Below are 121,896 nucleotides of genomic sequence, written 5' to 3'. Positions count from 1 at the left end.
AACTTACCAAAACTGTCAACTTGTTACTTCAGCAACGTTTCATGTCGCACCTCGAATATCATTTTTTGAAAATCTTTTCAAAATAAAATGCCAAAAGTTTTTTCTTTTTCCTAGTAATATCTGTCACAAATACTCTAGTTTCAGATAATGCACATTTATATACTCAATTTTGTTTCAAACTAATGAAATTTTATTTTTAAATAATTAAAATATATAACATTAAACGGTCACTTTGGTGCCTAGATTTGCCTCTAACTGTTGATGGGGAGCTGCAAAATCCAGAATCTTGTCTTTATGCTTTAAACTAATAAACAAAACCAACTGATTGAAGTCTCTGTGTTGACCTTTTATGTTAAACAACATTTAAAGTTAAAAACAACACATATTATTTCCCTGCTGTTAAAGGAGCCACCGGAGCCTCTTTAGCATCAAAATCTTCTCAAAGTAAAAACGCCAAATGTCCCCTTTGCCTCACACGCACAAGTTCAGTTTAACCATCCAAATCAGGCTGAAACAAAAAACTTGAATCACAAATTGAAGAGCGGATGAATTATTGATAAGGCCAAATGTGTGGGGAGGTCAACATTAAATTATTGATACGCCGTCATGTTGGAGGAATGTCATTAGACGTCTGATTTAGGAAAAAGGGACGGATAACGACACACGCACTCAAACTGAAAGAGACGTTTTGCACGCAGACACACAAACTCAGAGCTGATGCAACACGGATCAATACTCCCAACGTCCATGTGTGTAGTAAGACTGAATTGGTTTATTGTGTTGTCTTTAGTTTAAACGTGTATATATTTTTTAGAAGCAAAGTCTGACACTTACAAAGAGGCTGGTTTAAATGTTGATAAAAACCTGCAGGTTTGATGCCAAAAGCTGCGCGAACAAGAGTTTTGTTTCCCCACATGAATAAGGTTTCTAAAGTATTGAAGTGTTTTACGATCTTTGGTTTGGTGACAGATTTTTTTGTCCAGCGGAGTTATTTGAGGGACTATTTTCTTTGTGCCATTCCCCTTGATGTCCCTACAAGTCCTGCTGACCAAACCCATTAATATCAAAATGATACAAGTTGACGCTCCTCATTCAAAGACATTTAAAATTCAAATAAATAACCCACTTTTATATTTTCAAACTTCCCTTTGGCCTTAAATAACCTTTATGTCATAATGTCCACGTGCGGCCCTGTTGCTCCCGCTGCTGCTGCTGCTGCTGGAGGCCTCCAGTCCACACAGCAAAAGCACTCAACATGAAAGCAGCACATTTTCTTCTTCTACAGTCATTTCCCCGAAGTCAGATCTCTTATAGCTTACAACATGTCTGTGCTCTGTCATATCTCAGTCACGTTTAATCCTGTTGCTTCACTGCGTCACTCTGCTGAGAGACTCTGTGACAATAAATCTGTTAGTGAGGAGTTTAAAAGTAAAGCTTGCTAAATTCCAACATTGAAATTTAGATTATGGGTAACAATACTAACAGGATGCACTATAAACCCAGAATAGAATAAATCTCCCTTCAGGTAGCCCTCTGACCTTCCTCTTATCCTCTGACTGTCTGTGGACGCAGTGACTGACACCTGAGATAGGTTTGTCTATATTTTTACGCATGAAATCAGAGAGGTCTTGCGCTTTGGGTGACTTCCTTAAATGAACCCATTGACCTTGTTTGTTGCTTGATCTCTGCCCCAGATTGCAGCATTAAGAACTACTTAAACGGACCTGAGAGCAGCTCGGGTCGTGCCCGGCCGTGCCCGCTGCAGTGCCACTCTGAAACCTGTAGGTAGGAGCCAGTGCAGCCCTATAATCCCCGCCGTCCGTGATTTAGCCCCTGGTCCTCCTAATTCTCCTAAAGCCCCAGCTGCTCCCCTGGCCGCTGCGCTCTCTCCGCGACAGCCTGCACACCGCTCACTTTATTAATAATTCACCTAATCATTCAGCAGTGCGACGCTGCCGGCTGAAGCGCCGTAAACAACTGCCCTAATTCCCTGTCTAGTATATTTCATGTGTGTGTGTGTGTGTGTGTGTGTGTGTGTGTGTGTGTGTGTGTGTGTAAACAGGTCGCACGCCGGTGAGGTGAGATATTTAGTGGCTGATATTTTTGGGGAGGGAAGTGCAGGCTGTCTGTCGTCGCAGCCGGAGCGCGCGGAGAAGCTTCCATTTTACGCACAGAGCCCCGCTGCAGCCCGCGGACCGACTTTACGTGCCGCTGTGCAGGCATTCTGCTGCTGCGATCTGAAGAAGAAGCGAAACCGCAAGCTGCTCTTTCATCTCGTCAGCTTTGAGGAGGAGGCGGCAGCGAGGGACCAGGGGTGTCCCCCCGTTTTGTGTGTGTAACACACCGCGTGTGTGTGCGGCCGTGTGTTTGTGTGTGTTTGGAACAAGAGAGAGGAGAGAGAGAGAGAGATACGAGGGTAAAACAGATCGGACGCGCCGCGCAGGAGACAGCCGCTTTTGGACACGTTTTGGAGACAGAAGCTGCCCGACTGCGAAGCTGCACGCGGAAAATAATAGAAAGAAAACTTACTTTGCATCACCTCTGCCGTCCTTTAATTCTATCGTGCTATTGATATTATTTTGGGAGCTTTTGGCGTCTCCAAGTTCTGCCGCTGACGGACGCACCTCGGGACTCTGACGCAGACGTCTCCCTGACTTCTTGCTGCTGGACATGGGCGCATCTGAGGCCACACAGCGGTAGACGGTGGGCTCGGAGCTGCTGTCCTGCTTTCCTCCTATCTCTTGCAGAGTGGACCCACTTTTGAAAGCGCGTGTTTTTTTTCAATCTGGGCCTAAGGCCGACTTGTTTAAAGGTCCTTTTTTTGCTTCCGGCAACAGCGAAGAGACCAAGTCTTCCTCCCTCAGCCCGCACTCCCTCTCTCACTTTTTTGGAAGCTGAACTTTTAAAGGAAAATGGGGCATTGAGAGGGTTGGCAGATCTCCCCACGCTATAATGGTACGTGCTGTGTAACTCAATAGTTCCCCTCTGTTGGCTCTATAGGGTGAAGTCTATAGGACTGAAAATAAACCAAACATCGCGGTGTTTCACTGAAGCCCTGCAGGCTTTTTTTTTAAGGGTTTAATTTCTTTGTGAAAAATCTTTGTTGGAGACTCAGAGTGAGAGCTGGCTGTGGAGAGAGGCCAGAGATGACGATACAACACACCTGTGCGTGCGCGCGCGTGTGTGTGTGTAAGACACAGAGAGAGGAAGAAGCTATCTGTGTTAGCATAATCACCCTGTTTGCCTCCTAATTAGGATAATTATAAAGCGTGTGAACTCACTTTGCTTAACCAAATAGTGAAAAACATTTAACAAAACATTTGTCTCATACTTCCTTCACTCTAACAACATGTTTTAATGCTACTTTATATTTTTTAATAAAAAAAAAGACGTCTTTTATTTTGGTTAGCTGCTGTCCCCGGCACATTAACGCTCCTTTAAAAGACAGAAAAACGCTGTATTATAAGTTATTTTTCTGCTTTAAAAAAAATCTCTGTGTCCTGATTTAATTTGACAAATCCTCGCTGGTAAATGAACAGTGTGCAGGCTGAGGTGTTTGCAGGAGTGTGTGAGTGAAGGCTGATGTCTGTGCGCCGCTCAGATCAAACAGAATAAAACACACATGAGACCACAGACCGAGGAGATCTGAAAGGCCAGCATATAGCATGTAGCAGGCGTAAATCATCGCTGTGACGAGGAGGATGGTGATGATCTGCTTTTACGCTTCCGCAACGTCCTCCACCTTACACCCGGGCTGTGTCTTTACTCTCTGCTCTTTTTATCAATGGGCACTTGATTTGCGTAGTTGATGACACTTTATAGCGACTACAGGAGGAGGAGGAGGAGGAGGAGGAGGAGGGAGGGAGGGAGGTGAGGTGACACACAGAGCGTCTTTGTGCCCCCAGAACAAGTGCAGAGAGCGCGTGTGAATAAGAGCACCTCCGTGATGCGTTTAATGTTAATCCGAGAAATTAAAAAGAAGGTTAGAAGAAATGATCTGCGCTCTGATGATGCTGATTTAATTATCGTTTTAAATCCGGCAGCTTTTTTTTTTGAGGGGGGTAAAAATATTATATTTGACTGCAGGCATCTGAGGAAGACCTGTGTTATTGCTGCACTTCATTGCTTGTTCTCAGTGCATCAGATGAATGATATTTGACGTTCCTCATGCTGCAATTCAAAGCTTGTGAATTATAATTATAATGCCCTTTAATTGTGACCTACATTATAATTGATCTTCATTATCCAGTGATTACAGCAAAGGTGCCATAATTGTGTTGTAAGTCAGCTGTTTTGTCATTGGCTGAATTGTTGGTTTAAAAACTCTGTCCTGTGGTGAGGATGGGAAGATTGTTTAGATGCACGATCACATATTATTCAGATTAGATTTTTGGCAAGACAACATTCCTGTTGCACCAATAATGTCGCTCTTTAAACACAATAAACCAAGCAGTTTCACTGTGCAAATTACACAAAATAGCAACTTTATAGTCGTCAGAGTGAGTTCCTTCCAGCATTAGACATAAACGTAAAATGTTACGTTTATATAGAGTGAAAATGAATCCATATGAAATCACATTACGCTGTAAAAACATGAACGTAATATACACAACAAACATAAAACATCATAAGCGTTACACTGAAATGTGCAATAATCAATCCAGCTGGAGACACAAGTACATAAACCTTTAAAGAGCAGCTCTGGCAAGAGTGTGTTTTGAAATGTGATCAGTACTTTAGTGTGTATTTACACATGAGACTTCATATTTATGGCCTGGAAATGCAACATCAACTATTTATAATATAACGTCATGTTAATATCAACAGCTATTTATCATCTGTGTGATTTTTAAAATGGTCTTTTATTGTGAAATTCTACTTATTTCATTCATGTGCTTATTCAAACCACATGGTCTTATGTATATGCATATTTATATGAAACAGATGATCCGCGTTTTATTTAGAAATAAAAAATATGATGATAGAAACATAATAAATACAGTAAAATATGTGCACTAGAGGATGCAGCGTGTGTAAAAGTCTTATTGATCGCCTTGCACTGAATCCCTCATGTTTTTTAATCACAATATTTCTTCGATATATTAGCCAGAAAACATTATATACTATTTAGACTGGTGATCAACAATAATAAAAAGATATATTAAAGAGGTAATCTTATAAAAGCATCCATTCATTCAGCCTTTAATCATTTAATGTCATCCACCAATTTGACAGGATCAACTTGTTTCCTGTCCGCCTCATGACTGACACATTGTTCACACACTTAAATAACGCTCTTGCATAACTTTATGATGGTTTCACCTTCCAAAAATGTTTGTTGGTTTCTGCGACACCCAGTCTTACCTGCACAACAACAACATCAGCAGCAGCAGCAGCACGGGCAGGGCTCATGTGATGTGTGATATAAGCTGTGTAATCATCCGTCTCTGCTCCTTAAGGTAAACCATCTATCAGACAATGCTTCATAATTGGCAGCCATATCACCATCCTCATTTTGTTTTCATTGTGGGCCTATAATTTCACAGTTGGTTGCATTGCGGTTGTTGCAGAGAAAAACCTGCCAACCACAGGACCTGTCAGTCAAACGCAGGCCGAAGCTGCTATTGGTGCCAAGCTGGGAGGTGGGCGTGACCCTTTACCCGTATTATTAAGTGCATTTTTAGAGTATCATTTGAGTTGAGCTGGAAGTGGGTGAGACATTTTAAACGCTGCTTTATTAAGTCATACTTGAGCGTGTGTGTGTGTGTGTGTGTTTCGTGATGTAACTCTATGCTTCCTGGTCTTTGTGGTAAACTGCCGTATTAGAACCATAACCACAAGAAAATCTCCCCATGGATCAGTCCTCGTGTGACACAAAGGGCTGATTGTAGCAGCTCAAACCTCATTGTTAAATGCACATAGGCAGTGCGGCTCAGTGTGGTTTCGGCCATTAAAAAAAAAACTTGAATAAGGATGTAGGAAAAGTAATGCCAGTGGCGTTGAGTTACCTACTAGTGTACATGAGAGTGTGTCGGATAAAAAATGTTGCTGCCTGGGAAGTTTGGTCAAACAGTTGCCTCGTTGTCATGATTTCTAAAGAGCAGCCTATCGAGCAAGATCAGGAGTTGACAGGCCGGGTGCCAGGCTGGGTGAATCTTTGGGTGTGTCCCAATGTGAGCACTGTTCAAACTTGTTTCACCAAAACAGTTTTGGTGAGAGGATCTATTTCTCTGCACAGTGTTGGTTCAGCTATCGTCAGGGCTGACATCGTCTGATTTGCAAAAAAGCACTAAAACATTCAGTTAAATTCCTGGTTGAGCACTAAAACTTAATGTGAGGAGTTTTTAACTGGTTTTCAAACCGACTGAAATATATTCTGATGCCTCTATATGAGCTACAAAAGCATCAGGAAGAACATTGACGTCATATATCGTTAAATAGAAGTGATTTACAGCAGACCTGAAGTGCCTTTGTTTACATGTTTACATTTTCCCGGCTAAGTTTCATAGTGAATGGTGTGTTACGAAGTTAAAAGGATGTCGGGTGCAATATTTGGTCGAATATTCAGTGTGAATTTGCAGGACATGATGAGCAAAGACATAGAAGGGACCACTTTGTCCACAGGGGTCGCCAAAATCGACCCGAACCCAAAGTTCGTCACCGTGGATTTTAAAGGAGCAGTTCGCCCCTGGAAAAAGCCACTGTCAGTCAAAGCTGGTGTTCTCTGTAATCGATAGACGCAATAATAGTTGAAATTGGCGCCATAGCTGTGGAGAAAGTTGTACAAATGGCTTGTGGTTTCGCTACATTGACGCATTTTACGTAGTCTGGCGAGAGGTTTCCAGGGCCCATTGGAGAAGATGGCGTCCTCCAAAGGCACAGAGCGAATTTGCATTTTTTTCCTGCCATAACAGCTCCCCATTAAAGCGTAATAGGACTGAGGTTGAAAATCGGCGATCTGGCCCTTTAAGTCATCTGGACTTATACACTGAAACTGTTCACACCGTGTCCCACCGCTTACTTTTGTGTAAAACACAACTGCACAATTAAGCCAAATGCAATCTTCAGCGCCGCGTCTTGGCTGTACTTCTGACCCGACAAAACCTCCAGGACCCACAAGTAGAGTGAAATAATTAGCCCCACTCTGCTCAGCCATCCATCTCTCCTTCTCTTTTTAATGCATCCCCTCACTTTCTCATCTTCTTTCTTATTATTCTCCCCGCTTCCCCCCCTCCCTCGCCTCCCCCCCTGAGATGGCTGTGTGAAAAATCGTATTTTTCCAACATTTTTCTCCCTGAGGTAGCTTTGGCAGGGACTCACACGGCGGCCATTTCTGCCTTTCATACACCCCTCACACACCGTGGAACAGATCGCCGGTGCGGCCCGCCGTCTTTGAAGTGGTTGCCATCTCACGCAGGTTGGCTGGACTCTCTCCCCATCCCCCCCCCCTCCCCGATTTTCATCCTGTGCCTTAAACTTGGCAGAGTTATTTTCAGCTACCAAATCATGGTGATAAAAAACACGTTGAAGACACAATGGTGGTGATAATAATTATGGTTTTTGAGCTTAGAGTGGCTGTTACTGATGAGTGTGCAGCAGCCAGAACAAATGCTTTCTGGAAACAAGGAGAGCGACCGAACCAGGTGTGTGTGTGTGTAAGTTTTAGTGTGTAGGTGGCGTGTAAGTGTGTTTGTGTGAGATGCAGAGCGACGGAAAGATAGGGAGGAGGATCATTGATATGTTGCCATTCATGTGCTTTAAAATGGAGCCATCTGAGAACAAATTCCACCATCAGGGCCTTTCATACACAAAGCTCTGTGGAGGTGTGTGTGTGTGTGTGAGTACACGTGTGAGCGTGCGCACAAGTGTGTGAGCAGGTTTCGGAGATCTCACCTCCAAAGAATTTGGCCATATGGTCGTCAACACATATACCCAGAGAGAGAGAGAGAGGGAGAGGGAGCGAGCCAAGGAGAGAGTGTGTGAGATACTGAGGGAGTGAAAGAGAAGTGTCTTCTTTTGTCAGTTTAAAGCGGATACTATACCCCTACCTTACATCAGATGGCTCGGACAAAAAAAAAAAGAAAAAATCCTCCATTGCATATTTGTGGAGTGGGAAAATCTGTCTCAATTAACACATTCGCATTGGGCGATGATGGACTCCAAATAGGTCACTGACTCAATCTCCCGCCTCTGAATCTTCCCTCTAAAATGTTAATTAAGGAGGGCTTTGAGATTTTTTCGCTCAGGGCTGGCCATATGGGCCGGGCATATGTTCTATATATATAGTACAATATATAATTCATACACTGCTGCAGGAGAGAGTGTTCGGGGGCCTGCAGTTTTTTTGGGGTTTACTACAAAGGGAGTCAGTGTGTTCTGGCCTCCCCAGTGGCAGGTACAGAGCTTAGCCTATTCATTAGCTGCGTGTTATTCACTGTTGCACAATGGGATTGAGGTTCATCAACACCTGTTTCCTTGGCTGACGACATAAAGAGGGCGTTTTAATGCTTCTTTGTCGGTTGGTTAATATGAAATGAGAGCAAACGATCTATTGTCGGAGCGCTTTTACTGTTTTGTGTTCTGCATTGTTTAAAGGAGCATCTTTGCTAGAGTTAAAGGCTGATTAGATATTGAGAATCTCTCTATATGAGGGGTTAAATATCTCCAAGAAATCATCTCAAATAGTCTGAATGTTTCCTCACATGCTCCCAGTTAAATCAGTTGTCCCAATGCCACCCTCCCGGACCCTCATTCACCAGCAGCAGCCAATAAAAACACTTCTTTCTCCACATGCAGCCTTTTTTTTAGGGGGTCCGGCTCGACCAATCAGGGGAGCCTTCCTCGTGCACCTGACCCTGTTTCTGGCCAGGGACGGCCAATCACAGCGGCTCCAGCACACCTGGTGCATTGTGGTCTGCTTGCCGGTACGGACCCCCCACTCACAGGTGCCGTGGATCGCGGCCATTGTGCTGACCGCCGGCCAATCAGATGGATCAGCTCATTATCAGACACATGTGGTCTGGCAGACTTTTGCATTTTGTCCTGGGTGGAACTCTTGCTACCCCCATTCCCATAATGCTTTGCAGTCTTATCAGCAGGCCTCTCTCACTCCGCTCCTGGCTTCATCCTCTTCTTCTGGCTCAACAATGGGCACTGTGTTGCCCCCTTAAGGAGCTGGAGGCCTCGGCTATAAAAAAAAAAAAAAAGAGAGTCGAAATAAAACAACATGTTTATGGACTAATAAAGATGATTAGAAATCGCACAATTGCAGAAAAATGGAAGGTTTGCGAATGCAGATTATCTGTAATAAAACGCTGAGGGGAGAGCCGGGGGAGAGAGGGAGAAAGAGAGAGTTAGCCGTACAGACCTCTCATTGCGAAGGATATGAATAGCCTTTGTTTTCACCACAACTCAGGGCTGTGTGGTCTGCCAATGTCTGGCTCTTATTATGGGGTTTGTGTCTGTGTGTCTGCGTAAGTGGCATGCACGTGTGCCTGCGCTCGTGTGTGTGTGTGTGTGTTTGTGTGCGAGGCCGAGAGCACATGGGCGTGGAAAAAATGTATATACAGTACGTGCAGGTGATTATATTTTCAGGAGGGTGAGACTATATGTGTGTGCCTTTAAACGTTTCCACACACCACATGCACTGTTCCCTCTCCGCTCCTGTTCGGCTAAATAGATGTGGCATGGGGTCTCGGGCTGGCACAAGCCCGTGTGCACGCTTTTTTATCCGTTAAAGTTGTGAAATGAAATAGGATTTCACAGAACGGCACAGCGGCTGTGGGATTTGGGCTCCCTTCGGCTAAGTAGAGCGGGATAGGTTGATCCAATCAACGGCAGAACTGCAAGGAGAGCCCATTTCACAGCTCCGGGCCCTGCCAGAACCCTGCCTGCCTGCCTGCTTGACTTAGAATACAAATGAAGCTCCCTGAATGCACACTTACACACACATGCATGCAGACACACTGCTTCTTACAGAGAGTCTGGCTGGGGATGTATAGCGCGAGAGTTGTTAACAGACGCTGTGTTATTTGGGTAGAAATGATACCAGTGGGTGTCTCATATAAGGCAGGTACATTTTAAGGGGTGGGTCACAGGGTGGTTTGATCAGGGTGAATCCAGGACAGGACTGTTCACAAGCGTCCTCACAGATTTTAAAAATTGTATTATTCTGTGTACTCTGTAAATACCAAGAAAATTCAACTCTTAAAGAGTTTGTGTACATGTTTTGTATTTATTGTACCGGTCTTTTAATTCCTTGCAGGTTTGGAAATAAACAAATAGAATTTCTGCTGCCTTAGTGCGAAAAAATGATCGGTATCTGCTTCTTAAGAGAGTTTTTAATAGTGTTTAAAGACTAAAATCAATACTCAACTGATAACATTAAAATCAAATAACCTTCTTTTGTTTTTCTTTGTAGGCTACAGACACTTACCTGGTGAACGACGATCCTGCAAGAGGCCCAGGGATGCCTGAATGTTTCCTCGTGTCGGATACATACAGGGTATATACACGCACACACGCACACATCTGTTTTTGTCGTGTTGATGTCCAAAGATTTATTTCCTGGACACACAAACAAGCCAGGTCCATTAAAGATGATCTGTTTTTTCTGGTAAAGATTTATCACAGTTAAGAGGAGGAGGAGGAGAGGGGCATTCTGGGTACAAAAGACTAATAAGTGCATGCTGCAGAATCATCTCAAACGTCAGCATGTGGGGTTTAAACCACAAAATATCTTCGCTCTTAAGAGCTTCAATTGGAGGTTGTGGGGTTAATGTGTCCAGGAAATACAACACACATCTTTGAGTGTTAACTTTCTACCCGTTAGCTCATACATCCACTTTGTCTCATTTAATGATGGATGTCCTAAACTCCTCATGTGTAGCCTGCGCTGACGTGTGGCAATTGTGCCCTGCGCAAACACTTCGTCCCTCTAAACGTCGGCTCTTCTCTGACATGTGTTTTTAGTTGCTGTTATTTATGATTTGCAGAAGTTTTGCTTTGTTGCAGATTGCAGACACATTTTCATCACATTGCTCGCAAAACCAGAAACAGCCACTTTAACAAAATAAAACGCAAATCATTTAAAAAACCTGAGATTTATTTCGCAGGACACTTTGCGGTTATTTTTATATCTTTGTAAAAACAGCACATCGTCTTTTCCGGTCGAGGTTGAACGACTGCTTCGTCGACCCGTGCGCTGAAATCTGACATGTCGAATTCAGACTTTAAATGAAGAAACGATGACATCACAGTAGAAAAAATAAATCCATACATTTTCTTCCTGAATACAAACACAGCGGGGCGGCAGTAATCCAAACCGAGTCGAGTAAAGCGTATATGCAGCCATCGCACACAGTAAACACATAAAAAGCAGCAGGCGTAACACATTGCTCTGCACACACACTCAGATTGCAAACAGATCCGTGGAGTCTCTGGGATCCACACTGTGTATGATATGCTTGTTAGCCATAACGTCCAGTCAGCCATTTCTCTCTGACTGCATATGCCTGTATGCATTTGACTGGCGTGCTCCCTCCCAGAGCACACATAAACAGCTTACTCAAAAAATATTGACACTGCACGGCGTAGTAAACGGCACAGTTACACACATTTTCCGCGCACATATTTCCTGCCTTTTGAAAGGCGGCCTCAACCACCTGTCTCACACATTTAGCATGCTAATGGCAGTATCAGTATGCTACATCACTTTCAATATTTAATGGCCTAGCCACAGGCGATGGTAAACAGCGAGTATATGGGCAGTGCCGTGTGTCAATGGGAGACCACAACATGCTAACTTTAGACTCGCCATATGGTTTTCTCATGTGCTTTTTAATTGCAAACTCAGAAACCGCGAGGGCCCCGTGCGCTCGAGGGGATTTCGTAGGTGCTGCACGGTCAGACCGGACTGTTTGATCAGAGAAAAGAAAACCTGAGCGTCAGTGTTTTTGTAAATCCTGCGGTTGCTATAGTTTGTTTGTTAGAGCCAAAGCGCCTGTGTTGAATACTGAGATGGTCGTCTCGGCCCAGAATGCAGCCAGAGACAAAGACGGCCAGAAAAGTCAGACAGACCAAAGGGACAGTGTGATTAAAACGGCAGAGAGAGAGAGAGGGAACAGAAGAAGATTATAAGATAGAAAAGGAGAAAAAGGTCGCTTAGAAAGAACCTCAGAGAAGTAGAAAAGGGGGGTAGAAAGAAAGAGAAAGAGGGAAAGCGAGGCAGCACACAAAGGCTTTGGGTTTTGGGCCCGTGCCGTGTCGGGGTGTGGTTTGGAAAGAGGAGAGACGATGGGAAAGGAACCGACTACACCTCAATATGCTTCACTTTCTCCCACTTTTATTCACTATTTTTCTCCTTTCTCTCAATCTAATTCTCTTCCTCGCTGCTTGTGCCAGCAAATCTCTGACCGCAAGACATTTGTGGCCGTGTACGTATGCGTGTGTGTGCACGCATGTGTGTACATCCTGTACATTATATGCATGTGTGTCTGTGGTGTGAGTGTCTAACTATCCTACATAGGCTGAGGTCTCGTAAAGCTGCACGGCTTCATATCCCCCTGAAAAACTTGGCATGGGAGCACCGGGGTGACTTCAGCCCCTGAAACCGCACCCTTACACACACACACACACACATACAGAATTTTATTCACTCACACACATGCACGCGGCAGGGGCTTATGTATAATTGCAGGCACTCTGCCTGCATATATGAGTTTGATTAGGCTGAGGAGCAGGGAGCGGGCGAGGATAAAGCCAAGCCTGATTAGAAACAGAGTGTATCGCTTCCATACAATGGAAGACACAATGAAACTGGTTTAGACCACTTTGTCCGAGTTCAGGTATCTTTTGTCTGCATGCGTATATACAGTTCACTGGAAAGTGACCAGAATAACAGGGAAACACAGCTAAATAAATCATTCAGACAACTTTCTGTGATTACTTTGGACTTATAGTTTGCATTCAAGGAGGTCACCTGATATTTTAACACTATTTGATTGATCCTTTAATTGGAAATATGACCTGCTACAGGTTAAAACTTTCTCTTGAGCAGCTTCTCGTACACGAAATGTGCGGCTGCGAGCTGACAGAGTCGGGACTCCAATCCAGCCGTGACACCTTATAAAACAAATTGAACACAACACTCTGGTTCACATTTGAGCCCGCCGAATCAAACACTTTTGTCCATCGCACACTTTTCACTGCACAATAACAAAATGCTCATGTGAAGAGGATATGGGGGCCTCTTCTGCGTAAGACACTTGAATGAGTTTACTGTGTGCTGAAAGCTTTATGTCACTCTCACGGGCTGACGACACGCTGCAGCAAAAATCTCAGCTGTTAATTGCAAAGCATTGTTTGTATTTTTTGGTGGTTTTTTGTCGCATTTTATGGGACTACAAAGGATGTGAAAGCTGCGAAAGAAAATCCATGGAAGCTTTTCAAGATTTATATAGAATACAAAGCCAAAAAATACACTACATGCATGCCCGAGACATAATCTTTGAACATGACAATATAACAAGGTTTCTTTTGAATATTCAGTTGATACATCCAGATATTTAATAGTACATCTATCTATCTATCAGTCTATCTGAATGTGATTTATTTTGTCATATCAACATGACTAAGTTAAAATTGTATTAAAAAGAAAAAAAACATTGTAAATGTTTGACTGAATGAAAGTTCCTGCTTTTCCTCTCTGCAACAACGATTAAAATCCTGCGCTAACGGTAGCAGTTTAGCTACAGTTACGTCCAGAGGGAAATAAAGTATAAATATTAAAGATATTTCATATCAGTTTAAAAGAATAGCCTACCAGAAAATACGATAGGGTGACTGAACTCACCACTGAACACCACATGCGCACTATAAGCCTGCACTGTACAGCAGGGATACTGTATCTCTTGCGCTTCCTCTTTGGGGGTTTCAGCGAAACACTGATTCGTCTTTATTAAAAAAAAAAAAAAAAAAGTATAAAAAGACGATGATTATTTTAAATACAGTTATAGGTTTACGTCGAGCCGAAAGAGAAGCGGGAAAGGAGAGAGAGAGGGAGAGTCAGAGAGAACGAGGGAGGCGGGGAGGGAGGGAGAGAGGGAGAGAGAGCAGAAAAACTTTCTCCTAAAGTTGGAGCGGAGCTTTCACTGTGAGTGAGGCGGGGTTACAGCCTGGACTGAGCCACAGCGGCTTTGCAATGCGGCACCGCAGCGAACCTCCATCCAACTTTATTATCAACAACTCCAACTTTCATCTCTAGACACAGCCATGTACTCCCCTTACTGCTTGACACAGGTATGAAAAAAAACGTTTTTTAATCTTCTTCTTCGCTGTTTTTTTTCCCGGTGTTGTGCACCTCCGGTCTGCTGCTACTGTACGTGCTTACAGTGTTGTTGCTGTCCGTCGCTGCTTGTCATTTGTTGCGTTTTAAGGACCTTTTTCCAGCTCTGCTCTCTTTTCCCCGATAGTGTTTAACCTCCCTCTCCCTCTCTCCCTCTCTCGCGCGCTCTCTCTCTCCCCCTTTCTTTTGCATGGCACTCCTCCAGCGGGCTTTCTTGTGCGTCTCATTGCGCATGGTTTGGAGAGAAAATGGCGCTTCTCCCAAATCTATTTTATATAAAACGGAGGTTGGAGAAAGGGGAAGAAGAAGGGCTCGGTGCTCTGACGGTTGGCGATTAACTACGGCCACCCTGGGGCAGTAATCGGCTTTATTGACAAATAGAAAAAAACGCGAATTGAGTTTCAACACGACTCGTTGAGTTGTGGGACGGTTTATTTTTTTCAGGCTTTCTGACTCGCGGCTGTTACGGAGGTCTGCCGGGCTGCAGCCGCGCGGCGCTGGGGGCATTTCGGGTCACCGTGGGCTCATTTAAAACTACCACTCATTGATTTTTATTAAGCTTCAGTATCCTCGTGTGAAAATAAAACAAAGTTTTAGGGTGATTCCTGAAGGCGACATGGGGAAGGGTGGTCGTGTGCAGAGTCTGAGCTGCAGGGCAGCCCTTTCATTAATCACAAAATACAGCTGACCTTTAAAGAAACATTAAAGCTACAATATATATATATTTAACAATAATTTAATTGCTTTTACTTATTTAGATAGCACAGAGGGAGTTTAAAAGGGTTCACTCAATGGAAAAGTAAAACTCGCTTCGTCTTGTGCGTGATTTCAGAGGCCGTGCGGGGTAATGGTGCTGTTACAAGTTGGAAAACGTCTATTAAGTGTTAGTTTTTGTCTTTAAAATAATTTAAAATATACTATTTGATTCAGATATCCACTTGGATATTTAGCTTAAGATATTTTTTTTTAAATGCTCAAAGATAGTCTCAGTTTGACCTTTCAGGCCTCGTCTCTTTTACGCACCTCTGAGTCCACACAGAATTACATCTAAATGTACCTTTTTTTGATGAGCTCATGGACTGGAGTCACCCACAGGTGGGGTATATTATATTCCTGTGAAAATATTCACAGGAAATATTTTGTAAGCCTACACAATACTGAGCCAGGTTTTGATACAATATGAGCTTCTTGTTGCTTAATATATATGTTTATATATTTTTATTATAGTACGTTTTTCATGTGCTGATTAAGTCTTGTTTCGGCTCGTTGATACTTTTACATGTAATTAAAAAACCACCAAGAGCAGCTCACAGCAGCAAAGGTCAACTCATACATGACCTTTTTTTGTTTTCCGTGCAGCGCCGCGCTTTTTGCACAGCTCATCTCTTTGTATTTAAAGTTAACAGTTCACAGATGCACACATGTAAAGTGCAGCCATTGCGGAGTTAACACAGGGGAGCTGCAACGTCAGGCCGCCGCAGCTTCCGTGTTTCCCTCCGCCGCTCGGCTTATCGCCACACACCGAGCTGAATGTCTGCTATATGTTTAATTATTTTACAATTACACAACTCGTCAAAGATCAAGTTGAATGTAACGCTTTAATAACATTTTTTAAGAGACTGAGTGGTATTCTTTTCTAAAGGTCAAGAGCTACTTTTAGTCAGGAGTTATATTGCAAGAGCTAATTATCATTATAAGGCTTATGCAGTATATTTTTCATGCATTAATTTACACTGTGAAATGATTTAGCATTATAAATGTCAGCAGCGTAGCTTCAGGCCTGCAGGTTCAAGGTTTTTCAATTGTGTATGGAGGTCACGGCCTGACGCCTTCCTCTTCCTCCTCCCTTTCATTGGTTTGTTAGGAGGTATTTTTTATATTAAATGTTTTTGAGATGATATAAAACCATAAAGTCATATGTGATGAGGCAGAGAAATTATTATCATAATTTCACCTTAAACAGAACAGTGTGTGATTTGACGAGCTCCGTGGAAAACAGGCAGATTCCTCCTCTGTATTATTTCAGGCCTCCTGACCAGACCTCCGTCTGTTTTCTCTGATTTTAAATACTTTTTGCTCTGATGCAAAATTATATTTAGCCACATCTTTTTTTATTTTAAGTCAGAAACTACAAAACAGTCTGCACTTAAAAACGGCACTTCTTTTTCATTCCTGCTCCTTTTTCATTCTCGTGACCTCTGTGCCGTCTGCGAGTTTGAAACAGTGACGGAGACATTTTTCTAATCAAAAGTCTCTCTGTAAAATACGTCCAAACAGCCCCACTGCATATTTAGCACAGATAATTTTCCAAGCCTGGTGCTATGAGGCAGAGGTCCGCATCGAGTTTCCTCTTTCTTTCCATTAATTAAAATTAATTGGCAGCAGATCCTCTCGCACGAGCGCCGCACGGACGCGTGCTGCCCATATGCGCGTTACATATTGATCTGCTTAGGCTGCTGCTCGCGCGTCTCCCGGTTTTACTGATGGATATCAATCAGCTGTTTGCATTCTCTCATGTCTCCTTGAGTACTCGTGTTTGTATTTAGGGGATATTAAAAGGGAAACAGCAGTGAAAATTTAACTTGAGAAGCGCGCGTGCATCCTGCTCGTGCTGTAAGTGATACTGTTACATACACAGGTAATTTAAACCTGAATTCAACACCCGCCTTTAATTCGCTTTAATCGCTTGTTTTAATGATCTGTGGTTTCATGCGAAAGACAGTTTGTGGATTCTTTCTGTGTGTTTGTGTGTGTGTGTGTGTGTGTGTGTGTGTGTGTGTGTGTCCACACCCAAACACACGGATGAATTATACTAACGTGCATAATGTAGGCTACTTGTACCCTCTTCTATGTCTCCATTAAGGCTGTGTTCTTCGATCTCAGCCGTGTAAATAATTCACAAATCACAGAAAACATGCAAAACTCGTGTAAACAATCCACAATGTATAATTAATGCTGATAAAAGCTTTGCTGGAATGGCCTGGTAGGTGACGGACCTGGTTCAGCCAAAAAAAAGTAGTGCACGTGCACTTGCCAAACAGCACCGGGGAGTTTTTTTTTATTTTTTATTTTTTTACGGGCTACGTGGCATTGTTTCACATTGTTGTTACGGAAGTGCATTTGCATAAAGTTTTAATGCGGTTTGAAGGTCGCGGAGGCGTCGTTAATTAAAACTTTTATGTGCTGCGTTTTTTGAAATCAATTATTTCAGACTCCACTTATAAGTCCTGCTTATCCAAATGAGATGTGGGCTGCTAATATTCAGCGAGTCTCGCAAACACTGCCAACTTTTCAAGCTTTGCTGCAAACCGTCTCTCGCTCTTGCTCTCTCTCTCTCTCTCTCTCTCTCTCTCTCTCTCTCTCCCTGAGATGTTTAACTATTTCCCTGCACAGTTTTCACAAGCAGCAAAAAAAAAAGTTTTGTTTGCTTGCTCGATTCTTGCTCATATAAGCGCTTCGTGTCCGATTATTTGCAGTTCTAAAATGTTGTTAGATTTGGAGATCAAATGAGTGCTTGAAATTCACTCAGCCGTGCAGATTGGCTAAGCACTTGAAAGCCATACATACTGTAGCCATGCCATATAGCCATAGCAACAGAGGAAAAAAAATGTGGAGATTTGTAGCCAGTGTCTTTGGTGATGGAGATGAAGGCTTCCTAACAAAAGTGTGTGTGTGTGTGTGAATGAGTGCATATGGAGGAGCGTAAAGTCTGTGTGGCAATATGTGAGGAGCCCACGCAGCAGTGTGTATATGATATCTTATAAAAGAAACCACTTTCTTTAAATCAAACATTTTTCTCTTCCTGTTTTCAATTATTAGTCACAATTCATTCAAACTCACATCCAAGGCCGCACCTGCCTGTTATAGCTTCCTATGTATGTATGTGTGTGTGTGAGGGACTGTGTGCACGTGTGTGTGTCTTACTCCTGCCCCGTTTTGGGCCGATGGCTCTCCTACGTCAGCCCTCGGTTCTGGTTTCACTGGGACCGGACGGTGACGGCCGCGGTGCTGCTGTAAACCGAGGTGGGCCTGCATGATCTGGTAACATACCGAGCCTGGCCGGCATCACTTTGCACCACACACACAAACATACACACACACACACACACACACACAAACACACACACACACACACAGAGTAATCCTGGTCAAACAGAGCTAGTTGGTAGGCACAGCACAGGCAGCGTAGTGGACGGTAGGCCGGGTAAAAGTGGCCTGCAAACCGTGCCAGGACGACAAGCAGGCGGGCGGGCAGGCGGGCGGTGGGTTGCAGGCAGAACCCAGGGGTACATTGTGTTCCTTTTACTTATTCATCCTTTCTGCTGGAGGCAGACCAGGTCCACCTTATACGCTGCTCGGCCCAGAGCGAGAGCTGGTAGGCAGGGACGGAGGGCCGGAGGAAGGAGTGCAGAGAAATGGGAAATGTCTCTTAAGCAGCGTCTGAACACATTTTGATTTCATGTTCTGGATTTTATGTTGGCGGATGTGTTGACTCTTGGTATTTAAATCAAGTTAATCCTTAGTTCCAATATTTATCGTGCATAATGGTTGTCAAGACTAAGTTCAAATTTTAGCTTTTGCTTGTATGAAGAGTGTGTTTAAAGCCCCGAGCAAAACCCTGAGGTAGCTTGCGGACAGTCCTCCTCTGCGTGTGTGTGTGTGTGTGTGTGTTTGTGTGTGTGTGTGAATCTGTCTTGGAGGTGAGTTAAATCCGGCGCTGTGGCTTTCTGCTCATCCCTTATCTGCTCAGTCTTCCTGACCGCCCATAGAAAATGGATTTATCATGCTTTACTGAGGCAGTTGGCACAACAGGGTAATAGGTGTCTGTCCCCTGGATGAATGGGCATGTGTGTGTGTATGTGTGTGTGTGTGTGTCCAATATGTGTGTGGGTCCGTGTGGATATGTGTATCCCGGTCCTCTGCCTCCTAGTGTGGATTAGGTTTAGGCTGATCTGTGGCCAGTGTGGAAGCAGGCGCCCCTATAGCAGTCTTATGTTGGTGTGTGATATAGTAGTGTTTACCAAGCCATACGGCACAAACACACACACACACACACAAGTCTGAAATCAGGCCGAACAGTCACGTATGTTAGAGACAGATAGACACACATGTGTTGGAGGAGCAGCAGTTTAAAACCACATCTCTGTCATGTTGGCCTCTGCCTGCTTTTGTCATGGGAGAAGAAAGAGCTACAGAATAAAATGTATGCAATTACCCAGCAGAGCTTTTGTTGTCGCGGCGCTAACTGTCCAATATAATTTTATTTTTGGCAGTAGGTAAGAGTTAGGTGTGTGATATGAATGTGTGATTGACATCTTCATCTCCTCCCTGTGCAGGACTGCTGTTCGTTTTTTTCAGCTCTTAGATTGAGAGGTGCAGCAGCGAGCAGTTTGCAGAGAAAAGACTTGTTTGTTAGCAGAGTGAGGAGATGATCAGACACTTTAAACGTGACGTACCCGCAAGCACCGCAGGGATGAGAAGCTGCTTTTCTTGCAGCTGCTTGGGACAGACTCCCCTTCACCTTCATCCTGCTCCTCCTCCTCCTCCACCTCCTCAATTAGCTCCCTTTAAAAGAGAAGTAACGGTTAGTGAGCGATCGGCATTGTTCGAGGATGAGCTTCAGTTGTTGTTGTTGTTGTTTGTCTCTCCCTCTCTCCCCTCTCTGTCTCTCTCCATCCCCCTCCTCCGTCGCCCGCTCTTTTTGATTTTCTCAGAGGCTTTTTTTGTGGGGGTAACCCCACTGAATGGGACAATGCAGCCTAGCGTGAAATTAAAGCTCTTAGTTAGTTTGGAGTTGCTCAAAAGAGGATTTTACACATGCATGCATTCATACACCCTCCCATACGCTATAGATATAGCTAATTAGAGGAAGTACACCCTATGTCGAGCATCAAGGGCCCAATTAAAAGAGTAAGGGAAACCTTGGTGTGCGAGATCTAGGCCAGCTCCGCTCTGTGAATGCGTCTCTGTGCCGTGTGTGAGAACAGTATGTCTGCCTTCTTAATCCAGGCGGGAAAATATGGACAAGACTGATATGAGAAACGCACAAGTTTCATTAACATATGCACATCACGTACTCGGTAAGTAAATCAAGAAAACAGTCGTATTGATCATCCTGACAGGCGAGCGTCTGATTCAAAACAGATTGGGCCGCTTTCGCCGACTCTTCCAAGTCTCATTTTGGAAGTAGTCTCCAATGAAATGTCTGTCATGCACGCACATTAGACTTTTTTGTTGGTGGTGTCAGAGACATTTATTTATTTGACATTTATTTGTGCATGGAGACTGGTGACTGTTTTGGTTTGTCAAGTGCGTTTGCATGGTATTAAGAAACATAAAGCATCATAAAGTCAAATAGTGGCCTTTTAGAATAAGAACAATCACAGACTGCGGCTGCAGGCAGAGCGTAAATCATCCTGATTATTACTGCAGCTTTTAAGTGTAGATGACGGACAGACGGACTGTAAAGCTACGACATCCCAGTGTGTTGAACGACAACCTAAGGTCATTTATTTTTTACCCTGCCCAGTGTGTGTGTGTGTGTGTGTGTGTGTGTGTGTGTGTGTGTGTGTGTGTGTGTGTGTGTGTGTGTGTGTGTGTGTGTGTGTGTGTGTGTGTGTGTGTGTGTGTGTGTGAGGCAGACCAATATAGAGCAGCAGCAGTCCACTTCGCCTCAGGGGGAGACAGCAGAAATGTCCACCAGAACTAATAAACCTATCTGATACTAGAAAAACTCTCAGTATTATTAAGTAACACACGCACACACACACACAAAATAAACACCCACACACTCTTATGCTATTTCCTCAATGTAACTACTGCACATAGAGGCCCGCAGTTGCAGCAAGGCAGCCAGTGGATACAGTTAGTGAGTCAGACTTTGTGGAACAAAATGTGCTGCTCTCTGATCCTCTCTCTCTCTCTCTCTCTCCCTCCCATTGAGAGCTCTGGCAGCCCGCCAGCGGTGGAAAAATCTATAAGCCATTGCGTAATATACCATATCTTTACCTTGGTTGAACCCTGAGCAAGATCCACAGCTGTGTGAGCGCACAAACAGAGAAATGAGTGTGTGCATGCCTCCGTGTGTGTGTGTGTGACCGATACAGACAGACAGGCAGAGGCAGAGAGTCCCACAGAGTGGCTTCTTTGTGGCTGGTTTTCAGTGTGTACCCTCATATAAACAGTATCACACCACTCTGATCAAACGCCGCTGACAGAATATTTTCCAGCGTGGATGAGCGCGGCGTTGTGATCGCTCTCTGCGGCCAGGAGGAGAGTAAGCTGAGGCCGCATAAAATTTATCTGTTTTCAAGGCGGCTCATGTTAAAAATGGAAATCAAATTAACTTCATGTTTTGCTTTAACGACATAAACTCCATGGCAACTCGCAGTGTGCTTCCAAAGCCGGATGCAAATAGTGATATTCACTACTGGAGCGACTTGTTTGAGTGCATATCTTTAGAATGGAAATGACTGCACGAGGCCGCAGGCTGCGTGCGACCAGGCCTGTCAGGTTCGGCACTCCTCGTCTCATTGCATTTTCATAGGATTTTCTTTTCAAGTTGTTTCAATATTTCGACGCTATTTGCAAGTGCAGGCCTCTCTTGGAGTGTCCGTGTGCACCTGAAGCTTCTGCAGGAGCTGCGAGCGTTTGGGATCCTGAGGGAGGGAGTGAAATGTTTTTATTGGACGCCTTTATAGTCGGCCTTAGTCACCGACTCTCAAACTTTCCTGTTGAGTGTCTCGGTGCTGTGAGTCCAGGGGTGTCCTCTCTGAAACGGTTCTTATCTGGTGCAGGGGAATCACACATGCTGCATGTTTAATAATAAGCTGCTAACAGTGTGTGTATCCCTGCGTGATAATTTTAAACGACACTGTCTAATCTGCTCTCATCTTCACTAATATGATCCGCTCGGTGATATCGGGCGTCCAAATATCACATGCTTGGTCTGATTGCTTTTTGATGGTGGTGATTATTATTAAATGGTCTGTAATGACTACTGATAATCCCCATGTGCAGCCGGGCACCCTGGATTCATTTGTTTGTTAATGCGCCACTGAAACCAAAAACACATACAGATGTGTGTGTGGGGCAAAACCACAAACTGCAGCGCTGCCATTGTTTTAGAGCGGGCTTAATTTTTACCAGCTTGGAATTTTTTTCTTCCGCGAAAGTGCAACTTTCCAGCACAGAGCCGCCGTATTAAACTCATTGAGTTTCCTCCCCCGCAGCTACACAGTGTAAGGGGTCAAACTGTGTCAGTGTGGTGAGGGCGGTTTGGACCTTGGGGGGGTGACAGCTGGATGACGAAGGTAGCTTCAGTAGTTTGGATAAAGTTGTGTTGCGGAGGGATTCAGCATCACTTTTCACCTCATGTGTTGCATATGTATGTGTGTGTGTGTTTGTGTGTGGACATGTGCGAGGCTGACGGCTGATATGTTTGTGTTTATTGACTCAAAGAGACGGGCCGTGGCTGCATACACAGCGGTGTACGGGTGGCAGGGGTCCAGGCTCGGGGGGAAACGTGTGTGTTTAAAGTACACACAGGCCTAATTATGCTGATTTAAGCATTCTTGCGGTCCTCCCTCTGGCTTGTGGTGAGTTAACTGGCACTGGGGCGTCCAGCAGAGAGAGAGAGGGAGGGGGGGGGGGGAGGGAGAGAGAGGGAGGGGAAAGATAAAGAAGACAGAGACAGAAATGGGAGGCTCGATTAAGAGATTGCAACAAAAAGATGTGTAAAGAAAGAGAGAGAGAGAGAGAGAAAGGTGGCTACAGAGTGAGAGAAACATGTTGTCCCAGACGCTGGAGAAACAGAGGAAAAACACACATCGCCGTCAAACTTCCCGGCAGGTTTTTTCCCTCCTTGCTTTGGGGTTAAGCGCGCGGCCGCTCTTCGTATTTATTTTTATATTCAGATGTTATGGATTGCTCCGGGAAAAGGCCGTCCCCTTCCCAGCAAGAGGAATTAATACTGTTTGAATGTTCTCTCAGGAGTCTAAAAGGAGGGATTTTGCAACGGGAGGTTTATACGTGAAAACCTGACCACTGCTAAATAAACACACGGGGGATGATTAAAAAGTGACCCTTGTTTGTTGACTCTCTGCTTCTGGCCTGTGTGTGTGCACCTGTCTCCTAGTTTATCCAACGCATGTATGCAGAAAAAGGGCAACAGGAAGCGTAATATAATACACACTATTAAAGAGAATAGCGAAACTGGTGAGTCCGACAATGATGAATGCAACTTGACAGGTGTGAATATTTATACTCATGCATGCGCCGCTTTTCACACTAAAAAGTAGAGAAAATAGACCCTCAGAGGTTCCTCCTGCAGCCGGGCAGAGCACAGATTGATGGCGCTGGCCGGTGTGTATTCAAGCCGCCTTCCACGCAGGTGATAAAATCCTGGAGAGGAAGGCCGGGCGGCTCAGAGTCTCCGGGTTCATCCGCTGCACTGTATGAGCCCGAGTCAACCAACACCGAGCGCGTTCTCATCTGAAATATGCGCTCACTTTCCTGACACTTCATCCGTTTTCTGTCTTTCTGTCTCACTCTCTGAACCAGCCTCTTTCTTTTTGCTCTTTGTGTTTGCTTATCTCTGTCTGCTCTCCCCATCCCTCATGTCTCCCCTCTCCCTCTCTCTCTCTCTCTTTAAGTCTCTTACTTCTCTTACTCCATTTTACCTCACTCTTTCCAGCCCCCTCTCTGCTACTTCTCTCTTTCATTCCCTCAGGAAGAGCCACAGTCTTATCTGGGATATGTTGGATTTGGTGAGCTTAAAAGCCACTTTACTAACTCCCTGTCTGCCTCCTGAGAAGAGCGCAGGCTATCTTCAACAGTTTCACCGTTTGCCAGGCTTTGTCTGCAGGAATGCTGCTCATCTGAGCAACTTTTCACTCCCTATCGTCCTTTAATGCTAATCCTTTACCTGGACTTCCACCCTCTTCTTTTCTCCCTCTCTCTCCTTCCCTTCCCCACTGACTAAAATCTTTGATACACACATATTGGGTTTCTTTGGTGATGTGAAGGAATGCTAATGTATCATAACCATATTACAGTACTTAGAGGAAGCAAATGGTGCCAAGTGCTATCTGGAGAATCAAATCTCTGCACAAGAGCCCTTTCTCTCCCTTTAGATTGAAAAATGGTGTTCTCATTTTGATTTTTTCCTCTCTGGAAATGTATAAAAAGCTGAAAGCCCCTCTAAAATGTGATGAAACAATGGCGTTGTTGTATTCAGTAATGCAATTTCTCAAGGAATTGGAAAGCTAGCCTAAATAAAGATGAAGCCAAATCCTGTTTTGCATCAGGCAGCCTCTGCGGCCACAATATTTCCCTATATGTAGCTCTCTGAAACACGACCCGGAGAATATTTGTGCCATCAGTTTGTGCATGGGCGTAAACATCTTGCATGCAGTGCTGAAAAAAAGTTGGTTGTCAGAGTTAAGAGTAAAAACTGTTCATTTAAAACGGCACTGATGTTCAGGAAAGACACTTTTTAAAGCGTGTAAATCCAGAAGCAATGCTGACAGGATATGACTCGACCCGGGGCAGGCCCTCTCTGGCATGTGGCAGCAAACTGGAGAGAGGGATTTGCTCGTTTTATTATTAGGGCCTGTGTGTGTTGTTGATGGAGCCGCTCCATCCATGTTGATTCACAGAGAGACAGCGGTGACGGCCACACTGAGCCGGGGCGTCAGGCTTGGCTGATGACTCCAGCTCCTGAGAACGGCACCGCAAAGGCAAACCCTGCGTGCCTGTGTATGTATATGCGTGCAAGTGCATTCATGTGGATGTGGTGTGTGTGTGCGTGCGTGTGCGTGTGTGTTTCAGTCCTTTCAGCCAAGAAGCCTCAGCAGCATCTGACGTGGCAGCTCTCGCTGCTTTCAGTCCAGCTCGCTCCTTCTGGCTCACTTTTCTGTGATACTATCTTTTCATACAATCACATGTTTATAAATGGAGACTGGCTGGTGTTTCATGCCGGACCAGTTTCCCTGAGAAGTGATAAACAGTGCACCATTCGCTGCAGAATAACATGGCACGAGAAGAGTATTTATTGCAGTTTAGAAATGTAGTTTCTTTTCTTTCAAGTAGAAAACAGAAAATCTGAGAAAAAGGGAAAAATAGCTGGCATGATTCAATCTGAGGCCGGCGGGGCATATTTAGTTACACATACGCTGTATTTCACTTACATGTGATTCCATTTCTCAGAATAATTGAGAGGGATTTCAAGGTAACCAAGGGCCAATAGGAAACACTATAAACGCTGTATGCAAGAAAGTGTCTGTCATTAACTGCAGCATCTACAGCTCAAGAAGCGTGTTCTTTCTCATACTCCGAGACACTTGGATGAGTGATACAGCACTTTGTTTCCTTTTTTTTTTGGGTCCTCATTTTTTATCGAGGTGGGTTTCCTCCATTTTATGTCCCCTCCGAGCGTATGTACTTATGGCCGTCTGCCTGTGGTGCTGTGGTGCTCCTGAGGTCTGTGCGAGGTGGTAGTTTAGGCTGGGTGAGTTAGCGAGCGTGGTCACAGAGGAGATAACTGCACACACACTCTCCCAGAGGCGCCCGTCTGCACCCTGCGTCTCTGTGTCCTCCCCTTGCTTTGGTCTTTTTTAAAAAAGGAAAGCTGCTGGTTTGAGAGGATAAAACTTTCAGAATGATTTATTTGTGTGTGCGCACGTGTCCTCATGATTTGGTGTGTGTTTGTGTGGTTGTGAAGCCTCTTTGTTTCTCGCCCTGCATGCGTCTGTGTGCTTCTTCCGGCCTGGCATGGCGCTCGCCCTACAGGGACTGCCACTCAAAATGGGCAGAGCGACCTTTAACCCTCACACTGCCAGCTCGGAGTCACGCATAACTTGCCGCCGTATCAAGAGCCCGTCTCCCTTTAACCCAAAGTCCGTCATGCGTGGCAGAGATTAGGGCCCGGCTCTCAGGAAGCCATTTGGAACAGACACCTTTTAACCCTAATGGGATCAGAGTGAAGCCACTTGGAGCAGCCACCCACTCTTAACCCCTAACACCACCCGACTCAGCGCAGACAAGGCAGAGTGCACAGGCAAAGGCCCAGCTCATATCATGCCACAGGGAGCGGGCACCGTTTAACCCTCGCAGCGCCAACTGAGCGCAGGCAGAACTCCAGCTCACATGATAAGCAGAATTAAATCCACAAGCTTCAGTGTTCCTGATAGGGAGCGCACTGATGCGGAATTAGGACGGTAATGTAACAGGGTTGGTCTCCCATCTGCAGAGGGGCACGCCACGAACATTTGCAGAGCTCTAATTGAAAATGATAAATTGTGGTCACCAGGGTAAAAGTCTGAGAACTCGCTGTGATTTATTGGAGGAGGTCATAGATTAAAAATCAACACACTGTAACTTATTTATGTTGAACTATTTTGTAATTTAAGAAGTTTTGAAACAACAATCACGAGAAACTTGCTACAATAAACCCATGTCCATAATACTGTCATGTGTCCGTTCAAGAAGAAATAAAGCCACTGAGAATCGTAGAGTTCGGATTAGAAACAATAAGTCTTAAAAGAGGTTTTTAAAGCCCTTTAAAGAAAATCACTAGTTTAATCCATCGCTCACGAATTTACTCATTTTGAGCAATACATATCCTTCCACACGAACAAATAGGCCCCTGTTTAAGCACATAAGTATGGCCTGACGCACGTTTCAACCACATCGGCTTTACTAATTCTTTCTTAAGTAAAAGGAAAGTTTTTGTGCGCGCCGTTGACATCCTGCTCAATAATCAAAGAGGCATCCATCACGCTAAAATAAGGAATAAACTTGCAGTGAAAGTGCGGGAAAGCGAGCCAAGTGACTCCTCCAAATTATGCATTCAATTCACAAAGCTGCCAGATGATAAAATAGTCGTATAAACTGCATCAGATAAAGACAAAGTTAATTTTATTGAGAGATACTTTCCCTTTAAGGGAAGTTCCAGGGCATGAGTTGCAGCATGAGTGGCTGTGTGTGTGTGTGTGTGTGTGTGTGTGATAGAGAGAGAGAGAGAGAGAGAGAGAGGGAGAGGCTGAAGGGAGTTTCTGCACTTGCCTGTCTGGCAGTGGCAGAGGAATGAGTGTACAAGTTTGAGTCAAGCTGTTTGAGAGAGGCAGCGAGAAAAAGGAGAGGAGAGGGAGATCCTCAGTGAAGGGAGTGAGGGGGAACAGAGGAGTGGGAGATGCTGGGAGACGGATAGCAATCGTGATAGAGGGAGCGCAGGGGATTGGTAGAAGTTAGGAGGAACAGTATGGAGCTTAGGAAAGGATAAGAGTGGAGTGTTAGAGAGAGAGAGGGAGGGAGGAGCAGAGTAAGAGGTGAAAGAAATAAATGAGGGAATGGAGGAGTAGGTGATGGTGGTAGTGGTGGTGGTGGTGGTGGGGGGCACAGGATGAATGTGTGAGTTGGGCTAGTGGTGAAGCATTTGCATAAAGGGTGAGGGCACTCTGCCCGGCTTTGGGGAGAGGTTGGCACCTCGCCTTGCCGACTGGCAGAACGAGGACCAGGGAGGAATAAAAGAATGAGGGGGGAGCAAAAGAGTGAGAGAGAAAGTCTCTCAATAGTGCATCTCTTGTGTGAGGAGAAGCAGGCCTTGGCTGCTGTAGGAGCACGGAGGGCATGGAGGGTGTGTGTGGGGGGGGCATATCGGGTTTCATTATCTGCTTGATTCCTGCTGTATTTGCTAACCATGAGGTTCAAAGCCCTGTGTGCAGCTGTACAGGGCCGCGGAGCCGCTGTGTGCCGCTGGCATGTGCCCACTGGAGCTCTGTAGGTGTGTGCAGCGTGCGCTTCTGTTCGGACAGAAAGTGTGAGACGGACACTGACCTGGCCTCTATACCCTCTCTCTCACACACACACACACACACACTCCAAGTATCACACGGCCTACTTGACCTTATCAGGAATGGCCGCCCTTGTCGAGGAGAAATGCTCCACACACAGTTGCACTGCAAAGAAATGCCCTAACATCAGCGTGTGTGTGTGTGTTTGACTCTGGTTTATGTGCGCGTATTTGCCATGCTGACGCCACAGAAACAGTCGTAATGTAAACACACATAGGGTACAAAAGCAGAAGTCTATATGTAGTCACTTAGCGTACATGTAATCCTATACAGCCCCGTCTAGCTGCGGCCACATGCTGAAATGGTTTGATTAAATCATTGTTTGTGCCAGAATCTCCTAATTTAGTTTGAAATCTATAATTCTGCCCAGTTTTATTTATATGACGATAACATCATCCCCCAGAGAAACATTCTGTCTAACTGACGGCACTTTTATCAAGATTAAAATTCAGTATAATAGTATAATGTTTCACACAGCCGTCTTTACAGTTCTGCACAGTACACTCTGGTGCATGCAGTGTGTACGTTTTGAATTCTGCTCAGCAAATTGACGCCAAAACCCCCCAAAAAATGATCATCACAGAATTTATTTTGAAGTTTTCCAAATTGAATTCATTTCTCCATAATTTAGATTGGGAATATAAGCCACTTGTGGGGTTACAGTTACGTTTATAATTAGCTAAAGAAGGTGACATTTATTTAGATGGGTGTGAGTAATAGAAAGAGGCCACAAACCTCAAGAAAATCCTGGCTGAATACATTTAGGTTTGTCAAAAAAAAAAATCCTGAAGAGCCCTTGATCTTATCTCTTCTGTGCTTACATTTCAGGCAGAAACAGTCTGCACACACAAACCCAATCGCACAAACGTGAAGGCATATTTGAGTCTAAAATTACCCAGGTCTGCAGTCATGTCAGAAGCCCCAGCTTAGCTATCAGTTCTTGTGTCTCTGGAGCTGTTTAAAGTTCGTTCGCTCCGTCTTTCCCTCTCAGCCTCATGCCACAAATGGCTTCCAGACTTTCACACATAGTAATGCTTCAGTGTGTAAACAGCCGTAATTACAAACGATGCACAGACACACTTTTAACATCAATCTGTGCCGATGGGAGGAAGCGAGCATAAAGAGGGGAAGTTTTTCTCCTTTTTTTTCCAGGGAGGAGAATGGATGAAAAGGTGTTTGAGCTGGATGGAAACGGAAGGACTGGCAGGGATGAAGTAAAGGAGGAAATTTTTTAGAAGAATAATGCGGGTCTTTGTGCGAGTGTATGTGTGTGGCCTTGAATAAGTGAATGAAAAGGGAAGAAAAAAAGGGACATTTTTTTGTATTTCATGAGTTTCCAAGGAAAATGTAGTTTATGTTCTGTTATTTTTTGTATCCCTGAGGTTTGTTAAGTGACTAACCCATCACCCTTTAATGGCAGGCAGGCCAGCGCACCTTACCCCTTATCCAAACATGAAGACACTCCTCCCTCCTTTGGTTTCTTTTTCAACGGATTGAACAGAAACAGCAAAAAAAATGACCTGACGTCATTGATACAAAGAACAAACAGCTCAAGAAACTTAAACCCAAATTATTTCACACACACACACACACACACAAGTGCGCTGAACACACACACACACATAAGGGGAAAATAGTTCAGATCTCTTACAGTCTTTCCCTTACATCACCGGTACTTGACGGGATGTCAAAGTTAAATTACAGTTGTGACACGTCCCAACACTGCAACTTTCATTTGCTTTCTCTGTGTGTGTTTCGTCTTTATTTTACAGCATTGACTAAACACTTGCGTGAGACTAATATTATTTGATAACTCAACTCGCCTTCAGTTACATGGCTTTAGCATTTTTTTATATTAAATTGAATTTAGTTTTGTCTTTGTAATTATTTATTCTAAAAAAATATCTTTGAATAATGAAAAATTCGACTACAATCGGGTTTCACAATCTTCCAGCAAATTGGCAAATAAATGTTAAAATAAATTTGATATAGATTCTGAACATGTATTTAAAAACAATTTATCTGCAGGAATTAAAAGTTTAATGAAATGTGTGTATAAGTCAGGATTTAAATAAAATGAGCTACTGTCCTTTAAAACAATAGTTACAATTTAATATACTTTCAGGATATTAATGTTGATAAATTCCCTGTAGAAATTGCATGTAGGATTTAAAATTCATCATACATTTTGTGTTTAAGAAATTTGAAATCTTAAAACAGAAAAAATTAAACAACATTATTAAGGCATTTTCATTATTTAGGTCATGTTGGCAATAAAGAAATATAAGATAATCTACCATAATATCAGTCAGACATTGGAAGCAGTGCATTAATTGATATAATTTTAGAGAGACGTGATGAAAGGCTGTTTAAGCTTTTTGATGAGGGCTTAATCTATTGTTTATTTTGTTTTGATTTACTATTTATTATACCTTTGTTCGTTTTTAAATTTCATTTGGGCTATTGTTGAAATCAAAATTTCACAGTAAAAAAAAAAAAAAGAAGTAAAGAAGTTTTTTGTTGTTATTATAATGCAAAAAGCTGATATCGTCGTGTCTGAAGCCCAGGTAAAACGAACTGAATGCCTGTTGACGACATGACCGTGAAGGATGCGGCATCAAAGACGTGATGTACCTGATCTTTTTTCCCAAGCATCTTATGCAGGTGTCAGTCCTTTGGCATTTATTTTCATACCAAACATTTATCTCTGATAATTGCATATTAGAGCTGTTGACAACACTGTCGGAAGTAGGCGCAAATTACGCTCGTTAAAATCAATTGTATGCAAATATAGCCCACAGACAGTAACTGATTGTCTTTTTTAAAATTTACATCAAGGTGTTACTAGTCTTGCGTTAGGGAGGCTTCATTTATAAACCAACTGTGACTAAAGGAGGAAAGCTGCAGAAACGCTTCTGTGAAAATTGTTTTCCTGCACCGAGGTCATATTCACACTGTTTTAATTCATTAGCTTCAAGTGCTACACATCCACTTCCGTTTTTTATTCCTAATCGACTTTTTAATATTAATTTTGACCCTTTATGTGCAATGTAGGCCGCACGAGACCGAGGCTGAGGAGAGACCGTTAGAAACACTGGAGTTGAGATTTCACTGCTGGTTGAAGAGGGGCATAAAATATCGACATTTTAGGTATTTAGAGTAGTTTTACTGTCAAGAATAAGACATTTGTTTTATTTTAGCGAACGTAACATAAAAATATGAACTTATAACGCACGGGCGGAGGTTCACAGCGCTGTCCGTCGAGTGACAGAGCAGGTCAGCCGTTACTGCCAAAACTAACGTTAAATTAGTGTTGGGGAGATCACATGACTTTTCCGGTGAACACAGTGATTGAGATGAGGTAATTTATTTTTTCCTAAGTATTCGTTTTCTGTTGTTTTAAAAATACAGAGACACAGGGTGCAGGCCTTTTTGAGCTAAAGGACAGGCTGGCAACACCGAATGGTTTTGGTGTGTTCATCTGTAACTCTGAAAACTTTTGTAGTCAGAACTCAACATAATGTAACAATTAGTGTTTAAACAATAGTTCAATTAAATAAATATCTAATTTGCAACGTTTAAAAGTTACAAATTTGTGCCATTTTATTCATTCATTGTTCAAAGGTCTTTTAGCGGAGGTAGATGTATTAAGGATTTTCACATTAAAAGCCTTACATAAATGACCAAATAATGTAATGAGTAAATTTGCACTTTTCTAATTTCAGTTTTGTTGTAAATACCACCAAAATCTTTACAGCAGTGTCAGATTTTATGGGTTTTCTTTGTCTTGTGTTTTTGGCTGTGGCTGCTGCTCCAAGCTTGGCCTTGTTAATAAAACCTGAGGTGGTTTTCATTTCTCTCCGTCTCTCTGCCTTGCACCCTGTCAGGGAGGGCAGGAGAGGAGATTGTCCTCTTGCCCAGCCTGGCGAACAAAGGTCGTCGTTTTCTGAAAGACAGAGTATGGCATGAAGAGATAAGATGAGCCCGCTTGCTGAAATTATTGCAGAGCCTAAAGAGTTCAGCAGTCGAGGCCCCGAAAAAAAACTGCCACCCTTCGTTCTGCCCCGAAAAACTCTGGGCAAACAGGAGAAACCCTCTCTAATGAGCTGAGGGAATGTGGGTTTGAAAATGTCACCAAAAAAAAAAAAAAAAGAAAACTTGACACATTAAATAGTAGGGTGCCACGCAGACTCATTTCTTGGCCAACATCATAAAAGATCTTGCCTTAACTGCAAATTGTGCACAGACCTCAAAGCCTGTGTTATGCAGTTGTGTATAATTTTGTATTTGGTCCAATTTATGATCATAATAGTATTGGCCTCAGACTAAGTAAGAGATTTAAAAAAGGGGGATTTTTCTGAGGATTACATATTTCATTCAAGTAGTATTTGCTTAATAATATGGATTAATTTGTGGTCTCATGATAATCTTTTTCTTATATAAAGAGTTATGTTGCTGAAAAAATGTTGCATGGCTGGAACTACAAAAGAAAATGTGTTACTGGTTTGAATGGACAAAGGAGCGGTTTGGATTTCCCTGATAATAATCTTGGTTATTTTCATTTAGCCCTGTCTGTAATGGCATGATGATATTACAGGAAGTGACAGTTATACTTGGCACATTTCACTCCTTTTCTTTGTCTGCGGTCCATTCATCAAAAAAAGTCCAGATCCCTTCAGTCTTTTTCAAATAAGTGACAAAGACACCTCCGTCATTATTCTTCAAAAACAAAAACAAACACACACATCCTCTTTAATTCCAACTCCTCATGTTCATTTTGCCCATATTTTTTCTCTGCCTCTACCACCTTCTCTCTTTTTTACGTGTGCGGCGTAGCTATGTAAGGCAGGCGTATGTTAGCATGAACAATAGCTGCCCGGCCCGGCTCGGCCTGGTCCAGATGGGTTCTGCCCCCTCCCAGCATTAGCAGTGATGAGCCAGTCAGGCAGCCAGATAGCCAGCTAGCTACCCACCCCGATAGCCAACCAGTCATTCACAAAGCCAGTCATGTAGCCTCTCAGCCAACCTAACAGCCAGCATGCCAGTCAGTCAGTGGAGCAGCCAGTCATTCAGGCTGCAGCTCCTCTGTTAGACACTGACAGAGGGAGCAGGCCAGGCTAAATCTGATGGTCCTGGGAGCCAACCAGAGGACTCTGGCCTTTGTAGGGCGTTCACACAGACAGCCTGTCCCGTTGCACAGCAGGGGGCTTCAACCCACAATCAAATGGCCGGGCCCTCAACTTTGCCACATGACAAGTTAGCTTTTTGTGGCTGCCCGCCGCCGAGATTCGAGCTTTGACAATGTCTGTAAAATTCCTGTGAGCCCCATTGACTAATTCATGTCGTTTGGACGACATAAATGTGCAGTTTTTTTTTTTTTTGTCATTTGGATGAATGACATTGAAATACGCTTCTAATGAAATGATCGGTCTTTACGTAATTCATACAGATTATATTGAATTGATCCTTGGTAAGAGCCTTTGTCTTTCAAATATTTCTCCCATGGTGCACTGGGCACAGCCTGTCCCTCTGAGGTCATGCAGGTCAGCCAATGACGACGAGACAAAGCGCTTGCCAGGGCAGCTATACAGCCCCGTGCTCCCTCACTTTCTGCTGCTGTTCAGTCCCAATCATGTGCCATTGTGTACTTCATAATGCTGAAAATATGGGCAATTTACTGGCAGCAATAGGAAACAATAATTCATTTCGCTATTACAAAACCCCTCATATCTGAATCTGAAAGCATTAGACTAAGCTTTGTGAATAACAAAGAAGTGGCAATATAGTGTATATTAGACATTTAAAATCTGCAGCATTAACAGCTTAACATGTACAGGCTACTAAAATGAAGCTGTCCACCACAACATTTTCAGCCGTCACTGTCCACTGATTCCTGTCCGTCACCCACAAACGAGATTGCTTTCTAATTTTGTAACAGAAACTTTTAATGCATTTTTGTGTCTATGCTGTCGGGGCTTTTAAAGTGGACTAACAAAAAAAAGAGAGGTAGAGAAGGGGCCAGTTTGGATGTGAGAGTGCATTTTGAAACAGGAGAGCATGTTTTTGGATGGTATTTTTTGTTGGGGTGGGGGGCTGGTGGGGTAACGGGCATTTTCTTCCCCCTCCTCTCTTTGTTTGTGTGGTAAATCCAGGAGCAGCTGCTGGTCTCAGGGTCTAGTGGGATTTTGGGCCTGTGTTTTCTCATGCCATCCCATGCCAAGGTGGTGTAACGCGAGCAGAGAGAGACAGGGAGAGAGAGAGAGAGAGGGAGAGGGGGGGGTGTTTCTGGAGGGGGGGTGGTGTGTGTTTGGGGGGGCAGTTGGAGAGCGAGCTGGTTTGTTGGGACGGCTGTGACCATGCTGGTGACGAAGGCGCGGGTGGTGGGGGTGGGGGGTAATAAGGGGGCTTTAGAAGGCGGGTGCTGTCTGGATTGGATGCATGTAAAATTAATATCCTCTGGACTTTGCCTTTGCACTCGATTGGAACTTGTCTATTTGGCTAATGACGTGCCTTCTGCCTGCACCACACACAGTCCCCGTCTCTCCCCCTCCCTCCCTCTCTCTCACTCACTCTCTCTCTCCACTACCAGCCACCAACCATCCACCCCCCACATCTTTGCTTCTCCCTCTGCCATCTCTCTCTTCCCTCCCTTTCAGCGCTGGGAGCGTGCGTATTGGCTGGGCTGTTTGAGACTCGGTGCCAAATAGGTGGGCCCTCTGCATGTTGGCACAGACTCAGTCAATGGTTAGAGAAGGAAAGTGGAGAGGAAGAGAGAAAGAGAGACAGAGTTGGAGAGAAAGAGGGGGAAAAAAGAAGCTGCACTCGGGTTTGCCAGCGGTCGTGCACACTCTTCCAACATTGATTCGGTCCTCTTGTTTTGTTTTTTTTTTCTTCTTCTCCTCCGTCCGCACCCCCCTTGTCCAGCTCTCTCTCTCCCTCTCCGTGAGTCTTATGCAGATCCTAGAATACTGAACCAATAGCACGCGCCGCTTTGCCAAGCATTTTTTGTTGTTGTTTTTTCATCAAGATATTTTTTTAATTTTTGCAAACAAGCAAAGACTCTTGTTTTTGACAATTTTATGCTTTTTGCTGCAATTTCTGTTTTATTTTTTCCGTGCACGTCAAGCTCTTTTTTTTTTTTAGCCTTTTAGACAGAGAGATTGCTGAACTTCTCTACACTCTCCTTCTGTTGTGCTCTTGAACAGCACCTCTCCTGCAGCTCCTGCTACAGTACCTCCTGTGTTCCTGTGCTGGTATTACACTACGGCCCCTTGGCCTGTCTCCTCTTTCTCAGCTTTTTCCCCCCTGCTGCTCTTATTGGACACTTTCTCAGCTTCTCTTTTTGCTTATTTTTTTTTTCTCTCAGTCTTTTGTTTTCTTATATATGCAGCATTACTTCAGGGCTTTTTGATTCAACAATCCAGTTACTTTCCGGGTGGCGCATTTTAAATTCCTTTGCAATCGGCGGGTGAATTTATGATGAGAGAGCAAAATGGTAACTACCGTGTTATTTTTGTTTTATTCACATATGTTTTGTGAAAACGACTGTGATCATTTTCAGTGCGGTCGCAATTGTGTAATTTATGGATACATATTTTCAGTTTAATCTCAAATATTACAATTTGGTATGCAAGTACTTAGAAATTATTTTTATTGTTGTATGCATTACATAGTACTTTAGGTATATCTGTTCTATAAATGCTACAAGTAATTTTTCTTTTTTTTTCTCCAAGTGTTTATATCTTGAAGGATATTTGAATTCACGTTTCGCTTCTTAATACTGTTTTTCGTAATGGTCAAATGCAAGTCTGGCAATTTTTTTAATTTTAAAATGAACACATTCATACTGATTGCGGCTGGCACATCAATGTTTACACCAATATTATTTGGACGAAGCCCTCACATTAGACATTTAATTTCCCCCCTTCATCTCTTACCTCTCAGTCTTTCCGTGCTGTGTTGCTCAGTGTTTGTGAAATGTTTCCTTCAATGAGACGTATGTGCCTGTGTTAGGTGTGAGGTAGAGAGTGTATAGCATCTTTTCCTCTCTCTCTCTCTCTCTTCTCTCTCTTCTCTCTCTCTCTCTCTCTCACTTTCTCTCTCTCTCTCTTGGTGCCTCTCGCTCATTCTCTCCCTCCGCTCACACAGAGCAGGCGCTGCCCCTCCATGCTGCGTGCCGGTGCTAACTGCCTCTCTTCTCTCTTCCCTTCCTCACCCCCACTCCCTCTGTCCCCATCCTTTTCTCCCCCATTCTCCCCCTCTCTCTCCACCTCCTGCTTCCCCCCCTCCTCCCTCTCCTCCTCCACCCTCCCCCATTCCTCCTCACTCATCCAGGATGAATTCCACCCCTTCATCGAGGCCCTGCTGCCCCATGTCCGCGCCTTCGCCTATACCTGGTTCAACCTGCAGGCCCGCAAGCGCAAATACTTCAAGAAGCACGAGAAGCGCATGTCCAAGGAGGAAGAGCGCGCAGTGAAGGATGAGCTGCTGGGGGAGAAGCCAGAGATCAAGCAGAAGTGGGCCTCGCGCCTGCTGGCCAAGCTACGCAAGGACATCCGGCCTGAGTTCCGCGAGGACTTTGTGCTCACCATCACGGGGAAGAAGCCCCCCTGCTGCGTGCTGTCCAACCCGGACCAGAAGGGCAAGATCCGTCGCATCGACTGCCTGCGCCAGGCTGACAAGGTGTGGCGGCTGGACCTGGTGATGGTCATCCTGTTTAAGGGCAGCCCCCTGGAGAGCACAGACGGGGAGCGGCTGGTCAAGTCACCACAGTGCAGCAACCCTGGCCTGTGCGTCCAGCCGCACCACATCGGAGTGTCCGTCAAGGAGCTGGACCTCTACCTGGCCTACTTCGTCCACACGCCAGGTATGTGGCCAAGTTTATACTAGACACTAATAGGGACAGATGCCAACACAGAAACACTGGTCATACATGCCCGTGCATATAGATGTCCACACACATTTACATATTAACACACACTGTAAACACACATGTACACACACAGAAACACACACAACACACAAACGTTTGCTTGTGTCTTGGTTTTTGAATGCAGATGGAATGATGAAAATTAAAATACGTAGTACATGGGCACAGTGAAGAAAGTTTCAGAGACACAAAAAGTCTGTTTCAATTTTAGAGGCAAATTAAGATTGTAATTATGCATTAATTATTCAAATTATATTATATGACAATTATGAATTCAGAAGTCTTTTTAAACAATATTATTCTAAATAAAATAATATTTTCCTCAAAGAAAAAAAATTAAAATCACTTCTTGCTTTTGTTTTCTGAGCAATTAGCAAATAGTTTAGCTTTTTGCCTTTTTAATCTTTTTCTGTTTCTTGGTGTTTGTTTACATGACAACATAGTATCAACAATAATAAAAAGAATATGTGAGTGTGTGTCAAGGGCATTTGGCCAGCGTGGTTTGGCAAGTACGTGTTCATTTTTCTGAGCGAGACATTTGCGGCTTCATATGAGCATGTATTTTGTGTTTTTTATAGGAAGGAATTTGCATGCCTGTGTCCGTGTGAGTGTTTTGTATGAGAAAAACACCACTGTCAAATTGTGTGTTTTTGTGCAATGAATGAGAGTGGCTGTTTATAAGATTGTACTCAGTCTGTTTAAGTGTATGTGCCACGATAAGACCATTGTAGCCAGGGATCGTCATTTGGCCATAGCCCAGAGTGTGTGTGTGTGTGTGTGTGTGTGTGTGTGTGTGTGTGTGTGTATTTGTCTGTGTGTGAGGCAGAGCAGAGCCGCGAGTCTCCTGCTCTCAGGCCGCAGGCTGCTGCCGCCTTCACCGTCTGCCTGAACGCTAGCACCACGTTGGACCTGGCTGCCAAACACACACTCACACACAAAATGCCAGTGCTCACAGACAGCCAGTACTATTGCAGCCACCTTCACACCCATATACACACATACAAACACAGCTAAATAAAGATACACACATTTGATAAAAAAAAAAAAAAGAAAAAGAAAAAACAACTCTGTCATCTTTGTAGCGCACTTTCACACGTAGAGCCAAACACGGTTTTAGTCACGATTGCGTACACACACCCACACAGCACGCACTCTCGGCCAAGGACTATCATAGATACAGTTAGATACAGCCAAACATTGTTGTATCTCAGCCACCATCATGGATACACACGCTCACACTCGGCCAAACATCGCTGTAGCCTCCAGTGCGCGTACTCTACTCACACAGCCAAAACGCTGGCTGTGTTGTAGTTTTTCCCCCCCACATTAAAAAAAATCACTGTCGCAGCAACCACACACACATGAAACACATTTCACAGCCAAATCCTCCGAATACACACTAGTTCAGCATTTGCTGGCTTCGTATACATACAAACACACGCTCATGACCTAATATTATCTCAGCTGGAATTTTCTGGAAATTTCAAACAGTGACTCAACCAGTTTCACAGACACACACACACACACACACACACACATTAACTAAAACATATATATTTATATACAGCATACCCCTTTTACTGCCCAAATACACAACCTCACTCTGCCTAGGCACAACTCTTATGGTTGCCGCTGACATTAGTGTAGCCAAATGCTATCACAGCCGCTCTCTCTCTCTCTCTCTCTCTCTCTCTCTCTCTCTCTCTCTCTCTGACACACACACACGCACACACACACAAATCTCAGTCCAGGCCAAACACCTCACACGGCCCAAGCCAAACCCTGGCAGCAGCTCCAGCTTCAGTCCATTGGTCTGTGTGTAGCGTGAAAGCCGTAAAAGAACAAACCATGCTGCCTCAATACGCAACCTTCTCTCGTGCTTTTCAGGCACCTCGAATAAAAAGCAACAAACTAGACAGCTCAACCTGTCTTTAACCTTCATGGTTCAACCTGTTCTGTTAGTTCAAAAATAGTATTTTAAATATGATTACTTTAATTAAACCTCTTATGTCTTCGCTGACTTTGTTTCTGCTCTCTAACTGATCAATGCTTGAAATGATAAAATGATTCATTGTAGATTCTGAGTCACCAAGCTGCGTTTTAGGCATAGCTAATATCAGCTGAGACTTTGCTCAATTTATTGTGAAATATACGGCTCTGTTCAACACTTTGTTTGTAAATTATACATTAGACTGTTCTTAACTCTTATGTTAAGAGAAATGTAGGTTGAAAATTTAGTTTTACACCAAAGCTACAAGGACTTTTAGTTTTGTAAGAGAAATTATTTTTTTAATTTTGATTTATATAATTGAAGTAATAATATAGGTCTGTGTTTCCTTAGACCTACCAACCTTTTCAAAACTTGTGAAAAGGCAAAATGATTCTTGTATAAAGCAGGATGCTGAAACAACGTCTACTTAACAGCCTTATATTATATTTAATTTGTTATATTGTGCTACTAAAAGGGACTTTTTCAAATATAAAACATTGTAGCTACAGATCATTATATTTTACATTTTACTGTATAGGTTGAGTGACGATTGCTTATTAAAAAAAAGCAACATATTTTAAATGTATAAATCCACAATTAAGCGACACACTTAAACTGTAAATGACTACATTTTGATACTCTTCTGAAATCGATATGGACTCTGTTTGCTGCTGCACACTCGTCGCTACACTACTTTAGTTTACAACAGTACAGTAAAACACATGGCTGCTTGGAGGGGCTGCCCAGTGTGCTGCCCATTCATAATGTGGACTTACTGTGTTCTTTTTTATCTTATCTGGCCACCACAGTGTGCCTCTGTACTTTTATCTGCTTCCAAATAGCCCAAGCTCAGTAAAAGTCCTGGTTGGACAGACACTTTGAATGATAGACAGGGACAGAGGGAGAGACAAAGCGCACGGCGTCTGCACACTGACTGTTAAGTCCTAATATGCATTTGTAGGCAAAAAGGCCTAAAGACCTGCATGTACCTGTCCCATCTATCTGTTACAGTGACGTGCGGTTGCATTTTTTGCCTCAGTCGGCGCAATGAATGACAAGATGTGCTCATTGTTTGTTTTTGTTTGGTTTGCGTTTTGTCGGTCTTTAGCATCTCAGTCTTCCTCGCTCCTCTTTGATCCCGTGCACACTTTTGTTTTGTCTCCTTAAACATCGCCCTCATTGTTGCTCTCACAGAGGTAAAGCCTCTGCTGATCTCTTTTGTTTATATTGTAGGAGACACAGGGAGAGAGAGAGGGAGAGAGAGCACGTTGGAAAGGAAAAGAGGCTGCGATAGTGATTGTTCTGTTTGGCAGCTCCCAAGCCCCGTTGGTGTGGGAAGAAGAGAAAGACGTCTTGTGTTTTGTTTATGACAGAGTGGCAAAAGCTGCCACGGGGAATCTCTGGGCTTGCCGTCAGGCTTTCTCAGGCTGTTCTGCAGCCAGCCAGCCTTTGAGATCCTCTCTATTACGGAGAATAACACGCTGCAGCCGTAAAAGAACAAACCATGCTGCCTCAATACACAACCTTCTCCCGTGCTTTTCAGGCACCTCAGATAAAAAGCAACAAACTAGACAGTTCAGCCTGTCTTTAAACAGTGTAACTGAAATATTGGCAGAGAATAGAGAAGACTGGAAGAGATGTTGTCAGGGTAGTGCAGTGAGTAGTGCATTATATTTACTGTTTAATTATGAGTGAGTGATTGGTATCACAATAGAGATAGTGGCCCTTGGCCCATATGAGCCAAAGGTCTGCACACTAGCAGGGGCCCTTTGATAACCCGTGGATGGTGTGTTAGTGGTTTAATTTACAATAGAGGTTTAAATATAATTCTCTCTACTGTTTGTCTGACTAATTCTCAGTTGTGTTCATTTGTACATCATATGAGGAGAAATCGTTTAGCTGCTTCTTTCAGTGTTCAGTGGACTATATGATTGATAACCTTTGAGATGTTTTAGCTTAAACTCAGCACATTTATGATTTATTCAAGGCTGGAAAAATAGCAGATTAAAAAAAACATTTGTGAGTTAGCTCAGCGCACTTAGTCATATTTTGGACTTCATTCTTACTGCTTTCTTTTCTTTCTTTTTTTTTTACTTTACTTTCTTTTGTAAGCCATAAGTGTGATCATGAAAAGATGTTTCAAATGTGTTTCCAATCAAAAGTGCAGTACAGGAAATTTGCAGTCACTCCGAGGGAGGTGTGAAATGTGCTCGCCGTGCCATTTCTGCCATGACCGCTCCACACTCCACGCTCTACGGTGCCAGATCCCGCCTCCCTCCCGCTATAGCAATAGTAATGCCTTGGACGGAGCTATGAGACACAGCAGAGAAACCCTAGCGCCGCAGCCAGCCCCCCGGCCAACTCGCTGACCACAGGAAGGATTCACAAATAAAAACCCTACTCGTTCATCTTTGAGGAAAACTCCACAAGGATTATAGATTTAAGGCGAGTGTGAGGGGAAAGTAAGAATAAGAGAGTGAAACCGAGAAAAAGAGAGGCATCATGACAGCCAGAAGTTGACAGCATCTTTGATAGCTTCCACAGGTTCCCACAGCTCCGTGTCTCAGTGTTTCTCTTTTTCCTGTGAAAATAATCTGTTGTTAATTACTTCCTGGATCTCTTCTGCTGCTCCCATGACATCACAAGGGTTGAGTGGACTGTCATTGTGTGTAAGTGTTTTTGTTTGTGTCTGTGTGTGCGCACAGCTCAGGACGGCCCTCAGCAGTGAAGTTTTGATTAAATGAAATCTCAACAGTGAGGGAGTCGGTCAGGTCTGAGGCTTTTGTATTGTTTGTGGTGGGAACATGGCCCACGCCGGCTAAAAAAAGCTCTCCACATGCAGAGCGGCTTTGGCATCAGAAAATATTCGCCAACGGCTCTTGTTTAGCTGAGGCGCATCTTTTTTTGCGTGTCTGTCTTTCTATGTGGCGTCAGGGGCATGTCGAGGTGGCTACGTATCAAATCTGAAGGGTTAAGATAGAGGGAAAGCCCCGTCATTAGAGAGATGGAGTGAGAGGGAGTCTTCTCACACTATTCTTGGCTTCAGAAAAAAGTCTGTGTATTTGGATAGCTAACGGTATCAGGCTAGCCAAAGCCCTGTTGTGTGCTCATTCGCTCCAAAACATGCACACACACACACGCAAGGCTAACATTGGGGTGTCACAGACGTACATAGATTGGTCCAAAACCGCAGGGTCTGTATTTATCTCATGAGACCATGATGACACAAGTAGACTCGAGGGAAAATAAAAAAAAAACATGAGAAAGGCGAGTCAAAGACAATGTTGTTATGTTTCGTCTCCCATCAAATTGACCAACAAAAACTGGCATGCTCCGTGACACGGTGCCTTTGTCCTAGAAACAGCTCCCTGCTTTTTCGCTTTTTTACATAACGATCATAAGCCTCAATTTCTTTGGCTGTGTGTGACTCAGGGGAGAGAGTAAAACCTCTGAACATTTCTGCTCTATCCGCATCTGTTTCCTTTTGTGTGAAGAGCTACAGCACTGGGAGATATGAGGTAAACAGATTATTCCAGTGAAATCGGGAGGCCATCGTCATGTTGATACAGACAAATGAGGCAGTTTGGTCCATTTGGCCCTTTTATCGTCATCACTTTTCTCTGATCCCCCCTTTTTCTTTTTTGAATCACCTCAGCTGTGAGATTTTTTCTGCTTCTCCTCAGAGGAAGGTCTGCATTATGAAAGCAACACAGGTAGAAACGCAGGAGACATTTCTCAGCTTTGTATTCTGCAGTTCTTCGTGATGGAACACAGAAATCCTATCCCAGAGTCAGAATAAATATTGCACATGTTTTCCTCGTTACTAACCACACAGACCTTTTTTTGCCTTTGTGGTATTCTTCTTTAATACATCATTTATCATTTCAATTACATCTACCTTGTGTATGTAGTAATTTAACATTTAATAAAGGGGTAAGATTAAGTGTACAGTTTTTCATCCTTTTTATCCTTTCTTTAAATTAATTAGTCAAAACAAGTTATGGAAATCAAATAAAATATGTCTTTATTAATATTAAAAGATAATAAAGCAAATCAAATGTACATTATTATGTGATTCATTGAAGGATATTTTTCTCAGTGCTCAGCATTTTTCCTTTTGTATGAAAGAAAAAAGGAAAAAAAGGTCTTTTTCACACACTGCTGAACCCGGTCTAATACCTACTGTAAAGATTTAATTACACATTAAAACACATTAAGGATTGTTAAATAAAAATGGGTGTAGGCTAAGCTAAGCACGCAGTGATAAAAACTGCATTCTTTACTCGAGCTGAGTAGGCTTTTTTCCGTTTTTTATTTGGAAAAAAACAAGAGAGAGCAAAAAAAAAAAAAGGAGAGAAAGAAGGGGAGAAAAAGGAGGAGAAGAAAAGAAAGAGGTTATTGAGAAAAGAGAGAGTCAGAAGCAGCGAGGGGGTGGTATTGTCTGTATTAATACTGTGTCTTCCCAGTGCCGGGTCTCTTTTCAGGCTTTTGTAGCCGCGCCAACCATGAAATGTGTCTGTCCCCAAAAACCATATACCCACTCAGGAGGGTTTCCCGACCTCAGAGAGACAGAGAGGAGGAGGAGGAGGAAAAGGAGCAGGAGAAAGAGTGCAATGGCCAATGCTCACTATCAGGCAGGCCAGCCAGAAAGGAGGCAGAGCCAGGGAACATGGCTTATTCACCGGGCTGCACTCACAGCACGGCCCTGGCATCGGCTACCAAGTCTGGCTAACAACGCCATTCAGCACCAAACCGCTTTAGTCGTAGAATGAGAGTCACAGCGCTGTGTTTTGAATCCAAAGCACCATCACTTTCCTCTTTGTTGGTTTTATTCTGTTTTTCACGTCCAGTTACTTAAACCTATTAGAAAAAGCTCTGCCGTGTTTTTTGTTGCTGAGTAACGAGCTCGATTGACATGAAATAGATCAATACTGTTTTAGAAAAAAACCAAATACTTTTTCATTTAATTTTTGCACATGTGGGATGCAGAAAGAAGAAAAATTATTATGTGGGCGAGTTTAACGCTGATGTTCAGAAAGTGAGAGGAGTTGAGAGGAGTTGTGTCGGCGGCCGTTTTTTGGCACGATGCTATCTCTCTGTATGGAAGACGCCAAATTTTCATACACAGTCCCTGCCAACCTCCTCCCTCTGATCCTCGCTTTCTTCTCTTTTCTTTTCTTTCTTTCACTTGTTCCCCTTTTCTTTTATTCCTCTTCAGGGTTCAAATGAATGCCCTCCCCTAGCCTCATTAGCACCCTGGACTCCTGTTTGCAGCTACAGAAAAATGTATAATAACTTGTAAGCACAAACATTTTAGCGCTCAAAAGGACCATTATCCTTGTTTTTTCATGAAAGCAGGCCATCATGGGGCGGTGAGCCTTGACTCTGAATTTTTTTTTTTCTGCGATGTTTCTTTCAATTAGTATGCAAAGATGTTTTGCCACCAGCCATTTGGTTTATATGTCTTCACAAAGACTGGCATGCTGCCTTTTAACGCGATCTTAACATTTCATTTTTGATCACAGGGAGTGTTTTAATTTTTTAAGAAATAGAAGCAATCTTTTTAAGACAGTAGGAGCAGTATTATAAGGGCTGTGTGGCTGTACTTCGCGTTGACGTATTGCTTCAATTTATGAGATATTAAGGAAATTTCATTTTACCACCAATTAAGTTTAGTCCATTTTTTTCTGGTTAAGATTTACACATCATATTTACCAGATTTTTGTGTTTAGTTTTCAGTTAAAAATATGTCAGCGTTTTCACGGCAGACCACTCGCTCCTTTTAAAAGACAACCTTCATGAGGGCATCGTTTGGTGTTTGTTACACCGTGAGAAGGAGAGCAGTTTAGAGAAGACAGAAAGTGGGGTGGTGGGGGGGGGCGAATGAGCGAGCTCGCTGAGAAGCACAACAGAATGCAGAGAATCAAATTTGGCATGCGTCTGTGTAAGCGAGTAAGCTTCAAATCAGTTTGGACACAGATCTAGGACACTAGACGGAGAGAAGAAAGAGGGATGAAACGGGATAGGGAACAACATGTGATTGAGAGGGGGGATAGTGTGTATATGTGTATGTGTGTTTAGGCGATGGGGGGGGTATTTAAGTAGAGGATGAGATAGAGGGGGTTGGTGGGTGAGGTTGAGGGGGTGAGGAGTGTGGGGGGTGTTTGGTAGAGTGTCCCTCAATGACGACTTGAAAAACAGGCCGGTAAATAAATGGAGTAGCAGTAAACAAGGCTCGGCGCTTCATCAAAAGACTCCATTCATCTACGAACAGGAGAGTCTCTCTTTTCTCTGAGGAGAAAGAAAAAGGAACCCACTGACGCTGACGAGAGGACGCCGCTTGTTTAGATAACAGGATGAGTTTGGAGTGGAATGGAGTTGGTGTGTGTGTGTGTGTGTGTGTGTGTGTGCGCACCGATCATGTTTGTGAGAGTTTGGAGGGGGTCCAGAGCAGGTGGGAGGTGGACATAGTCTTAACGAGTGGGTAAGGTGGGGGTAGAGATAGTGTGTTTTTTGTTTGTTCTTTATCACTAGCGTGGATTCAGGGAAGGATTGTGTTTTGGGGGTTATAACTGTGGGATAGGCCGGTGACAGTGTGTGTTTGTGTGACTAGTACAAAGCGGCGTAGGGGGTGGTGTGCTTTTGGCAAGGCTTATGTGCGCGTATGCACAGGCGTGCTAGTGTGTGAGAGTGCATATGTGCATATGTCTCTGTCTGCTCATTATACATGGTTATTTTTTCCAGACCGAGTGCTATGCTCTATTTTGCATGATTTACAGTCTGGTGAGCCAAGCAGCAGCAGGTCTTTTTCATGAGGCTGAGAGAGTTTGGAGCAGAGTCTCGGGGTCTCAGGGACACCGTGGTGAACTGGCCACAGCAAGGTGCCGTGCGTCGCTTTCTGCTTCAGCTGTTCATAATTCAGCCTGTCAGCCTCTTGGCGAAGGGAGACAGGTGGAAAAGTGCTCAAAAGTCCTTTTGCGCATTTCTGTAAAGCAAACTTTTTAATTAAGAACGAATTTATGAATATTGAGATCAGGGTTAAGTCACCTCAACCACTTAGTGAATTCGAACTGAAAGAGCAGAGCACCGAAGCCAAGGCAGAGTGGCGTCTTTCAAAAGCTTAATTTAGCTTATGTTGCATTACGCCAACTTTAATGTGAGTGTTAACAATTCCTTTTTAACTCGCTTAAGGACAAATGGTGGTATAGAAGCGGCCTTGTGGAGTAAGATATGAGACGTGTCACCTGTCACTTTAACGCCACTGATCTGATACTTTTCATTTCCAACTTCAGAGTAATGGAGGACATAAACATTCATCTTGTCAGTCACATTGCCAAGAGACTCTTTTAAAAGCCCTTTGTGTTGTTATCGGCAGCATCCAGCACGAAAGCTCTCTCAATTTCCCTGTTTGCTGCTTGAGTTTTATAGGTTATCAATGATGTTATTTTAATGTCCGTCCATTATTCTATCTTTATCTGAACATGTCTATTATTTGACTCCTTTAGAACCAGGGGATTGATATTAAGGGTTGCCATAGTACTCAGGGACCCCCCTTTCCTTCTCTCTATCCTCCATCTTACCACCCCATAGTCCCCCTCCCTAGCCTGCCGCCTGTTCCCCTCACGTTTATTGGACCCAAATTTGGCTGGCACCATGGCAACCAAGACTCCCAGGGAACCTAGCCTGGGTAGGATCCAAGGTGCCTCCAGGGTGGCACTGGCTGGCGCTGTCTGCGTCAACGGGCTGTCGTTGTGGCAGGTTGCTACGACAAGGCCAGCCTGGCTCTGGCCTACCACAGCGGAGTTGGGAGCGCTAGCTTGCTAACCTCTGTTAACTAACTACCAGCTAACATGACCTGCCATATCCGGTGACTTTAGCCGACGTTTCCAAAGCTGCCGGCCTCGGTGACTGCAGCACGGGGGAAGCAGGGGAAGCTTTTCACCAGTACGCATATTGATGTGGCATGGCTGGGTGCCCAGTGCTGCCTCCCACATGAGAGAACGCAGGAGAGAGAGAGAGAGTGGCGAGAGAATGAGAGGGAGAAAGACAGCATAGAGATGTATTTTCAATGTATAATATATGAGTGTATATGTTTTTTTTGAACAATGCCTATCTCCTATATGGTGTGTAAATATTCAGCTGCACACATTTGGCTCCACACATCTTGCAAAAAGATGTATGATATTTAAATCGTGATTATAATATGGACAGCACTGTGCATCTGTTGATACAATATGGTTTTATTACTGAAGCTGAAAACCATCAGTAGACCGACAACGTGAACGAGAGATGAAATTCATTCATGAGGTTTGTTGTATTTTTCTGCTGAGTACTACCACAGAGTTGTTTGTGTGAGTGCACGGCTTCCTGTGTGAAAGTAAATGTATGGTCATTTGCTTCACCCTTTTTAAGTGCAAACCAAACAAGCAGGTGAGGCACAGAGTGCTCAGACGTAATGTGATGATGATGTTACTGTGATCCAGATTGTATGCTTAAGAAAAAGGACACGTGTATTTATGTGTACTTCCTACAAGCTCCATTCCTGCAACAATTTGGGTCTGTTGTCATGTTGCATGAATTGGCACTTGGAGCCTGTGCATCCACACAAACACACACATACATGTTTAAACAAAGCTGAGCGTGCATGTTCGAATACAACATCTCTACTCTGTGTCTATTGAATTTAACTTTTTATGGTTATGAATCATTTTCCCAAACATTGAGCACTTCAGAGAAAGATGTACGTGGTCTCTATTAGGCCGAAACAGAGTTCTTGAATGGGCTCCTCTGTTGTGCTCGTAATCTGGAGCCTAGCTCATTTGAGTGACGCTCCAACAGAGAGTTTGAGCTTTAGTATTCGTTAGGTAGCAGGCTGCCACGGTTCATACTTTAGGCAGCAGTCTTTCTCCAACCAACAGCGATCTTACAATGTTACAATTTCATTTAGCAGACGCTTTTGTCCAAAGCAGCGTACATCTGAGAGTTAATACAACACAAGCAACGATCAAGACAGGAGGGAACAAAGTCAGTAAGAGCCAACAAACAGCTTCAAGTGCGACCGGACACTGGTGCCGACAGATAGTGTCTAGGGCGTCTTTTTTTTTTGTTCAGTATAGTCATCATCATAATCATGAATATCCTAATCAACATCAACAACATCCTCAAAGCCGATTTTTGTTGCTGTTTTATGAGCGAGCAACACGGTTTTGAATTTAATGCGAGTGGCGACTGGGAGCCAGTGGAGGGATATGAACGGTGGAGTGATATGTGGCGTTTTGGGTTGATTGAAGACCAGTCGCGCTGCTGCGTTCTGGATCATCTGCAGAGGTTTGAATGTGCATTCAATCTGACTCTGATCTGGCTCTGTTCTCTCACTGGAAGTCTGCTGCTGTCTGTGCAGTACATTCCAGATCTTCACTGCTCAGAGGGTGGGTAGGGCAACATATTGACTCTGCAGGGAAGGAATGGATATCTCGTCACTCGGCTTTCTTTAACTATGAGTCAGAATCTGTAATTGATCACGGGCCAATAACTGCTGCAGTAGGTCTCCACTTGATGAAAGTAACAGTGTGCAATTTGCTAGTTTGGATTTAGACTACCAAGAAAGTTTGCCGAGCGGTTTCAGGACCGCAACTTAGCATTGGGAGTGTCTCCCCGATAGATAAGTCTCATCCATTCGAACCATTCCTCTGCTTTTTTTCTCCTCTGTTTGTGAGGACAAAGTCAGGGATTCTTCCTCTCTCCTAAGTGAGTTCAGCCTGTGGCAGGGAGACAGTGGATTCGTCATGCGAGGTGTGTAAGGAGATATGGTGTGTGATCCATGACGGTGCTGGCGGCAGTGTGCACGCTCAGTGCTGCCAGCAAGTGTAAAGAGGCCAGAGGTAGAAAGTTGAACAGAGGAAGAAAAGTTTGAGAGTATGTAAACAGGAGATGTAGTCTTATTAAGTTGCTCCATCCTTGTTGGTTTCCCTTTTTTCTCTAGTCTCTCTCTGTCTTCCTCCTGACCTGAAATTGGGGGTTAGATTGAGGATAGTGACGGACTAATGAGCCCCCTTTCCTGCAATTACCCTCCTTTCCCCTATTCTCTCTGTCTCTCTCCGTTTCCCTCTCCCTCTCAAATTCTCTATTTTGCTTTGTCGGATCATCTTATTCATTTTCTCTTCCAGTCTAATCTCCCGGTTTCGCTCAGTTTCTCTTTCTGTTGCTGTCACCTTCTCAAAGAGTGGTGGTAAATCAAGGTGGCACTTCATCTTTAAGAGCAACATGATGGTCAATTAAAGTAATCTGGTCCTCATTTGTGGTAGATTGCAATCTGAGATGTTGGATGGAAACTCTTCTTGTTAATAAAGAAAAAATGCAGCACTGGGCTTCTTTTCTCTTTGTCCCCTCCTTTCTTTTCATTTGTTTGGGTTTTTTTCTTTTTGCCTTCTCTCCACTTGAGTTTAAAATGTTTCTCTTTTTTTTCTTCTCTTCACAGTACTGTTTAAATCATGCTCAGAGTATTTTTATTAGATGTAATGAGGTTTGGAAAGTGTGTTTTACTTTATACTGTACATGTGTGAGTCTTGGTTATTGGCATATTGGCAATGAATCCTTGTATATAGGATAATTCTTTCTTTCCACTCACTCACTTTGCGGTCTAAACTGCCTCTCAACCACAGGAGGACTTTTGTATGTGTGTATTAGCGTGTTTAACTGGAGGTGTGCTTGAAAAAGAACATGATTTCTTTTCCTTTCATAGGGCTTGGCTGCTGTTTGTGTTTAGTTTGGTTGCTATCCTGCTGTGTCTTCCTCCGCACTCGGTGCTGGCCATGAAATGAAACAGAATTGTCAAGGGTTTGATTGCTCTTAAAACTTTTTATTTCTTTGGCGGGATGCATTCATACAGGCTGAGCACAAAAGCCTCGGCAGGACAGCAGAATCCTTGGAAGGTATAGATACCTCTGTATGTGAACTTAGAGCAAAGTGAAATTTGAAGTTGTAAGTTTGAAATAAATGATTTCACTTTTAAGGCTCCATTTTTCAGCTGCACATCACCAGGGTTTGAATAACAGTAAGCTAGTTTACTGAGTCAAGTTAAAGCTCTGGTCGACGGCAAAAACACAACCTGTTTAAGTCGATTTGAACAAGACACTCAATCCATAACAACAGAGTTGCTGCTGTGTAACTTACCCTAAACTCTGACCCCAGCAAGCATGGCAACTCGTGTAAAGAATTTTTACAGGGGATAAATGAGGTATCAAATAACTTGTAACCCCTTACACAGCGCCATCCTCTTGGGATGGTTAATGCCTTACGCAGGTGCTAATAGGATGCTACCTCCTAGCCTAACGCCGACTGCTTCACATCCCCTCTCCTAGTATTGTGCCAAGTAAAAGTCACTCTTGTTGCTAAATCCTTGCCTGGTGCACCTTGCGAACAGGTCACAGTCTAGACTGATCCTTGCTAAAACGGTGGGTCATGATCAGCATAAAAACTAGCTCCTCTATCTGGCCCGGTGTTATTGCAGGATCAGCCCACAGCCTAAGAGAGAAAGTGGGATGAGGAGGAAGATGAATGAGTTGCTGGGTTCTGACTGTATGCGACACATGTGTGGCTGTTGTTGATTAAAAGTTGTTGTTGTAATTGCGGAGCTTAAAATGCCAGGTGGCGGATGTGTCCCGCTAATCCCCTATCTAATTTCGAGGTCCAGGGGTGAAGCTCTTAATCCGAAACACACACATACGCTTGCTCATAGTCTTGCAACCACACAGACACGTACACACATACATCTACCACAAATATACATACTTACATACACCAGTTCTTCTTGCTAATTGTTTGAACGCAAAGTTTTACATTCCCAGAAAACTGCTCACTTGTTGGCAAATTCAAACAATGTATTTTACTTGCAACAATAAAGTACGGCAATGCACGTGCAACATGTTGAACTTCACAAGTTTGACCTTACCCGCAGATGCACTTTTATCTGTTTGTTTTTCTTCATGGACTTAGCATCTGTGTACAGCCTTATGGCCATGTTTATGTAGGTTAGCTTTGACTGATGATACATGCTGTCCTTATTTCTTGTAGCCTACACACACACACACACACACACACACCTACATGCCTTACATGATTTTATGTAAGTCGACATCATTATTTGTCTCTCTTTTGCTTTCTCTTTGTCCCCCTCTCTGCTGTGTTTATTTTTATTACTTACAGGGCTGTTGCTGCACACTCAGGGCATATAAAGGTACACTTGAGATAGAGGAAAGTGTCCCAGTGACGGGGAGATAAGAGGTTTGACTGGCTGCTCCACCCTTTACCTCAGTTCAACCCTGCTCCGCTCCACTGTATGTGGGTCAACCACACTCTGCACACAGTTGATAGCTACATTATAACATGGGAAGGCCTACGTGTGTGTACGTGTGTGTGTTTGTGTGTGTGTGTGTGTGTGTGTGTGTGTACACAGGGGTTTTTTGTTACTGTCTACAATTTCTTTCTCTCTTTACAGCTTCTCTTTGATGTTTTTGCTCGATCTGTCTAAAGTATCTTTCTTAGCACATATATATTTCACCCAACTTTCATATAGGCTTTTATCTTACCTTAACTTTATAATAGCTTTCATGTTTTACCTAGGGTACTGCTGTGGTATCCGTATGTCCTTTTAATAATTGTGTAAGTTTACCCTACAAACACAAAAATGTGACTTTCCCTTTATCGTGCATTGAGAGGTTCGTTTGGGCCTCCAAAACCTGTTGAGAGCATAATTCTTCGGTTCCTGTCTTCTCTTCCTTCTCTTTGTCCATTCTTTGTATTTCTCTCAGCCTTCTGCCTCTCGGTGGCAGGTGTGGCGGCCATGTGTTTTAAGTATGTGTAGCACTTTACAGCCAAAGCTTAGAGGAGGAAGGAGGGAGGCAAGCAAAAAGGGAGGGAGGGAGGGAGAGAGGAACCGCCTTGCCCCAGGCGCAGGGTCATCTCAGGTGAAATGTCTCCCTGGGCATGTGGGCATGGCCTCTAAGGGAAGCGGGAGGAGCCAGAGGAGGAGTCTGTTGACACACAAGGAGGAAAGAGAGATTAGGAAACCAGTTAATAACCAATATTTGTACTTACTTAGGACAAAAGTCACGTCATTTATGGTACAAATTACATCATTTAACTTCTGCGTAGTTGCATTTTTTAAGCTTCTGTATAAAGATTCTTTTGGAAAAAGTCTTCAGCATTAGAGCAAGAAGGAGAGAGGGATGGGGAAGTAACTCCCTTTGGCCTCTGGCTGTGCTGTGCATGCAGATGGAGCTCCTAATAAAGGAGAAATATGCATCTGAGTGAAACATTGAGTGACCAGGACAGTTTTGAAGTGTTGTGAATTCTTAGTGACAGCAGCGAGATGTGTGTTTTAACTTTGAGCACTGAGAAAGGTGCCCTGTCGGGGGACCTCTGTCAGAAAAAGTGGGAACGTTGAGGAGAAATTTTTAGTGAGAAGGAAAGGAGGGAAAATAAACCGATCGGGGGGGAGGGTGACAGATGATTTCCCAAGTTCAGATATGAAAAGGGGGCGGAGAAAATGATCGAGAGGAATGGAGGGAAAGAAAGAAACAGAGAAGTGGGGAGGCGGCAAGAGAGAGAAAGAAAGTGAGGCTGCAGAAAAAGAGGAGGAACATGAGAGAGGGAGAGAGAGAGAGGGAGAGAGAGAGAGAGTCTTTGCAGGGCGGGTTTCCTGAGGTCACAGTACTGAATATCACAGAGGAATGTGGAATGCTGAATTGCTGCCAAGGCAAACACACCGGCCGGGCCACCGCCGCCCCCAATGGCTGTCAAGGGCTGCTTTATATACACACAGAGACACACAAACATGCAGTCATGTATGTGCATGAACATATATACAGTGCAGTCACACAGAAAGCCCAATGCACACTGAGTATAAATATATACTGCACGGTGCACATGCATATATGCAACTGTAGAAACATCCATGCTGTCAGCACCTGCACAAGATGTAATTTTTGTGTAACTTTAGCTGGCTGTGGAGAACTTTGGTGATTAGAGACCGAGTTTAGGTATCTTTTAAGTGCCGTTCTATGCGCCCATGATTACTCGTCTGGGATATTCTTGTTCTCCAACGAGCGCTAGCCAGATATATTTTCATTAGTTTGTGTGTGTATGTGTGTGAGTACAGGGAACATTATAATGGGCCGTGACAGCATAGCTGAAATGTAGGGAGCTGTAAGTTATTACAGCTGTGACACACACACACACGCACGCACAAAATATACGCACACAAATAGACAAGCCTGCGTACAGTTACACACGAGAGAATGACTCATTTACTGCAGGTTGGACAAACGTGTTAAAACACACTCACACATACACTGATCCAGTGACTCATACGCCATGCACACACATGCTAAACCCCATCCTTTGATGTTTTGTCAAGGACTAAGCTTATATCCGCCGTCGGCTAAAAATAAATGCAGCAAAGATGTAGAGAGATCACCTTTGAAAATTCATTTCAAGTGTAAATGATGAAAAGAGAGGGAGATGAAGTGCTCATCCGAGGGCCGGGAAACTCTTCCATTTGTCCTCAGCGTTCACAGCAAAGTCAAATGAGAATCATTCTCCACATTTGGAATTGATCAGATTAAGGAGATGCTGCTATACAGACAGTAAGACTGAGAGAGAGAGGTTCAAAAGGCTGGCGCACGGGCTGCACCACAGAAGAAGACGCACAGAGAGTGGATAGTAGAGACAGCAAAGTCTGTGGTGTCTAGTGTGTTTCCATATATGCGTACCAGTGATTTACTTGTGTGCGTCTCTCACAGGTCCCTATAAAAGTTAACAAGACAAATCGCTATGTCTCTATTCGTGGTTGTTTTTTCAGATGTTGTAAATTTAGAGGCTCCACTCTTTTCCTCGTGTATGTGCTTAGTGTGTGTGGGTGTATTCAACTGTGTCTTTTTCTCCTCCTCCTCCTCCTCCTCCTCCTCCTCCTCCTCCGCCACCCTCCCTCTGTCTCGGAGCATGCCAGGGTCAGAGGTCATAACAACTGAGCCACTCCGTTGTTCTTTGATGTGGTTCGCCACACGCACAGACATAGATGCGCACATACAAACGTGCACGCACACCAAGGTCAAGTCAAGGCAAACAGCACTCACACTTAAGGCCTTGTGCCTCCGTTTGCTCGCTCTCAAGGCGCTGACAGCCAAGGAGAAAAAACAAGTCCAGGGTTTTGCTGTACTGGTGTCTGCTCTTTGATGTGTTCCCATGTTTGCCACATTAGCAAGTTTTGATAACAGGGTTACATCTGTGCGGCATAGTCAAAACCTGTGTGTTTGTTAGAAGAATTTTGTGTGCAAAAAAACACAAGTCAAGTTAACAAGACTGTCCCTTGTATACTTTCCTCACAAAACTTGGCAGAAGTCTTATGAAGCACAGAGGGACCTGTCACCAGAGGTCTTGCAATCAGACTACTGCAAAAATGTTATCGCATTTATTACTGAAGATTGTAAACAGTGGTGATTTGTTAATTGGTAGCCTTTTTTCAGACAGTGACATATTCCCACCAGAATTTATGTTTTGTGTCATTTAGTGAAAGGAGGCCGAGTCTGTGTGCTTTTGTTCACACCATAGGAGTTTAAATGCGCTCAGTTAATTTGTGCAAGTGTTTGTATGCACGCATATGTATTTGTTTATGTGGTTGCTCACACATGTACAGCACAGCCAGCATGCATGTGTGTGTGTGTTTTTCAGTCTGTCCACACCCTGTCATCTCCCTCCGTCCCTCTGTTCTTCTCCTCCCTCGCTCGTAGCTGTGCAGTTGGGAGAGGCAGGCCGGGAGTCAAAAGTGCAAGTGTGCCGCTTGGCTGATGAGTCACAGAGAGGCAGCTTTCCCCCCACTGTTTGTAAATATGTGGTTACCCTAATTGAACGCAGCTTCAGTTCCCAACAACTTTCATTTCTTCTTCTTTTTTTTTTAATGCGTGTGTGTGTGTTTGTTTGTGTGAGGCGGCCACAGCTGGAGCAGCAGGAGACACATGCCACTGATACACACCACTGTGCACACAATAACACATTATAGAGGTACAGCGCGCCACTGGTACACACACTCACTCAAGATTTAATTGTTATTGTGAGAAGAAGGATGTTGCATATCTTTCTACCTCTGCGTCTCCCTCTTTCTCATACACACACACACACACACACACACACACAAACACATGCACACACTGCGACTTTAACATCTCTCCATAATTACAGGCTGTGAGATCCCAGTCTAAAGGCTGTGGTTTGGCTGGCCCTCCTCTCCCTCCATTAAGACACTAAGCAGCGTGTGTCACTCAGCACTTGGACGGCTCCTCTCCAGAGGTGGCAGCAGGGGGCCAATAAATGTACACTCTTACTCTCACACACACACAAGAAAACACATGTTCTCTCGTTCACTCACACACACGCAGAGGTGTTAGAAAGGGGCCAGTAAATGTTTTCCCTGAGGAATCTGTCTCGGTGGCACTGGCATTGCTACTGCCAACTACCACAACTCATCTCCGTCCATTTCATCTCATCTTGGATACGTTTCTCTTGTATAAACTTCATTCGGAAAATGTCAACTTTAATTAGTTAATATAATTTTCATTTAACTAAATTACTGTATTAAGATATAACAGATGCTAACAGAATGTAACATAAACATCAGTGCAAAACTAACTGACATATTCACGGACGCACACACGATAAAAAGTGTCCGTCTGCGATCACTGATGTCTCCGTCGTAGGTGCAGTAAACAAGTCCGGGCATGTCTCCCTCACTGCCGTGTTTCGGAGGGGCGATGCTGCATTCAGGTGCACTCAGAAACGTGAGTGATCAGACACCTGACCTTTTGTGCAACGCCTCTTCCGTCAAGCATGAAGAAGGGTGCAAGATGTCTGCGGTATGGCAGATTTTGGCCACTACAATAAGAGTAGGCATGATACCAATTCCACCACAGGGGAGACTTGATGTTCTCTGCAATTAGGTGGAAAAAAACATGTGAAATCGGCACTCGGCATATCGGCAAAAAATCCACTATCGTGCATCCCTATATTGCATGCATGTATTGGACAGGATCAGCAAAGAGATAAGACGTACCGCTTTGTACGCCGGGGCCGACACAAAATGAAAGTTCCTCACTTCTTTAGCTTCTTTAATTTAAAAAACTTCTGCTGACTTCTTAATGTGACTCCTCTATAAAATCAGTTTAACCAATAAGCACTGCCACATCTGCTATTTTAACCTTTTGACTCAAAACATACTCTCCACTAATCTGCCTATGTTATCACTGCAAACCCAGAAGTTCCCTTTGCTAAATTCGTCTCTATAAACTTCCAGTTTTTCTTTCCCTTTCCATCTCAACACACACTTGGTAATTTCACGTTTTGGTCCTTAAATAGTTTTAATAGAACAAATTAGATTATGTCCTCCTTCACAAGCCCAGAAGCACCTTGTACAGAATTAGATTTTATTCTAACCTATTTTTACTTCTCTACCTGTTTTTTTTCGCTTGCAATCCTGTCTTGACTTTACTTAATGATCTGCGAGCCTTTAAGTATACAAACATGAGAATATTTTCCCCAGATTTAAGCCTGTTGACGTCATCCCGTGCAAATCTAGAAGGTGGTCTGCAGTGGCAAATCCTATATGATTTATCTCACAGCACCTTGATCTGTAAACTTGGCTTCGATGGCAACAGAGTGCTTATGGAAATATACCTTTACCTTTCCGAAGTGAACCGTGTAATCATCATTTTAGTTGTGCTTTACGTTTTACCCACATTTTCTAATAAGATACGTTTTTTTAAATATAGGTTTGAGGTTGTTTTATGCGGTATATCCCTATCTCAACAACGTGTCTTAGGCTGTGTGAATCACCCTCAATTTTATTACAGCTTTTGACTAATACATATGTGCAGCAATAATGTCCAACAATCAGCATAACAGAGCAGTTAGATGTGTCTTCAAGTCAGGTTGTGGACAACTTAATCGTACATACATTACACACATGTTTTGATGAGCTCTTTAGGATGTTTTGACTTTGTGAACTCTCTTGACTCCTGTAAATTAGCTTAGTCTGTCACCTGCAGCTCCATCTGTTAGCATCATTAAACTCCAACTCCTCTGTACCTAATTCGATTTTGATTTAATTTACCTAAGTTGACTCTTGCCTAAACCAAACATGTAGGGTCATGGCACATTCAGCTCTAGCAGTCGTCTGATCTCTCTTTGACCCTGACATACCAGTGTGTATGTGACAAAGACATATCAGCATTAGAGTCTCTGGCCTGGCCTGGCCTGGTGTTGGTAATGGCTGATTAATCGACTGGTGACAGTATCAGAGCTCCCCTCAGTCCCAAAGCAGCTTAGCCTCTCCTGGGCTCAGCCAGAGCACCCTGTGATTGTGTGTGTGTGGGTTTGTGTATATGTTGCACATGTGTGATGTGTTTATGTCACACTGTGCTGTTACAATAGATTTCCTCATCCAAAAGAACATGACAGAATGATTGTACCCCCGGTATGTCACTGATATTTATATTATATTTATACTCAGCTTTAGTCTGCGATATGATTACTGGCATATGATCGAAAAGTAATTCTGACAAGAGATAGTGACTGAAGCAAACAGATGCAGCTGTGCAGACACACTCACATAAGCATGCACGCACACACAACTGCTATGACAGTAAACACAGTTTAAATCCACTCGGGGATTACAAATCCACTTATAGTGGGTCAACTTGACCATGTCAGCTGCAGATCCCACGCTGATCCTGCTGCCCTTCCACTCTGCTCCATGTTGCATATTTGAAACAACTAATATGAACACGATGAATTCCCAAGTGCTTAGTTGCATTGCATGAAGCAGGGGCATATGAGAGCAGCACACACGCACATATTGACTGTTGGGTATTAATGCCATCCAGTCTGTTGAGCGTCACAACAATGAGTGCGTTTGTTTTGTTATTCTGAGGGTAGGATTGAACGTAAATTGCAGTAAAAGAAGAACTCCGAAAGTGAGAGAGTGGCAGTGGAGCAGGGCTTTTGTGTCTGCCTGTTTTTGTCGAAGTGTGGCCCAGTGAAGGAGTACGTCGTCCGAATGAGTAATTACACATATGATATTGACTTTAATCACATCTGTTTATGTGATTTCATCTCCCTCCATTCCCATTGGACCTCCCCTAGTTCTTGGAATGGGCTGCAGCCTGGTCTGCCAAAAATAATCGCTTGTTTGCTGCTATTTACTTAAATCTGTCAAAGAGGCACTGTTGGAGCCCATGCTGTTATGGTTCTCTCTTTTGCTCTGTGTGTAAGTGTGTGTGTGTGTCTGCAAAGTACACACGCCAATATGTGTAATGTTCTATACTGTTCTCTCAGTTGTGTGTGAGAGTCAGTATCCAGGCATCCCTAGCCAGTGGATACACTTACACTCTCTCTCTCTCTCTCTTTATTTCTCTTACGCGCACACACAGACACACACACAACCAGCGCCAGCCAGCTAGAGAGTGTGAGACGCCTCAATATCTCTCAGTGAGTAGAAACCTGGCAGAGGCACGGGGTTCATCTCAACGTCTCTCTGTGTGAGACCAGAGGCCTGTGAAAAAAATACACCCTCAGTATATAACACACACACGCGCACACATGCACACACACACACACACGGACACAGCGCCTCAGAGAAGTGAAGAAGTGTCAGACAGGGGTGTCGGGGGGATTTGTGTGGTTTGGATGTTTGCCTTTGTCAGATGAGCGATGTCATTTTTCCTCCTACTTTATGAAAGACGAGGGAGGGGGAGAGTGATTGGTCAAAGAGCATGCAAGGTGAAAGGATGCCAGGCAGATGTCAGCTCACACCTTCCCTCCCTTTTTCTTCATCTTGTGTGCTTTCTCCGCTCTCCGTCTCTGTCTCTCTTCATCATTTCTCCTATAACCTTCCTCTCTCTCATCTTCTCTCTTCCACTTTGGGGTCTGGAGGCATCACAGACCGCTCCCAGCTGGAACTGGGTCTGAAAGCATCCAGGGATATATCAGTTATTATTAAACCTGCTCTCCGATTGCCAAATACCTCATCACTCATGTGCACACACAAACAGACACACACATTTGCACACACACACGCCACCTGGCAGAGTGAAGCAAATGCTTTTCTCACAGAAGATAGACATTAAAAAAGAAGAAGAACGAAAAATACCCTTTTGATTAGAAGTTGAGGGGTTTGTCGTAAATCTTCCCCTGTGTGATGGCAAAATGATAAACACATGTCAAAGCCGACTTTTCAGAGTGCAAAGCTTGCAGAGCGCCTTTTTAGAAGTCTTCTGTGTTATAATAACGATTCCACCACACCCAGCCGCCCGCGATCCTTATCCAAACTAGACATTTACAATTAATCCCAAACTCATTCAATGCCAGTTCTCACCACTCTTTGATGAAGACATGGCTGGGTAGACTTTTTTTCATTGAACACACAGGTTAAAGTAAGAGTGTACTCATCAATGTAAAGATAGGACATCAGGAGCGTTTGAGTTTTTATGCTGTGATACAAAAACACACCCTGCAGATGTTCTTATATGAAACGATAACTCACATACAATGTTTGTAATATTTTAATGCAAACCAGATGTGTCTGTCATCCTTTTGGTTTTAGACTGTCTTGCTTCCACCTCCTCGCCCCGCCGCTCATAGTCGCTTCTGCATCCACTCAGTAATGTGAACACTATGGGACTTGTTCTCCTCCCCTTCAGAAGAACACATTTGCAACCATTTTCTTCTCAGACGTGATAGAATAAAACTTCCATGGAGGAAGATAATACAATACAGATATAGAGTTAAAGTGTGTGTTGTGTTCCCTTGAGTCTTATTAGTGAACTATTAGGTTATTGATTTTTTCTCCTTTATAGAACCTTAAATGAATCAAGTTCTTAGTAAGGTCCTAATGAATCTTTGTTCTCCTGCTCTTGAGCGCCACCCACTGAAGTCGCCACAGACACCCAGTCTGTAATAACACTATATACTTCAAATGCAGAAGCTTTCATCAGTGGGCCATAGGCTCAATTACCATTGTGTTACCTCATTCGGTGATAGATAGTGACTTAACAGACATTTTTTTAAATGAAAATCTTGGAGATTATACCTTGAAGTTTAGTATTAGCTGTCTTACACTATAAAGTTTGATTTTAACCATAGACTGTTGAAAAAGATGGACGACATGACAGCCCCCTTAAAGTGAAGCCAAAACATTTGAGCGCCCCCTGCTGACTGGCTGCAGTATAGGTCATAAAGCCTGCCTCCTCCATGTTAACAGATGGGGCATGAGTCAAACTATACAACCAAAACACACGTCAAATAGTTCTTATCGTGCTGATTTACAGCTTAAGTGTTCATTTTTCTGACAAGTTTCTAACTAGTTTTAATTAGTTATTTGATGCTGTAAAAAGGATGATTGACAGCTCTGTTGACCAATACAGCAGCCGATCTGTTCCGGATTAGCAGAGTGGAGGACGAACGGTGAGAGGAGACTCAACTAAAACAGTCACTACAGTCAGTGAAGTTTACATACCTGTGAATGTCTGCTTCAGACCAACACAAAGAAGCTGTTCTGCCGTTAAATACGCCGACGTGCAGGATCCTTGCTGTATTTTTTTCAGTAAGTGAAGTGTGTGTTTTGGTTAGCGGCGTAAGATGGCAGCGCCCGCCACAGGGGCTGTTTTGGCTTCAATGTCGTACAATGAGAGCAGATGGAGACGCATCGTCCATCTATATACAGTTATTGATTTTAACCTGGACAAAACTTCAAGTAAATGTTAACTATCATGAACCGAAAGCTTCCGTCATAGTATGTCATGGAGCTATGTAAGCGACACAATCAATAAGGCTAAATGAGTTACGTTCACGCAAGTGTTCACACGGATCATTTTAACTTTTTTAAACAGTAAAAGGTTTATCTGGTTTATCATATCAGCTTTCAAATAGCCAATACAGCCTAATCCTAACACTATGTAACATTGAAGTTCCAGTAAGTTGTTATGCCACTCCATTTGAGTGACATACCATGATTTGTTGTCAGTGGAACGTAATTGTCAGGCAGTTGCATCCTCTAATGGTTTAGTTTGTTGACTGCACCTCCCGCTAGTTTTTGTTTTCCATTTTGTGTTAGCAAAGAGAACAAAAGCTTAATTTGCTGATGGCAACAGGGGATGCAACAGATCAGAGAGACAATGCATTTCACAAATGCCTGCCACATTTGCACACTGTAAATTTTGCACATGGAGGTGCATTCTTGACAGTGAGTTTCAAGCTCTGCGGTTTGAACTTGAACTTGAACTGAGTCAGAGCTTAACCTGGTCGGAGCGGGCTGAAAATCCCTCCTCCTCCCCCTAAGTACTTGTCGCTGTGTCTCACTCCCCTGTCTCCCCCTCCCTCTGTGTCAGGATTAAGGAGCGGTGGCAGCATCAAAGGCCTGTCACCACTAGAGTTAATGGAGCATCACACATGTGCTTTCACACACACACACACACACACACACACACAGACTTGAGAGACAGGTCTTGCAACTTGAGATGGGGGCATTTGGAGATTTGGGATGGGGGTATTAACAGCAGAGAAAAGAAAAAGAGCATGTTACAGAAAGGGTTAAAGGGCAGGGTTAGGTAAGCATGTGTGAAAATGAAATGTTACAGTGTGGTTTTGAGTAAGCGCATTTCTCAAAGCTGGAGCAAAGAGAGGTCGTGTTTGGAGGTCAAACCATTTAAGAGTACATGGGGGAAGTTTGTAGTCATTGAAAAGAGGCACTTGTCTAACATACAGCCTAATGTCATGCCTACTTACACTTCAAACAGAAAGTCTGCGTACTTACTGCAGAGAAATGCTGTTATCAGACACACACACACGCTGCAGGCAGCCATACATAATGTACATAACCTCACACGATGACATGCACCTTCCTGAAACATAAACGCACACATACACATAGACACACGGACCGACAAAGCCGGGTTAACAGGGTACAGTTCCTGTTGCTTCCCTGATCAAACAATGGCAGCTCTATTACAGGCCTGACAAACCAGACTGTGCCAAGGGAGAGAGAGAGCGAGATAAAAAAAAGAGAGAGAGAGGGAGAAAGAAAGGAAGCAGACAGAGAGATAGAGTGGGCAGAAGGCTGAAGAAAAGCAGTCAACAAAACAGGCTTGGCAGAAGAAAAAGAGGCTGAGACGGAGGATGAGGGAGATCCTCTTACACACAGGACATACTGTAGAGTCCTCCAGGGTTCTGTCTCCATAGAAGTTTCTACACAGAAACTGTATTTCATTACCTGAATCCAAACTGCCACCTGCAAGGGAAACTCAACATGTGCGTGTAATTGCACGTCTGCTTTTGCACGTGTTGTGTGCCTGAGTATGTGAGGGTTTGTGCTTGTCTTTGCAGAAGTCCATGTTTATGTCTATTTGGGTTGTTGCTCGCGTTGTTTGTGCGCTCTTCTCCGCTGTGTTGTACATCAGGAAGTGGCCGGCCAGTTTTGTCTCCCTCTGTTTGACACGAGCGTGTACAGAGCCTGTGTAAGGACAGAACCTCTGCTTGGAACAAACCACCCCAGTGTTTCGCCTCCTCCTTCTCCTACTGCGTATCCTGCCTACCACGTCTCTCCAGGAAACGCTCCTCCTCCCTCCCTTCCTTCCTCCCTCCCTCCCTTCTAACCCCCTTTACTGCTGTCTGAGCCTTTATCACTCCTCTGCCTCCTTCCTTTTTCTATCTATCTGCTAGGATGAAAGAGTCAGTGAGGGAGTATGTGTGAGGGAGCCCTCCCTATGTGCATAATTGTCCCTGTGTGTGTGTGTTTGTGTGTGTGTACCTATGTATCTTTGTGTGTACATGGGTCTTTGTCTGTGCAAGTGTGTCTTTGTATATGTGATTAAAATTCTGTTGACTCTAGCAAGCTAGCTGTGTGAGGGCTTCTATTGAGTCAGAGCAGGTGGGCTCCTGCTACTACAGTCCTGCTAATCACTCCTTCCTCTGGGTGACTGACTGGGTCAGGCAAAGGGCAGCTGACATACAGACAGCCCACTGTTAATGCCAGATAGAGTGAGGAGAAGTCAATGGATGATCAGACACCTTGTGTACTTCTCTGGCTATGCAGTAAGGCTTTGGTTAGTGAATTTGAGTGGCGGTGCGTTTTGGCTTCTTGATTTTGTGTAGAGGGGCTGTTAAATTATAAATTATCTCCTCTTTAGTATCTTAAAAACTCTTTATAGTACCTCACATACAACTCATTCAAAATCCAGTCTCTGGCCGTCTGGATCCAGATTGATTTGAGAAAGTTTTAATCGGATCCAAACCGCATTTAAAAGGTGGTTAAAAATTTCCAATCGAATTTCTACTGATGGGCCTCAGACGAGCTGCTCTGGCCTCTCAAATCAGATCTCAAAGAGTCTTTTGCATCAGCTGAGCAGAGTCCCTGCTGCTTGTTATGTAGTAATACCACAGTTCTGCACCGCGACTCGACAGCGTGATTGTTTAGAGGGCAAGATGATGGATCATTTCTATTGCTTTCGTGTTGGAAAGCGACATCACCATAATACGTCGTTTCTGGCACCTACGTCATTACCACAGCAACTGAACAAGGCCTAACAGACTGCGGGAGTGCTACTAGTGCCAGTTGCGTATTTGACCTAAAGTAGCAAAACAGAAATCACCGCTTTGTCACGCAATCCAGGTTTTCTCAGGTAGATTTCTAATGAAGAAAACAGGTCCCTTTTATATTTTACATGTGCAATCGCAAATGGCTTTAGACTTAGATTAGTCCAGCAGACATCACATCAAGGACTGTCCAATACAGCTCTGCAGCAAAGAGACAGAGATGCACCAGTGGCTCGCAGGCTTTTGATGGAAGGAGGGAAGAATGAGTAAGAAAGAGAGAATCTACTTTTGTCCTTGATCAGTCAAAGGTCCGAAGAAGTGTGTGGGAGTTCTGAACTCGGGCTGCTGAATGAAGTGTGTGGTTCCTTTAGAGAGGGAGAGCACTTATGTGGTTATTGGTTGTTCATGTTGTTGTGGTTTTTTACTGTCATCTCTCAACCCTACTCGTGCCGGTCTGCATCGCTTTACCTCTGAGGGTATACCTGCTCTTTGCTGCCCCCCCAAAACCTTTTCATAGCTTCATGACTTTTGATAAGGAGACAAAAACCAACTCTGAGGTGACTTATATTCAAGTCGAGGCTTAAGTCGGATGTATGTGCGTCTAAGTCTAAAGCACACAGCTATAAATTTTCATCCTGGACTGTTGCCCAGTGCTGCCTATGATTCCTTTCCTGGCCTGTATCCAATCCAAACGACAGATACACCAATCAGACTGGTCGCAGCATTAACAGTGAAAGGAGATCACCTCTAATCTCTGAAGTAAAAAAAAAGTTACATAAAGTATTGTGAGGAGCGGAGTATTATTTCAGATACCTTGGCTTGCGACCAAGACGTTCTTAAGTCTAGCAGGGATTGCCGTGCTTTTTTTGTGTGCGCGTCCCCCCGGTGTAGAAAGTACAGAGGGCTCATTGTGTCTTTCTGTCTGGCTGAGGAGGGGGAGCAATTGTGTGCTCACAAACCAGAGAGCGTACCTTCCCAAAAAAACCCGCTTAAGTATGTTGTAAAGCAGAGATGAAAGTCAGTTTGTTAAGTAGAAATCCACCTCCTGTTTCTTCCCTTCCCTTTCTCCTTACTTCCCTCCATCCATCTCCTCCTCTTTTTCTCCAGCGCTGGTATTTTTTTTTCCTGTTCCCTTTCTCCCCGTCAGGCTTAATGCCTGCTTACAGCTCCATTTAGGCTGCATGCGTGGAAATTGGGTAGGGGATCTTGTGGGTTTTGTGTCCTTGGAGATAACCAGTGTGTGGGAGGTGACAAAGGTAGCGTAAGCCGTTTGAGTGTGTGTGTAAGTATGTGTATGGGTGTGTGTGTGTGTGAGTGAGAGAGAGAGAGAGAGAGAGTCTGCTTTAAGTGCAGGAATAGATCTCTGACAAACGGGAGTGCGGAGGGGTATGCATCTGTCAGTGTTGTTTGAAAAGCCAGAGGAGAGTTAATCTGAGCGACTCACTCTACCTTGTGTTTGATCGGCTCGGTGTCTCAGCTCCGCCTGCATCGTGCCGCTGTGTTCTGCCGGGCCGCTTTATTTACCAAGCATATGAGCTCTTTGGAGCTGATGTACTTTCTGAAAGTTTAGCCTTAAGACCGTTTATGGATGTGTTTTGAATGATGTTACTCGGGCTCCAATTTAAAGTCACATTACAGTTAACAAACTGTGTGGCATTTGGATACTCAAAACAAGGAAAAAAGAAAGATTTTCTAAAATTCAAAGCAGCTCCTCATAAACTTTCTCTAAATGAAGTAACTAAAAGGAGCAAATTTAAATATCTAAAAAGGCAACATCTAGTGAAAGAAACAGGACAGAGAATCTGATGCCAACTTTTTGAGTGACACACAACCCTGTCGCATTTTGAAGAAATGCTTGTATGGTGTAAAATGGCATCCTATTATTGGCAGTTGCCCTGTGACTTACAGTCCTAATAGAAAGAACTCACAATACACCAAATATCTCCTCCTTTCCTTCCTCTTTCATTTAGCCCTGTTTCACTCACCTCCCCCTCTATCCTGAAGTGTAAATCTCTTAACTCTCTGCTCTGTCTATCCCAGCGCTGATCAGCTTGGCCCTATCATCAGCACCACCGCCGCTCTCGTCATGTTTCCCATAACCCCGCTGGTTCATTCGGTAATCCTCTCTAAACAATCCCTCATAGCCCTGATTCACTATTAGCATGTCAATAAGCCCAAATAATCACGATCAGCTATTAAGGAGCCAAAGCAGGAGGATCTGCAACTGTTAGCCCAACCAAAGAGCTAATATTTAGGCCTTAGTGGGCCCTCTGCCGCAGGCTGAGCTGTATAATTTGTGGCTGAGCATTGACCACCAGCCAGCCTGAGCTAAAACAATCTGACACTGGCTTATCGATCACGCACATTGATTAGTGTGCGTCAGGGAGCGAGCGCTAACACACATCAGCCCGATGTCAGAGTGAACTCTTGCACAGAATGTTGTAAACTTTTTATGTCACATTAACCATACCTCGTTCCTGCTCCTCCTCCTCCTCCTCCTCCTGTCTCCGTTTCTGCATGCTGTCTCCCATGAGAGAAACAATCAGTGAGGGCGTGAGTAGTTTCGCCACAGAGCCCCCGAGTGGATTACATCACCACCTCTCGTAATGACGCTGCCTGTCACAAGCCATCAGCATGTCGTTGACTTCATGCAGTCCTCTCTGCTCAACTTTTTCATAGTATTGGAACCAGTTATAACCAGTCATTGCAAGCCACAGTTCTCATTGAGATACATTGGATTACTTTGCAGGAGTTTGGCCTTTCTTTTCTTTACTATATAAAAAACGGGTCCTCTCCTCAATGGAAGTCATCACAGTCCTATATAGGACACATCTGCAGGATTGTGAAACAGGATGTGGAATTTAGTAACCTTTTATATAAACAGTGGGACACACGTGTTGTATTCTCATTCCTTCAATCTGCCAGAATGTCCTCTATCGGCAGGAAGAGCCTGGGTGAGCAGGTTTGATGTATACAAAGAAAATAAATACAGAAACAAGAGTCTTGAAATCACAAATTAGGTTTAATTATAAATGTTTGCACATAGTGGGAAGAGAGTGGAGAGAAATAAGCTTGGACGAGATAGCGAGGGGTTAACTTGTGAAAGAGAAATAAATAGAAATTGAGTCAGAGGAGAGGAAAAGACAAAGAGTGAGAGTGAAAGAGAAGAATTAAAGGAGAGAGAGAATGATGGAGAGGGGGGAGGAGGATAATTGCAGGAAAGGGGGATTATTAGTTCGTCACTATCCCCAGTCTGGAGGCTCTCAGACCAAGGCCGTGGATAAGTGAAATCATATGGCTGTCTCATCCCAGAACAGAGAGAGAGAGAGTGTTGATGAGTGCGGACGCTTTCAGCGTAGCAGTAAACATTCATTCAATAGCGCTCATTAAAACAGCCAGCTCATTTATGCTATGGTCCATATGGCTCTGCCAGAGAGTGTGTGCACGTCTTTACTTCCCTCTAATGCATACTCTTTACCGGCCCGTTTTCCACGCTTGTGTCATGTTTTGTTTGTTTTTTTATTGAACTCAGGTGCAATCAAGTGGGTATGTAGTGGTGTGTGTGAAAAAGACACACCGTACAGTAACAGGTCCATGGAATAATTGGTATCAGGGTTGAACAATTAAGCTTGCACAGTGGCACCGAGCCAAAAGAAAGCTACATTGGATTCAAGATTAGCGGCCTGATCTGGACACTCATAATGAAAAAGGATTACTATGTTAAACCTGTTCACGACACATGCCTACTAACTAAGATTAACTTTTAAAATACTGTATACTCGTCAACCATGTAACACAGTTTAGTCTATTTAGTCTGGATTTTTGTGTGCATGAATGTGGAAGTGGCACCAGAGAAAAGACGAGAAAAGATTAAAATGAGTTACGTTCCTTTTTGGGAGACTGAAAGTCAGTATTTGTTTTCAGTCCAATTTAAATCCATCATTGATCATCAAGTGCGTCTTCCTGTATACATTATTAACAGGTCACACATTATATGTATTTTAATATACTTTTATACATTTTAAGTTCCTCCAAGTAATCTTAAAAACTTTATAAGAAGGTTTTTGTTTTTTGGTGATTTCAGTTCTTGAGGTGAGTTTTGTAAATCTTTCCTACTTTTAGGGTTTTTAAAAACGCTTTAACCTGTAAGAAAACATTTTTTTAAGCTCCTGTGTATTCTGGTGGTTATGAAACAGATTAAAATAAAACTGTTGCACCAAATGACAAAAGCAAGCAAGACCAATAGTGACAAAATTGATTATTTCTTTATAGGTATTTTTAATGCCTGAAGCCACTGCCTCAGGGTAGTTGTCAGGTGTCAGCCTTTGTTTCCTTTTTTCTGGCAAAGATTCTCGACGAGTGATATGTTTACATGATAAAAGAAAAAAGGAGGAGATTTTTCACCAGAAAACACAATGTACAGGAAAAGCTCAATGAAGAGATAATAGTTACTTTTGTCCACAGGGGGCGCCAAAATCGACACAAACAGAAAGTTCCTCACAGGAGCTTTAAACAAAATATTAATTGACTTCTGAGAAATGTGTCGAATGTTTTCTGACTATAGACTTAAATGTACCAAACACAACCCATTAGGAATGTAGTAAATGAGATGAGTTTGATACAGGAAGTGGTCCTATACTTACAAAGTTTCTCCCTGGTGTGATAGAGGGAAACTGAGTACAAAGGAATAAATAGATCAGCCTTGTCGTGGGAGGGTCTCATGGTCTTACTCTTGACGGATGAATGAAAAATACAGAAAATGTTAAACACTGTTTGTTCGGTCTTTTAACCTGCAGCTGCGGGCTTTTGTGAACTCTTTACTTTAACGCCATCTACGATCGTCTCCTCTTTACTCACTGTGAAGGTCCTTGGCTATAAATCGCCAGGAGAGCTGCACAACCAAAGATAACGCTAATGCACTCACAAGCTCAAACCAGTCGCTGGGATATTTACAGTTTTCTATAGAAAGCCTTGCCTGAGGGAGACGCTTCAAAAACAGAGAGAGCTGAATGGAGAAGAGTGATGATGTGTTTGTTAGAGATAGCATGAGGAGTCCCAGCCTTTGAGGTGATGCAGGATGCTGTATCTGTAGAGGTGTTGTGTGGTTTTCTTTTACTCTTATCCAACCGTGCAGCTCGACTGATGATGTACTTTCATCTAAGGTATTTAAGGTAATGGCCTGGAGGAGTATGCGCGAAGAAGAAGGGAGCGTTTAACACACCTGAGAGCTGTCCGGTACAACCGCCGCCATGAGTAGTGCTTAAAGCAGTGTTGTGATTCAGGAAGCTGCTTAAAGGTTCTATATTTTTCATGTCAACATGTGGGATTAAAAGATGAAACACACGTTCGCCCTGGGTGACATGTATTTTCAGAAATTAACCAGCTCTTTTTTAAAAATAGAAATGTATACCAGTGAGTAGTTAGTGAAAATGTACGTCTTTGGTGGGGACAAATGGGCTGGGGTATGCGAGTGCCACAGACAGGGAAGAGACTAAGGCAAGTTTTCTGCACTTAAAAAAATGTAATTTAATTTATTACACAGACCTTCAGTATATAAACTGTTATCCTCCTCTCAATTGGTGGATAAAGAGTGCGATTAAGTACTATTTATTTCCCACATTGACTGGTGGTAAAAGTCTTAAACCAGACCACCCTGCTCACAGGAAACCCTCTGGCATCCCTCTGCTAATTTTTCCACATTAATTTCAGTCACAAGACATTCAAGGCTTCTGGTCATCTTACTCCCCCCACACACACTACCATCTCTCTGTCTGTCTGTCCCTTCTGTCTGTCTCTCTCCCTGCACTGTCCTCAGCCAACCTTGAACAGATTTATGTGCGGGTTTGGTGGTTTTGGGAGCCGCTTTGCTCAACATCAATCCAGGCTGGACAAGCGAAATGCCTTAAAATGACTGAAATCCCCCCAAAGCTGATAGTACAGGGATAGTACAGGCTTATGTGTTCCAGTGGGATCTAGAGGGAGTTAGGTACAGAGTTGGTGAGGGAGCGAGGGGGGGGGTCGTGAAAATGAACATACATGAATCATATCGCGCAGAAAAGTATCTCAGAAAGTGTACGGAAAAGAGTAACAGAGTTAGAGAGAGAGAGAGAGGCGGTAAGGTATTAAGAAACGAAAAACACATTTTCATTATTTTATTCCGACACACTGACGCTTAATTCTTTCTCTCCTGTTCCCTCCATCCAGCTCCATGCTCCAGCTCTCTTGTATGTTTATTTTCTTCCCTTCCAACTTCCCTCACTCATCCATCCATCTCTCCTCCCTCTCCCTCTCTCTGTCAGTTAGCTCATGTAAACTTTGCTTCCCTCATTGTTTTTCAAGGGGGAAAGTGCCTCTGCTTTTGATTAAGCCCAGGGCCCCGCTTTAATACCATAACCCTCCCCTCCTCTTCTTCCTCCTCCTCCTCCTCCTCCTCCTCAACACACACACTGTACCAACATCATGAATCACATCTTGCTTGGCTGTTGAGCAGTAGAGTGGTTTGGCTTTTGAAACCAGATACTGATTGACTGCGTATACATCTCTCTCTCCAAAAAAGAAGCCACCCTAGATGTGCTATGATATGTTTGTTTGTGCCTGTCCACGCTGTATATACACACTCTCTAAAGACTAAAGAATATCCAGTTTGCAGTGTGTAAGCATGCGTCTACACACAGACGCACACACACACAGACACACAGGTGTTGGTTTGGGAGGTGGACAGCGGCGGCACCTGTCTGCCAGCTGTTTGTTGTCCCTTGGGGGGTTTCAGCCGTCTGACTGACAGGTGAGGAGGCCCGGGGCTGAGAGCCACAACACAGCTGGCCTAGCCCAGATGCCGAGGAGGGACAAAAATCCTCTGTGCGTGTGTGTGTGTGTGTATTTATATAGTTGCCTCATTACCCCCCATGCTTGCTTTTATTGTTAAATTTTAAATAAGTACAGGCTCTTGTTGAGGTGGGTTTAAATAGGAATTGTGAACAGGTGAAATTGACAGACAAAAGCATGACCCTCATTTCCTCTGTTCCTCTTTTCATTCATTTCATTGTCATTACTCTTCTAGCTGTTACTCCGCTCTTCATAACTTCATCTCTCACCCTTATGTCACCCCTTTTTTCTTCCCACTTTCTCTCTCCTTCTTCTTCTTCTTCTCCCTCCCTCCGTCCTTCCTCTCACTCCTGCTCTCCTTCCTTCCCTTGTTGCCTCTCTTTCTCCGGTTCCCTCCATCTCCCCTTTTCCACATAAAGCTGTTTTTCATAGAAGCCCATGCAGCCTGGAATAGCATTCCCCCGGGCGCTGCAGGGTGAAACACTAGACTTTTCTGAGCCCCAGCCAAACAGATGCTGGCTCTTGGAGTCCCACCAGAAACAAGCCTTCATGCTTCTCTCTTTTTCTCCCTTTCTCTCTCTCTCTCTCTCTCTCTCTCTCTCTCTCTCACTTTCATGCTTTTTGTCTCTTCTCTCCCTTCTCTGTCCCTGGTTCCCTGCTCTTTCTTCCTTGTCTCTCATTCTCCTGACACTTTCTCACACTCTCTTCTCTGTCTGACTCTTTCCCCTCCTCTCTGTCAAGGGCAACATCTTACTGTCCTAATCTCTCAACAGAGTGTCGTCCAGGCAGTGCGGCGTCTGGCCTCGAAAGTGTGTTCGGCCTCTACTTTGTCAAACTTCCTCCATAAAATCCTTTATTGTCAGGTGCCCGTCTCTTTGTGCCTCCACTTTTGAGCAAAACAGGGGAAAGAGTGGAAGAATGGGGGGTTTCTCCTTCTCGTATGGTCTTACTTTCCTTTTTCTTCTTTCCCTCATTTACACTGAAGTTAATACTCTACATTTTCCTTCCTGCCCTCTTACCGTCTTTCCTTACAACTCTCTACCCACCTCATCCCTACTTTTTTTTACTTTGGCAGAACTTGTATGCCTGCCCCCCCTCTTTCGCCCTCCTCGTATAGCTCCCTCCACCATTTCTTTTTCTCTCTGCCTTCCTCGCTCGCGCTCTCAGTCTTTAAATTTGACTGAACCCAGGGACCCCGTCTGTTACGTAAATGGGTTAAACACAGACACACATGTGCTCACATACTGTATGTACACACTTCTGACTGCACATACAAACCCCCCACCACACACACACACACACACACACACACACACACACACACACACACACACACACGCACAGTGTGCTATATGGCCAAACTTGGCTTTGCAGCTTTTGGCAGGCGTTCAACTCTCTCCCGGGCTCCACTATCGCTCACTAGTTGATGTAGTGTTTACATGAGCTGCCAGTCACAACCAAATCAAAAGCTTTTCTCTCTGAGCTAAGAACAGTTGGGGGCCGCGGAGGTATGCTCTGAGTGCTTATGTTAATACTGATTTTACTATAGCCATTTTGAGGGCTGAATGTAGCCATATGTGTCAGTGCTGCTAATAAAGTTAGGACTTTAAAACAGTTCCTCTTCATAGAGCTGCACGTCTTGAAAAATACTAGCTCCTTGTTTGATTTGAGCTTATAATTGTTTAATGATCCACATGTAAAATAATTCAATAAACATCTGGTCCTGACAAAACAGCCATTCATGCTCACAATGAACCCAGTGAACCCTAGGGTACGTAAGCCTGTTATAAGGTTATGTAACATATTATGGTGGCTGCACCAGGCATTACATCACTGGCTAGATTACAGGGGATCAGGTCTGCTCACACACAACCTCTGCCCCGGCAAACACACACATTGCTTCCCAATTTTATAGCTCTACATAGAGTGGATTAAAGCTCATATGTCTGTTTAATGAATTCCGCTCTTTTGGTGAGAATAAAAAGCTGTTGGATTATGATTTTGTTTACGTTTCTGTTCTTGATCAGGAGCCTAAATGCTGTGTTCATGGGAACATTCTGTCTGTATGGTTTGGCTGGTTTAAACAATGCAAATGTAATTTTGGGTCATAGAAGCTAAAACACTACTAACACGGATTAACTTCACAGCACGGTCATGTTATCATTTGGCCAATCAGTTATTCTGTGTGTGTGTGTGTGTGTGTGTGTGTGTGTGTGTGTGCAGCTCAGCCTGGGCAGAGTACAGGGATGATGTGTGGGGTGATTGTGGTAAGGAGGTGAATTAGATTTTGGAATTAGAATTAGTGAGGAGACGTTAAGCGGGATGGGCTTACAGGCTAAGCACTGTGAGGTTTGGGGTGGGGGGGGGTGCAATCCTTATATAAACACAGACGCACAGCAAAGATCAATACACATGAACGCCTATGTGGTGTCTGTATCAAAAGATATAGGTGAAGAAGAAGAGACAATGGAAAGAAATGACTGAATGAGGCAGACACTCTCACACACACACACACACACACAAGTTCAATGTGTGGTGTTTCTAGTGACTTGTGCTCTGTGGGTACACACATGGTTTGTCTGTGATCCAAACTCTAAAAAGACTGGAGGCCTCTGATGTCTGGCAGAAGCCTCAGAGTCGCCTGCTGTCCTTTGCCTGGACTGAGTGCTCTTTTCTGGGGACAGAGAGTAGAGATGGCAAAAGGTTATGAAGTGTGTAAGTGTGTGTGTTTGCGCCTGTGTAAGAAGCTAGCAACATTATAGAATTATAACAGTACGATTTAGTGGTCTCAGTAAATATCAGAGTTTCACAGAACACAGTAATAAACTTTTAATAATGACCGACAATGACCCTCGGAGGAATGAAAAAGGTTTTTTTTGACTGAATAAATGCTTTATTTATTTATTTGAAGCCCCTGTAAGGAGTTTTCTGATGGTTATGAAACAGACTGAAATTAATTCTGATGACTCTATATGACCTACAAAAGCAAACCAGACCATCAGCGACAACATCGATTATTTCTATGTAGTTATTTTTAATGTCTGCTGGCGGGGGGTAGGTGTCAGACGAAGCGATTAAGTGCACGCTGCTTTTGTTCACATTTTCCAGGGCAAAAATGTAAAGTGAGTGATACATATGACAGGATGAGATTTTTTGTTAAAAACCAACACTTAAGCATGTACAGGACAAAATCAGCAAAGAGATAAGAGGTACGGCTTTGTCCACAGGGGGCGCCAAAATCAACACAAACCAAAAGTTCCTCACAGGAGCTTTAAGATAGACTAATATGGTGGAATTCATTGTTTTTTGATAGGTTAATATAGTAGTAATAAACACTGTATTATAACTCGCAGTTTTCAGACCATGCTATACCTTGTTACACAAATACCGCTGCAACCTTAGTGTATAAATTTAGTAAGTAGTAGTAACACCTCAGGTATATGTCATCTCTGTCTTCTCTTACTCTCTCAATCGCACACTGTCTTTCATTCACAAACACACACACACACACACACACACGCGTTTTGACTCTACGCAGCAGCGATGCGGCTCCACAGCGAGTGCCTATACCACCAAACAGATGGTGGTCTGCTTTACTGTACATCTACATCCTGATTGGTTAATCTACTTGTCTGTGCGGGTGCCATCCCTTTCTTGTCCGGACTCCAAGCTGTTTAGAGCTATCCTATCTGCGAGGGTTACCACCGTCGCCATTTGTTGGATTAGCTTGTTGACTTTGTTTGTGCATCATTTTTTTTCTTGTGTGTTTTCCCTAGAGTTGCAGTAACTGGGCGACTTCTTTTTGTAAATGTACTGTATGTTAAAATTTTCAAGCAGTTGTTCACTTTTCTTTCACCACTTTTTAGTGGTAATTGTTAGTGCACGTCCCTTTTTGTTTTTATGGTATTAATGGGGCCATCTGTGTTTCAATTTTGCAGTTTAGAGGGACTTGCTGCTTAAATATTTTTCTTTACATCCATGCACATATAACATTAACCCATTTAATCAGTGCTTGTAGACCTAAGCTGCATCAGAGATCAGACATAGACGCACAGACACGTCCTCACAGGGTCACCCATCGCTGATACAGACGACTGGGTTGACTTCAGGCTGGCAGTCGCGCCAGGCTCCAGCTCCCTCACATGACCTCACCCTTTGCCCCATGCCGGTCTCTCCGTCAGCCCTCACCAGGCCGCACAATGGACAAAGAAGCCTCAAGAGTTTGTGTGTGTGTGTGTGTTATGTGAAAGTGTGTGAACATTACCAAGCGACGTGTCATGTCTTTCATCTCCTCCATATATTGTGTTTTTGTGTGGTTGGAGTGTGCGCACCCTGATTTACACTTGGTAAGATGACACCTTGCACTCAAGGGCACAAGTTCACAGTCTGCCTTGTTTCAAATTTACCTGCCAGCTTTCCTCTCCTCTTTACCTTGCTTCCTCTCTCTCCCTGCCCTCCCGCAATCTTCCTGCATGGCCTTTAATCCTCAGTCTGCGTAGCAACACGCCAACACACTGAGACTCACCAGCACACTGCCACAAACGAACACAACTGCCAACATGAATGCATATTGACATGCCACAAAATGAGCGATCATCAACCCTTGTCAACCTCGTCAAACTTTGCTTTCATTGGCTCATACGATCCCACTTTATGGCTGTGATTGGACCGTGTATCCACACCCCTGTGTACACACACACGCACACACACATTCAAACACACTGTTTGCTCTACTTCCTGCGTTGAGCTGTCTGGCTGGCATCATCTCCAGCTACAGTGCCAAAGGGTCAAAGGTGACCACCGCTTGGCAGCACTAGCTCCATGTCCTTCCGCTCTTCTGTGGGTGTGTGTGTGTGTTTGTGTGTGTGTTGTCAACGTGACAGCGTGACCTCTTTGATCAAGTTTCCTCTCCTGGAGTTTTCCTCCATATATTTATACAATATAATATACACAGCCTTTATATCCCTCACTGTTTTCACTCTACTTCTCGACTTGCCAGCAGCTCCTTTCCTCCTCTCCTGCTAGCATCCCTGCTCCTCCTTTTCTTATAATCCCCACCCTCCCACCCCACCCGCCCACCTCCCACAGCCCTCTTACTTTCAGCCTCCCACCCTCCCTCTGTCCTCTTGGCACAGATTGACAGAATTGAGTCACTTGGATTGTTCGCACTTCCCAGTGAGACACATATTGTGTCAGTGTCCAGCCCCCTGAGTGCTACTCTATATGTGTACAACCCATCAGGGAGCAGTGGCATCTACTGTATATGCCCGCCTGTGTCACTATGTATGCTGTTTGGAAATTACACTGTCGCATGAAATATATGACTTCATTCTTTATGATATTAAAAAGTTTTTTTCCAACAGAAAATAATTTTGATTATGGCTTTTCTGCATTCCCAACTGAACCATCATTATTTTAAAATGCATCCGAATGGATGCTTCCTCTCTTTACTTTCATCACCGCTTTTCTCCTGAGCAAAGAACTTAAGAGATCCTCTGTAATTGGGTCTCTTGCTTTCCAGCGGAGCACATTCACCCAACTGACTTTTTGACGTATTGTTATGTTCATAAAGTGGCACATTTGCTCAGAATTTTCATTGAAGTGTTCCTCGGGAGAAAAAGACTTGGCTGCAGGAAGAATGTTTGTTATCACTGTTATCTCAGTGGTGCTTTTGGAGGAGTTGGCAACCTTGCTCAGTATCACTTTGTGTGTGTTTGCGTGTGTATGTGTGTGTCTGCGCTGAGGATGTTTTCTCACTCTTATCGACGTGTCCTTGGCTGTGCAAGTGCTCCAGCGTTCTATTAGTGTAATTCAATTTCTTTTATGTGTCTTGTAAAGAAACGCAAAGACCTTGGAAGATAAAAGTGAGGAAAAGAGTACCGGTATAAGAGGCATGTAAAAGAAATAACACTCACAACACATATCATTTTAAATAGAGAGGGATGTGGGCAGAGAGCAGGTGGTCTAGGTTGTTTAAATTTCGAAAGGAATGATTGTAACCAGATAGATGGAAAGTCAAAATGAAGTATAATAGAGGGAAAGTGAGGGAGACAGTTCCAACACTAGAACATGGGAGAGGCTTACCTTAAAGCACCCCTCTGCTGGCCAGACAGGAAGTGTGTGTAACAGCCTCAGCACAAAGACCCACAGTATGTATCTGGGCCAGCAGGAAGAGGAACGAGGGAGGAGAAATCCAAGTCTCAACACAGGCCTTCCCTCGCACCCCGGCTCTATATCCAGCTCTTGACTTTCCCTGCAACTTTTCCAACTTTCTTTTTGCATAAGCTGCTCGGAATTCTTCTGGTTCACTTTACTCCGGTTCTCTTAACACTTTGCTGTCTTTTATTTTACTCCTAACTGCTGCGTTGTATTCCCCTTAAAACAGAGCTGTACAGTGTCTCACTTCTGTGCAGTGCGGTCATGGCTCATTTCCATACTGTGCTGTCCCCCATACATTTTTCCAGTCTCCCTTGTAATTTATTTTCTTTCTGCAACTTTCCTCAACCTTTCACTGCTGCTCCCTTCCGCCGCAAATATGCCTTCTGTCACAATGCTATGTGTTTATCTTTTTTTCTGACCACGTTCTTTTCTATTGTAAATCTATATTTCCGGCTCGCACGTCTCTCTGTCTCTGTACTTGTTGGTACTGTAGGTTTGTCCCTCTCTAACTGCCTCTTTGTCTCACTGCGAGCGCTCAGCTCCTGATGTCAGAGAGTGTAAGGGAATTTCGATTTGAAACACTTTACTTGAACATGATAGTGTGCACGCTATGTGTTGGATCTTACTATCTAAGGGCAATATGCGGAAGGATGCGCTCCTACTCACATCTCAATAATATTCACGGCACCATATTTCACTTTGATTTTATTCCCATCACATCTCTCTCCCTTTTCATGTCTTTGTCTCTCTTTCTCTCCGTTCCTGGCCTGCTTCTCTCCACAGTCTAGAGAGTGAAGTCTGAGCTAGCAGAGACGCCTGGCCCAAGGCCTTGTTGCTTTATTTGCATTTCACCATGCTCTCGCTGTGCCAGGAAAATGCCACCTGGTGGTGATCACCCCCTACTGCAGCCGTCCCTTCAGCATGTATGTCTCTGTTGAGTTGTATCCTGTGAGAGCCCTGAAGGTAGTGTCGCGAGTAAGTGTACCCCCACTTCCCCCACCCCCTTCTTCCTCCTTCCTTCTCCCTCCCCAGTGTTCCCCTTCTCCTTCCCTTTCCGGCCTTTGTGCAGCTGTATTTATTTGGGCTGGAGCGGGGCTGTGCAGAGACACTCACTGGTCCTTACCATGCTTGGGCCCCCGCCTTGGTTGACGCCTTTAAGCTGAGTAGAGATGGAGGTTGACAGGGTAATAATGCTGGTGTCAACACCACTTACAGGACAGTTATATCAGTATCAGCTCAGCAGGAGGACGTTCACACTCTGTTAGGCTGGGTCGTGAACCGTGCTGGGGGCCCCCAGCTTTAGCCACACAGACACGGACTCACACACACACACACACACAAATGCAGAGTGCTCGGGCCTCTAATGAAGCAGCTTAGACGTACATGAAAGCAAATTGCTCATAATCGTTTACAGTGAACACAAATTTATGCACACACCAGCTGAACACATTAATTCAGCGTCACTAAACTTTTCCCAACATGTTCTTTTGAATATATTCACATTCACATCCCTACATGTAAGTGTTATACATTCAGATTTAATTAAATAATTCAAGTACACTCAATATCAGAGTCTTGTGTGCATGCTCTCTCTCACACGTGTCAGCTGGGGGAGTAGATTTGTGTAAGTGTGTGTGTCTTTTTTGTGTCTGTTTAATGGGACTATTGCTCCTTGAATCCTAGCGGTCCTTCAGGACTTTTAGCGGCTGTCCAAAAGCAAGTCTAGTCAGCATGACTCCAAAGCACAGAATCCCATTTACACTCCACTATCCATATTAATTATGAATCACAGTTCCATTTGAGGCCTCTGTGACCACATTGCATAGCAATGATCACAGTAACCAAATGGGATGCTGACAAGTTTGCCTGTCTCAGAGACTTTATTGTTTCCCCACTAAGTGTTTTTAGCTGTGAAAAGTTAGCGAAGCAGAAATGACAGCACACTGCTCTTGATTTATTCTGCAAAGGACTTGTGAATGAATTCCGGGTTTTATTTAACTGTCTGTCTAAAAGCTCCTGTGAGGAGTTTTTCCATAGTTATGATCAGACTGAAATGAATCCTGGTTACGCTATATGACCTACAAAAGCAAACCAGACCATCAGCGACAAGATTGGTTATTTCTATACAGTTATTTTAAATATCTGAAGCTGCTGGTGGGGGGGTAGGTGTCAGACGAAGCGATTAACTGCACGCTGCCTTTGTTTACATTTTCCAGGGCAAAAATTTAAAGTGAGTGATACATATGACTGTTAAAGAAAGCAGGAGGAGAAAACCGCCACTTAAGCATGTACAGGGCAAAATCAGCAAAGAGATAAGAGGTACGGCTTTGTCCACAGGGGGCGCCAAAACAACACAAACCAAAAGTTCCTCACAGGAGCTTTAAGATAGACTTCTATCTCAAGCTTCTTGTTTTAACTGAACTCTTAACCACTTTTGATGAGACAAAACCATCATCATTTTTCCTAGCATAGCAATGAGTGTGGCATAAGTCGTTAATGGTATAAAACTCCTGCGTTTTTTGTATGATTTTGCAGATTTTTGCTGCATCTTTATCACCCCAAAACTCTACAATCACTGGACTGTTGGCAATGAAACAGTTATTACACCCCATATTACTTTTTCCATCTTTATTAATGTTTACTTTTGTATGCATAGAACATGGTTAGACATTCTGGAAATGTCAGCCAACATATTGCATTTTATGACAGGCGCAGATTTTATCAAACAAGCCCTGGCACATGCGCGTTACAAAGTCCATGACTTATTTTAAGCTGAATGCAGTAAAATGGTAAAAGATGATAACATGAATGAAAAGATGTTAAGCATTGATTAACTGGCTTATTGGGCCACCTTGTTACAGACAAACAATCAGATGAAACCAATCTAATGTGGGAGCAGAGTATCAAACGTTTAGTTCCTGCTTCATTTCTACACCGTGACAAATCTCACATACAGCAGCAGCAGCAGCAGCAGCAGCAGAGAGTTTTACACAAACTAATGAAATCAGGCCTAATTCATACACACAGTAGATTCACACATTCTGTACTTAAGTTCATGACTCTAACAGGAAGTCATTTCACACCCCTCTGAGTAAGAATTTGTCTTGGCTTGCATTGAATGCCACAAGTGAAAGAGTCCACCCTTGAAATGCAGAATATATCCACTCGCTTTTAATCCTGTTAATGAAAAAATTAATTTTTGATCATATGCCATTTTTACCACATATAGTAATGAAGGACTTAAAGTCGGTGTACTTGGTTTACATCAGGTTTTTATCCTCTTACTATTGGAGTTGGGGGAAAAAAACACTTCCCAGAATTGATTTTTTTTGGGCCTCTGGGTAGGCTAATTTGATTTTAACTACCCGCCTTGAGGATACTTCCTCTGGGCCCTCAACTTAACATTTAGCCAAGCTTATATTGTCGCATTTAGGGAATACTCGGTGACGTTACATAGCCAATATCTTTGGATTAAACACATGCCTTAAGAACAGTGAGGGACCCATTTGAGGAGACCCGTGTATCTCGCTCTTGGTTCCCCACCCAGTGATGGAGAAACATTACTGAAGACTGTGTAGCTGTGTCGCTCAGGTCCACAATAATCTGCACTGATGGAGCCAAGAGGTGATGCTGGGGTGAGGATAAGAGGATGAATGGGCAGAGGGGGGAACAACGTGAAGGAGTGAAGGGGATAAAGAAGGAGGGGGGCATGCATGGGCATACAGCCAGCAAATTACCCCCCCCCCCACACACACACACATCCACTCACCATCACCCACTCTTCCCATTCCTTGCAAGTTCATGCATACTCTCTAGACCCATGACCCCCTCCCTTTCCCTTTCCAACTTTCCTTTGCTCCCTTCACTATCCTCCTCACTCCCAGCCTTGTAATCCCCCTCTCTCTCCTATCTCTGCTCCTCCCTTCATCCTTCCCCCCTCACGCCTCTCTTCTCCTCCTCCTCCTCCTCCTCCTCCTCCTCCTCCCCTCCATCTCTCGCTTTCTTTCCATCCCTCCCCTCGTCTCTCAGCATCCCTCTCTCTTGGGTCTTCTTGCCGTGGTGTGGTGCTGTTGGCAGAGCGTGGGCGCAGGCGGCACACAGACGGGAGCACAGATGGGCAGCAAGCTGCGCAGGGCGGCCAGGCACACCTGCTCCACACAAACACACACACACAAAAACACACACATACAGAGCCCTACTCTGCCACCTCGCCACACGGCCTGCCTGCCTGGCACAGTGGCACAGTGATGCAGGGACACAAACACAAATACACACATGCATACAAACTTACATACATTCATTGGTACATCCATTCGTACATGTAAACCTTTGTGCATACACTGATTTTGTACAGTATATGTACTTTGTGTTTTTTACACAGGTAAAACCTTAATTCTCATGACTTTAAGATTTCAAGTTTCATGTCTAAGAATTAAATTTGTTTTTGTCCGACAGATTAAAATTCGAAAGGTCACATTCACACTTGTGGTTCACCACATGGGGGTCTGGTTAACACGTGCACACATACACACATATACTAAGTACACATAACAGTAGCAATAATAAAGACTTCTTAACACTCAGACTGAAATCCTCATATGACACAGTCATAAATAATTAAATAAAAAAAAATCAGAAGAAAAATAAATAAAAAAGAAAAAAATAATAAAATAACATCCAATAAAAGAGCTGAGTGAACATCTGTGTGGGATAGCCAGGGGGATTAGGAGGGTTTGGAACATTTTAAGCGCATTAAGGATTAAAAAAAGGTCAGAATGTTTAGCAACATACCGATAAACCTCTTAAGCGAAACCCAATTGGGAGGCTGTACGGCGTTATCCTGTGTTTTGGGGAGGAGAAGAGAGGAGAGGGGGAGAGCGGAGTTGACATTTGTTCCAACAAGGAGGGGAATGTCTCTGTACCAACAGTCTGCACACATACATGTAGTCGCACACATACATGCACGCACATATGTACACACACTGGTTTGATGTGGCGGCAGAGTATGTTAGCTCACTTGTTGGTTTGTATGTTGTTGTCAGGAGTGTGCATGCCTGCACTGCACAGGCTCTTAAGTGACCACCACTGTTTATGCATCTGTCAAACAGTGGTGTACCACTGTGGAGCCCACTTGTCACTTCTTTCATTCTTGACCTTGGCTTTTGCTTTTGGTTTTATCCCAAGTTTATAATCATCAGCTCCAACATTTCCACACTTGGTGAAATGTAATTTGTGCATTTTGAGTTGAGTCTGTAGCTGCAGGGTTCACAGCACTTTTAGGTCACGTTTGAATGTGTTTTAATCAGGGCTTTTTTTTTCTGCTGAGCTTTAGGTCCCTGCTTTACTCTGCTCGCTCACCATGAGGAGTGACAGCCTGGCAACTCTGTCTGACCCCTAACAACAGTTGGTCAACAGCACAGGTCACTGAGCCACAAGCCTAATCCTCAAGTGATGGCAGGATGGTGGGATTGAGAGTTTGATAGACCGGGTATTAAACCAACCTTAATCTGACCCTGGAGACCAACAGTTCAGCAGGTGATGTGGTGAAGCTTGAGATGACTTGACTGCTCTAGAACAGGGCGGCAGTCGCTAACAGATGAGCAGATGAGAAGGTCACAAAAAATGATGGGGCACACGCAGTACAGATTTAATCGATGCGGAGGAAAGCCACAGAAATGTGTGCCGAATGTCAGAGTGATGCTAAAAATGTAGCCTTAGACCATAAAGACTGTGGTTATGTTGATTGTGGCGAGTGTCGTGAGATTTGCCCTGAAGCCTGTGGGAAGTTCTGCAATCAGCAACCGCAGTGGGTCACTCAACTGGGGGTACGTTATGTAACTGGTAACAATTATATATGTTTTCACCAGTGTGGGCAGGGGAATGTTAGTAAACGTGGGCAGGGATCAGTGGGAACACATTTTTCCCTTGAGAAATACGAAATGAAAATGGTGGTGTAGTATTTTTTAATAACTTCATTAGCTGTTATTATAAAGCCTAATTAGCTGCCAGGAATTTTGAGCTGTGGAAGCCCAGGACACAAACTTTGAACTCACATCCAGGCAAATAATGGAAGTCACTAATCTGAGAGAGTTGTAGTTAGTAGAAACACAGTAAGTCATTAATTCTGCCGACCTGAATTCTGAATTTTCCATTTTTCTTTTTCCTCATGGGTTTAAATGAGCTTATTTCTTACTTTTGACCTCTTTGAATTTCTGTCATACTGGGATGTTTTGAATATTTTCGCATTGGTAAAATCAAAGAAAGTTAGAAAGTGAGAAAATAATAAAATTTTTGGTGAATTAGTTTAATTTAAAGTAATAATCTCCAAGATTGTCATTTAAATAAATGTTTGTTAAGTCGCTATCTATCTTCAAATGAGGTAACACAATGGTGAATGAGCCTATGGCCTGCTTATTAAAGCCATTGCTTTTGCAGTATATAGTATTATTATGGACTAGGTTTCTGGTGCGACTGTTGCCGAAAAAATCACAAGCAGTGCCCAGTTAGTGACGCGTTTCGATGACTACAGATACAACTTCAAAAAGAAGTGAAAATCCAAAGAAAAAGAAACAAACTGGACGCTCAGATGAAGGCAAACAGTCTTAAAAGGAAAGTGACCGTCAGCGAGGAAAATCAAGAGTTATAACTGTTACAAAGGGACCCAACCATAGACATCTTGTTATCTGGGATGTGTGCGCCCTGTAATGGCCTCAAGACATCGATTATCACTTTAACTAAAAAAAAAAAAAAACCCATTAACTGAACAAAGTAGAGTCAATGTTGTGTCCAGCGTCTTGTGAGAAAGAGGCTTTAAGTTGAGTAAAACCAGGTGAGACAGGTGTCTGTAGCATATGTGCCGATTCAGGCCAAATCAGTAGAAAGGCTTTCTGAGAGACACGTGTGATGAGTGTCGGGGTGTTTCTGTTTCATCTGCTGGTTCAGTGTTTTATAACACAGTTGGTTATCGACATGAACACAGTGTTAACAGTCCCACATGTGTACATCATCCGGTCACCCTGTGTACACTCTGATGTTTATCTGTGTGTAATAGTTTTTAAATTCACTGCTTTGAGGGGCTGCAGGGGTAGCCTGAATGGTTAGAGGTTAGCGATGGGGTTGCTGGCGGTGGAGGTGCCGGGGCAGCCACGGGGGCTGCAGGGCTATGATTGGGGTTGCTGCAGGGAGGGCTTTGGGGGGCTGCGGTGGGAAGATAAGGGGCTGGATGTGTGGTTAGCAGGCACGGAGGGGGGTTGTGGCTGGTGTTGTAGCTGCAGCTGGCAGAGCCGTGATAACCAGAACCCGACCTCCTCTTTCTTACCTCCCTCTCCCCCCCTGTCCCCCTCACGCCTCTACACCGCTATATGATGCACTGTTGACTCCTTCTCCAAGAGGTTAATAAAGTCGTTCTCTGACAGCACGGGACATATTTACAAACTTCTAAACTTAGAATCAAAAAGAAGAGAAAGAGAGGAGTCAGGGTTGTAAAGTAACATGAATCGTCCTGTCTCGCATAGAAACGATGAGGTTTGGCAGCGTAGGCCTCAGGGTGTGTTGGAGACAGTGTCCCTGCTGCTGAAAATATCTGCCTGGCAGTCTCTAATGCAGCATCAACCTCACGTTTCCTTCTTGGTTTTGCGTACGACTGAAACAGCCTCACATGTTGGGGTCAAGAGGCCAACAGCAGCGACATTAGGGCAGGGTTTCTAAATACAGATTTGATGAATCCTTTGAGAAAGTTTTCTGTCAGTAAATATATATTATATTATAAGTAGAGGCGAGAATGATACTGTAAAGAAATCAGTGATACAGCGGCACGGTAGTGTCAGTTACATGGCTCCACGTGCTTCATGGAAGCATACCCTGTAAGTGATGCATCAGATATCTCTCGCGCACACTTTATATACAGTAAGGTGACTGTGCATTCAACCGGTATGTGTCTGGCGTTAGAAATAGAGTGTTTACAATACTGTAGAGCCGTGTGGTGAAATACTACACGACGTTAAAAAGTCCAGTGAAGTCAGGTTGTTTTTCAACAGCTTTCATTGGCCAACATATATGTTTACTCTGAGTGTGTACCTCAATGTTTGTCCACGTACGAGTGTGTGTGTTTGCAAGTGTCTGGGTGCGTGCGTGGCGGGGGCGCAGCCTCGTATGTTTGGAGTGAGTGCCGTCAGTTAGCTGGAATGTGGCGCTACCGCCAATGCTAAGATGGCTGCCAAGCTCTAAGATGGCTGCCAGAATTACACCCAGCCAGTGAGAGACAGAGAAGAGCGAGAGATTGTGCATGAGAAGAGAGGGGGAAAAGGAGCTCTCTTTCATTTCTGTGCTCTTTCTGTCTTTCATTCTCGCTCTCTTCTGTCTCGCCTCTCTCTGTGGATAAGCAGTGCTTCGTAGGCAGCGAGACAGGTCTGTTATTGTTTCTGCTCAGTAATCTGTGGCTTAGTGTGGCTGCAAGGCAAGTGCTGCTGGCAGGAGTCTGTGTGCTCTGTTATCACCTACAGCCTGCAGATAAACACCTCCTTTAGCTAGTTAGTTAGCTTGCTAGCTACAGCGTTGCAAGGCCTGAATAGATTGCCGATAGCGTTAGCCCCCGCACGCCACCAGTCCTGGAAATGGAGCAAAGCTTTTTTTCATCAAGTCAGACATGTGGTCACGAAGATCGAGGAAATACATACAGATGCTCAGTCTGTGAACATATGTGCACACAAACATTTAGCATCTTTTTTTCCCAGCCCAGACAAGAATGCACCGTCTTCAGGCCAACTTTTCCCAGCGCTCATGTTACAAAACCTCGACTTGCACCCTCCTCGCTCAGCCTGCAGCTCCTTCAGGTCTAATTGTGTCCCGTTGTTGCCAAGACTTGGCATGTTTGTGTCTGCACATGTGAGTGGAGCCCCCATGCTTTCTTAGACCAGTCATAACAGGTGTGTGTTTGCGCAGATGTTTATGTCTGTAAACGCTTGTGTTTCTCTGCTGTCACTTAAAGCCGAGAGGAAGAGTTTTGTCTCAACTTTGACATCCGCTGCCTCAAATCCTTCGGGTCAGCCGGACTGGCATGGTCAGTGTCTGTGTATGCGTGTTAAGGTATTCATGTGAGTGTGTGTCCATGCTGGGATTAAAGTGTGAAACAAAAATTATAGAAACAGATTGAGAGAGTGTGAGCATGGCAGAGTGGGTGTGCGTTCATATGTGTGTGTGTGTGTGTGTGTGTGTGTAAGGTGCTCTGTTTACGCAGACTAAATCCCTACCAGCAAGAAGGTATTAAATAGGATTAGGGCGAGGGATATGATTGCGTGGTTAGATACTAAATGGCATAGCAGAACACTGTAAATCATTGCACCTTAAGTCAGGAGGGACAGAGGGAGATGTGAGGGAACATTCTTAGAAACAAGACATGTGTGATTCAGACACACACACACACAAGATGTATACCATATCCCGGCACATACTGAAAGTCCCACTTATTCCCTCTCACACCTCTGATATCACACACAGTCTTGGCAGCATGGATACATAGCTATGATTCACCAAGACATTGTACACTTACCAGTATGTTTTTGACTCCTTTTTTTAGCATACAAACCAGATCCTAACCGTTTGTCTTCCTCTATCCTCCCTCCCTGTCTCTGTGCAGAATCCGGACAATCAGACAGCTCTAGCCAACAGGGGGACACAGACATCAAACCACCGCCCAATGGTAGGTACACACACACACACACACACACACACATCCATGTCCAAACACTGTCAAATTAGCATACTAGAATTGATTCCATCATGCTTATCAGTCTTAACATTTTCCAATTATGGATCCAATTAGCAAACACACTCACACAGATGTTGTTCCGCAAACACAGTTGCAGATGGTCGCCCCCTCTCACAGGCCTGGAATTTTCAGGATATCGTCCAACTTTTTTTTTTTTTTTTTTTAACAACACAATTCAATGAATTTCAGATGTAGTTATCTTTCTTTTTCTCTTCCATTATAAACACATGGGAGTTCTGATCACATCCTTTTCTGCAACAGGGCACCTGAGTTTCCAGGACTGCTTCGTCACCTCAGGGGTGTGGAACGTGGCGGAGCTGGTCAGAGTGTCACAGAGTAAGTACGACAAATAGTGTAGGTGTAGGAACCACAGAAAGGCTGCTTGCTTGGGTCCCGACCTACCAGTTGAGAACCATGGATCTAGATTAACTCGGTGTTTATACTTCTTAAACGCTATGTTTCTGTGTTATGGTTTACTATTTCTCTATTGAACATTTTTGGAATATTTGCAAACTATACATCTCATCTTAACTAATTTGTGCATATGTCTCCTCTACATACCTTCTGTCCCCCCTCTTACACATATTTTTCTCTCAGCTCCTGTTGCCACGGCGTCAGGTCCCAACTTCTCACTGGCTGACCTGGACAGCAGTCCCAGCTACTACAACATCAACCAGGTGGCTCTGAGCCGGCGCTCCCTCACCTCCCCTCCCTCCACCAGGTACCTTGTCTCAAATATGACTCCCCAGAGGCTACAGTAGTGTATGGGTGTGGTATGTTGCATGAAAACACCTGTGACCAGTAAGTTCAGCTTAGTGGTCACTTGAGGGTGAAGCGAAGTGCTACCTTGGCATGTCCTTGTGTGAAATCACGGGAATATCTACCAACAGTACTTCACTTCTCATCAGAAGGTGACTTTACTGGAAATTAAAGTTCACGTTTTCATTGACGTTTCTTTCTTTAAATAGCATTTAGTACAACTGTCCATTCCGAGTCTTGGACTCTGTCCTGATCCTCCTCATGTACGTGTGTGTGTGTCTCTCTGTTAGCTGCTTTCCTCTTTATGAATGTGTAACGGCTCTTTTTTGCCTTTTCCTCTTTTGTGTCTTCCTTAACTTTCTTTCTCTCTTCTTACTTCTGTCATCCGCTGTCACTTTAGGTCTGAGGTGGAGTTGTACGCAAACCTTCCACGGAGGTAGTTATAAACACAAAGACTAATGAGACACATGCACTGAAAACACACAAACACACACACACATTGAGAGGGAGAGCCTTACTGTGTGGCTTTCTCTGCTTCCTAACTTTTTCTTTCTTTTTCTATCTTTACTTTCGTAGTTTTGACATTTCTTCTACTTTGTCTGTTCTGCTCCAAGACTTTGCGATAGTAATGTTGTTTCCACTTAGATTCAAAGCTTGATCCTCTTAAAATGCTTGTATATGTGATTTCTTTTAAGTTATCAGCTGTGCAGGGTATTTCATTCTTGATCTACATGTTCCCTGCCATCATTTGTTTTGTAAAAATCATGCCTCCTCTCCCCTTCTCTTTTTGCCTCCCCCTTCTCCTCCCCCCCTCTAAACATCCCACCCATGGCCTCAGCTCCACCAAGAGGAAGTCATTAGACGACAGTGAGCTTGAGAGCCCAACAGATGATGTTTTCTACCCTGGACGCTCGCCTGCTGCCAGCTCATCCCAGTCCAGTGCGTGGCCTAACGACATGGATGCAGGTACCCCACTGCCCCACCCCACACCTCTCATCCACTAAGCTAGCATCATAAAACTTTTCCTCACTCCTGCCTGACCCCCACTCATCACCACCAAAATCCAAACAGATGCCTTTAACTGACTGTCTGTTCTTCACACTCCCTACCTCAATCTCCTGCCTTCACTTTAGTGATGTAGACATCCCTGAACACCTTCAAAACCTCCCACTCACCCACCACCACCTTCTTTAAGGCCCTGTATCTCAGTCTGATCATTCTACACCTCAGAGAAATAACAACACATCAGACAGCAGCTGCTAAATACAGAAGAGAGAGAAACACAGTGATATTTTTCCAAGAAAAACAATGAGTTTAAAGCTGAATTTATGTAATGTTTAAAGCAGTGACCAAGGTAAATCCGGCTCGGTTAGTCACAGTGAAACGCAATATAAAGCAAAAGCACTTCAAGCTGTTTGAATTTGTAAAACTCTGCCACATTTTAAAGCATATGACACACGGATCCCTGCCAAAATAAAGGAAACTTGTCAAGAAGAACATTGGCAAAGATACCAAAACATAGTCATCACCTTCACCATATGGCGAGGCTGTTTCACTCTGATTTGAAAAGTGTCTTCAATTATTGCTAAATGGGTTTAAAAGCATCAACATATTTTAAATCACTGTCTGTGCCACTTTTGCGGTCACAACATCACTTCAACCCCGGTAAATTGAATTTATCACAGAGAAATTGTGCTAAATGCTATCCACCGAACAGCTCCAGACGTCAGGAATACAGACGCCAAGATGCATCACGGATGAAAACACAGCTTACAGCAGCCTGTCTGAAGGCTTTATGTCGGTGTTTCCATTGTTTTGGCAGTAACCACCACTTCTGTGATTCAGCTGTGGACGTAACCCTCTTTATTCTACCTCCTCAGTAATCCTACCTCAACCCTCCTGAAAACAACCCTCTCTTGTTAACGTCACTTTAGTCCCTTTCCCAAATCTTGAAGGCTTCAAATGTACTCATCCTTCCCTTAAAGCCATCATCACAGATACAGTTTACCTGATGTTGTGTCGATTACTAGTCACTCACTACCTCCATAATACACAAATGCTCACTCTTAACTATCTCCCTTTCCCTTATTTACTCTCTCTCTCTCTCTCTCTCTCTCTCTCGCTCTCTGTCTGTCTCATTGTTAACAATACCCTTCTCCACTTTCAGTGCAGCACCATTTGGCGAGTGTGCAGGAGAGGAAGATAAAACATGAAAACGATGGCGTGCAGTTTCCTTACCATGGTTAGAACAACATTGATTACACTCATGTATATTTGCTATTTATCAGCCTTTATGTAGCTCAATCATTCCTCTGTGTTTATGAGTCTGTGCGTGTGTGTGTGTTTATTTATCGTATGTTTTATGTGAGTGTGAGTGTTTATATGTGAGTTATATGGGTGTCTTTAGTCAGGACAAGGTTTGAGTAACCATAAATGAGCTACAGTATACTTATTTAATAACTTAGTTAGGTTTTAAGTAGCAGGGTTGTCAGGCTTCACTTTCTGTGTGAAACATGAGGCTACAAGTGGCTCACCTAAGATCCCTTCCTTTATCTGTCTGAGGCCGTGTCAGTCCTCACTGCGGCACTTAAACTGACAGATGTCACCAGGTTAACACCAACAACACCAGCAGGCATATTCAGATGCTGTGCCCATTCCGCTTCTCATGCCCTGTGACTCACTCATACTCATGCACACAGACAAGCACATACATTTACTGTATCTACACAGACGCCCCCCGACACACATGCTGACTTATACACTTACAGCACACCTCCGTGTGCAGACGTTTACACGTTGAAACACATGCTTATCAAGCTCCCCACCCCTGCAGGTGTTCAAGTGCCTGCCTTGCCTCCATCCCTCTGTCGCTCCATCCCTCCCTTGCTTCAAATCCCTCATTAAGACGCTTACCGTCTGTGGATCAGAGGTGTAAAACCCTTCCTCCTGCTCCCTAGTTCTCCAGTCAACCCTCCATCCCTGTCTCCCTTCTGTCTAATTGAAAACGTGTACAGCAGGAGGGACCCTGGGGAGGGAGGAAACATGTCAGAGGAGGAGAGAGAAGCAGAAAGCAGGCGAGTGAATGGGAAAGAGGAGAGGAGAAGACTTTGGTGTACTCACATGGTGAAGGCTAATGAGAGAGAAGGGTTATCAGGATGCGAACTAGAGGAGCCAAAAGCCCTGGTTAGGTTTTGCCCCAGTCTACTCTCACTCGAGCCTCAGCGGCTGCTCTCCTGCTCCTGCTCCACTTAGCTGTAAATGTAATTAAGAGGCTGTTCATCAGAGCCGCAACAGAGGCTGCTGCACGCCTTAGCGCACCAGGGCCTCGCCTCCCATCTTCTTCTTGTCTCTCTCACTCGCTGTTGCTGTCTGTGCGTGCGTGTGTGTGTGCACCACCCCCTTACTCTCAAAAGTGCACCACACAGCCCCCTACACCTCTTAATGAGTTTGGCAAATAGAGGTGTAGAATGGCATGCAAATCTGGACCCTTTACCCAATTAATTTACAAAATCGGAGTTAAAAAAAATTGGGAGGCCTTTTGTAATTATCAGCCTCTTTTTTCATGTTTTAATTTTGTCCCGGTTAGGAAATAGTTTCTGACAGTAGCTAGTAAAAAAACATTGTTCACACTCAGAAGAAACCAAGGCAGAAGGGGAGAGACTGAGGTACGGGAGAGCAAGGATGGAGCGAGTAGACAATGTGTGATTTTGGTATGGTGTGTATCCGATTTTCCAAAGGATCCCACCTGCCACAGGCAAAGCTCATCTGGGAATTCCAGTCCAGGTGGGGGGTATGTAAACAAGCCAGCACACACACACATACAAAAACAAACCAACGGGCTCCTAAAAAAAATAGAAAACACACTCACAGGTGCGCCTCACCGTCTGTCCACAGTACCATCATCTCCCCCTGACTCCCTCCATAACCAACAGAACACACACACACACACACACACAGATGTATGAAGATGCATTCATACATATAAATCACACAAACACAGTTACATTCGGAATCACACACTATAGCTTTGTGCACACATATCACACAGCCCACTCAGACACACACACAGGCACAGCTGAAGCACGGACCCAGATGGTGTTTCCGCGTGTGTGTAGCCTTGGGATCCGTGAGGATGCTGGAGACATCTGCTCCGCAGGGGCTAGAGGAGGGGTGGGGGAGGTTAGCGGAGGCAAACGAAACAACCGTGATTTCGTATTAGTTCCAAATGATTGTGAAATTTTCCCAAGACACCAGAGACTTGTGGTGGTGGTGGTGGGGGGGCTTTTCTTGGTGCTTTGAGTTAAATGTTACAGGCCCATGGAGGGATACGGCTGGACTTACATCCGTGGTTTTAAATCACAGGAGAGTCCGAATTTCCTGACTTTTCCTCCACTTGTTTAAACCACTATCTCCTATCTTTTTCGACTGTGTGTCAGTGTGCGTGCGCGTGCGTGCGTATGTGTGTGTGTGTCTGCGTCTACGTGTGCTTCAGAGGCGCATCTGGTGGCAGGCCTGTTAGTGCAAAGAGACAGAAGGGTCATCATGGGAGCGCTTGATTGGTTGCCAGTGAAATACTAAGGCTTGCCAGGAGAGGAAACAGTGCAGTTGTGGCACTCACACACACACACCGACACACACAACCAGATCAGACCATTGCAGAGCCTCTGAAGTGCTGAAATATTGTCTTTCACATTCCCTTGGTGATGGTGAGAGTGCTTTAACTTCCTATATATACAGGTTTCAATCTTTATTTCATCCTCTCTGGGTTTCCTGGCTCTGATTTCTATACTTCAGATCCATTTACTTCTAAAATAGAAGCGCATAACTACCTCTCTGAAACTGTTTAATCTATAAAGTTTTGTTTTTTTACACTTTCTACCAAACCTCAATGTTTTCCAGCTCTCCCCTCCAGTGCCTTTACTCTAAGTCTCTGCAGATTGCTCTTATTTCCAGTTTGCTCCCACCAGTGTGACAGTGTCATAGCAATCACTGCTAACTATTGGTGTCAGAAGTGGGATTGGGGTTGTCTTCATGCTTGGAATCTGTCTGACAGTACAATACGCCCCCAGACTCCCGCTACAGTGGGGGGGAAAAAAAGAAATATATGTCTGCTAAAGACATAAATGGTTCACACATATTCACTCCCACCTGCTTGAGACTTAACTCTTCACACAGGGAGGGAAGGTTTTACACGCCCCCACACTCCCATAGACTTTCACACGTCTCCAGCTGGAGAACTGAGGAGGAATCGTATTTAATGCCTTGTTTGACGTGGAGGGGCCACAGAAATAGACTACAAAACAACAGTCTAAAAAAAGTTAAGAAAGAGAACATTATCGCATCACTCACTTGTTAGAGAGATTAGAAGGAAACTTAACAGGAAAGAAATGCGTCTATTGTTTCATCAGTTAAATGTGGCGGTGTTGTTTTTCTGTGATTGGACGTGTGCTCGTGCTTTCGCGTGTGTACAAACGTTGAGCGTGTGAGTGAGTGTGTGCGAGCGAGAGATAATAACCATATTTAACATCTTATGACATTCCAATTTCATACATGTCGTCAGAGCAACGCATTGAAAAACAAGACACTGCTGCATTTTTCACAGGTTCTGCTTTGCTCTCTCGCTCCCTTGCTCCCTCGCATATTTTCATGTCTCCCACGTTCTTCTCGCCTCTCTCTTTCTCTCTCTCTCTCCCTCTGTCTCCTCTCTCTGTCCGTCTGCTTGTCTTTCGCACTCAGCAGCTGCCGTGTCCATACTGTACAGTGTGTGCTATTTCTGAATGAAGCCTTCTTCTCGTGCAGCCAGCCTGTGAGCTTCGCTGAAGCCAGACCACAACTAGCTGACTGTGGCTGTGTGGTGGCCACGCTCATACACAGAGAAAGCCTGGAGTTGGCACCTGAAAGACAGAGAGAAAGAGATGAGAAAGAAAAACATACAGTGGCACAGTAGAGGTTATTATAGCTTCACATGTGCTTTGGCTCTAAAACAAAGACCAGATTCAGATTGGCCTCAGCTATTTTTCCTATTTTTCCCCTTTTTCCTTTGAAGACTTGCACTTAGGCTTTGAAATATTGCTCAGCCCACATTATATGACTATAAAGCTTGGAGCTGGGAGCCTTTCAGTACATCTCTGTTTGAGTTATTACAGCCGAGAGTCCTCTGATTGACTCAGTGAAAATAACCGGAGTGAATGGACAACAGCCAAAAAGACAGGGGGCAATGCTCTGCCATCAACCAATGAGGAAATTAAACTAATCAGAAAATCATGATTGTTCAAGTCCCCTTCAATAAAAATTGATTTTATATTTTTTTCTAGTGTAGCTAATTAAATAAGCAACATTTTGTTGATTAAAACAACCTCTCTCTTTTCCTCCCTCTTCCCCCCCACTTTTTTTGTTGATCCCATTTTTTTTTTTGCCAGGACTGTCCTCGCCTGGTTCACTTAAGAAGCCGGGGAAGTTTGATTTCAACGCCCTGACTTCCCAGACGAGGTCCCCCCGCATGGCGTTCACACACCACCCGCTGCCTGTGCTGGCAGGAGTGAGACCAGGTGAGAGCCCTGCCATGAACCCAACAACCCCAGACCCCCTTTTATAATCTGAAACAGAGAGAGAAGGAAAGGGAGTGTCAAACTTTGATCCAAGATTTCCATATGTACATCCCCAAACTCCTCTGGAAACAAAAAGATGATAATTCAACAATCGTGTGCCTTAAAAATGATGAAAATCCCAAATGTACCTGCTGAGAAAGCAAGGTAGAACTTTCTAAAACCTACAGCTGAGAAGCAATATGCCTGAAGAGTTTCACCTGTTCAGTGTTACTGCTATCATCATGGCTTGGCATAAATTTCTCTCTCTCTCTTTCAGCCTCTCTCCATCCATCCATTTTTACCACCATCTTCGTGCCTGTGTGTTTTAATATTGTCATTGCATGGTACCACTGCTGCATCCATGCCTTTTTGACTGCGTCATATCTTACTGCTTCATGCATCCATTGTAATGTTTTGAGAATTCACTTCTTGCATTTAATCTGACTTGACTTGGTTACATGTTAAAGTATGCGCACAGTTTATTTAATGTTGTTAGACCACATAGTTTAATGCATAGTGCATAAGAAATATCTGCCTATTAATGACCAAAACAGCCTCTGTAGCAAGGAGGAAATTGAAGTACATATTTAAAAATGATTTATCAGATATGTAAGAACAACAAGAACCAGTAACCAAAGTATCATCCAGTGTTTTCAAGGTCTAGTTTCATTAGAAGCACTAAGGCCAACTGGTCCTCAGAAGAGATATTCACAGCTATAGGATAACCGTCATGGTTTCTTCATCTTAAGTGAGAGAATTCCCAAAGTCTCCAGGATCTATAGTTTGCCAACCAGCCCCTCTCGGCCGGTCTCACTTTTCAAAGGAGGAGATACGTCCTCTCTCTCTCATCCTATCTCTCCCTCTCATTCCATTTGTCTCTCAAAGGGACGTTTTGGGCCACAGCCAAACCAGACCTACCATGTAAAGGTCATTTGGAATCGTTGCCCCCATGTTGAAAACGTATTGAATTTTACTTGTGGAGCTCCCCACAGTATATTTAGAAAATACAGTCCGGGGCCGGATCTCGCACCATTAAGCCATGTTGTTTATCTGTGCAGAGCAGTCCTATACCCTCCAGAGGATCCAAAGCACCAGATTGAATTTTGCATTTGAATTGATTTCCAAAATTTTCTGCTCTGTTTTATGTGTGAGTTGAGGAGGTGTGAGGGACTGGCTCAGGTTTCTTTGTTCCCCCAACTAACTTCTCACACTTTTCAAACTGTGTGTGTGGACTGTTGGCTGAGACGTTCTCATGTAATAGAGAGGCTGTAATGAGACAGTGTTTAGAGATTGTGTATGGGTGCGTTTGTGCACGCACACACACGCACACACACACATAGGCGCATGTGTAAATTTACACTCTTGTGGAGGACTCTCTGTGCTAAAATGGCTGCCATCCAAATGGAATGTCCCTCGGAGGCCTTGGTTCTATAAAGAGACTGGAGGATGATGGGAGGGAGGGAAGGAGAGAGGGATGAAAAGAGAAATGGGGGTAGACAGAGAGGGGGAAGAAGCAGTTAGCAATCATGGATGGAGCTGCTAGCTCGGCTTGTATGGGTCTAGTGAGTGTGGTTGTTCAGGGGTAAGGACTGAATGGTTTATGGCCTGTTTTTGGCTCCGCACTGATGTGGAGAGCTGCCAGATTGACTGTTGTCTGATTATGCCAGTCTGGAGAGTCCGCCATTGTGACAGTGATTATACACACATACATACAAAGACACAGGAAAGCTGCAACAGACATAGCAGCACATTCATACAGACAGACTAGAAATATACATACAAAACAAGATACAAACACAGAGATGCTTAAAATTCACACAAAAGAAACACGTTTAACCAAACCCAGACACAATGAGATCGCAACACCGACACACCAAAACACAGAAAGTTTCAACCAACAGGCCCTCACACACTTTGTGGCTACAGGATACACGAGAGATAGAAGGTGACAGACATAATCACAGATGCTTGTTCGCCAGGCTCCCCTCACCTAGCAGCTTGCCTCCTTAGTTTGGTGTGCCAAATTGCCAAAGCCATAGAATCTCAGCACAAGACAGACAGTGGAGCCTAGTGTGTGTGTGTGTGTGTGTGTGTGTGTGGTTGGCTAGCTGGCTGGCTGGCTGACTAATGTCTCTGGGAGGCGTTTTGTGGTCGGTTGGGAGCGGAGGGGAGATTCTCTCTCAAGCTTCAAACTACTGGGCAGAACCGCACAGCAAGGATATGCTGCTGATTGATTACACATCACCGACAAGCAATAAAACAAAAGTGGAAAAACCCAGTGTGTGTGTGTGTGTGTGTGTGTGTGTGTGTGTGTGTGTGTGTGTGGCTCTGCCATACTCCAGTGGTTTGTGTGTGTTTGTGTGTGCGTGTTTGAGAGAGAAATTGAGAAGGAGCAGAAGGCAGAAAATACTGTAACACACTTGAGCGTGTATGGGACTGTGAAAGTGTGTGTGTGTGTGTTTGTGTGGTGATGCCAGGCTTACCAGAGGTACAGAGAAATCTAGTGGGCTGATTTATAAACTGAATGGAGCCAGATGTTTCCCAATAGCCAGGGATAATGCCAGTCATTTGTAAGCAGAAACAGCCTCAGCCACAGGCGAATGTCGCTGCTATTTTCTGTGTTAGGACAATAATGGGCCTAAGCAGCAACCTGCACTTTGATACCAACTGTGTAGTTAAAACATGCATGTCTTGTGTCTTATAGGTGTGCATGTAAACATACAAAATATTGTGTGCATTGTGATATACTGTTTAAGTCTGTACTATGACCTGAGCCTCATTGTATATGTCCCCAATTTCTGTCTCTTCTATCTTCTCACATTCCTCTTCCTGCTCTCCTTTCCCGTTTCTCCTCAGGGAGTCCCCGTGCCTCAGCTTCAGCCCTGCACTTCCCCTCCTCCTCTATCATCCAGCAGTCCAGCCCGTACTTCGCCCACCCCACCATACGTTACCACCACCACCAGGACCCGCTTAAGGAGTTTGTGCAGTTTGTGTGCACTGATGGCACAGGACAGCCCAGCGCACAGGTAAGTACTCTCTTAGTTCAGCAAAGGAAAATTAGGGGGTTAGAGGGGTGATGATCAGCAGTGCAACTGACTTAAAGAAAATGACACTTATTAGACGTCATTCATTTTTGTGGAAATACAAAAGAAAGCTAAATTATAGGAAAACGTTGAAGAATGCCTGCTCCATCATTTGATATCTTATTTGGTGGATACACAGATGTAACAAGGTCACATCCTCGACCTTAGAAGAGAGTAATCTTTATGAAGTGAGGCAACTCCTGCTGAAAAACTCAGCAGGAGTAAACTGAGAGGAGCCAAACCACATTTGACTCATTGTACGTTAAAAATATCAAACAGTTTTGTCACAGGAAGAAAATCCTGAAAAAGCCCTTTAATGCAAACAGGGCACAGGCAGGTATGGCCTGGATGAACTGGATAAACTCAAGCATCCATGAAAGGGAACTAAAGCTGGTGCGCTCAGGAAGTCCTCATTGACCTGCTGCCGTTTAATGTGATGTGTCCTTTCTCTCGACAATGACGTTGTCTGCAACCTTCCCAGTCTACATTGCAGTTTTTTCATCGGAAGATCAAATAATATATAACTCAGTGATGAAAAAAATGTATTCATACAAACTTTATGTGAAAGTCAAAGCAGTGCCGAGGGAACTTAAAGAATAGTCATTAAAATGCATCATGTCTCAGCTGAAGCCATGGAAGCTGGTGAGCAGCTGAGGACGAGGAGGCAACTAACTGGAGCACGGGGGGAGGGGGGCGGGTTCTCGGACACAGATGGATTTTAAGGTGTCATGGGCCCTAATTTAATGAAACATCAGTGACAGCAGGAGCCCCCTTGATAACCCCAATAACTTGCCCACACTCACTCACTCATCCTGAATGCTAGGATTTCCAAACATCAAAGCATAGGCACAGTGTACAGCTGACTGTCAACTGGCCATCTCGGGATATTTCAGAGTTATTTAAACACACGTGCCCTAAGGAGCAGGGTGCCTGTAGCACTGTAAACCTCTACTGGAAACTTGGCCTTGTGAGCAACGTATAAAGTCCCTTTTCATGTCCTATTATTCTTTTTTTCTCATTGCTTCACACACTGATTATTTACCAAACTGCTCATGCACTACGCACAGACACAGGCACACACAGACACACGTTCTCGTGGCAAATTGTCCCTTCTTTTTTAAATTCTTACATTGCAATATTATAACTTTCCTTGTGGACACCATTTTTCTTTACCCCCGTGTGTGAACAATATCACTTTCTCCCCTTTTTATTTACCTCGCTGTTTTTGACCAGACTTTTTTATTTTTTTATTGTGTGTTTGGTGATCGCTCTTAACCCTGTGTGTGGGCTGTCGTGTGTGTTTGAGTTTGTCTCTGCGTACTTGAGACTACTTGTTTGGATACTGTCGGCATCTGTCTAAATATGAGTGTCTTACCCCTACATGGGAATGTGTGTGTGCAGCATATTGCCGTGTGTGTGCGTGTGTGTGTGTGTGTGTCTGACACCCTGTGCACTGTATATTCTCGGGGTGTGTCCTGCTCACCTTGTCTGTATGGTCCGTCTGCAGCCTAATGGAGGTGGCCAGAGCAAAATGCCGGGCTCCTTCCTGCTGCCCCCGCCACCCCCGGTGGCACGCCCTGTGCCCCTCCCCATGCCCGACTCTAAAATCATCACGCCCACTGACAGCGGACTCAGCTCACCCGCATCTCCGTGTAAGTCACCCCCACTCCCACTCCCCTTCACAAACCCCCATCACTGCCCCAGTCTCCCCACAGATTTCTCACACAGGCCAATCCAAACCAATCTTAGGCTTCAGTAGTTTGGTTAGCGTTGAGCTGGCAGCTAATCTGTCCTCTGTTCACAGCAAAACTCAATCAGGATTTTTAGCTAGAACAGATGTAGCCATCATAGAAGCCCCGCTAGTTATGTGCAGTTCAGCCACACTTGGGCTTTCTTTGTTACCTCTCCTAACAACCACATTAAAGCAAAGGTCTGGGACTTCTTCAATGGCTACTGCTGTTGTTTTGCTTAGTTAGCGGACCGTCTGCTTTCAGAAACACTCAGCAGCCCCAGGAGCTTCACTCCTCTGTCATCCATCACCTTATGGACTGTACTGTACTGTACTGTACTAGAAAGATCCAATTCTGTCGAGGCATAAGCCACGCCTTTGCCAAACCAGAGATCCCCTTTCAAGCTTCTCTGAATCTTTTGCTCTGAAGTTCAGCCTTCTTTTCTCTCTCCACATCTCTGCAAACCTCCTCAGCCTCTCGCCTAACCCTCCCTCTTTCCTCTTTTTATTCTCTCTTTTTATCTCTTTTTTATCTCTCTCTCTCTCTCTGGTGTTCAGTTTCCTGCAAGCACCACAAGAGGCAGTGTAGTCTCTCTCCCTTCTTTTTGAAGTGTTTTGTAGTTTGGGGGGAGCAGAGCAGAGCAGGGCCCTGTGCACGTTGCCTCTGTAGCCGCAAGCCTTTGATCAACGCAGACTTTGCATGTCTGTCTGCGACAGCGGCAATACAATCTACCCCTTTCTCTCATTTCTTTTTTGCCTCCTTCTTTCCTTTATTTGATATATTCTCATATCCTCCTTTTCTTTGTTTCTTTTTTCCTTTATTTCTCTCTTTTTTTCTTTTTAAGGGAACAAAATTAGGGCAGTTGGCGTGGACTCCAAAAACACATCATGCCCCACTTTACCCACCCAATCCCCTCGCCACTTTCACACAAATCTCACAACAATTAAAATTTTAGAACAACAAAAAACATGAAAATCACAATGTAACAAGAACAACCCAATCTCTCTCAACATGAATGATAAAATCAATCAAACCTGTCTAATTAGTGCTGTACTGGGGGAGCGGGAGAGAGGAGTGTCATCAGGGAGCGGTGAGGCTTTGGTTGGTCCCACCCAGACAGGTGCAGTGCGAGAGTCGGGCCATGGGAGAGGCACACCGAGAGGGGGCACTGGATGGAGCAACGGGGGCACCTTCTCCTCCTTTTGTTTTGACTTTTTCTCCTCTTCCTGTCCTTTCAACCCCTCCTCCCCTCCCCTCTTCCAACTCTCTCAGATTAACGTGTCACTTTATTATTTATTTATATGAACATCTATATAAATAAATATCCTACTCTCCGTCTCTTTTCTCATTCCGGTGACTGTTATCACTGTATTTTTTTTTTACCCCCTCTAATTTTGTCTCTGATTTTTAAGATAATTATTGCAGTCATTAAAGCACACACACATGCACATGGTACACTCTCACCCTCACTCATGCATCAGTTTCCAGCCCTGTCACTTTCACCCCCACACATCCCCATGATCCCCCCCAAACCTCAATCAAGTCATGCACAGAAAAAGTTTTACTCAGCTGCCATGTTGGAGTCCAGTGAGCACAACTGCCCTAAATTTGATCCTGTGGCATCATGCAGTGGTGTCACGTTATAGGCAAGATGCTCCTCGTAACATGTCGAACACAAATGGAGCATTTGTTACCACTGGTGATGAATAGACTTTCTCCATTGGTCACCCTATTATTAGGTCCACAGAGAATCCTCAGTGGTTTTCTATGATTACAGTGGCTTATTACTGAGGCCAGGGGCTGCTGAGGAGCGTCTGTGACTAACAGCGCAGCCATATTGGGGGGAAATAGCTGCTTCATGTTAGCGCTAATCCTTACAGACTCTACATCCCCTTGTTAACCACAGATTTAAGGCTTAAGTGAAGGAAAATAACAATGAACTGCCCACAAAACCAATAAATCATCCATGTGACTAACAGGGCAGCAGCCTCCCTGACCCTTACTGTCTTTCCCTGTAATCCACTTGACAGTGATTTGTAGTCCTAGCTTTAGCATCTAGCTTTAGCAGATTAATGTTATATCAAAACATATAGATAAAGCTAATGAGAGCATCAAACTCTACTATGAGCTGGGTGTGTATGTGTGTGTGTAAAAGCATGTACACACTTGTCTCTCTCTGTTTGTAGCATACTCCACGCCAGGCTCCACAGCTCCCAACCGGTTTGTCGGCATCGGAACACGGGACAACTTTCTGAATATCCCCCAGCAGACTCAGGTACCCCGCCAACCTCCCTCATTTAATTAACATCCACCCATCCACCTCTCCCTCCTCCCCCCCTCCTCCCCCTCCTCCTCCTCTGTTTTTTATGTCTTTTTCTTCCTTGTCCCTCATCACCCGCTGAAAGTGTGACAGTGCTCCGTTACTGTAGGCATCTTCAGGCTTAAAGGGACAGGCATGTCATTCAGAGTGAAGGCCGTGATACAGAGGCATACTCAGACAATGGCTCTGCACTGACAACCTGCTACGCTCTCTGATTCAGCCCATGGTTCCTGTGTTGAGCAACACTTTCACTATTTGGCCACTGAATGCTTGAGATGACATCTGTAGTCATTCATAAGTGTTACCTGACTCATTTTGCTGAATACTTTGGAAAAATGATCAAAACAAAAGGTCCACTTACAAGTTTTTTCAAGAGCTTTTAACCGCATTACAGAGTCTTCATCAGTGAACCGAGCTGAGTTTGGATGGAGATTAATTTGTCAACATAGACGCTCAGCAGCCGATATAAAGAGAAGGTGTTAACAGACCCATGTCCATGAGAACTGACTAAACTCCATCCCAAAATAAACACTGTTTGATATGGTTGGAAAAACCTGGTAAAAGCGAGCCAGTGGACCTTGAGTTGGGATTGTTTTGTTAAACGATTTACAGATCAGAGATAAACTTTGAACCTTAATACATTGTTAAACAAGTAAAATCCAGTTTTAAAGCTTCTTATGCTAAAAAATCTTTTGTGAAAATGTTGTTCTCTTGTGACTTGACATTGTACTTTTCCACACCTTTTCCACGGCCATCTTTGAAATGCTTCAAAAGGAATATAATAAAGGAGCAGGGGGAGCAAATATGTCACGAGGACAAGATATTGTCTATCAAGTGTTTGCAACTTGCCCACCTACATTGACACAAAGTGTTGCCCGTGTATCAAGGCCTTCAGTTTCAGTATTGGTTTACAGTGTCTGTACCACAGTAGTTTCCCCACAGTGAATGTAAGCAGTGCCAGTTGGTTTCAGCTCCAGCAGTGTTGATTTATCTCTGCTCAGACCCACAGTGTGCATTAGTGCAGCGTGTGAGGCCAGTAGTGAACTACATTGTGGTTTCAGCTTTGGCTGCGCTCTGCCACTGGGCTGCAGTGTCTTGGGCCTCCTCCATCACCAACACAACTTTTCTCATTAGGGGCTAACCGCACCTGCCTGCAGCCAACTCGGCTCTCCTGTCCTCCCCACACATGGAAACAATCTGCATTCCTCCTCGGCACAGCTCTGCTCGGCTGCTCTGCCCCCCCACCTTCCCTCCCCTCATGCATCAGCAGCCCTCCCTCCCTCTCTTTCTCTCTCGCTCGCCCATCCTGTTCCCTCTAGTATTTTCAAGCTCCCCACCTGCACCACTTTTCCACAGATGTAGCCCTGGCACTGAGGGGATACGCACACGCAAGCACACACACTTACGGTGCCAAACATCTTGCCCCTAGTTTTCCCTCCTAAAAACCCACAGGGTTTTAGCAACAGCTTAAAACTCATCAACTGCTTTTACTTATCTGCTTAGCAAACAGTATTGAAAAATGTCCACTTTTAACTTTTCTGCTGGGTTTGGGGCACACACAGCGAGAACCTGGGCACTGATATCAACTGCTCCCAGTTAGCTGAGCCTAGTAGGTCAGTTACAACCCCAGCCAGAGTGAGTAACCGAGGTCTCTGCCTGTCCTGCTGTTCTCTGGCATATGGAGAGGTTCAGACGATGGCCTTGCCAGCCCGCCTCGCCGCCTGCTAGCCAACTAGCCAAGACAGAGGGAGAAAGTCTTCCCGCTGCTGTCAGGACAAGACGCAGAGAAAAGCTGGTCTGAGGAGCTCTCTGGTGGTGAGACCTCGGCTTTGCAGGAAGAGCGAGAAGGAGATAGCAGGACGTGCATGAAAAAAGTAGGAGGGACTGGGAGAAACGGAGGGAAAAAAGAGAGAGGGAGTTAGTCGAAGCTCGCTGCACTCCACAGTCACGTCCCGGCTGTCTGGTTGCCCGCAGCAACCAGACATGATGTCATAGGCAGTTGAACTTGGACTTGAAGGGGGGTTAGAGAGAGGGGGTCACTTTCCACTGCCAAGGATTACACTGGGAGAGTCGGAGGGAGAGAGGGAGAGGAGAAGAGAAGCCAGGAGGAGGAGTTATCTGCAAACACCAAAGAATCATGGATAGGAAGACAGGAGGCAGAGTTGGTGGAGGATAGATGAAGGTTCAGTGGGGTTAAACCTCTCTCTGGGGTTGATAGAACGGGTGACAACACAGAGTTTGCTGTTGAAGGTGAGGTGATTTGCCGCTCTCTCCGGGGCCGAGGCCTGAGGAATGTCAGCGGCAGCCAGAACAGCTCGGCCTGTGCCAAAGCCTCCACTCTGCCCTCTTATCAAACCCAGAAACTGGATCCCTGGAGTAGCTGCCCTCAATAGTTTTACAGTGTAGCCTGAGACCACTCGGGCCCGCAGAGCAGAGACATATTAGCAGGATCGCTTTACATGTAAACTGGCAGCGCATGACAGAGCAGTTATACTCTCGTGTTTGCTCATTGGAAAGCTATTCAGGCGGCTACAGAAAGTGCTGCTCTAAAGCTATTTACAGCTCTGAAATAACACCATTGTTTTTAATGAGTTGAAACACCAGAGTCAGCTCTCTTAAAAACAGCAAGCGGTGGAGTTGAGGCTGTAACTTTTTCGACACTCTACGGGACAGCAAAGCTCAGCAAGTGCTGTTAGTGAGAGAGAAAAGGAGTTGTAGGTGGCCACCTAGTGGATGAAAAATGACCTGCACAAGTGTTTCCCAACAACCCAAAAACAATGTGATCGATACTCAAAACCCCTCGTTACTGCTTACAAAGTCTTGAGCAGTTCAAATCTTTTTGGTTGTTATTTTTAGGTCCGATGAGTTAAAATTATTTTGTAACATGCAGGCAAAAGGGAAAACGATAAGAGGATTTGGGAAGCGGACGTAGAGGTAGTTGTCCCGTTTCTTGTCCGAAGAATCACCACGGAAAGCCCTCATCTTCATCTTGTGACCCTTTGTAGGGTTTTGACCCCAAGGTTAAGGACCACCATGCTTTAAAGTTCACTGTGTAAGATGCTGTTCTGTGTTCATACTTCATACCTTTTTATTCTCTGTTATGTCCCCCCACTTCTACCTCCTTTATTCATACTAATGACTTGCGTGTGTGCCTGTTGGGAGGTCATGTTCTGGGGGTTTTTCACTCTTTGTGAACCTCAGGCGGTTGACAATGAAGACTTCATTTGAATGTTCTGTTAAAATGTTATGATGTTGTTAATTTTTTCTTCTTTTTTTCCTCCACAGTCCTGGTTCCTCTGACAAGGCCTCTCTGAATCAAGAGCTAAAATTGTGTCATGAGAATTGGAGATTTAAAAAAACAAACACACCACCGCTGATTAAGAACAGACTGCTGACACTAAAAGGTCTTTCTCTCGCGCCAACACTATTCAAAGTTCTTCTACAGAACCCCCCCAAAATCCCCGCCCCACCCCGAGAGGACTCCCAACCCAACACGATTCGAACAGGAACGATCGTCCCCCTTTATGCAGGAGGCTTCAATGAGATTGAGTGGACAGATTCAGAATGCGAGGAGGAGGAAGAGGAAGATGAGGAACTGTCGCACACTACGAAATGTCCGAAAGGAAACACAATATGGAAAACTGATAAATGACCAATTATACATTTGTTTTTTTTATGATTTATTTTTTCATTTGTTGTCTCCACAATGAAACTCCATGCATTGGCTTGGAGATCCAAAAAAGAGCCCACAGTGGTAATATGGTGAAGTCGGATGTGCGGAAGTTGAAAAGATAGCCACCCAAAATTGCACGCCTCCATATCTGTGTGTTTATCCGCTCACCTCTCCTGCAGGTGCACGGTGTCACCTGACCCCCACACCACCCCAACCCCCACCAGGGTCCAGACGGTAACCACAGCCCCGTGCCTGTGTGTCGCCACACTCTGCCGCTTCATTCGCTCAGCCCTGAGCCTTTTTTTCATTTCTGATTGGCCAATCCTGGTGACACCATGAGATGGTGGTCACACATATGCACTAAGTGGCTGGTCTTTGTTTACCTGTCAAAGTATCAGGGCGTCCTGCTGTGGGAGAAGCGATAGCCATGAGGCGAGTGCAAGCGAGTGAACACACGACAGACAGTCATAACACTAACTCTACATGTGCTCTTTCGTCCCCTCACCTATGCACTATTAATTTTGAATAAGGGATGAACAGTATTGCACATCGATGGTCAGATGAGCGATGAGAGAAGTGAGTCGAGGCTGGCTGCTGCAGCAGGGACGAGGCTGTGCTCACATCCAAGTCTGGGCCCTGAATCGTACAGCACACACACACACAAACACACACACACACATGCACGCTTGCATCCCGTACCTACAGACCATCTCCCGCAGAACAGTCTGTCACACAACCAGCACATAACATCATCCTGTTCTTATTCATAGACATGGGGTTAATTTACAGTAATGCACAGGCAGCAGCAGCTTCATAATAATAGCTTTCAGTTTGTTTGTAGGTGTTTTCTTGCGATTTCCTTTTTTTGTGCTGGATTTGGTTTTTGGTTTTGTCTCACTTGGATTGTTTAAACTTTCTCTTGCATGTCATAACACCTTTTCTTTAGTTTGCAGTAACACGTCAGGTATCATGCTTAAAACAGATTTCAACAAAACAGCAGTTTCTCAAATCTCTCACGTATGGACAGCACAGTAACAACAGCTCATCACATGCAACCCTTGCATTGCTTTGCCCTGTATCCTTTAGTCCAGTCACAGTAAAGGACAACAAACACACACACACGCACGCACACACACATTTATAATGCACACTAACACCACCAACAACCTGACATGAAATGATAAAGGGAAGCCTTTATATTTGGTTCTCCAAACTGCCTTTGTTAATGGTTTTTCATTCACTTAAGATTTTTTTTAATTTGAGATATTTTTTCTATGTAAATGTTCACATTTGAAATTGCTATTGGTTTTATTTTCATCATGACACAATCCAACAAAAGCCGACCTCACAAAATAACTGGACTGCCTAGCTGTTGGTTCTGTTTTGCAGGGATAGTAAACAGGTCTGAGGCCCAGTTCTCAGCCTCTCTAGTAACATTAGCTCTATGTACTAAAACCATATATCAAGTCTATAACAATATATGAAAGTGCCTCTGTATTCCCTTCATGCAATTAGTAATAAACTTGACTTCAGGTTCTCTTCCCACATATAAGCTGCAGCTACAGGGAATGGTAGCGTTGGTGCGTGTGGAAACCATTGGCCTAGGACAGATCTTTATAGAGGACTGCAAACTTTTTTTTGTAAAGACAGAGAGAGAGAGATCTTATACATATATATTTATGATATATGCTCCTTTTTAACTTTTACTACATGAGCTGGTTGGCAGTCTAGTTATTTTCTGAACTCTCACCTCCCCTTTCACCCCCCCCCCCCCCTCCACAACCCGTTTCAGTAACACCACCTTACTGTTACCAGTACGGATCAAACGACACACACCATCGCCGTCTGCAGCACAGCATTATAATACCTAGATGAACATGTCAAAAATCGACAGTAGGTTTGAAGAAAAAAAAGTGTTTGTTTTTTGATGGAAAGTATTATTATTGAAAATATGTGTCGATTGAGCCACGTGCAATGCATTGGGTAGATCATTGTGTTTGTCTGTTAGAGATTTTTAAGAAAGCTACGAGAAAAGAGAAAAAAAATGTATTTGTTTCAAGTCTGTGCGCTCCAGGACTCTAAACTCGAGGGCCATGAAAAATCCTAGTCTTTGTAAGTTGGGGGTATTTGATTTTATTTCCTTTGTCTCTTTTTTAATGTTTTATGTGTAATCAGTTGTTTATAAAAATGTGGGAGGGCTGAAGGAAAAAAAATTCTACACAACTTGAGGAAAAAAATCTCTATCATCAGATGAAACCTGGTGCTTTAACACTATAAAGTACATTCATACCTATTGTAAATGAATGGTGATGAACAAAATTAACAGACCATTTAGGAAACAGCGTTATTCCTCTCTCTATTTTTATTCTTCTTCTATTTGTATTGAGTGGGGGGAGAGGTTCCTGAACCTTAAGGTTGTGACACAAAAGGCATTTCGGTTCAACCTTTAGAATAAAACAAACACACCTATAACTTAACCCGTGCACTGCCTGAAACTCACCAGCAGAGAACACAACAACCCTCCCAGTTTAACTCATTTTTATCACGTGCAAGCGGCATCAACACGAGTTCCTCCCTGTTCTGCGAGAGATTTCCTCTCATGCAGAAAGCTCCTCTCACACGATCGTGGTATGTTTCTGAATCAGATCCAGCAGGTTGTGTTGACACCCACACACAATGGAAAGAGTATTAGGTTAGACCTCCTGTCTCCTGCACAGAAAAAGGGGCAAAAAGTAGCTTAAAATCCGGCAGAAATTTGAGGTCTGAACCAAACAGGCAGCAAGGTGAGCCTCTCCCCTGTCCCACCCCCTCCTCTGTAAATGACTCTTATAGTGCTTGTGCTGTAGTGTATAGTTTCCCAGCAGTTAAAGGTTGTCCCTTAAAAGTGCCTTTTGTTCACAGACTCCATTTTGTAATCCAGATCGCCCCCTTTTTTTTCGAAGCGGCTCGAGGTAGCAGGTTGCCCCTGAGTGCCGCAAGGAGGCCAAAAAAATCCGCCGCCGATTCAGCGCTCAGGGACAACTTTTTTCCCTCCGCCTTCGAAATGAATCCCCTCCATTGTACCTCCCCTATATCCTCTCTTCCTTTTCAAAGCCCTATATATATATACATACATATATATATAGTACAAAAGGAAACTGGTGTGAATTAGTTCTTTACTTTTTATTGATAAATGATGATGAAAAAAAAAACATTTTGAAAAGGCAAAAAAACATGTTCTCGTTCAGCTCTTGCTTTTTTCTTCCCCTCTGTCTCCACTGTCTGTTTTCTCTTAGACACTGGAGTAGTCTGTAACTGTGTGTCCGTCACTCTCCGTCTCTCTCTCTCTCTCTCTCTCTCTCTCCTGCCCTCTCCGCTGTTGGGAGGGTGATAAAAAAAATTGCCGAAAACTTTTGTCTGAGCAGAATGCAGTTAGCTCACATGTTATTCTTGTCTGTATGCTTCACATTGTATTACCATACCCATCTTCTTCAGCTTTTTCCATTCAACAGCTAATGTAAGTGAACAAATTACGCTGACGGGCTTTTGGGGGTGTCCTCGGGTGGGTTAGGAAGGGACGACAGGGGTTTTGGGTTGAAAGAGGTTTACGGAGAAGATTAACGGGGTCCAGAGGGCCAGATTGACTGCTTTGAGATGTTGGAAAGGGGCTGCTTTGACTAGCATAAGAGTTTGCTCTTTTGTTTCAGCTATTTATTTTTGGCTTTGTTTTATTCCCCCCTTTTGTTTCCTTTTAATTTGGATTTCTTTTTGCTATCAGGGTATGCTGTCGTTTAGGCGCTCTTTGAGGGTGCCTTGGACTGTACATGAAAGCTACAAGCACCTTATAACCGGACTTGTCCCGCATGAGGCTGAAAGAGGGGTTTTTTGCATTTCCAGCACATATCCCACAATCTTTGAAAGTGAAGTATTATTGTTCACGGCGGGTTTCACGCAGTGAAAACCCTCAGCAGTATTAGCCATTTACAACACACCAACCAGATAGATAAAAAGCCAGCATGAACCTGAGCTCTCTCATTTCTGAGGCTTCAGGGAAGTCCCTCCATGTTCCTCCTCTGACCACCTCATGCTGGACCGCTCCGCGTTTTTGTTCTGTTGTTTATTTTGTTCTTTATCTTCTTAAGCGTGTATGGTTATCGGTGTAATAGGCAGCACCCTAGGCCCCCTGACTCCCAGCTCTTGTACGCCCTCAGTGCAGCACCACTTCTTTGTCAGAACACCCCCAGAGCTCTAGGTGAAATGCATGTGTTAATTACAGTTTCTTTTCCATAAGAAGAAAAACACAGTTTGAGAAGAGCAGCACCTGATTGAATAAAAAGGATGTTCTTGACTGTACCAACCTGCTGTGCCTTGTCTTTCTTTATATACAAAGAGACTTCATAAAGGAATCAGCTCATGAAACATCATGCAAAGAAGAAAACGCTGTTAGACATGTAACCTGAGCTGTATTGCTTCTGCATAATTTAATTAATTCTGATGGCGTGAGTTCTTTTTAAGCAGCGCAGATAAAATATAGGAGATGTCTTAAACGCTTGTTTCATCATTTTATTATAATTGACCCAGGTGTAATCAATATCTGGAGGAGGATGTGTCCTGAAGATGAACACTCTGACTTTTAATCTTATTAATCATTTATATTTGCTCTATACTTACTAACCCTGACTATAATGACATGCCCATCAGCCTCAGATGTGCCTTATTTTATTGCATATTTGAGCATAACAGTATGCTAACATGCTAAACCAACAGGGTAAACACCTCTGACTATATGAATGCATGCAATCAATGAAAATACTTTGTTTTTAAAGTTTTCCCTGAAGAAGTAAAGAAGATACATTGTGACAGTTCAAAGCAGGTTTTACTTTAATTTAAACATTTTGATAAGTGACAAACTTTGGTCACAATGTGCATCGAAATAAAAACAATAAAATGACATAATTTAAAAATCCCTAGCTTTAAAACTTTACAATAAATTAAAGTGCTAAAAGTATAAAAGTATTATAGCTTATAAGAAGCATAAACAAAAGCTTTACACCCTTAATTTAACCAAAACATATCTCTGTCTGAAAAATGAAAAAGTACTTTTCCCACTAACAAAGAACCTCTTTCATGTATAATCAGTGAACAGCATATCCTCAAAGTACGTTTACACAGCTCTCATGGTTATGAGGAATATGCCTGTTTAAGATGTTAATGGCTGAGTCACTGAAAAAGCAAATGTAAAGCTAACTTTGGTTCAGAGTTTCTCAAAGGCACATAAAGGGAAATTGATTAAAAAAAATAATTTCATCAATTCGGGTGCAAGCAAAAAAGATAATGATGAGTGAAGGCCTGAACATGTTGTGCTCACTTGACTGCATCATGTTTCAGTGCAGTTCAGAAGGCCATCTTCATCAAGTGCTTTAATTCCATCCACCTTCTCCAGCGTGGTCCATCTGCTGGGCTGATTCATCCTGCTGCTCTGTCATCTTGAGACAGGACATAACATTAATTTTCTCATGTTTCATAAGGAAGAGAAAATGAAAATGAGTATCCAGATAAAGCTAATGTACCTGTGTTTCATTTAGTCTGTGTTGCAGGCTCAGTTTCCTGCACTGGACCTGTTTTCTCTTCATAATCATAGTCAGTGTCGTCTTCTCCTTGTGACGGTGGAGATTGGGGTTCGTTTGGCACTTGGGGCGGAGGTGGAGCTAGTACACCCTGTTTGGTTGGATATTTCACATTAACATCTTTTAGGGCTCTAACATACGTACATAACTGCAGATTGTGGAGGAGAAGCTTACCTGGTGAAGAGCCTCAGGGGGAGGGTTTGTGTCTTGGGCTGGAGTAGCAGGTATTGCAGCATGTCCAGGGCAGGGGGGAGGACTGGTTTTACAAGGCTGGGATGAAGGACGTGGTGATGGAGGTGGAGGTGGAGGTGGAGGGGCTGTGGCCTAAATGTTTGAAGACTGACATTAGGCCCTCATCCACTAATCTGACAGTGAATTTTCTAATCAGTCATCCTGAAGAGCTAAAATGGTACTGGAATTATCTGTCATTCAGAGATCATGTCATCTGTAGTCATGTAGATCTACGTGGTTAATAACAACAATGTATCACGCATGTTGAGTTTTAAGGCTGATTCAAATATTTTTCATGAAAAAAAGCTAAATAGATCACCACATTGTCAGATTTTTAGTCAAGTGTGTGGGCTACAGGGAATACACGGCTCGGATCCAAGATGTAAACAAAACTAGGGTTAGGGTTATTCTGCATTTAAGGGTCAATAGACTTTTCTATGAGCAGTTACTAACTGAAATCTAAATTACAAACAACAAGCAACATTTCTGTGGCACGTCTGCTGGAAATGTTAAGCTGGCGATCTCAGAATAGCCTACAATACATCCAAAAAATACAATACTTTTTTTTTCATGCAATCTTACGCACGTTTCGCGTTGCCTTTTTCTCTTACCATTTCTCTCTCTGTAAGGTCTTCAAACAAAAAATATACTGGCAGATAATGTTACAGGAGAGGAACAACAGCTACTTTCTCACCACAGACAACTTAAATATACTCAAACGAGTCTTCGTGCATACAGACTAGAGCGTTACTTGCATGACTTGCGCACGCCCACTGCGGGTGACATGCTCCGCCCCCTGAGTCAACAACATTGCTTCATTCGACTGCCAATCCTTCAGATTAAAAGCCTCAACACCTGTTTTATCTTTCAAGAGACAACCCCATTAAGTATAAAAATGAAATTATATTAAAAAAAATGTCCACAACAACAAATTGCTTACCTCTGAACCATAAACTATAGATTTTAACCAAGCACAAGAATTTCCTTCGGGATTAATGAAGTTCTATTCTATTCTATTCTATTCTAATGTAGCTTGGTCGAAACATTTTTTCCTTGAGCCGCCACATATTAGATGACTGTGAGAGAGTAAAGTTAGGGGAGAATTTAAAAAAAAATTGATGACAGTGTTCTTATATTGCGAGTTATATTTTCCTTTATTTTTTACCCTAAGTAGAAATCTGTGCTGTCATGCCAAACATGAAACTAAGGCAATTTGTATGTATTTATCTATTTGTATTACAGCTTTAATAATAATGCAGTAAATACTTAAAAAAATTTGATTTTAAACTATAAAAATGCTTTTATTTTAAAAGTATGAGGAGCACATGATTAAAGGCGGAAGTCAGACATCCTGATGACGATTTTCCGGCTTGTATTTTTTGTAAACACAAGAAGCCAAAATACAACTAGACAAAAAACCACCACGACGTGACGGTTAAAGTCTTTGTCACAAACTGTTTTTTCAGCCACCGAGCAGCTCAGCATTGGATGTTTATTTATCAATCGAGAGACGTCGCTGCTCCTTTTTTACAAGCTCCTCACGAAATGACAAACTATTAGCTAACAGCTAGTGAAGCTAACGTCAAGCCAAACCGTGCAAACGTTAGCCACATAGTTTATCTCGAACTGACGCGTTGCTCAGTGTCTTGTCACTCTCCAGGTGGACTTTCTCATGGTGGTCTCAGATCGATGGGGAACTGTCTGTTTTCACAAGGGGCGGATGACCTGTCGCTGCTGAACGAGTCCGAGGGGGGCAGTCTGCCCGGAGAGCCTCCCCCATACCAGGTAAGCTGCTGGGGCTCAAGTAAAGTATACTCCGGGGATTTCAAAGCACCTACGTCATTTTAACATTTCACCATCATAGCATGCTGTTCATTTGGGTAAGGTCTTGGCGAATTCGCTTTAATTTCGAAGTTACTCTTTGAACATTAACTCTTTATCTATAATGCAACAAATATTTAAACTGGGTGAGAAAAACATCAGTGCATTAGCTTTGGTAGAGCAGTAACGTAACCTCACGTTCCTTCCTTCTTTTCCAGGAGCACCATCAGTCAGCGCCAGTGTACCATCCCAACCCAGGTGAGAGTCGTCTGGTTTATCAGCTCACCGAGGAGGAGCAGATTCGCATTGCCCAGCGCATCGGTCTCATCCAGCACCTGCCCAGAGGCATCTTTGACCCAGGCTCTGACCCCTCTGAGAAAAAAGTTAAAGAGTGAGTCTAAAACAAGCGAATTTTTCATATTTTTGTCTCTCTTTTCTTTGTTTTCAGAAGATTGTTTTAAAGCTTGACAAAACTTTATTCGTAAAATTTGAATAGATAGGTTGTGCACATTGACAAAAATGTATGTTCTAGAGCATGACTATTTGACTGTGATATCAGGAGCTCATATCATAAATGGATTGATGATTCACCTGACCTAATTTTACAAGCATTATCTCCTACTCAGATATTAAAGACTTAGTGTTTTTCTCTCCTCAAGGTGTGTGATCTGCATGATGGATTTTGAGTACAGCGATCCCATTCGGTTCTTGCCCTGCCTTCACATCTACCACGTGGATTGCATTGACCCCTGGCTGATGCGTTCCTTCACCTGCCCCTCCTGCATGGAGCCGGTAGATGCAGCCCTGCTGTCCTCTTATGAAACCAACTGAGCTGCCCCATGATGGCGGCTCCTGCCTAAAAGTAAACTGCACCTTTTCTTAGCCGAAACTGTCCTCGCTGTTCAAACAGGTAGCAAAGGCGGTGTGGCATTATGCAGATGTTTGGAAAGTGTTCAAGGAGGCAGATAGATCTTGAAAGCTGAGCCCTGCAGTATGTTGATTATGTCTAATATGCACCTGTGTGGGCTTTGGAAACTCTTTGCCTTTTACAGAAGGACGACGTGCCAAATCAAGGTAGATGAATACTGAAAGCTGTACACGTAGCAAGTAATTTCACTTTTGTATGATTGGTAGTTTGTTTTATTTGTGATTTTTATGGTAATCAGATGCATGTCACAAATGTGATTTACTTCCCCTTTTCAGAAGTAATGTGCAATATGTTATATCAACTGAGATCATGCAGGAAATTTGTCGTGGTTACATGGACGTCATTGTCAAAAAGTTGGTAAAAACACAAAATGAAGCGACTGTGTTTTTAACTGACACCATGGCCTTACATTTTACAAAACGCAGGCCTCTCGACTGATATGCAATGTTTAGAAAAAACACCGAAAAATAACCAGAAATAAACCTTAAATTAATGCATTTATGTGAACAAAGATTTGCTTTAAAGTCCCACAATGACCATTCATGTCTATGAGAGAACGTGATGTCATCTTCTGAAGAGTGAATCCATTTTATTTTGGTTTTGATGTCTGTGCTGTAGTTATTTTTCTTCTGCTTTTATTGAGGTGGGTCTGTTTTTTTTTTTGCCTTTTCACATGATATGGATCCTCTCCTTTGCTTTGCCTTGAGATTATGTGTCCTTTTTTCATTGTTTACTGTCATTGACATTTACAAAGACAAGATATGCTGTGCAATCCCCCTGAAGCACCTTGGGATACCCCTCATCCGGCACTATGTAGCTTGTGGATATCATAGACGATTGTGAGGTTTGATATTTTTACGTGTGTGATTTCTTTCTTTTCTTTTTGAGGGGATTGTGTAAGGTTACTGGCATGTGAATTGAACCTTGTCAGTTGTGAACCTTGTAGTTACCCCTCTTTTTCTAGTTGTCTAGTCGTGTCGATGGCCTTATTTTTCAGGGGATGTATTTTCAGAGCTTCTGGGTTTGGTCACACAAAATGCTTTTAACATTTGATATTGGACTTGTATTGCTGTGTAATGAAACAGAAGCTACAGTGTTAGACAAGAATGTATTTTGAATGTAGAGCATCATTTCAGCTTATAAAGATCTGGACAGTGTGTGGAAAAGAAGAAGTGACGTTTCTCAGGCTGCTGTGCCTTTTTAAGGTTGAGGTGAGCCAATCCCTGTGAAGTACAATCATTTCTGACAGTTTTCCTTTAGTTGTCCTCTAGGGGGAGACAGATACCAGCACTGTTCTGATTTGTGTCACTATGAAATAGGCCTAACACAATGTGGCCAGACCTACGCGCTGGCTGCTGTTAACAATCATTCTGTGTTTTATTATGTTATCATGTGTGCCACAGGTGCACAGGTTTGAGGAAGAAGATGAAACCACAATTAAAGTGGATACCAAATTTCACACAGTTTTCCATGTGTTTTTTGTCACTGTGACATTTTGTGTTTTTAGAGTTGGACCCTTGCACCACCTCGGCCTGCAACTGAAAATCATTAATACGATCAAGTGTGAATACTTTAAAGGAAGGTTATAAATGCCAAAGAAAAATAGGAAATCTTCACAATTGACAAGATGCTGAAACAATTTGGCGATAACTGGATTGACAGAACATTGATTGATTTTCAATGAATGAAAATTGTTGTTTGTAGCGGCACTTGTTTCCGAAGGTGCTAGCCTGATAAAGAGAATATAATGTTATTTTGCATGTCATAGAAGGTCATAGCAGATGTGTTCATGAATTGTGTAATCATATGGAGAGGGAATCTTTCCCTGTGCTTTACCAGGAAACATTAGTAGACGAGGGCCAAATGAACAGCAGGCACACATTCGGGTGCCAAAACATTAGTGCAAATGTCAACCAGCTGGACACTGAACATCAGCAGTGTCATGCCCCATTACATGAGAAGAGCCTGCATGAGCAGTGCCAACTGTTTTCAACAAAGGTTTTAATAACATGGTTTTATATTTACAGCATCAAAAACAAACATATTGCAAACTTCAATGCACACTTGATAAAACTATTTGTCTGAAAATTATAGAATTCAAAAATAATTATACAGCACATTAAACATATTATACAGTATTTTCTTATTTACAGACACGTCAAAATCTTAGTAAATTATAACCAGGTTTGGGTTTTTCATAGATTTACAGCACAAAGGTTATTAAACAACAAAAACCTTAACCCTGTAAGACCCGGTGTTGCATATTTACAACATCACATGTAGCTGGCCTCACCTCACTATGTTTTTGGACAGTACATTTGTTTTTAGGTCCAACCATCAGGCCGTGACTTTGCACAACATGCAAACATTTCTTCAAGCTCCTCTTCCTGTTTTGATGGACTGGATTTATCAGGATTAAAGTAAGTAAAATGTCTTTAATATTTATGTAACCACTGTGATGTCTAGAACAGGTGGATGTTTAGATATTGTGGAAAAAAACTCAACTTTGTTTTAGAGCTTGTTCTGTCCATGTTGCATTTTTACGTTGGGCTTTAGTGTTAGCAAAATAACCTGTGCACCGCACATATTACATCAAGCCATTAGAGTCCTCACATGTTTAAAAATGACTTAATATAAATAAGCTGTTTGTGTATTTTTACTGACGGCTCTGTAGTGATTAAAAAGACGTGCACATTAAGCCCAAAGCAACTAAACGCGGCGTGTCCAGTGACAGGTGTCAAGAAAGGGGATTTATCAGTCCTATATTGGCACTCTATGGTGGCAAGTAAACATGACAACGTTTCCTCTAACGGGCCAATTAAGTGAAGAAAACACGATGAAGGGATGTCTCAGGTATCCTTCAACAGACAACCGGTGAGTGATTATGATCCATGAAATACTGTGAAGTGGGGTAAATAACAACCCTTCAAACTAACTTGTAGTTGTTCTGTGTAATGTTGCAGTCAATGTGAGTACAGACTCTGTTCCCAGTAAGACCCAACAATGTAAGATAAGTAAGATTAGACATTAATGATCCCCCATTGGGGGAAATTCACTTGGTACAAAAGCTGAAAAGATAGATCATGTTGTATAATCTTTTTTTCTTTTTTAGCTTAAAACTCATGAATACAAAAGATTTTTTTAAATCTTCAATTCCTGCTTTAGAGGTGTCCGACAACATCTAGAAAGTGCAAAATGTTTTGCTCCATTATTTAAAAATAATGGTATTTTTGGGTCTTTCTTGGGTGAACAGCAGCAGACCAATACACAGTATTTGTTGCTGTGTTTTCTCTCTAGAGCGCATAGATTCCCATAGTGACTGTGGCCAGAGCCACAAATACTCCTAGGACCATCCTGAGCAGCGGGCTGGCTTTAAAAACAGTCCCAGAGATCTGCAGTGGCTTTGCCGGTGCAGAGTGCGTTGAATAGTTCTGCCGCGTGTTTTCAGTGACACTCAGCATCCTCTGTAAATCATCAAAGACCTGTAACACAAAGGCAAGAACATCCACCGATAAATGAGAGGGTAAAGGGGACATCTTTATGTCCAGCTGTCCACAAAGTGACATCTTTTTGTTTAAGGCTTCTTGATCTGTACCTGAATGTTGAACTCAAAGGCTCTAACAGCCTCCTCCAGCACACCGTTCCTCTCCTCCTCCGTCAGCTCCACGCTGTTCATCCTGCTGCGGTACAGCTGTTTGAAGAGGTTTGGACTGGACACGCCGGGGAAGGCGAAGAACGACAGACCATCACTAGTCTTCAGCCCCATGGACTTCTGGGCGATCCGACCCAGCACCTGCCCTCCAGACAGGTCACCCAGGTACCGGGTGTAAGCGTGGGCGATCAGAAATTCAGGATTTTCTTTACCAATCTTAAAAAGAAAAGAAAAAAACAAGTGTTAAGAGAGTTATCTCAGTCTCAAACAGCAGAGAAACTGTGTGCAACAACTGTAGGACAAATAAACATACTTGTCTGATTCTGTGGCAGTATCTTCTAGTAGCTGCAGGGACAACAATCTTCTCCCTCCAGTCCTTGCCATAAAAGAACTCCAGGTCTTTCTCGAGGGTCCCCAGCCTGGCCAGCTCAGCAGGGAAGTAAATGGGCGCAACACCGGGGTGGTTGGAGTTCCTGTCCAGTTCTTCCTCCAAGGCCTGATAGACCTCATACAGCGAGCACAGGAGGAGCTGAAGAGGTGGAGGAGGTGTCAGACACTAAGATCACAGCAGTAGCCAATAGCCAAACCATAGCATAAGGCGTGAATAAAGAGAAATGTTACCTTGAACTGTGGCAGGGTGACTTTTCCCCTCTGGAAGCTCAGCATCAGCTCTGTGTTTTCTGCCCTGGTGTGACTGTCCTTTGTCACCTCTTTAATTTGCTCTGACAGATCCCTGCAAAAAACATGAATCATAAAATCAGGTCACTTTTGTTGCCCTTTAAGCTAATGATATGATTGCTACACAAACATAAAGGAAAATATGAGGCTCCAATGTACAGAAGATATAAGATGAGATGTAAATACAATGTGTGAGCCAGTGCACCTATAGGCGCTTATCTAATGCAGGCAACTATCAGCTGCTCAAGCTGTATTAGAAACCCACTTCTGGGCGCTGCAGCACTGATGCAGATAAGCTCAAGTTTGAACAAAATCATCTGAAAGCATTTCACAGATAAAAATGTGCAGAGCTCCGTGGCGAAATGTGAACGAGTTTGGAAGAAAACAAATCACAGCAGCTCATTCTTACCTGCCAGTCATCTGCTCAGCTGCTGTCTTCTTTGTCTCCATTGTGGCCCTGGAAAAAAGGTTTAGACGTTAAAAAAAGATATCGGAAATACCAGAAAGACGTGCTAAAATAAAGTATAAAAAATTGCTCACAAGTCCGGATGTCCTGTAGATTTATCTGTTTGGTCTATATCCACATTGATTGCCAATTTGCTCTCCAGATGTCCAGCACAGTTTGTTCTCTGTGTGCCAGCGGTCTTCTCCTCTTTTTATACAGTCCTCCCATGTCTCCTCCTTCCAACGGAATGAAAACAGGAAACCAAACCTCAGTTGGCCGGAGCTTAACGTGATACAGCAGCTTCCACAAGATTTGTAGGAGGGACTGAGAGTTAACATGATTCAGCGACTTCGAAACAAAGTTATACAATTGCTGAGGGAGGAGCTATGGGACTCTATCATGAGACAGCAGAGAGACTGAGGCAGCGCTAAACGTGAGTCAGCAGCTTTATGACAAAGTCCAGATCCGTGACCGACATGGTGTTCTGAAAATGGAATGAGCACATGCTTTTAACTCGTTGTGAGGTGGACAAAGACTGATATGCCAAGAGCGTAGAATAAGGGTAGGGGCGACAGAGTCATTTCCCTACCAATATTCAGCTTCGGCTAATAAGTGTCGACCAATATTTTGGCTGGAAATTAAAATATAATTATGCTGATCCGTATCAACCTCCAGGTGACTCACTTACGACACAGTCGTCACTCTGTTAATGTTCACAGAGACTTTAGACTGCAGTTTATGTTATAAACTTCAGTGGAAAAACCTCAGTTATAGTTACATCATGTCATAAACATAATCACATGTTTTCGTTCCGCGCACGTACTTCTGTCCATTCTCTCTCTGTCTCTCTCTCTCTCTCTCTCTCTCTCTCTCTCTCTAAAAATAAAAGCTCTGACATGCCACGAGACGCATCACTGTGCAGGGAGTATTGATAATATGATAATTACCGGATAGACTCGCTGTTTGCACAAATTAGTCACTGGAGCAGAGAGAGACAAACAGGTAGGAGAGTTCATACACAGACAGTCAGGATCCCTTGTCCAGCTTAAGTGTTTTCCAGGCATGGGGATGGCCTTCAACTGGCAATTATAAAATCTAAAAAAGACGCTTTTTGGCAAACAATAAAAAGCGAATCGCCCTTATTATGGTGAAATATGGATACTTCATCATTCTGTCAGGGGGCATAAGTACAATTCTCTCTTTCATTTGATTTGTGCAACATTACGACTACAATGCAAAAGATAGCGCTTGAAATATTGGTAAAATGTGAAATTTAAGCAGGAAGCACCACTCATGTGGTGTTTGAATTTAACAACTAATAATTTGGGGGATTTTTCAAGTGCCTAAAACGCCCCAGTTCACAGAAAACAAAGGGTTGGACCATCAGGCGCGCACACACACACACGCACACACACACACACACTCTGTGTCCCCACTTGTAATGAGGCTAAACCCACGCCTTTGCCTTTGACAAACGGTTCTATAAATTAACGTTAGTTTTTAGCCAAATTTTAAACAGTAGCTACCTTTAGTAACCGTTAACTTTTTATGTAACCCCAAAATGTTGACCAAAGACTTTGAACTTGCAACTCCTCGACTCCTAGTTTCTGTTCGGAGCTAACGGATACATCCTGTCCATCCTGTGTTTCTGTTTATTTGTTAATACAAAAAGACTGGAAAACGGGGGAGGCTGATATTTGTGATGGACCAGACAGTCTCAAGTGCATTCGGTATTTTTAGTAACATTTAAGCCCGACTTCCTTAAGCCCTTAAACGTTTATTGTTTGCTCTGTAGGCTTAGCGGGCCTTCACTCACCTGTGTTAGCACTAGCTAGATTATTAGCTAAGTAAGCGCTTGTTAGCTTGTACCTGTATTTTGCTTGGGCCAGTGGCCTACTTTCAGGTAGAAAACTACCACAACAACAACAAACTCTGATGGATTCAGACATGATATCAAAGCTAAGTAAACTTGAAATCCTGCTTAAACTGTATTATTTCTGAAGTAACACTTAATTTTCCTTTTACACTTTCTTTTTGTCACAGCTGGCGCTCATAATTCATTGATGCAGCAACTCAATCACTGCGCCTCTTCCCCCTAGGAGGATGCTGAGGAAGAATTAGTGAGTGGACGCAGCAAGAGGGAGAACAAAAAGTCCTACAGAGACTTGAAGATGGATGCAGAGGAGCTGGAGGGACCGTACTCAGATTTTGAGGCAGGTATCACCAAGAGGCTTTACGAGGTGGCCTGCACTGGTAGTGAGATGAATTTCTTCTCTATCTGTGTAACATCAATCTTCTGTAGGAATATAACAAATAGCTGTAATACATTATGATATGTCCGCTTGGCATATACAGTATATTGGCATCTATATTGTGCTAGGTTTTCTTGCAGTGTTAGGTATATGTGAACTTTGAACTCTTCTGCTTTGTGGCACTTTGTGTCAGCCTTGTTCATTTTATGGCTTTGTTTGAAACTGTATTGGGTTCAGCCAATGCGCTTTAGGACAAGCTGTTCCAAACCCTGTGAAGCAGACAGCTTATGTAATGTAGCAAATGTATACAGTATATAACCCATTAAATGTTGACCCTGAAATTAGGTGTATGCCCTAATCTCTTAGACAGTTATTATGTTTTTATATAATTGTGCCCAACATATCTTGCATTGCAAAATATACCATGTTTGTAATGTGATTAGATTTAATTCTGATCGTATTTTGTTAGCGTATTATTCACCCTTCTTTTCAGGAACCAAAAGCCCTGCTCAAGGAGAAAAGGCAAAACTCTGGTATGGTGCTTTTATCGTATATATATATGTACGGTTATTGGTCGCTGAAAATGTTTTTAATCTCTCCACCATGGAAGCTAGGGTTTATCATTAATTGTCGACTATGAATACATGACATATTTCAGGTAATGGTGGAGCTGAGGCTGAATTTTACAGAGCTGAATCTTCTGGCCTCTTGCCTGCTTTCCCAGTCAGTGAGTCACAAAATAGATTAAGAGAAGAAGAAGAGGTGAGGGAACATTATAACACGGGGTTCAGTACATTTCACTCTAATTTGTTACGTTTGTTTGTTGGTGTTATTGTAAGAATCTTTCTTCCAGGATCAGCAAGACAAGTTGTTGCACTCATGTTGCACAGCAGAGGGCAGCATTGAACAAGTTATCATCCTTTTTGGTGCTCAAAGTTTATTTGTGCTTTTATTTCTAATGTTCATTATATTTAATATCTCTATTTCTCCCAGGCAATTCAAAACTCATTATCGGAGTACTGGGTGTGTCTAGATAACCAGCACGACATGGCAGATTCTCCGGTTACCAGACCTACCAGCCTTCCTGCAACTCCAGTAACCTACAGGCCTTGTTCGTTAATACCTGCACTGGGATCTGTTGTTAATCCCATGGTACCTTGCCCCATGACTGACACATGTAGTCCCATTAGTTCTATGTGCAGTCCCATTGGTTCAGCCTGGGACACACTCAGATCTGCATCCAGGAGTCCTGGAAGCTCTGACCGGGGTCCTGTAAGTGCTGCAGCTCACCTACACCTGTTGGGAGAATCCTTGTTCCTGATTGGACAACATCTTCAGGAGACAAATGTGAGTATTCAGTTCTCCCTGAACCCATAATGTGACATGTCACCATCTTATTTTGTTACCCTTTTAAGTTGATAGATGAAGGGTGTTATTCCTGGAAGGCACAGTGAGCTAACGAGCAAATACATATAGCGCCCTCTGGTGACAGGTTTTTCTCAGGTAAGCGACACACACGCCCCTAGCCATCCACGTGACCAGGCCACCTTCTTCCATTGCTCCTTGGTTCAGATCTAATGCTCATGTGCCCATTGTAGGCGTTTTACAGCAGTGGACAGGGGTCAGCAT

The 121,896-nt window shown here is 43.7% G+C and overlaps 3 protein-coding genes and 1 long non-coding RNA gene across 14 annotated transcripts; 2 read left to right on the top strand and 2 right to left on the bottom strand.

Annotated features, from left to right (window-relative positions):
* Positions 1 to 2,197: 2,197 nt before the first annotated feature.
* LOC138595412 (nuclear factor 1 X-type-like) lies at positions 2,198 to 108,986 on the top strand. 11 transcript variants are annotated; one of them, XM_069666812.1, is made up of 14 exons: positions 2,198 to 2,955; positions 10,421 to 10,504; positions 36,532 to 37,063; positions 86,371 to 86,433; positions 86,764 to 86,838; positions 87,100 to 87,223; positions 87,662 to 87,697; positions 88,100 to 88,227; positions 89,429 to 89,503; positions 93,681 to 93,809; positions 96,705 to 96,874; positions 98,439 to 98,583; positions 100,848 to 100,936; positions 104,267 to 108,986. In XM_069666812.1, the coding sequence occupies exons 1-14, from the start codon at positions 2,953 to 2,955 to the stop codon at positions 104,279 to 104,281; spliced, it is 1,668 nt and encodes a 555-aa protein (XP_069522913.1). In that variant the 5' UTR covers positions 2,198 to 2,952; the 3' UTR covers positions 104,282 to 108,986. The 11 variants fall into 11 exon arrangements, with proteins under 11 accessions (XP_069522913.1, XP_069522918.1, XP_069522915.1 ...); XM_069666814.1 differs by lacking the exons at positions 2,198 to 2,955; positions 10,421 to 10,504 and adding an exon at positions 13,612 to 14,298; XM_069666807.1 differs by lacking the exons at positions 2,198 to 2,955; positions 10,421 to 10,504 and adding an exon at positions 34,909 to 35,139.
* A 580-nt stretch (positions 108,987 to 109,566) lies between these two features.
* On the bottom strand, positions 109,567 to 111,251 carry LOC138595232 (uncharacterized). The gene is made up of 4 exons (XR_011308461.1): positions 111,103 to 111,251; positions 110,435 to 110,584; positions 110,204 to 110,351; positions 109,567 to 110,119 (listed from the first exon to the last, which is right to left on the bottom strand). It is a non-coding gene; the product is annotated as an uncharacterized lncRNA (long non-coding RNA).
* Positions 111,252 to 111,862: 611 nt separating this feature from the next.
* rnf11a (ring finger protein 11a) lies at positions 111,863 to 114,699 on the top strand. Its single transcript, XM_069665979.1, has 3 exons — positions 111,863 to 112,276; positions 112,531 to 112,703; positions 112,972 to 114,699. Exons 1-3 carry the CDS (start codon positions 112,181 to 112,183, stop codon positions 113,141 to 113,143), a joined length of 441 nt encoding a protein of 146 aa, XP_069522080.1. The 5' UTR covers positions 111,863 to 112,180; the 3' UTR covers positions 113,144 to 114,699.
* Positions 114,700 to 115,275: 576 nt separating this feature from the next.
* On the bottom strand, positions 115,276 to 118,244 carry LOC138594605 (heme oxygenase-like). Its single transcript, XM_069665752.1, has 6 exons — positions 118,111 to 118,244; positions 117,980 to 118,027; positions 117,514 to 117,625; positions 117,206 to 117,421; positions 116,836 to 117,108; positions 115,276 to 116,722 (listed from the first exon to the last, which is right to left on the bottom strand). Exons 2-6 carry the CDS (start codon positions 118,018 to 118,020, stop codon positions 116,534 to 116,536), a joined length of 831 nt encoding a protein of 276 aa, XP_069521853.1. The 5' UTR covers positions 118,021 to 118,027; positions 118,111 to 118,244; the 3' UTR covers positions 115,276 to 116,533.
* Between the last annotated feature and the right edge of the window lie 3,652 nt (positions 118,245 to 121,896).

The sequence above is a fragment of the Semicossyphus pulcher genome, unplaced genomic scaffold (assembly GCF_022749685.1).
Source record: "Semicossyphus pulcher isolate SPU_LCO1_2020_fin unplaced genomic scaffold, fSemPul1.0.p SCAF_17, whole genome shotgun sequence".
Taxonomy (NCBI): domain Eukaryota; kingdom Metazoa; phylum Chordata; class Actinopteri; order Labriformes; family Labridae; genus Semicossyphus; species Semicossyphus pulcher.
The sequence above is the reverse complement of the archived record's forward strand: the minus strand, read 5'-3'. Positions and strand labels throughout refer to the sequence as shown.

Bases quoted from the DNA above. Each gene is read 5' to 3' on its own strand.
- rnf11a (XM_069665979.1), top strand. From the start codon at position 112,181: ATGGGGAACTGTCTGTTTTCACAAGGGGCGGATGACCTGTCGCTGCTG. The intron at 112,277-112,530 runs GTAAGCTGCTGG...CTTCTTTTCCAG, and splicing joins GAGAGCCTCCCCCATACCAG to GAGCACCATCAGTCAGCGCC. The intron at 112,704-112,971 runs GTGAGTCTAAAA...TCTCTCCTCAAG, and splicing joins TCTGAGAAAAAAGTTAAAGA to GTGTGTGATCTGCATGATGG.
- LOC138594605 (XM_069665752.1), bottom strand. From the start codon at position 118,020: ATGGAGACAAAGAAGACAGCAGCTGAGCAGATGACTGGCAG. The intron at 117,626-117,979 runs GTAAGAATGAGC...TGTTTTTTGCAG, and splicing joins GCTGAGCAGATGACTGGCAG to GGATCTGTCAGAGCAAATTA. The intron at 117,422-117,513 runs GTAACATTTCTC...CCACCTCTTCAG, and splicing joins TCACCCTGCCACAGTTCAAG to CTCCTCCTGTGCTCGCTGTA.
- LOC138595412 (XM_069666807.1), top strand. From the start codon at position 34,918: ATGTTGGCACAGACTCAGTCAATGGTTAGAGAAGGAAAGTGGAGAGGA. The intron at 35,140-36,531 runs GTGAGTCTTATG...TCACTCATCCAG, and splicing joins AGCTCTCTCTCTCCCTCTCC to GATGAATTCCACCCCTTCAT. The intron at 89,504-93,680 runs GTTAGAACAACA...TTTTTTTGCCAG, and splicing joins CGTGCAGTTTCCTTACCATG to GACTGTCCTCGCCTGGTTCA.